Source organism: Cricetulus griseus (genome assembly GCF_003668045.3).
Source record: "Cricetulus griseus strain 17A/GY chromosome 1 unlocalized genomic scaffold, alternate assembly CriGri-PICRH-1.0 chr1_0, whole genome shotgun sequence".
Lineage (NCBI taxonomy): Eukaryota > Metazoa > Chordata > Mammalia > Rodentia > Cricetidae > Cricetulus > Cricetulus griseus.
The window spans coordinates 109273186-109417364 of record NW_023276806.1 but is presented as its reverse complement, the minus strand read 5'-3'; the positions used below and the strand labels follow the sequence as shown (position 1 = coordinate 109417364).

The window sequence follows — 144179 nt, the reverse complement described above, 5'->3', positions numbered from 1 at the left end:
AAAAATTTATTTCCACTCTAACCTATTTTCCCAAACATTAAGACCTTTTTTATTATTAAGAACATGTGTTTAAGAACAAAGATAGAGCCAAACATACCCAAGCTTGAGTCCTTGCTCCTGTATGTGACTCCAAAACAGCTGTTTAATCTCTCTGTGCCTCTATTCCACACCCATAAACTAGAATAATACCTATTAGGTCACTAAGGGTAAGATGCGCTATTTAAAAAGTAAAGGAATGGCGGACATGTATTTCACTAACTCTAAGACTCCATCCAGTTCAAAATGCAGCTTAGTTTTAGAAATGTGTGTAAGGAAATGTTTATTGAATTGATAAAATATGGTGGTAAGCCCTTGTTAAATATTAGACCATATAACTTCTTATTGAGGAGGCTTGTTTGAAGATGCAGGGGTATGGCTTACAGACGTTGAAAAGGTCACCCGTTGTCCCAGAATATGCCAAGGTAAATTATACTGGCCACAATATAGGACAATAAATGCACTAACAAGAGTGTGCGCATTGTGCAAAGACATGAGAGCACAATGCACTAACAGGAGTGTGCACGTGGTCTGGTCTCCAATTAGGGGTCAGAGTACAGGGAAGTGGGGATGGAAGGGAAAAGGCTTCCAAATAACCGATTCATAAGCAGGGTTTTGAAAGATGAGTAGGATGTCTAAGGGCTGGGAAAGGACATTCTAGAAAGTGAAGGAAGGAACTGAAAGCTAGTCACCAGTGCTGAGAAGGCCATGCTACTCAGCGGGCTGGAACGTGCACAGCCTTTATCCCGGGCAAGAGTGCACAGACATACTCTCGGCCTGAGGAGATAAGCCTGTCTATTCCCTGAGGGAGCAGCTTCTAAGTGAAGGAATTTAATTCCATTCAGGGAGGAATCATAAAATAAATGTACCAAACCGTCTAACCCTGAAGGATAATACAAAAAAAGATTAATAAAGTCTCTAAGGAAAAAAGAAAAATAGACCTCAAGAGTCTGTTTCTTAACGAAAAGCATGCCCCAATCAAAGGAAACTATGACAAATTTGAGTGTCTTTTATGTTTCCAAGAGAATAAATCCCAAACACTTCTATAATTTAAGCGCATTTTATTTCTAGTTTAAATTTAATTTTTTTCTTTACCATTAGTACAACGACCTCATCTTTTGGATTTTTTAAGAACTTTAGCACAGTGAGTATCATTCCATTTGTGTGTGTGTGTGTGTGTGTGTGTATGCTCATGAGCTACTATGTCACTAAAATCCACTCTGAAGCAGCAGGTCTCTTAGAAATGTAATAAAACATGCTTACTTGGGATCAGTATGTAGTCAACCTGAAATGCAAAAATACCCATTAAAATCAGAATTAAAATTCTGTCAGAAATACCAAGTAAATAGAGAATATTCTTGTATGAGGAGTCTCAGCGATCCTCGCTCCGAGTTCCTTCTACTGCAGTGTATGTCCCAGTCTTTCCTACGTGCCTGCAGACACAGTGACACGCCTAAAGGGTCAATGGGAATACCACAATTCCTGATATTACACACATTGACAAGAGCTTTGTATGTTACGTTGCTTTTTGAGACAGAGTCTTTTCATGGAGACCAGGCCGGCCTCATTTACTATTCCCCCATGCCTCAGCTTCCAGAATGCTGGGATTGTAAATTGCCACCTCACATAGTTTTTAAATAGTGTGTTTGTTGTCATACAAGAAAGCCCTCTATAGAGGGCTCCAGCAGTGAACCTAGCATACATAAGACCTGTGCTGAAAGAGTATATAGTACTCAAAGATAAACTGTAGAGCATTAAAATCCTTTCAAAGTTCATCTCAGGGCCTGGAGAGACGGACCAGCTGCGAAGAAGAACACTAGAGGCTCTTCCAGAGGATCCAAGTTCAACTCCCAGGGCCCAAGTTGGGCCCCTAACAACTGTCTGTACCTCCAGCGCCAAGGGATCCTGTGCCCACTGATGACCCCCATGGGTACCAGCTTGCACATGTGCATACATGTTCATGTGCACATACATTCACACACTAGAAAAACAAGTTTTTCATTTAAATTTCAGTTGAACAGTCAGAGATTCACAAACCAGGCAGCTTCCTACCAGAAGTGATCTGAGTCTCCACCAAAGGAGACAGAGGCAAAGTGCAGGGACTAGAGAGATGGCCCAGTGATTAAGAGCACTGCCTGCTCTACAGAAAATCTGGGTTCAATTCTCAGCTCTTACCCAGAGGCTCACAACCATCTCTAACTCCAATTACAGGGGATATGCTGCCCTCTTCTGACCTCCTCTGGCACTGCATGGGCAGGCAAAAGACCCATAGACATCAACAAAAATAAGTAATTTTTTTTAAAAAATAAAGAAATGGAAACACAAGTTAAAGAAAGTTTCTGGTTGGCTAACATGGGGCAATATCCTTTGAACCAGTGCAGTGAGAAGTCCTTAGTTGAAATTAGTTTTTAGTTTTTGACCAGTGTAACCTAAATTTCATCTCTCTGAAACTTAACCACTTGCACTGAGCTGAGGTTTGTCTAACATAGAACACTCAAGACTACCTGAGACTACCTCTCTCTAGTGGCTGCTATACAAGAGAGAAGTTATTTTATTCCTCAGCTTTCGAAAGTTGCTAGCCTGAAGGGGACCTGAAACAAGAAACATGAGAAAAGCAAGCAACCCTGTGGTTGATGGAAAACTAGAGTTTCTGTTAAATTAATATATCCCAAGTTTTTACCTATGTATCAGGATGTTCAATCCACCTTTATCTGTTAGTAACAGGATGTTAGGTCCAACACAAACTGGAACAAGAAATTACCATTTGGTAGGTCAAAGATCACCCAAGATAAATTATAATTAGACTTTAGATTTGCAGCATCACTGAAGTTTTAATCAGCCACTCATCACTTGAAGACACAGCTTTTTTCTAGGAATTTTTTGTCCACAGAAGGAAGAAAGAGATATTTGAAATGAAGACAGCCCCATACCCAGGGGACTCCTGGAATGCTAGTACCATGACTTTCATACAGTCTTTCTCCAACTTAAAAAAAAAATTAAAAGGCATCCCCCTCCTTGCTTTTATAATCCCAGTCACTGGTCCCTGTTTCTCTGCTTTAGTTTTGCTTTCTCTTTCTTCTCTGCAGGAATTTCCTCAGACTCCCAGTACTCTCTCCTCTGACCTGTTGAGGTTTCTTAGCAATCCTGGGGCAATATTTAATGGTTTGCAGCTTGACGAATTTTTGCAGACTATTTTAAGATAGGGAGATTTCTGTGTCACAGAAGTGAGCTGTTACAGAAATAGAAGGTGAGAAAGAATGTGTCACCTCTCATTACTCCCTGCTGGGAACCGGGTACCAGGGTTTCCTGGGCTCCTTCTGAAGATAGTGACAGCTCTAAATCTGAGGCCAGTTGGGCTGGAATGACAAGACTCTAAAGATGTAACTGGTGCCAACAAATTAGCAGAAATCAGCAATAACTAAATTCAACCCATTGCCCAGCAGTTTTTGAGAGAAAAAAAAAGAAACAAACTTTTTTTTCTTCATTTCTCATTTCTGATGCCCTTAAAGAGGAATAAGTTCCCAGTTTGAGCCTGAACTTGAATTTTGCTGCTGTTGGCTTCTGAACTGATTGCCATTTTTTTTCCTTTATCATCAAGAACAGACTGGGGGTGGGAGTGGCTGGAAAATAGCTCACTTATTCAAGTGTTTACCACATAAGAGTGAGTGAGGGCCTGAGTTTGCATCCTCCACACTCATGTACAAAGCAGGGTGTGGTAGCATGCAACTGAAATCACAATGTTGGGGGCACAGAGACAGCATGATGTGTGAGGCTTGCTGTCCAGCCAGCCTAGACAAATTGCCAATCTCCAGAGCAGTGAGGGACTCTGCCCCAAACAAAGTGGACAGCATCTGAATAATGACACCAAGTTTGACCTCAGGCCTGTACATGCACAGACATACAGGTTAAGGGAGCAGAAGAAAAACAGATTAAGTTAGGGAAATACTGAATTAAACAAACTCCAGTTTTATTTGTGTCTTAGTAAGGGTTTTATTGCAGTGAAGAGAGAGAGACCATGACCACAGCAACTCTTTCGAAGGAAAATTTAATCAGGGCTGGCTTACAGTCTCAGAGGTTTAGCCCATATTGTCATGGAGGGAAGCATGCAGACAGACCTGGTGTTAGAGAGGTAGCTGAGAGTTCTACATCTGGATCCTCAGGCAGCAGGAGGAGAAAGTGACCTGGCATAAGTTTCTGAGACCTCAAAGCCTACCCCTAGTGACATGTTTCCTCCAACTGGGCTACAGCTACTCCAACAAGGCCACACTTCTAATAGTCTCCTCCTTATGGGCTTATGGGGGCCATTCTATTCAAACCACCACAATTTGCCTTACCAGAATTCTTGAATCCTTTAATAGTATACAGGGTGGAATAGAGGTGATGCCACGGATTCAATCTGACCTGTGTCCTGCATGTCTTAGTCTTGGTCCTCAGGCCATGCTCCTGTTGAGATGTGGTGGGAAACTGGAGAGGTAGAACCAATTTGGAGGAAGTTAAGTCATTAGGGAATTCCCTTGGTGATATTGGGACTCCAGCCCTTTGTTTTCTCTCTGGGACCATAAGGGGTATAGATACCCTCCCTCTGCCATGAGATTCTGAGCTACCAGCTCAAATGAGCATGGTAAAGATTTCAAGTCAAAATCTCTGACACCACATATCAAGTCAGTTCTTCCCTTCGTTAGCTTAACTGTGCCAGGTATTTTGACACAGTAATTGAAAGCTCACTAGCAGTGGTTAACACTTATAGTGTTTCCTAAACTCATTTTCTACAAAACTCTTTCTCAGCATCTTCCTCTCCTCAGAGATGAATATTTACTGGGGAGTATTGGCTTCCATGCTAACATACAATACTTGGGTCTCAGGACCCCTTTGCACTCAAAAGTTGATGAGGACTCCAAAGAGTCTTGGTGTATTACTATTTACCACACTGAAAATTAATAAAATTAAAAATAAAAATTAGATGTGAGGGTACCATACCTATAATACCACCACTTAGAAGGCAGAGGCAGGAGGATCAAAACAATTGTGAGGGAAGCCTGGGCTGCACAGCAAGACCTTGTCTTAAAAAAAAAAAAAAAGTTTAAATGTATTGATCCATTTCAAATGTTAAAATAAACTTATTATTCCATAATATTTTTATTTTTAAAAAATAACTTTCTCCAAACAAAAAGACTCTGTGAGAAAAGAATGTCACTGTTTTAGATTGCATATCTATCTCTTCCATGTCTGGCTCAGTAGAAGAAGTCTGATGCTCAGATCTGCTTCCCCACTGTCTCTGAAGTAGTGGTGTAGGTCAAGTAGACTGAAGGTAGAAGTCTCAGTATCCCTAACAACTCTGCCAAAGAAGCCCTGCCTTAATTTGGAAATGTCTAGACCACAAAGTAAAGAGCCTAAAGGAGTAGAAAGGGAAAAGAAGGAATAATAAACTCTGTATGGATATCTCCCGCATGCCAACACACTGGGAACTTGCATTAATAGTAACAGGCCTTGTCTGGCTCACCAATATGGTAGTCATTACATCCTTTGTCAGTGCAGGTGAGGAAACAGATTCATGGGAGTTATATAGCTGATCCGGCACCAAATGGCTGACAAGAGTCAAATCCAACCTGAGGCTGACTTGTGGATCTCCAAATATCTCAAAGCGTAGTCAAACTTATGCCTTGATATTAACTCCATCATCACTCATAACAAAGTCATCATCCCCAGACAACAGTACATATCGTCTCACTATTAAGTCAACCAGAAGTCCTCAAGTTGCTTCAAGGAACTCTTTTCGCTGAGTCTCACATCCAAGCTGTTACTTTCTCACTCAGAGGTTCTGAGGATGAATGAGGTACTTCCAAGCTGATCTAGGCCATCAGCCATATTTAGTCACATTCAGGGATGAGCCTATCATTCACTCTCTGGCTACTGCCCAAGAGACACTGGGCTCTGGGAAGCTGCTCTCAGGTCCTGCATATTTCACTGTCTCCATCCTCCCTTACTTCTGTTCCCATTTTCCAGCTCTCCCAGGGTTGAAATATCTATGATGACTTTACTCTGTCCATCTGGGGCCAGAAGTCAGCCCTGCCAATTAGCCAGCTCCATGTCCTTCAGAGCCAGGTAGAAAAAAATCCCTTGGTTTTTCACAGCAACTGACCTGTTATCTTCTTTCTGGATTCAAGTAATTATTCAGCCTTGCATTTGCCCCCCAACTCCCATATCTCAGTGTTCCTAAGTTTAAATAAAGAGGGAAATTAGTGCCTTTGGTTCATGATGACACAACCCTCTTCATTTCCTCTCAAAATATCTTTTGTCTTGTTTCCTTCCTTCTCATGAAGATAAATCCAGACACATCTGTCTTAGTTGCTTCTTCATTGCTGTGACAAGATACGAAGACCAAGGCAACTTGTAAAAGAAAGCATTTACTGAGTTCATGGCTCCAGAGGGTTAGAGTCCATGACCATCATGGCAGGGAACATGGCAGCAGGCAGGCAGTATAGTGCTGGAGTAGCTGAGAGTTCACATCTGATCCGCATGCACAAGGCAGAGAGTGCTAACTGGGAATAGATGGGTTTTTGATACTTCAAAGCCTGCTCCATGGCACAACTCCTCCAGCAAGGCCACACCTCCTAATCCTTCCCAGTTTCACTAGGCATTCAAATATATGAGCCTGTAGGGGCCATTCTTGCCCAAACCACAGCAACTTTTTTAATCACTTGTAAATTTTTCCGATTGCACTAAATTAGAAACCATCTTGGTTTTTTAAAAAATGCTTAAAAAATAGATTTACTAAGAACATAATATGAATTTTTTAGAACCAGCAGCTTTACAGTTCTACAATTCCAGACAAAACACTGTTAAATATTCAAAAGAAGTACTAATTTATTAGAACATCACAGAACACTTTGGGGAAATTGGAAATCAACTTTCTTTCATGCCCTGCTGTGCGTTTGTAGAATTTTTATCACCATGTTGGTCCAACTTTCATCATTGATATATTTGGTTGATGGTTTTCAAAGCAAAGGAGGCCAGCTCACAGCATGAAGACAATAGAGGCAGAGGGGGCATCTGTACTAGCTGGCTTTGGCTTTCTCTTTGCAATCCATGTGTACAGCCAGTCTATAGAATGTTGCTGCTATATTCATTGTAAGAAGGGGATACCCTGGTGCCAACCCAGCCAGTCATCTCTGGAAACACTGTCACAAGGAAACCAGATGTGGATTTTACTTATCTCCCAGAGACTGAAATTCAGTCAAGTTCACAGTCAAAGTTAACCATCACAGCTATCCAAAAAGCATGGAATGCTTTATTAAAAGCCTTTTTTTGGCTAAATTTTTCAGTCAATTTTTCAATTTTCAAATAATATATATATATATATATATATATATATATATATATATATACCACTATTTGATTATTGTGAGTCTCCTTCCTCCTCAAGGATCATTGGTCACTGATCTTCGTGGAAGGAGGGAGCCTTAGCCAGAAACAGAGTTCTGACTGATGTGAACATGTTGGAAATGGTGCCTTCCAGGAATAAGCTTCAGTGAGACAGTTCAGCTTCATTTCAGAGTGAGGGAAAATATATACAATTGGGACAGCAACTGGGACATCACCTACTTTGCATTTGGCAACACACTCATATCATACATCTGGAGCACAATACCTAATTATCATATGGACAGCAGTTGGGGAGCATTTGCAAGGAACTGTGTCAAAGGCTATACTTAAGTCAGGTATCCAAGTTCAGGGACAGCCTCCAGATAAGGTCTGGCAGAGAGCAGGTGGCCATGCCAGGCGGCGAAGGAGTCATCCATTTTGTGCCAAGTTCAGAGAGCTGTCCTGACATGGTGGACTGCAACCGTAAGCAACAGGGCCTTCCAACAGATTACCATGTGTACATATTCACTGTGACATATGCGGGGTGCCATCTTAAGGCACTAATGATAGAATTAGCATAGAATTTGTTAATCAAATTAATGTCACACATTTCCTCCAATAAAGCCGAACCTACTCCAACAAGGCCACACTTCCTAACAGTGCCACTGCCTAGGAGATTATAGGGACCATTATCTTTCAAACCACCCCAATAAGCAAAATAAATACAATCAAAACTAGAGAGATAGCTCAGTGGGTAAGAGCACTGGCTGCTCTTTCAGAACACTGGAGTTTGATTCCCAACACCTACATGGCAGCTCACAAACATCTGTAACTCCAGTTCCAAAGGATCCAATGCCCTCTTCTGGCCACCATGGGCACTAGGAATGCAGGCACAATACTCATCCACATTAAATAATTAAATATGTATGATTTAAATCTGTCAACTTGGAGTTTTGAGGAAACTACACATTAATTAATAACCTATATTGGACCCAGTAGTTTTAGGATCTTCTACTCATACATCTAAGGACATATATAAGACGTAAATATAGGACTGGGGGGGGATGACTCCACCAAGCCTGACAACCTTAGTTCAAGTCCCAGGATCGCTATGGTAGAAGGAGAGAAATGGCTTCTGCTAATTGTCCTCTGACCTCCAACTATGTGCTATACAGCATGTGTACACAACACATGCACACATACCACATGAAAGGTTCAGGCTTTAATGCTGATCGGCTCTACCTCTTATAAGAGACAGACCCGCCCCCTGACAACAGTCTGGCAGGCCATCACCATGTCACGCCTAGCATTATGGCCTTCGTGAGGACTCTGCATATGCGTCGAACCTCGGAGCTCATGCACAGTCTTCCCTTAAAAGTTCCAACTTCCCTGCTTTGCTCTTCTCTTCTCTCTTCTCTCTTCTCTCTGCTTCTTCTTTGCTCTTCTCTCTTCTTCTCTCTCTCTGCCTTTTCTCTCTTCCTTCACTTCTCTCTCTGTGTGTTGCATAGTGGTCAGCCATTAACTTTGTTTCTCTTCTCTCTTACTCTCTCTACTCTGCTGGGCCAATAATAAACTGGTTAATGTATTCTCTTAGTCTCATGTCTCCTCTTGCACCCCTTTTTTCTTCATTTCTAATTTAAGCCAAAGAATAACAGCACACACACACATACATGCATGCACACACATGCACATACACACATAACACACAAACAATAAATAATAAAATGTCATAAACAATTTTGAGATGTATCATTTAAGTCTATCAGTTCAGATCTTTAAGTATTTGGGATTATGTTCATCCTCACGCCTTCTGGGATTGGGAGAATTCTACATTAAGCCAATATATCAGTGTAAGTTCTAGAGTTCCAGCCTAGAGATTCAAGAACAAACACAAAAAGGGTCTCACGGGATCCATAGTCAACATGGAACCATGTTGTAATATATTATTTATGATTTATTAAAGCTTGCCTGAGGGTTCTGAAAGCTAGCCATGAGCCATAGAGGTCAGTCAATGGTGATACACACCTCTAATCCCAGCAGCCTTACTAGCAAGCCATAAAGCCAGTCAGTGGTGACACATAGCTTTAATCCCAGGACTCAGGAGACAAGCAGATATATCTCTCTGAGTTCAAGGCCACCCTGGCCTACACAAGAGTGAAGAGTAACAGAGCTCATGTCTTTAATCCCAGCACTAGGGAAGTGGAGACAGGATTGATATGGCTGGGCAGAGAAAGGAATATAAGGTAGGAGAAGACAGGAACTCAGAACTTTTGCCTCTGAGGATTCCTGGAGACAGGACAGCCCTTATAGCCTGAGGTTGAGGTAAGAGCTAGTGACTGGCTACTTTGCTTCTCTGATCTTCAGTTTGAATCCTAAACCCCAATATTTGTATCTGGGTTTTTATTATTCATATTACAGAACCGCCTTTTGGATTTAACTCCTCTTACAACTAAGTGCCTAAACCCAGTAGATTCCATTTTCATATCTTGGTGACTTTCCACAAACAAGCATGCCAAGAAATAAGGGTGCATATTTTTATAAACTGCAGCAGGTAAGGGAAACATGGATATTGTAGACACAAGTTTCTTTCCAAACAGACCACTCCCAAATAACCACAAAGAGACTTATTATTAATTATAAATACTCAGCCAATAGCTTAGGCTTATTATTAACTAGCTCTTATAATTTAAATTAACCCATATTTCTTATCTACACTCTACCACATGTTGGTACCTTTTTTCAGCATGGCATGTTCATTTCCTGCTTCTTCTGTGTTTAGCTGGTGACTCCATCCTCCTTCTTCCCAGCCTTCTCTCAGTCTGGCTCTCCTGCCTAACCTCTTCCTGCCTAGCTATTGCCCAGTTGGCTCTTTTCTAAGGCAATGAGAGTAATAAATATTCATAGTATACAAACAGCTTGTTCTACACCAGGAAGTTTTTCAGAGCAACTTTCTACCCAAAAAGGGAAAGTGTGGAAATTTTATGTGGAACCTTGCTGTGGTTTGAAAGAAAATGGCCCTCAAAGGGAGTGAATATTAGGATGTGTGACCTTCTGGGAGTAATGTGGCCTTGGTAGAGAAAGTGTACAACACAAGTTCTAATAGGTCTTAATAATAAAAGCCAGGAGTCAGATATTAGGAGGGGTGAAATCTGAAAAATCAGAGAAGCACAGCAGCCAGCCACTAGCTCTTACATCTACCTCAGACTGAAAAGAGAAAGAGTTCCTGTCTCCTCCTGTCTATATTCCTCTCTCTGCCCAACCATCTCACTTCCTATCTGTCTGCACAGATGGTTATCTAGTGGCTAGCTCTGCCCTCTAATCTTCAGGCAAGCTTTATTTGTTATACAAACAAGATATCACCATAAAATGTGTCACCGTGGAGGTGGGCTTTGCATTTATTTTGCTCATGTTTCCCTTAGTGTGATACTCAGACTATTTCCTGTTGCTCATAAGATGTAGGACTCTCAGGTACTTCTCCAGCACTATGTCTGACTGCACACCACCATGTCCCACCATGATGATAATGGAGTGAACCTCTAAACTGTAAAGGAGCCACCCTAATTAAATTTCTTCTTTATTAGAGTTGCTGTGGCCATGGTGTCACTTCACAGTAATAGAAACCCTAAATCAGACAAGCCGATACCCATTAATATAAGAAAGTGCTTCACATTCCTGAGCATGCTTTAAAGTGGTACTTCAAGAAGAAAGAGGGGAGACAGAGCTAGGAAGATGGCTAAGTGGGTAAAAGTACTTTCCATGAAAGCAAGAGGACCTGAGTTTAACTCTCCAACAGCCACATAAAAGCTAGGCATGGCTTGTATGCCTGTGTCTCCAGCACTGGGGATGAAGACAGGTGGATGTCAAGAGCTCTCCAGCCTCAGTTTCAGTGAGGGATTCTCTCAAAAGGAAGATGGACAGGTCAACAAATTGGCTCAGGCACTTGGCCCCGAGCCTGACAACCTAAGTCCAGTCCCCCAACAAGTGTCCTCTGATCTCCACAAGGGTAATAGACACCAGGATATATATATATATATATAATATATATATATATATATATATATATATATATTCTCTCTCTCTCTCTCTCTCTCTCTCTCACACACACACACACACACACAGGCAATTGCATGAATAAATTTTTTTAATGCAGACACATGTTTGGTACATGATCAGTTCAAAGTCATGGAGCCATTTAGAAAAGGTTAAGTGGTATGCAGGAATACCTCTGGGCCTGCTCAACTGGTGTCAAGGTGACTGACAGAATGTCTTCATTCTGAAGGTGTTTTCTTCAAAGAGTTCTACCTGAGACAGAGGGGAAGGATGCTTTGGCCCTAAAGGAGTGCACCTGACTCAGTGGCTAAGAGTGATACTGTTTTCGAAGTCATGCTTTTGTGAGTGTTTTGAGCACATGGTAATGTGGTGATAACTCCTAACGACTGAGAGCTACACAAGGTCGTCACCAACCTTTTGGCAGCCTTAACTTGACTGCTCAGAAGAAACTAGAAGTTTAGAAATACTTGTGAATGTTTTCCATTCTGTTTCTAGTCATGCATAGATCTCTTGATTTGCATAAACTCGTTTCATTTTAAAATGAGATTGCTGAGGCCTCCAATGCCATAAAACATCTATATTGCCATGCTATCCTGAAAGAATTAATTTTGTTGTTGTTGTTCTATTTTGAGAATGAATTCTCTTATAAATAGAAGTAAATCATTCAGAAGCCTTACAACAGTTTAAGGAAGGGATAGTGAAAACAGAAGTAAAATATTACCCTAAAATCCACCAGAAAATTTAGAGAATAGGCACAGCTAGAGATCATCTGCAGTCCTGGGTTTCATAAGAACATTCCTATGCTAGTGCTTTGAGCATGTCCGTCCCTCAACCTCTGCTTCCTCTCCCCTCCCCACCTTATTAGTCACCTTCACTCCTTAAGAGGACTTTCCTTGTACTTTCATGTCATACATACATATATGACTTTATGCACACCTCTAAAACCTAGGACCCAGAAACAAATAGAAAGCATTTGACATTTGTCTCTTACATTGAACTCAATTCCCACCCCCTCCACCCTTCTCCCAAAAGGGCCTATTTTGCTGGCTAGTTTTATATCCACTTGACACTAACTAGAGTCTTCTGAGAGGACAGAACCTCAATTCAGAAAATTTTTCATAAAAATGGGAACATAAAGATGGTAGACAATCTAGAGCATTTTGTTATCTAGTGATTGATTTGTGAGGGCCCAGTTCATTGTGGGTGGTGTCACCCCTGGGATGGTGACCCTGGGTTCTATAAAAAAGCAAACTGAAAAGTCCATGGGGAGCAAGCCAGTAATTAGCATCCCTTCATGGCCTCTGCATCAGCTACTATATCCAGGTTCCTGCCCTGTTAGAGTTCCTGTCCTGACTTTTTCAATTATGAACAGTGATATGGAAGTTGTCTTAGGGTTCCTATTGCTGTGAAGAGACACCATGATCATGACAACTCTTATAAAGGAAAACATTTAATTGGGTGGCTTACAGTTCAGAGGTTTAGTTCATTATCATCATTGTGGGACATGGCAGCATGTAGGCAGATAATAGTGCTGGCAAAAGAGCTGAAAGTTTTATATCTTGATATAAGCAACAGGAAGTGAACTGAGATACTAGGCATGGCTTGAGCATGTATTAGACCATAAAACCTGCCTTTACAGTTACAAACTTCCCCAAACAAAGTCATACCTACTCTAACAAAGTCACACTTCCCAGTAGTGCCATTCCCTATGAGCTTATGGGGGTCAATTACATTCAAACTACTACAGAAGCAAAGCCAGAAAACCTTTTCTTCTCCAAGTTCTTTTGGTCATGGTGTTTCATCACAGCAACAGTAGCTCTAACTAAGACACCTACATTAAAGCTGATTGACATATTCAACTTCTGTGAATGGAGAGAGCTGGAGTGCTACAGGTCTGGAGCCAAATTATCTTGCACTGTCTTCAGCCCCCTTAGCAACCATTCAATGTTCACCTCTGAGTTTGACCAGGCACCATCCTTATTATCCTTGGGTAAATCCTTTTGAAATATACTCATAAGTCACACATTTCCACCAACCAAATGTTAAGAATATCATCAGAGGCAGCATCTAAGTCCTGTAACAGGGACCAGGGTTAGTACCACCCACAGTGGCTGGGCCCTCACACATCAATCATCTATCAAGATCACAAGACAGACTTACCTATAGCCAATCTTAAAACATTTCCCAACTGAGTGTCCTCTCTTCTCAAATCAAAGCCAGTCTCATAAAAACAATTATCATACATGTTCTCTCATTCGTGGTTCCTAGATTTTATATAGATATGCAAAATCGTGTGTGTGTGTGTGTGTGTGTGTGTGTGTGTGTGTGTGTGTGTGTGTCATGAAAGTAGACTTGAAACTGTCCGGGAAAACAAAGGAACTAATGGGAGGTGAGGGAGAGTAATGGTGTGGGAAAAACATGCCCAACATATAATATATACTTATATGGAAATTTAAAAATAAAATTATAAATGTGTATGTGAATGTTGTTTCAGATGTTTCAGACAGTAACTCCCTAGATATAAAATAAATACTGTTCACCGGATACTGTCCACCACATGTTCCTGGTTTTGCACATGAGCAGTCCCAGTTTTTATTATGTTGGGAATACACTATTCACTTTTGTTGCCCTGTGACAAAATGCCCAGCGGAACAACTTAAAGGAGTACATGGGGTTTTTGTTGGCTCGTAGCTTCAGAGGGTTTCAGTCCACTGTACTGGGGAAGGCTCAGCTTCATTCTAGGTGGCTGAAATGTGTAGTGAGGCTTTCCAGATCCTGGAGGACCAGGAAGCAGAGGATGGGGCCAGAACCAGAGGGCTACTGCCACCAGTTCGTCCCTCCCTCTAATTCCTCAATTGATATTCCCTGTTCCCACATGTGTCAAGATGATAACTGGAGCTTGCTATGATGGTAACCATGAGCATTACTATATACTTTCCCTTTTTTCCAATATGATAGGTTTAAAAATGTCATCTTTTTAGGTATTTGTTTCATTTTCTCTCATTAAAAATAAAGTGTTTTGTGTAAGTATTGCCATTCACACATCTCCATTTGTGCATATTGTTAGCTTGGGGGTCATTTTTCTATTGATAAGTTTATCTTTCTCTTTGGAATTCATAAGTGCAATTTTAAAAAGTAAATTTTATCTTTATTTTACCTCTTTTGGAAATTCTTTTCCTTGACCGTCTTTCCCATTAAAACTAGGCCATGAAAATAAGACTTAATGTTTCAGTAATGTCTAAAAAGAAAACAAAAATTCAAATTCTTAAATTCGAGCTCCAAAATAGACACTTGATAGCTACAGTAGAGATGATAATCTCTAAAGTCATAAGACCATTGAATGTAAATGTCAGGTTTTAAGCCAGGAAAATATCAAGAGCCAAAGCCTGACACATTTGCTGCATAAAGTTTATACTCAGTGGAATTAAAGAAAATGCAAGATGATAAAAGGGCTGGTTCTCTTTTACAAAGCAAATTAAATAAAAGTCACACGGTGTCTGACATTCAGACAGATCCAAAACTCTGATTGCGAAACACTGGAATTTTTCTGTGTGAATTCAGTCCATTCCCAGAATCACTGAATGGCATTCGTGCTGGACCTCAGAAGCACACATCCTATGTGAGAGGGCAGAGCAGAAGGGAGGCTCTTTCTGGGCTATTTTGGTGATTCCGAGAGTAGAGGCCTTTCCTACAAGATGAAACCCGAGAAAGCATCAAGACTCATCTGAAGTCCATAAACCAAGAAAGATATGGGAGTAACTAAGCATAAAAGGGGTCCCAGGGAGTTTAATCATCTTCTTACAGTAAAAGATAGCTGAGAGGCTCGGGGGAATCAGAGGAAAGCCACACCTTCCTCAGATGGAGTACCAACTGTATGAACCATGAGCTATGACCATAGTACCAGAGACTATAAACGTCAGCAGAAGATGCAGTGAGTTAGAGGCTGCAAAGAAAAGAGCATGCACACCCTAGTGTAAAACACCCAAGGACCAGATCATCCTCCTTCTACCTATGCCAGGGACCTCGCCAACCACTAGAACACTGTGGTGGTTTGAATAAGAATGACCTCCATAGGCTCATAGATTTGAACACTTTGGTATCAGGGAATGGAACTATTTGAAAACGATTAAGAGTTGTGGCCCTGTTTGGGAAAGTGTGCCACTCAGGGTGGGACTTTGAAGTTTCAAAGCCCATGCCAAGCCCCACCTCTCTCCCTCCCTCTCTCCCTGTCTGCCTGCAGATCAGATGTAGCTCTCAGCTACAGTGCCATGTCTGCCTGAGTACCACCACATTCCCTGCTGTAATGATAATGGACTCAGCCTTTGAAATTGTAGGCAAGCACCCAATTAACGCTCCCCTTTATAAGAGTTGCCTTGGTCATGGTGTCTCTTCATAGCAATAGAACAGTTAGTTGACTAAGACACCCAGCTCGGGAGTAGAGGTGCAATGTAGGAAGTCTATAGAAAACCCTGAACCCTAAGAAACTGATAGATTTAAGTAAGTTTACTAAGAAGTAGATACAGTGAATTTTTAATTATAAAGGATGAAGTTAAAGATTATAATAACACCAAATTCTAAATAAAGTTCCACCAGTACACATAAAAGCTTCACACTAGAAATTATCCCCCAGCCCATATGTATTGCATATGCTACTAGTATTTTCCTAGGTCATAATTTATCCTTCAACCCTTTCAAGTTAGTATTTTATTGCTGTTGCTTCCACTTTGTTAAACTGAGTTATTACATTAACTAGGCTGTGTGTGTGAGCGTGCATGCATATCCATGATGGAAGAGCATGTGTGCTACAGAGAACATGTGGAAGTCAGAAGACAGCTCCCTGGAGTGGGTTCTTGCTGACCATCTTTATCTGGTTTCAAGGAATTGAACTTGGGTGTGTTTGAGGAGTTTGAGGATGGACTAACTGATCCATCCATCCCTCCCAGGTCACTGGGTTTACAGGTTACATTGGTTTAATGTTTTGTGTTCTGGGGTTTTGCATTTAAAGTTTTTTTTTAATTCATTCCCTGGTGTTTTCTGGAACAGGTATGATGCTTTGAAAGTTTTTATTGCCCAAGTGATAAAAAAAAAGTGGCAATATTTTTTTCACTATTCTTATGGCTTTATTTACACATATGAATGAGACTTGGATTTGACTAAATTGATATCAGTACAGTGTTTTAATGGGATTATGGAATGACCCTCAAAGGTCATGTGTGAAAGGCTTGGTCCCCACTCTGGTTCTATTGGAAGATGCTAGAAATTTAAGAGGTGGAGCCTTGGGTGCAGGTCTGGGTTATTGGAGACATACGTTTAAAGGGAAATATAGACTCTAGTTATTTGTTCTTGCACCCAGGCATGAATGTTCCATGATGTGTCCGTGAAATACAGCCAAACCACATGCCCCAAAACAACAGGACCAAAACCTCCAAATTAAACCTCTCCTCTTTACACATTAACTGCAGTACTTGCTACAGGGACAGAAGGATGACTAATACATGAAGAGATCAAAGGTGACCTTCGTCTTTCCTTACATGGTTCATTAGGTAGCTTATATTTCTTTTAATATATATTTTACCAACAGGATTATCATAAATTAACTTTTTATGTATACAAATAATTGCTTTCTCAGTTGTTCCATTTTTCCCTAGGCAGATACTATGATAGTGTTATACAAGATATTTTTCTCCATCAAAGTTTTATAATATACTTTAATAGTTGACTAAAATATTATCTTCTCATAAAAATGTATTGTAAAAACTTGTTTCAAGTAAAAATTAATTTTGTCTGTTTCCTCCAAAACAAATTTTAAATTCTTTATTCATTTTTAATGAAAGTAGAGATTATTTTTATACTATTGTGTCTTCCTAGTCAAGTCAGTTAATAAATAATGTATGGAAATTGAAGACCTTCATTATACAATTAATAACCAGTTTAGTGATATTAAGATAGAGAAAAGTCCATTTATAATACCAACAAATATATGAAAATACCTAGGAAATATTTTTCAAGAAGTGTGCAAAGTTCAATTAGAAACCCTTACATGTTCCTAAAAGACATAGAAAGTAAATAATTAGGAAAATATATTGGGTTCTAACTTAACAAATATCATTAAAATACCAACAAAATTATAATGAAACTAGACTAGCCAGTATGATATTAAACTTCATGTGGAAAATTTATGACACTGTCAATGAATTATGAAAATAAAAAATACTCAAGTATATATTAAACTTCAGTATATGATAAAATGGTATCTGAAGCTACCGTAGCAAGAGTGAAGCTTCTCATAATTGAGTGAAACAATTGTTTAGCTCCTTGACAAGAGATAGAATTTGATCCAGACTCCTCAAAAGGCCCCCCTTCTGACACTCCCACCCCGACACCTCTCCCCTCCAAGGAGGTAAAAAATAAAGGTGAAAATGAGCTAGGTATGGTGGCTTCTGCCTGTGATCCCAACCCTTGGGAGGGGGAAGCAAGAAGCCAACCTTGACTACCCAGCAAGTTTAAGGCCAACCCTGACTTCATTTCCCACTAGCCTAAACCACCTGAATGCTTGGAGCATAGGCATGCATCACCAAGACAAACTAGTCGCTTTGTGTTAATATCAAAGTCACCTCCCGAAGTGTGATATGAATCCCAGACTCTAGGCAAACACAAAATCCACCTCAATGTGTAACTCACTAGGTATGAGTTTCACGTTTCAATCATTCTCTCTTCGATGCATGCAGCAGATTGCAAAGGGCAATGGCTCCTAAAATGAAAACAAAGTAATAAGTTAAGAAACAATGTGGTTCCAACCAGGGCTACTAGGGTGGCTGTGGAGAGGAGAGCATTCACATAAGGCAGGAGTCCACTTTGCAATCTGAGGTTGAAGACTAAAAATGTCTTAATTCAATATTAATAATATAAAACTTTGCATGTATAATAGGAGTTTTGTAATCCCCCCTTTTCATCCATTCAGGTATCAACACTGTTCTACAAAAAACAAAAGGGCATCAGAAGCAATGTTCAGGAAGGAGACACTTGCCCGGTACTATAAAGGTACCCACAATGTACACCCTCTACTATTAGTGCAATAACCAACACAAAGGAAACATCGTCAATAAAATATGTTTTGAATGATAAAATTTCTCAGTAGGAATAATCCCCCTGTCATGAAATTATGTACTTCTCCAAAACTGACCCAGAATATATGTCACAGCCCAGCAGAGCACAGTGAGAATGAAGCTTCTAGTATGTTTTCTGTCATTGTGCTACATTACAAAATAAAATTGTTTTTTTTTTTGTTTGTCATATTCCTTTTTCTTGACTGTCACTTGTGACATTATTTGTCACAATAGCCTTCCAGTACTTTCTGTAGATATACCTAACTTAGCAATGTCATTTCAGGTGAGATTCTCCTTTCTCATGTTCACACTGTTCTCAACCTACTGCGCAATAGACTATCCGAGTACATACACATATATGTGTGTAGTCGTGGTTATTATATAATATTGTTTTAATGCATTTTCAGTTGTTATAGAATATAGATATATTGAGAAAAAGAAATAAGATTTTTTCCCCTATGAACAGTTATCTTGTGGCTTAAGGAAGAGATCTTTGTAAACCACATCACTGACAGTTGAGTTATGGACCCTCTAGTAAAGTTTGTGATACAGTAGCATTTCCTAACTTGAACTGAAAAAAAAAAAAACCCTCTCAACACATGAGATGGGAATCTGATTAAACTTATAAAAGCTTTCCTTTTAGAAACATTTTTACATTTCTACTTTTATGTATCTGGTATTTTATGAGTTGCTTGAGAATTGCTTTAATCCTTGTTCAACAGGGCCCTTCGCTTTACCAGTGTCTGCCCTTACCTAATGCCATCTGGTGTAGATCAGCTTATTACACGTCACATAACCTCCAAAGAATTCTTGGTATTATTTATAAATATTATAATATGGGTTGTAATAAATCATGAAAAAATGCAAACCCATCTGGAAGTCATTTAAGAGAAATCAATAAGCCCTTCACGAATTCAAGCATCATTTATATGTTAATCTGATTGGCTCACTAAATATTTCCATTGTTTCACTAAACATTGCCTGAGTATCCAAATATGCCTCAGAGTTGATCAAAGGAATCAGTCTGCATAAAACCTAACCAATTTGCCTGAGTGCCCTCCCATGTCACCACTCACACTGGCCAGCCTTTAATAGAGTAATACAATGTGAACACTTCAGGTATACTGGTGAGAGTAAACAGAGGATTATAATTCTCTATAATGTGGTTCTATGCATCACAAAAAATAAGTAAACAGATTGCCTGTCTATCATCTGGGCAATCTATATAAAAAGAAATTACCCATTAATTACCCAGGTTACCCCCAAATCACTACTTTATGCCTCCATATCTCTCTTCTAGTCCATTATAACTGTCAGAGAGCCCTGTAAAAGAGGTTCTTGCACAACCCAAACCATAGTCACACATAGTTCTAATCCTAGTGGACTTGTCTTCAAGAAATTCTCATTGGTTCAGCAGGACACACCCATTCCCCCGTGTTCAGCCAAACTTTCTCACTTCTGGTGGGAGAAAATGGTCCGTCATAAAATTGGTAGCAACCATGATAAATATCGTATTGGATATGGAATGTGAGGATGTTTTCTGACTGCATACTTTGAATAGACAATGTCCCAGTGTATGCTGAACAGACAGAAGAGTTCTTTTACAGACCCTAGAAGTGAACATTTAACCTCTCGCTCTGAAAGTTGAGAAGACTGCTGACCATTTCTGGCAGCATGCTTTGTGCCAAGCATGTGTGAGGCGCATTACATACATTATCATCTCACAAAGAAGTTATGTTTCAAGGATGCCACTACGCATGGTGGCACGCACCTTTGATCTTAGTACTCAGGTGGCAGAGGCACTCAGACCTCTATTAGTTCAAGGCTACCATGATCTACATAGAGAGTTTCAGGACAACCAGAGTCACACAGTAAGATCCTGTCTCAAAAAAACACAGACAAAAAAAAAAACCATTGTCGAAGCTAAAACAGATTACCTGCTGAAGGATTCATAAGTTCAGTTCCCAACAACCACATTGTGGCTCACAACCACCTGTAATTCCAGTTTCAGAGGAGCCAACATCATCTTCTGACCTTCTCAGGCACCAGACACACATGTAGTACAGATGCATGCATACAGGCCAAGACAAAGCATTTACTTACATAGAATAAAAACAAATCCTTTTTTGAAAAGTGAGAGAATGAGAACAAGGTAGAGATAGATATATTCTCTCACATGCTTCCCACTAAGTAACAAGACTAATATTGACACTGTAGTATATGTCTGTCCATACTTGTACCCACACATACATGCACACCAACATGAAGACATATGAGTAGGGATTTTTATATGATTGAAAAAACTAAGCATATTCTCAATAGCTTGCTTTTTTTCATTTAATAATATTAAAACCTGTCAAGTTGCCTTATAAAAAGGTTTTACACAGATATGAACAGTTGTGAGTGCTTCAGAATTATATAAATGGTAAAATATGAACACTATAACAGTACTAGATTAAATGTAAAATTCATCACTGCCCTACAGGGAAATAAAGTCATAACCATGGGGTTATCTTCTTTACCATATAGAAAAAAAAGAGCTAATAAATGTATTGCTTCATGGAGTCCCACAGGGCAACCTCTAGCTTTTTGCCAGGCTGTAGACATTTGGCCTTAGTCCACTGTAAGCATCAGTTGAGCCAAATCTCCTTACAGTGGAAAAAAGAAAAATATACCTTCAGGCTGCCTAGAAATGCTTTAGTAGAATGCTACAGTCAGACTTTTCACCTTATCTCCAAGTTTAGGATGGATTTCCTTAACAATAGAAGACGGGTACCCTTCTGGACTAATATGGACAGATATGCCTCAAATTCACTTTTCACAGCTACACCATCAATGTGCAGTAAAAATGCTTAACCAACATTCCAACAATCCCACTATTGATGAACATGGGGGTTTGTTTCCAAGGTTCTGGCCACTGCTGTTTTAAAATCTTCATATGCATGTCTCAGTACTAATAATTCCATCCAGTAAGGCAGAATCCCCAAAGCAGGGATAGCCAACCAGGAAACAGATATTGTAAGCTAATACTCCTTCATGCTGTCTTATAAGTGCTGGCTCTGGATGTAGTCTTCTGTATATTTTTAACCTAGTTAAAATAATCCTAACAGAATTGAAAACACTGATATGTGGCAAGCTATAACCATCCCAGGAAACGATATGCTGGTTTCCTGCCAAAAAGTGAATGGTTGTGATTAATGTGGCTTTGTTAAGGATTATCTGATGGGTGGGGCTCTGAAAAATGAGCATACACCCTCTTACCCTTCTATGTACCACAGGAGCTGACACAGCACAAGGCTTTCATCAGATGAGGGTCCCCAATCTGAAACTTGCCAGAATGAAGAACACCATCAAAATAAATGTCTTTATATAAATTAACTTAACCTTGGGTTTTCTGCTTTACCATAGAAAACAGACTAAGATACCATATGACCTAACAATTACATACCTGGGTGCATGTTTAAGATAAGGAAAACATATTCACACAAAAACTCATGCATGAATGATTACAGTACGATACTCACAAGAGACAAAAGGTAGAAACAACCAAGTGGACACCTGACAGACATGTGGACAAGATAGGATGTAGCCATGCAGTGGAAATCCACGCAGTCATACACGGGAACAACTTGGTGCTACATGAACCATGAAAACATGACACTAGTGTGAGAAGCCAGACTCTAAAGGCCACACTGTGGGATTTCATTCATAGGAAACTTCCCAAATAGGCAGATCCACAGAGATGGGAAGTCAATGGTTGTCAGAGGTAGAGGAAAGGGGCACAGTGAATGACAAGTTAATTCCAATGGGGAGGTTTTCAGGGCTCAAAATCTGGCATCAGGGGGTAGAGGTAAATTCTTGTAAAGCATTTTAAACCATTGAATTACACATTTTAAAATGATTGTATGGGTTGTCAGTGTGTTGCTGTTGTTTTCTTAAGGACAGAGAGAAATGATGACTGGAAAATGGGTCCAGAATGGCCAGACACAGGCTAGAGAGACAGTTCATTGGTTAAAGTGTTTAGCCCATAGACAAGCATGAGGACTGGAGTTCAGGTCCCCAAAAGCCATGTATATGCCAGGCTGCCCACCTGTAATTCTAGCATCAGGAAAGAGAAACCGGTGAGCAATCTGGCTAATGAGAATAGTCATATCCCAGAACTTCAGGTTTGGTTGAGAGACTACTTCAGTGAACGTGGAAGGGCTATGGAGGATGATTCCCAACATCAGCTACACAAGTATGAATGAACACACACACACACACACACACACACACACACACACACACACACACACCATGAACCTACACATGAAAACAGAATATATATATATATATATATATATATATATATATATATATATATCAAACATGGGCAAAGCCGCTCCACTCTTGCCTTAAACTTCCAGGAACTCTCCTCTCCTTGCAGTCTGAAGAAGACATTCAAATCTTCAATTATATGAATAGGATGAAATGCATTTTACTTCATTCTCCTTGGCCATGCAGAGCTTTGCCAGCAAAGAATGGAGGATCAGAATCCAAGTAGCTACAGAGCTCAGATCCTGCTTTGCCTCGCCTCGCACACCGAGCTCTATCAACATGCAGCCCAAGTTTCTCTTTAATTAACTGTGCTACTCATTAAATGAATGTCCCCGGCTCCAAACTGTCCCTCTATAGTCTGGTGTACAGTACTGGACCGCGGGGTTTCAGCAAACTGCACTCAGCTGGTCACCCTATCCTGGGCTTTTTCAACAGGAAGAGGAAGAGAGAAGCACAGGGCTGGAGGCATGATTGGCTGGCTTCACGTTGTTGTCCGGGGCTCCTGTCCTCTCACTGGCCCCTTGAGTGTCGCATCACAAAGCCTGGTCATCCCACTGCAGCAACTCCTCCCAGGGCTGGGACTGAATCTTGCTTGTAGCTTTTCTAACATATCCAGAAACAGTCTGAAGCTGCCCTCAAACTTGCAGCCCCACCTAACCAGCACCCTGCCTACAAAGCTCTTAGCCATGCCTGTCTGGGGATGCCTCGGTTTTCTACACTTTCTAGCGCCTGGGCTGGTGGCTACTTCCCAAAGGAGCTACTTTCAAGGTACCCGGTCCGGTTTTCAGTCACCAAATTAACAACTTTAAACCTAGCTCACAGTTCTGTATTTAAATTCCCTCTGTTTCAAGAACTCGGCTGTTTCATCCAAATTGTCACGAGTTAGCAGCACTTTTTACATATGCATAACCTTCCTGTATGGGGGGGGGGTGTCTCAATGAGAGATTGGGGCTGTTTCATCCGATTGGCTACTGTGATTAGTGCAGATAGCAATTGACAAAAGACAAATGCAAAATGCCACATATGGTCTGAGTCTGCTCATAACAAATATCAGAAAGGTAAATCCTTGTTGAATATTAAGTGGTGATAGCAAAAATGTTCTGCACCTGGGCAGAGATGCTTGTACAATACCATGAAAGTACTAAGCAGCTAGTTCATGTGATGTCAAGTTGACATTAGTAAATATAAACGAAATGTATGTCTTTGGTCTCTTGTTTGGATCTTGACTAACACACGAGCCTTCCCCTCAAAACCAAGCTGACTTTTGCAATCTGAGTCACAGTGTTCTCACCAGCCTTTCTGGCCTGCTCTTCCTGTTTCCGCTCTTCCAGAGGTGGCTCGTTGTCTTGTCCTGGGAGGAACCAGTAAAAATGGCCACACATGACTATTTGAGTTTTGATTAAATGGAAGCTTTGGTTCCACAGTGGCATGACCATATTGCAAGTGTCATTGCCCAGTGGCTGGTGACCAGTGTTGAGCTACACATAATAGTCCCATTGGTGCAAAAAGTTCTACTTGTTCATCTTCCCCTCTCTGGAGCCGTTCTGTCAAACAACCTGCCGCCTATATGTCACATCTCTCCTGAACCAACATGGGAAAAGAAGAAAGAGGAGTTTAGATCAGGGACACAGCATCACAGTTTCATTCCCTGAATTCTCCCATATTTTCAGGCCAGTAACTCAGTTCTCTCCAATTCCTCTCCCTGAGTGCATCTCAATAACTACACAGCTGTTCTGTTTACACATTCATTTTTCCTGTGAAACTACAAATGATGGACTAGGGCGGTGTCTCAGTATATAAACCCCTTGCCTTACAATTGTTAGAACCTGAGAGTGCATCCCCAGAAGCCAAATAGAAATGCCAAGCTCTATGGCACAGGCTTGTACTCCCAGAGATCATTTAGGTCAATGAGAAACTCAAGGCACTTGAGGTTGTCCTCTGACCTACACACACATGCTCGTGGTGTGTGTGTGTGTGTGTGTGTGTGTGTGTGTGTGTGTGTGTGTGAGAGAGAGAGAGAGAGAGAGAGAGAGAGAGAGAGAGAGGACTCTAGGACAGAGGTTTGAGGTTTGCCATGCAGACTCTCTTGTCCAGCAATGTACTCCTTGAGCACTCACCAAATAACTTGCTAATTGAACATCTGAAGAGACTAGCTCTGGTTTCAAGGGATCAACTCTAAACTGAAAAAATAGAGCTCCTGCCAACACAGTGGTATTACCCAGCCTAAGTAAACAGGAGTGATTTGCAATGTTCTGCTCCTATGGCTTCTTCTGGATTTTAGATTTTTAATGAGGATACCACTTCAAAAACATTCCTAGTGGGGACAGCCCAACAACTCCAGGAGAAGATGGTGAGCTCCCTGATGAAAGCCAGCCCACACTGTCCTCTGTGTTTCTGGGTCACAGATCAATTCCAAAATCAACCCAGAAGGATACAAAACAAGCAGTGTCCCTTCCGAGACACTCTGTGTACTTTCTATCCTGTTGTGGCTTTCAGAGAAACCCCCAAGAATTAAAATGGAAAAATTCCAGTTGCCCAGCAGATGATCAACAGTCTTGAATGAGTTTTTGCAAATACACTCAGATATTAAAATATTGGTCTGGCCAAAAACATTCTAAGTCCTTTCTTCTAGCTTTCTGAGATGCACAATACACAATTAACATATACAGTATCTGCATTAATTTAAGCTTAGTGTGATGGAATCATTCTTCAAGCAAAAAGGCAGGAAAGGATTAATCATTTAATGATAAGAGCTGGGGATGCACTCAGGAAGCTGAGGCAGAAGGATTGCTGTGAGGTTTTTGCCTATATGTTCACAATGTTTACATGCATTAAGTCATTACATGCTACCCAATTAACATAAGTAATGTTTATATTTTATATACCACTTAAAATTATATTTGAATTTGCTTTTTAAAATTAGTCTGAAAGTTGAAACAACTTCCTCAATATTTATTAATACTTTTTCAGAAAACTGCTGATTCTTGTAGTTCATCACTTGTTTGCTGTTTTTTGGTTTTGGGGTTTTTTTTCTGCATTGGTCTGGTAAGTGGTTTTCTTCCTATAGTCCTTCATGTACCATCTTCATGTCATCCTACATTTAAAATGGGAATGATCATCTGGGTGGTGGTGGTACACACCTTTAATCCCAGCACTTGGGAGGCAGAAGCAGGTGAATCTCTGAGTTTGAAGCCAGCCTTGTCCAGGACAGCCAGGGATTCACAGAGAAGCCCTGTCTCAAAAGAACCTAAATAAATAAGTGGAAATGATCAGGGTGTGTGTATGGAGTGTATGCTATGGCATTAAGCTCATCCTTGCTAAGTGCAGGAGTGATAAAATATCAAGAGATAAATTGGTAAGCAACTGGTGAGATTCCTTGAAGGCCCAGTACCAATGCTTGGATCTTTGAGCCAATCCTTGCTGGCAGGAGCCCACTCTTGTCTCTTACCCCTGCTCCTTCAGTTACTACCTTCTCTTGCCAAGCTTATAGCACTTCTTCTCTCTTTCTTTAAGCCATGTTTGTCCACCTTTCCAATCAGTAAATTCATTATAGGAATCCAGGTGATAAACTGAGCCAGACACACAATGGCCTATTGGAGTTCTCTTACAACCACTGGCTGATCATTTCTGTGCCCACAGGCTTGTCTCCAACTATTATATCAGCTGCTGCGTCTTTTTGACTAGAGATCATCTCCCAGAACAAAACAATTAGGCAAACAAAGAAGTATCAGTGTATTAACTCACCTTTGCATAGCTGTGATCACGATATCTTACAGAAACTACTGAAAGGGGGAACAGTTTCAGAGAGTGTAAGTCCAACGTGGTGGGGAAGGCACAGTGAAGCAGCCCAGTCAGTGCCGGTGGGGTGTGTTGGTAGTGGGGGTATGCAGTGAAAGCTGCTCACATCATGGCAGAGGAGGAAGCAGAGAGACGGAGTTAGGAAAGAAATAATGAACTCCCACAGGCCCTCCTCCAGTGTCATGCATCAGTCAACCTAGCCCCCTTCCTGAAGAGTCCACAGCCCCCCACCAAAAAAGAGCCAACACATAAGCTTGGGGTGGGGAAACTGAAGATCCAACCCCAGCTCTCTCCCAAAAGGAGCCCCTATCCATAGATGCCAACAGCTGGTATATGATATCCAGTACCCTCACCTCTCGGGTGAGAAACTTTCAAATACAGCTTCTAAACAGTTCCCTTAGTTCTCTAGTGGGATTAAGCCCCAGCTTTTAAGATAGCTTCTTGTGTTTAATGGCTTTCTTCCCTACCCTCTTACCCGCTGGAGTTTAATGGGATTGCCTCCCAGGTAAAACACTCATACCGAAGTCTGTTTCAAGAGTCTTTTCTGTTGATCCCCAATTAAGACAGCTGCTGACGGTTATTTGCTAATAATAGACCATGTCAGAGATAATGTTCTGAGGGCCTCATGCATGGTAAGCCACGTACACATCACACTGTTGGATAACATGGATGGTATAGTTGTTTTCATTGTTCTGGGAGGAAATCTGAAGCACAATGAGGTAGGATAGTCACTGTGTGAGCCTAATCAACCATGGATTTAGAACCTGTGTGCTTATGGTATGCTGTCTCAGGTAATTCCCTGAGAAACAAACAAATAATAAAACAGAAAAGATATAATATTGGAAATCTGGGAGCCCCAGAAACTGATTAGTGAATCCTGGCATCTTGACAGAGGAAGAACTGTCTAGAACATTTAATAGAGTCAGTACAGAAAACAAACTAAAGAATGATGTGAAGACAATGGGAAGCATACCCCTTTAAGAAGAATGTACACCAGCCCTGCCTCTGACCTCTGTGTACAGCACACACAGGCATATAATTAAAAAATAATAAAAACAAATCTTAAAAAAAAAGATGGCTCAGCAGCTAAAGGAGTTTGCTGTGTAAGCCTGGTGATCTGAATTGGGTCCCAAAATCCATGTAAAGGTGAGAGGAGAGAACATACTCCGTAAAGTTGTCCTTAGACCTCCAAACACATATCATAGCATGCACACACACACACACACACACACACACACACACACACACACACACACACGTATTTTAAGTAAATGCAAAATAATGCTTTCTATGGCTTTAAAGAATATCCTTAGTGTTACTTATGCCCCCCTGCCCTTCCAAATTAGAGCATCCCCCTACTCTTTTTCCCATTCCCTCTTCACAGCACCTGTGTCCTATTAGCCGACTCTCTAGAGCTTGCTCTCCCGGTCCCCATGGTCCCTTTTTACTTTCCTGGTATCTATTATAGTTACATACCCACATCTGAAGATTAGGAGCTAAGATCCACAAATAAGAAAAAATGTGACATTTGCCTTTCTGGCTCTGGTTACCTCACTAAGTATACTTTCTAGTTTTATCCATTTACCTGCAAAATTTTTTATTTTTTTCTTTATAGCTGAATAATACCCCTTTTTTGTGTATGTACCACATTTTCATGAAGGACCTGTATGTTGTTTCCATTTCCTAGATACTGTGAATAGAGCAGCAGTGAACATATCTGTAAACTAGGACATCCACTGTTTTGGACAAATGCCAAGGAGTGGTATGTCCAGGCCATGTTGTGGATTTATTTCTAGCTTTTGAAGGGTTCTTGGCATTGGTTTCCAGAGTGACCACACCAGTCTGCATTCTCACCCTTCTCCCTGCACCCCCTCCAGCATTTGCTGCCTGTTGTTTTCTTGATCTTAGCCATTCTGCCTGGGGTGAGATGAACTCTCAGAGTTGTTTTAGTTTACATTTCTCTTGTTGCTAAGGATATTGAGCACTTTCGAGGCATTTCTTAGTCATTTTTACTTTTTTTCAGAGCTCTCTGTTCAGATCTGTAGCCTAGTATTTTAATTGGGTCATTTGTCCCTTGAGTCTTTGTTTTTTGGGTTCTTTGTACATTTTATATATTAACCCTCTAACAAATGTATATATAGCTGGCCACAATTCTCTGCCACTCTGTGAGTTTCTTCCTCACTCAATTGATTGCTTCCTTTGTTGTAGATCAGCCTCTCAGTTTTATGAGGTCCCTTTTGTCAATTATTGAACTTAGCTCCAGAGTAACTGGAGTCCTATTCAGAAAGCTCTTTTTACACCATCCTTGGAGGGTCCTACCTGTGTTCTCTTCTAGCAGTTTCAGCATTTCAGGTCTCACATGGGGGTCTTTGATCCATTTGGAGTGCATTTTGTGCAGGGTAACAGACATGAGTCTAATTCCATTCTTCTACCCATGGGCGTGAAAGGATGCTCAAGACAGAAGGCTGGTAAAGGATTGCCAAGTAGAGAATAAACCAGGAGCTGGGACTGTCTGTAGAACAAGAAAGGAGATGGCCCAAATTGCAAAGGAGCTCTTAAGTCTAGTGAACCAAGGAAAACTCCCCACATCGTGTGACTTGCTGAATATGTAGACACTATGTGTGCTGAATACCTACTGTGTGCCAAGCCACATGATGGAAATTTGTCTGTGTCTCATGTGAGCTATACTTTCTGGAAATGTACAGAAGAGAATTAACAATTTCAGGATGGAACTTTATCTCAGGAAAGTGTTGGAGACAGGTCAGCCAGAGGATCCTGGCAGGTGAGGAAAGTTTAATAAACTGCACTTTATCAAAAGTAGAAACTTCCATTCTTCAAAAGGCCATGTGGAGAGAGGGGAGATGCAAGCTGCCGATGGGGAGATAGCACCTGCAAACCACTTAGACAAAGGATGGGGATCTAGACTTTATGTATCTCAAAATCAATTGTTAGAGGCTGATGAGAAAGCTGTTGGAAGGACTTGCCTCACAACCACGAAGGCCTGACATTGGATTCCAAGAACCCATGTTAAAAAATGCTGGGTGTGGTGGTACACACTTGCGACCTCTTCAGTGGTAGAAGGGAGCTGGAGACAGCGAGATCGTGGATGCTTGCATGTCAGACCAGCTAGCCTAGCCCAGGCCTATGAGAGACCCTGTCTCAAAAGGCAGAAAATTCCTGCAGACCAACAGCAGAGGTATGTACACACACACACACACACACACACACACACACACACACACACACACACACACACACACACACGGCCATACATATTGTGTGCACATCCACACAATAAAAAGTAAAATTTTTAAAATCCAATTAGAAAATGAATAAAAGACATGAAAGTTATGCCAGGGGTATGTATGTGTCTAATAAGCACATGACGAGACATTCCAATCAGGCAGTATGGAAAGACAGTTAAAACCACAACAACGAAGTTTTACAGTCCTCTTGGGACTGTCAAAACAGCACAAAACAACATCTGATGGGTCACAGTTTGGGGAACTCCTGGGACTTTGCTCTGTCAACTTTCAGTTGCTGTGTTACACTGAATTTAAAATAGTTTATCACATTTGTTTATTTATTTGTGTGTGAATACACAGTCATGCCAAGGTGTGTGTGTGTGTGTGTGTGTGTGTGTGTGTGTGTGTGTGTGTGTGTGTGCGCTCATGCCAAGGTGTGTATGCGTGGAGATCAGGTCTTGATTCTCTACTCCCACCATGTGGTTCTGGGGACTGAATTCAGGTCAACGGGCTTGGTGACAAGTGCCTTTCCCTGGCCTTTACTTCGTGTTAGTTGATAGTAAAACACTAGCAACCACCCTGCTGAGCAGGGACCCTGAGGTACAGAGGATTGAAAGACTTAGCAGTGTTCTCTTTCCCACCACCAGCCCTCCAGCAAATCAAAAATGAAAAGGCAGAGCAGGTCGTCATCTACATGGAAGAAAGCTGGCAGTTCAGGTGAACAACCACCAACCACCAACCACCGTTTGCTGGACAAGGGAAGTAAGAGCCTGATGCTGCTTCCTGTGTACCCAGGTGGGTATGAAAGATGATGGGGAGCCTTGATCTCTTTAAAGCAAATATTTCCATTCTCTATTGGCAACAAAGCCAATTACTTTCCAAAGAAATGCAAGAGCATGAGTAGGAAGCCAATCTCTAGCACCTCAGTCAGTCAGGGACAAAGCCAAGATTCAGAGCCATTTCTTCTGATTCCAAGGCCGACTCTCCCAAGGCCAGCTGCACCTCTCCAGCTAACAGCTTCAGACAGCCGTTGGCTAACAACTCCACAGAAAGCTGGGCTGGCAGGAGGAGGAAGTACGATTAAATTGATCATTCCCACCTCTCATCATGTGGGTTCTGAACACTAGTTTGGACACATAAACCTTTTGAGTTCATATTTGGAAAACTATATTGCCCGTGGACACTGCCTCTCATTAATAACACACCAAACACTTTCAAGTACACTTGATCCTCACACAATCCCATGAAAAGGTAAGGCTGACTTTGTTTTTAAAAAATGTATTTTTAAATAAGGCTGGTGAGACAAAGTGGCTGGCCAAAGATGACATGGTTTATAGTGGAGACGGGACTGGGATGAGGAGTCACATTCTCTATTGACAGCCCTTTTTTTTTCCCCTGTTGTTCTTTTCATGTGTTTGTGTGTGGGGTGTGTTCATATGTGTATGTGTGTTTCCGTGTGCGCGTGCGTGTGCGCATGCACATAACCATGCAGCAGTGCATATGGAGGACAGAGGTTGATATAAGAATTCTTCCTTAACTGCTCATCCACCCTCTTCTCTTTTTTTCCCCTGAGACTGGATCTCTGTGTAACAGCTTTTGCCTATCCTGGAACTCACTCTGTAGACCACGCTGACCTCAAATTCACAGAGATCCGCCTGCCTCTGCATCTGGAGTGCTGGGATTAAAGGCGTGGGCCACCACTGCCTGGCCACCCTGTTCTTTTAAGGTAGTTTCTCTCTCACTAATACAGCTAGTCTTGACAGCTTCCTTTCTCTAAGCACCCTGTCCCTTCCTTCCCAGGCTGGAATTACAGTTATGCTGCCATGCACACCTGGGTTCTAGGGATCTGAATTCTGGTCCTCTGGCATGCACAGCAAGCATTTTAAACAGTGAACCATCTTCCCAGATGTTCTAGCTAGATTTGCTGTTGCTGTGATAAAACAGTAACCAAAAGCAATTTGGGAAGCAAAGGTTTTATTTCATCTTAAAATTAAAACTGTCAGGTCACATTCTATTAGTGGGAAAAGGCAAGGCAAGAACTCAAGCTGGAGCTGAAACAGCGAACATGGAGGAGTGCTGCTTACTGGCTTGCTTGCCATGGAGTGCTCAGCCTGCTTCTTATCCATCCCGAGACCACATACACATTCAAGTCATCTGAGCCCTCCTGCATCAATCAATCAAGAAAATGGCCCACAAACTTGCCTAGAGGCCAATCTGATGACAGCAATTCCTCAAGTGGGGGTGTCTCTTCCCTAGTGACTCTTAAGTTGTGTCAAGTTGACAAAACTAACCAGAACATCACCCAATATCTTTATTAATTTTTTTTGAGACTGGATCTCACTATGTAGCTCAGGCTGGCCTTGAACCTCTGAACCTCTTGCCTTAGACTCATGAATGCTGGAGTCCATGCTTGGTTTGTTAATTCTCTTATATGTGAAAGCATTTATATTATTAACTACCCAGATTGAGATAATAAGCATCTCCCTGGATTCTGCCCCCTGCTGACCAACCCCAGGAATCACCAGCAGTGAAGGGAGAGCCCGCTGACACCCAGACCGTCTGCCCCAGCAGCACTTTGCCACCTCACTTTCACCTCAGTCTGCACTTCTGTCCATCATTCCCTTCGTTTTCCTGATGTTTCACTACATATCTTTATTTTTCTAAAAACAAACTGCTTAGCTTTGCCCACAGTCTTCTGGAACTATCTTTTCCAGCCCATGTATTGCTTGTAAAGTGTGCCTATCTTTTATTTTTCCCTGACATGTGGGATTCCATAGCATGAATCCCCTACAGCTTGTTCATCAAGCCCCCTTCCACCTAACATGGGCTTTGCTTTCTGATTGGGGCTGCCTTGGGTGTATCTCCTGAGCTACAGGCATAAAACTTCCCCTGGATATGAAAACAGCAATGTATCCAGTAGGTGGGAAGATTTATAAATTTGCAACATGACTGCATCTTTTCAGGTTTTCTAGTTTTCATGCCAACTTGCCATTTAACCATCAGGGAGCAAGAATCTCTGCTTTATCAGTACCCCACTATAGGAGGTATAAAATCTCACTGTACCTCTTTGTGGTTCTAACTTGTGTTTGATTGGTCACTGGTAGAACTTTTCAGATGTTTTTGGTCATTTCTGTTTTCTTTTTTCCTTTTGTCCAATGCCTGGTCAAGTCATTAGCCCAAATTTTTGTTGGGTTGTTTGCCCTTTCTTGGGATTATTTTAAAGGAATTTGTATTTATTTGTCAGTGATGTATCTCACATTTGTTCTTTACAGACTGGAGAATGATTGTGAGAGCCACTCTGGGGAGGTTGAATAAATGAGTTTATTGAGCACAAAGCAAGCAAAAGAATGAAAGTGAGAAGCAGAGAAACGCAGCAGATAGCTAGCAAAACACCATCAAATCAGGAGTTTTTGACATTGAGCAGAAATAGCAACAGCCCCCCTCCTTGATTTGAATCCTGAAATACAGTATAGGTTTTGTCAGAACAATGTTTGATTTCTACATTCGCATGCATGCTCAGATACATCTTACTAGGATGAAAGGAAATGGTGAAAATCTAAAATCTATGGGAGACAGTTTTAAGTGCTTGGGTTTCATGCTAGTTAACCCTTTTTTCAATAGTAGATTTTAGTAGAGAAGGGTTAAAGACATAGATAATCACAAAGAAAAATAATATTCCTAATTGCCCAAAATTATCACAACTACTCCATGTGGAATGTATAGACATATACTATACCTACAAATATTTTCACATACACATAACATAACACACTGTGAAGTTATGGAAACTAAGGAAACATAGATCTACATTAGTTTTAGTGAATGAATAGTACTTCATAAAACAAATGAATTAAAATTTATCTTAATATCATTCTTATTGCCCATTTGAGGCATTTTCTATTTTTACTGTCATAACTCTTCAATGGATGGCTTGATATTTGCAGCTTTATTTCTTCTGTTACTTCCTGGGTAAACACCTCTAAATGTGGTTTAGCTATGTCTGTTTTCTAATTTGCAAAATTCTCCAGTCTTTGGAATCTTCCAGATCATTTAGTTGCCTGAAAAAAAAAAAAGATAGAATAGATTCTTTTGACACCAGCACCCCAACTCTGCTGGTCAATAAATCCAATTATTCCCAAAGCTTAGAGTGCCAAAGAGTATTTAGCCAGGTGTGGACCGAGAAATAACTCTCTAGAATCCTTTGGGATGTATACAGAGCACTCTTCTCCCACAAGGAAGACAAAACAAAGACATGGCAAGAATTCAAAGAAAACTATGCATAGCTATTAACCTGCTAAATTTTTTTGGTTGCAGCATGCCACAGTGATTAGTATATCATTTGCAAATGATAACTCAAGGTATTCTGCTTTGATAACACATATTTCTCTTCTCCAAAGCCGATGACTTATACGTCTTCCTGCCTGACTTTCTTTAAAGTGGTCATCTCTGGAGACAGGAAAACAATTAAACAGGAGGTTGGTTTCTGGCAGAACAGAGTGGCCTGCATGTTCACCGCTAAGTGCACTCTGTCTTTCCCCCTCTCTTCATGCATTGCTCTTAGGGAAAAAAATAATAGAATTATTCCCCTTAATCTTATGTAGTTTAATTTGGAAGCATTCCTAGCCCAACATGGAAAATAATTTAGGTCAAGTAAAAAGAGTGATGTTGACCTTGATCAAAATTCAAGTAACTACTCAAGACTGGCTGTGTGTGTGATGACACTGCATGGCAGCAGGGCCAGCTAAGGAAAAGAGGCTTCTTCACCCTCACATCATTGTGTGGGCCAGGGATGGTTAGATGGGTCAGGGGTTTGGGATCAAAGAGTGTGCTGGTACACTAAAAGGAACACTAAATAGGGCTATAATGACATCAGTTCTGACTGTCAACTTGGAGTCCATTTCCCTCAGAAACAATAGAATACTCAATAGCCTGGGCTCTGGGAGTCAAGCAAAGGAAGAAGAGAGTACCTGCCCCCAGACTCAAGCAGCCTAGATACTAAAACTATGTCCACACAAAAATATAGCTCTCACCACAAAGGAAATAAGATTTTTTCCCTGGGGCCCGGGAAGATGGCTTAGTGAGTAAAGTGCTTGCTGTGTGCAAGCATAAGGATCCAAGTTCAAATCCTCAGATCCTATATAAGAAGGCAGACACATGGTACAAGCTTGTCTAATTCCAGTGTTCCTATAGAAAGATGGGAGGTAGAAACAGGAGAAATCCTGGGAATTTGTGAGTCAGCAAAGCTTGCATGCAAAGCATGAATCAACAGAGACCCAACACCCAAGGTTGTCATCTGTCCTGTCCTCTGTCCACATGTTCCATGAAGTGTGTGTACCCACACTCATATAGATCAATGTGCATACTGTTTCCATGAATAAGTACAAGAGTAGTTCTGGATGCTCAAAACAAATATGACATGGACCTGGAGAGATGGCTCAGTGGTTAAAAGCATGCCTTTCCAGAGACCTGGGTTTGGTTCCCAGGGCCCACATCAGGCTCATGAACACCCGTAATTCCTCCAGCTCCAGGGAACCCAATTCTGGGTTCTGCAGGTAGTCATACATAGAAATGCACACACACATACACACACACACACACACACACACACACACACACACACACACAATTCTGGGTTCTGCAGGCAGTCATACATATAAATGCACACACACACACACACACGCGCGCGCGCACGCGCGTGCACGCACGCACGCACTCACACACACACACACACTCACTTAAAAAGAAAAAGAACTTATAAACATGACAATCAAAAGGAGGAATACTTATAACGGTAGACATTCTTTTACTTTTGTCATTGTGGTTTCATCAATGATAAGAACATTACTGATTTCACCAAGCTTTTACTTACTGTTATTTATGTCTACACTTTTAGATAGAGTCAAAAAACGATAGGCAAATCTGAAGTACCTGTCTCAGAAATTTTTCAGCCTAGAGAGAAAAAGAGGAGCTGCAAGCAGAGGGGGTGGCTGGATAATAGGAAGCAGTGGTAAGTTAGAAGCAGACACTTCAGCCATACAGGGCATGTGGAGATCGGACATGCATTCCACATGTACTGAATGCTTCCTATCTAAAAGGCCTTGTGAATCTAATATTCATTGTTACTATTTCAAAAATCCAGATCCCTGACTATGTTATTCTGCAATTCACTTACACACAAACAATCTCATTTGCTTTTGAGTTAATATTTACATACTTTTTTATATAGTACATGTATACCTAGCAAGTGATTTGTGCACACATATACATAGTCTGCTATGCAGTCCAGGCTAACCTTGAATTAACAATCCTCCTGCCTCTATCTTCTGAGTACTGGGATTGCAGGCATGCACCACTTGGTGTGTGTGTGTGTGTGTGTGTGTGTGTGTGTGTGTGTGTGTGTGTGTGTAAGTTATATAATATTTAAAATATTAAAAGACTTTGTATGATTATAATAGTAACATTATAAAGTGTTTAGAAACACAGAAAGTGCATAAAATATACATAACCCACATGAAAATGCTGTTATGTTTCTCTCTCTCTCATACACACACACACACACAGACACACAGACACTTGGATTAACAAAGGGTACACATCATTTGCTGTGCATCTTCACTTGACAATGAACATGAACTGTCCTACAGGAGGGCATACAATCTCTCTGTGAAATTTTGTCCACAATTCCAAACTCCATTCTAAGGACTTTGTAAATCCTAATGAAGAATGTGCATATGTAATCTTCTGTTATAATGGCTCAGAACTTTCATGAACATTTTATTTTCCTTGCAGTAAAAAATATTTGCATAAATAAGTTAACCTGACAATTTATCTTCACATTAAAGAATCCCTATAAATCTGAGACCTTACTTTTTGTTATTTTCGCAAGACCCATATTCCTGCCCTAATTTCTGATATTGACATCAAACACACACACACACACACACACACACACACACACACACACACAAACACACACACACACACACAAACAAACAAACACACACACACACACACACACACACACACACAAGTAAGCATCTTTAATGGCTTCACAAACTAACTGGCAAAAGCAAACTAAAGATCGGGTGGCCTCATAGAATAAAAAGGTCTTTGGCCCAGCAAAATACTTTTCAGTTCATAGGCATCACTTTTAGAACATTGATTTTCCTATTACAGGAATCATGTGTACTACTTAGAGATAATTTTAGCAAGAGTAATAATAAGAAATGAGACATCAGTAACAGTGTAATGACTGAAGAGACCAAAGGAGATGGCTGAAGATGTATAATGTCTCACCAGGCTGGGGATGCTCATGCCACACACAGGGAGCTGGCTGAGTCTACAGTGTTGATCTGGAACATAACTGATGTCAACATGAGACCAGCAGGCATACTTCAGTGTGTGGAGTATCCAAGATGTGGTCAGCAAACATCAGTAAATATTTCCTCACCCCACCCACCCCTCTAAAAACAACAAACATCAAAAATAAAAACATTGAATTGAGTTTATGCATTATTACTTTTGGTTTGGGAGCTTTGGAGTTTGCTTTGAGATAGAGACTTACTAATCTCAAGGTCATGTTCTTTAAATATTCAAATCATCCTCCTGCCTCCACCTAATGGACCACAGGTGCCTGACATTTTGTACTGAACAATCCAAAAGTCACATTCTTTTTACTTGGTTTGGAATGCTAGCAGGTTGGCTTTTCCTTTTTTTTTTTTTTTTTGTTTTTTTGTTTTTTGTTTTTTGTTTTTTGTTTTTCGAGACAGGGTTTCTCTGTGTAGCTTTGGAGCCTATCCTGGCACTCACTCTGGAGACCAGGCTGGCCTCGAACTCACAGAGATCCACCTGCCTCTGCCCCACACCACCCCACCCCACCACCACCCCCCCCCACCCCTCCACTCCACCCACCCCCCACCCCCAAGTGCTGGGATTAAAGGCGTGCACCACCAATGCCCGGCTCGGCTTTTCCATTTATGTCTAAGGTTTTTGTTATTTATTTTCTACTGTGACACTGGTTTATTGACTAGTAAATGCTCAGAACAGAGCTGAGTGAAGAAAGCAAAGAGAAGTGAATGATATGTGAACAACCCGTCTACAAAAGTCTGAGACCCAAGACATGCAAGAATATCAGCTTAGAAAAGCAGAAAATGTTTGTCAGTTCTCTGATGTCAACATCAGAACTCAAACCCCCAAATGACAATATCTTGAGTTACACAGCATGTCACACTTTTAAAAGATTCCATGTACAGCATTGAAATTTAACTTTCATTGGATTTTCACCTAATATGAAAAAATGAGTTCCTAAAGGCCAGGAAGGGATATGCTAATAGCATAGCTATCAAACTCAGATAAAATGTATGTGAAAACACAAAAATTCAAGGATTAAAATGTGGAGAAAACCTTGATTTCCTCTGCTCTTTGTTAAGCAATGTCATTTAATGTTTTTGAGAGCGATGAATGCCCTCTAGTGTTTGTTGGAATAGATGTTTTAAGAACAGAAAGATAAGTTGTCTGTTTAAATAACTTTTCGAAACTACTTAAAAAAGAAATACTGCCAGATGTGGTGGCTCACACCGAAAGCTCCACTACATGGGAGGCTGAAGCAGGAAGATCACCAGTACAAGGCCAGCCTGGGCTAATGAGTCATAGGAGGACATAGGCTATAAAATGAGATCATGTCTCAAAAATAAACAAATGAATAAATAACTCATAAATAATAATTTCTGAAGAAGTAAAATGTTTTATATATTACAATAATCGAGAAAAGCAATACAGGTTGTCTTGCTTTAAAAATAGATATTATGGTACTATACACAAGCTGGTAAAGATCAGTGCTTCACCCAAGAGTTTTTTTTTTTTTTAATATATAGTACATACGTTTTGTCTGCTTTCTAGTTATCACCACTCAAAAGCAGTTATGAGAACCATTCTCAAAGGAGCAGTATGCAGTGAGTTTGTCTCAAAAGCCACACTTGCATATGCCTACAAAGAACTTCTACAATATAAACTTCACTTCCACAGCCATCTACTGTCACTGGAGAGTGAGTACTCTTGTTGGTAATGGCCATGGTAGAGAAAGAAAACCAGAGATGGATATGATTTACCCAGCCAGGTACCAAACTGCAGTACTCCAATGTGTCTTGCCTTAACTCTACATGTCAGCAATCATTCTAAGAAGCCATGCCAAAAATAAAATAACCAGTGCTCTCTCTTCCTTATGTGGCATATCCAGTGATATAAGCAGGTGGAAACACTATCCTGACTAAATTCCTCCGACCATCTCTGAAACTGAGGAAAATAAAACCATCACAGACAAAAGAGAATTGACAGGCGAGGAATAAGTCAGGCACTTGGTACCTATTCTCATTCTTGCCAGCATCGATTCGCCTCTTTCCAAGGGCCACCCATCTTCTGTAGAACTTGTATTTTGTGAATGATATTTCACAATCTGAGGACCAAGGGATGGACACTACAACAACCTTGGTCAGAGTTTAACTCAAGAATATAAAGCTTGGACAAGGCAAAGAGGGGGGAGGGTGTTCCTTAGATGGTCTGAGCTGCCTGCTCCTGTGTGCCCCAAGACATGCACATTCCTAAAAGCCCTAGACTGTCTTCTTGCTTAGATTAAGCAGAATACACTACCAAGCTACTTCATAATAATGTCATACGTATCATGATTGCCTAAGATGGAAAGATCAAAGTTAAGTGCTATCATGTTGTGTTTCAATTACAAATAAATAATTCACACAGGATATAATACTGAGATTATAGCCTCAAAATATAATTTGTAGAGATAAATTATTTAATGTTTTAAACAAAACCATGAATAAACACCAAAAATTACTAGAGAAAAGTATTATTTATTGCTGTCTACAGACAAAGATATCTGTCTCCTTTCACTCCTTGCTTCCGTGATCAGGCATTATGAAACAACTCCTTCTGCCATTGCTTTTCTGTTTCTTTCAGGTCCTTCATCCAATTTAGTTCATACTTATTCTATCTTAAGCTTCCAAATGGTAATTAAATGACCTAATCTTTATTATTAAGAATCTATATCTCTTACAAAACAAAGGGAAAATAAGGCCAATATTTCTACCTAAATAGTTGATTCAGAATATTTGAAAGAAATCTGAGTCAAAAGTGGTGGCTCACACCTGTAAGGGTAGAAGAGGAATAGGAGGCCAAGCCAGTCTAGGCTACATAGCAAGGTGGCGGCAAATGTAGCCTGCAGAGGTCGGGGATGGGGGTGGGGGTGGTGGAAATAGAATCGAGTCTCCTAGCATATACTGAAAAAAACCTAATAAAAGATTAAAATATCTGTTTTCTATAGCAGATGATTTCATAAAAATAAAATTAGCAATAATAATAAAACCTTAGTAGGCAAATGTGCTTTAGTTCGAATGCCCTCAAGTGGTTTGTTTTAGTTAAGCCTTACTATTGTGACAGAGAAGAGATTTGGTTTCTCTGCCAAATAAAGAAACTGGGGCTTAAGAAGGGCACATGGCTCACCCAGGCCTGAGGGGACTGTGCAGGCAAGCAGGGACTCAGCCAGGACTCTCCACCCCACTCTGTGCTTGTTTCCTTTCTGTCACTCTGCACGGTAACCTGGAGCTTTATTTCCCTAGAGCCCTGTCACTATGTGTCAGGAAACAAGCAAACAGAGAGCAGAAGCTGCAAGTTACTGTGGCCTTTTTATCAAGAACCATAACCACCATCACCACCACCACCAACCAGTCCTTCTGTGCCACCAGCAGTGCTCGGGAACAGTACAATGGTGCTCATCCCTCCTCAGCGATAAAGTCAGTAGACTCTGGCTCCCCAGAGGAACCCCTGCCAGCTCTTAAGCTGAAGCATAGTGACAGTCAACATGATGCTCTCTGTGTATACAGAGATGCTCTTCGCCACAGAAGTGGGTTTCTAAAAGGGGATTTACATTGACTCCAGTTCGCTGTTGTCCAAAAGCCATCGTGACGGCTGTGAGCAATGAGGTGGGGAGCTACGTCAGAAATCCTACCTGTGGCTTTTGGAGCTTGGGCCCCTCTGGTATCCCAGAACACCTGCTCTTTCAGCGCCGGGCACTGATAACAAGGCAGTCCAAATCTAAATCTCATGTCTTCACGTCCTCTTCTTTTCATGTGACTTTCAGAAAGGATCTCGCCTTAGTCTGGGGTCTTAGAGAAAAAAGCAGGTACCAAAGCAGAGTTGAATGTACAAGGATTCAATGAAGGAGTTAAAGGCCCAGGACAGCAGTCCTAAGTGGGCAGACAGTATCCACCTGTACCCTTAGGGTGCAGTCTATCTCTGTCCTCCTGTGCTACGTCCTCGGGACAGCAGCCTGGGGAGGGTGTGACCTAACCAGGTACCAAAGGATGGCAGGATTTCAGCACCCAGAAGTGGGGGACTTTACTGTCAGGTGTGATTTCCTCACCACGAACAGTGTGAAAGGAAGATGTAGGAGAGAAGTTTCTAGAACCGTCCAACATTAAAAACAAGATCCTTAAAAGAAAAAAAAAAAGGATAATTCCTAAAATGGACTAAGTCCTTATGATTAGGAAACCGTATCAATAGCTTTGCTGCAGATCAGGGGGAAAAATTGGGCAGTTCTTCTGTCTACCACCAGGTGGGGCTCTTTTACCTTTTTAAAACTGGTTCCCCCCCTTAATTTAACATTAGGCTGATAGTTTGAAATCATCTTTTAAAATCACTGGAATGGTTTCACATTGTAGTTACTACTATTGTAAACCTTGTTTTTCCCCAGTTACCACAGACTAATCAAATTGAAGGTTATTTTTTAAGCCACCAAGACCAAACACATAATCAGATCAGTAAAATGAAGTCATAGATAACACTGCTTTTTAAATTAAATCTCTTAGATTAGCATAAAAAGTGACAAGTTTCATCAAGGAAGTTCCATACATGCATGCCCTAGTCTGTTGCTCTTGGTCTTGCTTCTGCCCAACTCTCTGTGCCCAGATCTTCTGCCTTCCCCTGGTTGGCCCCCACTTCATAGTACCACGGTATGTCTACAAAAATTTGAAAACCCCATTTAATCCTCATATTCAAAAGCCGCTGAAAACACTATCCCTAATCTCCCACTTACTCCATAATTATTTTCTAATCATCCAAAATAGGAAACATATTAAACTAGACTTGAGGATAGATGTGTGCATGTGGTGTGTGTGTGTGTGTGTGTGTACATCTGGATGTGTGTCCCTCCACCCCCGAACAGTACTGTCTTGTGGGTCACACCGGGGCACTGAACTTGGGTCTTCATGCTTTTGAGGGGTGCACTTTTTGATTGAATTGTCCCCCAGATCAAGTTAGGTTTTAACAACCTCTCAGTGCCCTTTTCCCAAGAAGGCAGCACACACAATTAACACTGTTTACACTGCAGACAGGGCCTTGACCAGGTGTTTGTTCTGTGCCTGCACTGTAGGGAGCTTTCATGATCATCCCAGGGAAATTTTAAGAAGAATTTTGTAATAAAAATGTGAAAACTTAACAATAAAAGCAGTGATATGTGCGGCAGACCTGTTAAGGATGGCCTTAGAAACAGTTCTTACTTTCAGTTGCTATTTAATCATTGCACATGTTACAAGGTACAGTGTGAGATTTTGGTGCCTGTGTGTCCTCATCTGCTTTCTGTCTCTGTGATAAAATACTGACCAGAGGCAACTTGGGGAGAAAGGGTCTGGGGGAGCCACAGCAGGGGAATCTGACAGTTGACCCAATGTAGGGGCTAGAAAAGACCTTCTCAAGAAGTTACACAGGACCTGAGACGCCCCAGAAGACAAGTGTGGAACAAAACATTAAAAACGGGGTTTATAGGAGGAATTTTGACTTCACAAATAATGGCAGGTGAGAGAGAATGCCAAATTCTCTACAAAGTGAGAGTATTTCAGCCTAACTAAAACAGAACTCCAGGGTTAGGGTGATATCACAGTTAGATTTCTGTTGCTATAATACACATCTTGAACAAAAGCAACTTGGAGAGGAAAGGGTTTATTTGGATTCCAGCTGGGTAAGCCAAGGCAGGAACCTGCGGGGCAGGAAATGAAGCAGAACCATTAAGAAACAGGGTTTACTGGCTGGCTTTCCATGGCTGGCTCAGTCTGCTTTCTCGTACTAGCCCCGCCCATCGGCCTAGGGCTGGCACCACCCACAGTAACCTGGGCCTTCCCACATCAATCAGTAACCAAGAAAATGCCCTACAGACATGCCCACAGGCCACTCTGATGGAGGCATTTTCTCAACTGAGGTTCCTCTTCCAAGATAATGTTAGGTAGTATCAAGTTGAAAAAACAATCCAGGACAGTGAACATAAAAGATTGGAAGGATTTATGAGAACCAGATTGCCAAGGGTCTTCCAACAAAACTAATAAATCTTCATTTTTCTCCAAGAACCATGGGGAAAATTCATAGTGTGAACAGAGGATACGATAACCAGCTTAAGAGTGCTCAACTTCCAAAGGAGCAACTGGTTGGAGAATCAGGAATACCGGAGCAAGGTAAACTGATTTGACGGGATCCATTTGGTTTTTCTTATCCATTAAAATAATAGCATCCAGTGGTGGAGAGATGGTTTCACTGTTAAAAGCAACTGACTGCTCTTCCAGAGGACCCCAATTCCATTCCCAGCACATTCACAAGCCTCTGGAACTCCGGTTACTGGGGCCTTGGTGCCCTCTGCTGGTCTCTTGTAGGCACTGCACGCACATGGTACACAGATTTACATGTAGGCAAAATACCCATACATATACAATTTAAAAGAACAGTAACAATAATCCTGAGTTACGGGACCCAGGCACAGTGTGTGTGATTTCATTTCAGTGAGTTTACCACTTCGAGTCCTTCGGAAAAGTTGGGGCCTCTCATTGGTATAAGACTCTTAACACTTTCTTACCCCATCCCCTTTAAGTGGATTCACTGTGTTAAAAGAAAGTGATTTTTCAATATTTCAGTTTCTGAAAAAGCCAACGATTAATTTACTCAATATATGTCTAGCCAGGAAATTTCAAGTGGAAAGCAAGTCAGACTTTTAGTTCATACTAGGGCAGTTCAAGAATTCTCTACTCTGGGGATCCAAGAGGCCTGTGTTCCGTACTTGATGGTGCCCGGCAAGGCACCCATCTGCTATTTTGACCTGAAGGTCTTTGCAAATTATTACAAACGTTGCTTTTAAGTGTAGTTTGAATGAAAATAACCATGATTTCCTTAAAATTAAACAATGACACATCAACACAGATAGAAAATACCTTTGAAAGGATGGCCTCCTGGCACCTCCCCAGCAACCACTGTCCAGTCACCTCTTCTGGAAATGATGACTGAGCCATGTGCTACCACCTCACGTGAGCAATACACATCCATTGTCTTTCAACCTGGTGTTTATTACTAACATTTGCATTTTTTTCAGTCGGCTTGTTTTAAGCTGTAGAGAAAGGGTTTGGTTTCCATGAACTGAAATGCCGTGGGGTTTTGTTTTTGTTGTTGTTGCTGCTCATTTTTGTTTCAGAATCCAGAAAATTTTTAAAAATTTATGGTATAAATTCAATTTGACCATATTGTTTCAGGTATGAAATAATGTCACCAAACATTAAGAACAAAATCAAATCCATTGAAGTGTTTCATTATGTGTACACAGGAAATCTACATAATAAGGTGGAGTAAACCATTAAATCAACTATTGTGGAATTCTCGTGATTAATTTGAAAATAAACCCGATAAACTCAGTAACTTCCCATGAGAACACAATTTACCCAAGGTCAGACCCCAGTGGAGACAGGATAAGAAGAAACAGGTTTTTAAAAGTAGGTAACATCCCTAAACCCTATGGAAAATGTCATCAATTCACATACAATTAGAAACACAAAACACAGTTTAGAGAGATGGCATAACCATTAAGAGTGTTTGCTGTTCTTCCATAGGACCTGAGTTCAAGTCCTAGCATGGATATCAGGTGGCTCACAACGATCTGTAACTCCAGCTCAAAAGGATCTTTGTCCTCCTCTGTTTTCTGATGATACCTGCATACATTCAGTGCACATACACACATAGACACACAAACACACACAGAGACACATACCCACACAGACACACATACATATATACATACATACACATAGACACACACCAGACACACACATTCATACAGATACACAGATACACACAGAGAGAGACACACACTCATAAATGTTTTTAATTACAAAAAAAAGACACAGATACCAATTTTTGCCCTTTCAGATTGGCAAGCATTGTTTCTGAGCTTAGCTTTTAAAAATAGTCAAGAAAACACAAATAAAATCCTAATTTCTGAGCACCTCTCTGGACAGTAGACCAGACAGCTTGCAAACATCCAGCCATTCATCTTTATGATCATTTAAGTTGTCTTTTTGGGAACAATCTCTTATTTCCTTATAATTTTATTGTGGACTGTGCATCAAAACTATGCACAGAACTAAGTTAAGGGACCACCACAATTGAACAAGGGTAGATAGGGTAGACTTTATTTTGTATCCAAAAATCAATATTTTGTATAAGACCTCAAATTTCTAGACCATGCAAATTGAATTAACATCTTAATTGATTTCTTTGCCTTATTCATAACAGACATGTACAGATAAAACCCAGTGTGAATTAATTTTTTATGAATTTTCCATCACAGACCTCATACAATCACCAGTTGATTCCATGGTTATTAGTTTTCCAAATTGGCTAGTGACAAATAGAATCTTCAGATCCATCACTGCCTGTCATCTGCATGTCACAGGACCCACCCACCTCCTCTTCCTCTGCTGTTGGAAGATTCTTCTGGTCACAGCTCTCTCCAGAGACTTTTAGTTTAAGTCCATGAGTGTCCTCTTCCCAGGTTTTTAACTGCCTATCATCCTCAGCTCCTTTTCCTGTTATGTCATCAATGGGAACTGAGGGAAAGTTTTCCTTGCTCACAAAGCTTTATCTGCTGTTCCCGTGATCCCTACTCACACATGTGTCTCCACAACAACATACATGAGCCAGTGGAGATCAGTAAAATAATTAGTGCTATCTTCCACCCAAAGGAAGCTCCTGCTCACACACTGAACTCCATCATCTCACTACATGTCACACACCCACTTCCTGTGCAGCCACCGCCTTATGGAAGTTTAGATTTCTTCTCATTTCTTTAATTCTTAGTTATGCGAATACATCACCCTCGTGTTTACCACTCTTGGGTGTCATTAATATCATCTGGGCCTCAGCAGAATGGAAGCATTCAGCAAAGGTGAGGTAACGCACCTCAGCAGTGCATTCCCACCCAGCCCGCCTCCCACACAAGTTCTGAGGCTTAAGTCACTTTCATCTGAGTGCGGCCCTGAAAACTATAGAAGGAGGTGGCTCTGCCCGCTGTGAAACAGCACCCTATGAGCAGCTCACACAGAATTCAAGAGTGCATATCCAAGCAAATGCACTCTTGTGCGTTGAGACTGATTCTGTCAGGGAACCAGAAGCACCTAGCTTCTGTTGTTCGTATGTACATAAATAAGAGGGTTTGAGAGTGGGTGTGGACTTTGAAATTAGATAGGAGATGGGAGGGGAATAAGAGGTGTTGAGAAGGGAACAGTGTGGGAAAAGGACACTGGCAACCCAAAAGGTTAAAGGAGTCTATAAGAAGAACAACAACAACATGCGGGAGCACAGGAAGCAAGAGAAACAAGACAGATCTTGTTTGAAAAACATGACACAATGAAGCTTAATTATGTGTGTGCTAATGAGAAGTCAACTAAAAAGAAGCTAGGGGCATCATCAGTAATCCTTTATGCCACTGAACGGATCCCCAGTTGTTAAAAGACAAGGGACATGACAGGCCACAGAAAGGGTTGGCACAAAGCCCTTCCACCTACATAACTTCTATAACCTTACACACAGAAAGGATTTAGATCCAGACCAAATCGCATTACCTGTGTGCCTATCATCCATATAACCCTTCTCTCCTTCTCTCCCCACCCCAGCCTCCCTCTGCAGAGGATCTTTAGGATGAAAACACTGGCATGTTGTTCATTAGTCTCTGAAGTGGCAATGGTTAACAAGAAAATATTAGGCTGTGGAGACGCAGGTCTTCCTGTTTTGGACAGCAGTGAAAATAGCCTGAGACAGACAGAGTTTAATGCATCAGAGCTAAGAGTCAACTCCTGAGAAAGAGGGGGACTCTCAGCCCTATGGGTGGCTGAGAATGGAACCCCATACACTCCCACACACACCCTCCAGTTAGAAGATGGAAAACGAACCTTGTGATGAATGCCTTGAGAAGTTAGCACTTCAATATGAAAGGTTAGCACTGCAATTTGTGCCCAATATTAATTAGACTGGGTGTAATGACAGGCACATCTGAGCTCAGCACTCGGGAGTTAGAAACAGAAATATGGCCAGTTTGAAGCTGAGAGAAAGCGGTTTGGGGATAAGGAAGGAGAGGGGGGAAAGGGAGGAGGAGGAAATGAAATATTAGTAAAACCAATGATACACATGAGGGGGAAAGTCAGAAATCCTAAACTGGTATAAGCTTTCTTTGATGGTTGACATTGCTTGTCAGTTTGACAGGGTCCAGAGTCACCCAAGAAACATACTTTTGGTGGGTCTGTGAGGGAGTTTATAGGTTGGGTTGAGTGAGGTAGGAAGATCTGCCTTAACTGTGGATGACATTATTCCATGGGCTGGGGTCCCAGACTGAATACAAAGGAAAAAGTGGGCTGTGCTTCCTGGTACAGAGGCAATGTGGTCAGCCACCTGGTGCTCCTGTCACTATGACTTGCCTGATGTGGTGGACTGTGTACCCTCAACCTGAGAGAGAACATAAGCCCTTGCGTCCTTAATTTGCTTTTGTCAGACATTTTATCACAGCAACAGGAAAAGACACCTATAAAAAGACACTACATTACCAATATGCCTAACAATGTCTGAAAGAAAATACAGACATAGAATATTAACAGAAGTCTTAACTGAATACAAGTGCATTCTGGTATGTAAATGTTCCTCTGCCATCCACATGACATGTGCTGTGTGTTCGAAAGCCCTGTCTTCCTTAATCCTTCTCAGTTTCCTCCACACTTCCTGCCTTGACTATTCTACCTGCCTCTGCCAGGTGTCCACCACTCTGGTGTCTGTTCCACACTGTACTGCAATAAGAGACCTCAGGCTCATAGGCAAGAACCAAAGCTCTCTAGATAATTGATTGCATCATCTACTCATCTTTAAACTAAAAGGTCCTCATCACTACTGTAATTTAAAAAGAAATATAGAAGTGTGCTTTGTAGATGACAAAAATGGAAGAAAGTTGACCTTTGGAGGTAAAGTCCTAAAGATTAGATCAAAGTACCTCTGCAATTTTTTGTTTGTTTTTTGATACAGATTCTCTCAATGTAGCCTTGACTTTGTCTTGGAATTCTCTATGTAGACCAAGCTGGCCTGGAACTCATAGCTGGCATCTTAAGTGCTGGGATTAGAGGTGTGTGCCACCACGCCTGGTTACTTCTACAATTTTTAAGATCTATACTTACTATGTATTTGTTGTCCTTGCAACAGAAAGGCACAAATGCATCCAACACGAGAGAGAAGTCAGTGATCAGGACCACCCTCCTGCTTTCTCTTTCCTTTACTGTGCTAGGGATAGAACCCAAGGATCTGCTGCACCATGGAGCACTGGCCACTCATCGCCCTATGCTGCATGTTCTTCCTAAGGCACAGAACACACAGGTGATCTCTGCAGTAACGCTGCACACATGAGCCAGTGGTGGCTTGGACTTGAGAGGCAGCCAGCAGAGCTAGAGAAGGGCTTTGGAAGGCTCAAAGCGCTCAGACTGCATCTGTTGTTGTTGCTTTGATTCAATATTGGACCTCATTGTGCAGCATCTTTACCAGATATTAAAACCTCTATTGATAAACCCCTCTGCTAGAGAAGTCCATGTCAAACTAGTAAACCACAGCCTCGCCCCCTCCTCCACCACCTCCTCTTACTTTTCTCCCCTGTCTCTTTTTCCTCTACTTCCCTTTACATTGTTTAAGATGAATTGTCTCTCTGCACCCTGGTCTGCCCTCGAATGGTCCCCCTGTCTCCATCCTTGAGTGCTGGGATTACAGGCATGCACCACCACATATAGGCTTATGAGCTTCTTTCGTGTTCAGTAAGATGCTGTGGAGCCTGTCTTTAATTCCTCCTCATTCCCATTTGCTCTTTGATTCAGGAACCATCCATTCCTTATCCTGTTGAGGACTGGCAGCTGCGATTCTCTGCTGAATCCCTATGGCAGCCTTCATTGGAGAGAATCACCTAAGCCAATGTCTTTTCTGGACACAAAGACCTGTCATGCTCACTTTGGTTCAGGACAGCACTGCAAGATTGATAAGGACACAGAATTGGCTGAATATATGTTGAGACTGTGTTGTAGTTTAAGTGTTCCTCCTGCCCATGTGATTCCTTCACCCCCTACAATTCCCAATAAACTTCATATGTGGGAAATCTCCATCTCAGAGGCTACTTCTCAAGGGGCCTGACCACCTTTGCTTGTTAATTGTAAATGTGCAGACTTTTGCTTGTTAATTGTAAATGTGCAGTCATAGAAAGACTGTCAGTCTGGATTGTAACCTCAGAAGATGGGTTGATTTGAGGAATCTGTTCTACATGAGAGTTTTTCTGACCTTTGAAGAAAGTTGCTGGGTGTTTGGGAGGGAGAGTCCCAAACCTTATAGCTTAGGAAAAGAACCAAAAAAAAAAAAAAAAAAAAAAAAAAAAAGCAAAAGCAAGAAACCCAAGCAAGTGTGGTGTGGAGAAATTCATGCCTGCAGCTTGCCAAGCACAACTAAAGCCATTCCTGCCCACAAGCCCAACTGGATGGGGTCTGCTCTTGCCATCTGCACCCCTGAAAATACTCTGTGTCTGTTTCCTCTTGGTACATAAAAATGGCACAAACTTCGCCCACTGAACACCTAGTACAGAAGTCTAGTGAAATCAGGCGTTCTGCATGGGGTTTCACAGAGCAAAGTCAAGCTTTCCCTGGGGGTAAAGCATTTAAGGGCCAGGGTGGGTAGAGGAGCAATCCCCCTCCAAGTTTATGCAGGTCATTGGCAGAATGCAGTTGTTTGTGGCTATGAAACCTAATGTCCCCATTTCCAGTCTGGCAGTGAGCCAGCTTTTACTTTTTACTTTTACTCTTAGATGCTAAAGCTGTTCACATACCCTCCATGCAGCCCTTCTGCCCCCCAGGCTACCACTGCTTTATAGAATTCTACTCAGGAGCATCTCTCCACTTGAGATGACTAACCACCAGACACCCTTATCTCTCTGCCTCCCCAGTGCTAGAATTACAGGCAGGGCTGCCTAGCTGTTTTGACACGTTTCTGAGCATCAACCTCAGAAAGGCAAGCATTTTACCAAGGTAGACCTCTCTCCCAGCCACCTAGCTTTCTCTGGCTATCAGTTAGACACTCTGCTTTCCAGGACTTCTGCAACTAGGTCTTTCTCATAAAATAGTCTCCACATCTTGTCGGCTACTGTACCATGAGAACTAGTGTAGCGGCAGTGTGCTAAGATGTCATGTTTTCAGGCTCCGTGGATTTTGGTGTGATATCTTTGGGAGGGTGTTTAGAAACCCTGCTTATCACAACTCTCGAAAGGCCTGGGAAGCTCTTTATGTTTGTCACTCCAGTCAGTCTTCTCTTCCTCTGACCCAAGCTGTTCACCTGGTCTGTGCCTTCCTTAGAACTCTGCCTTGGCCCCCTGTCTCATCCAACAGATGATCTTCTTCTCCATTTCACACATGGAAGAAGCTAACTGTACTAGCTCCCTGGACTTATACCAAATAGCTGCACTCGAGGGGCTAAAAACAGCAGAAATCTATCTCTCCATCCTTCTGGAGACTAGAAGCCTCAAATGAAGCTGTTAGAAGGGCTGTGACCCCTGGGGGCTCTAGAGGATACCTGGCTCCACACCTAGCTTTTGGTGCTGCCAGAAATCTCTGGTACTGCTGGCTGCTTCAGTGGGGTCACTGACTGACCCCAGAGACTCATGTGTTTCAATCTTGGCCCCCAGGGTGGTGTTACTGAGGAACCTTGAACACATGAGACGCTAAATCATTGAGGGTGAGCCTTTTCAAGGTACCGTGAGACCTTGGTCTCTTCCTCTTCCTCCTCTGCTTCCTGGTGATGAGGTGAGGAATTTGCTTCTCCAAGTGTCTTCTGCTACTCTCATCAGGCATCCCTAAAGGCAGTGCGCATACCGGCTCATCAGACAGATGGGGTCATCTGTTTTCACAGGTATCGATGGAAAGCTGACTACCACGTGTACAGATTTATCACTTCATATCTGCTGTCCAACAGTTTCTCTCTCTCTCTCATCATGTTCTTTCCATGTGTTTCTTTTCCTGTTCTTTTATTTTATATTGATTTATCTTTTTGTATATGTGTGATTTGCCTGCATATGTATTATGCACAAATGTTTCCCTTGCATGCATGTCTGTATACCTAGTGTGTGCCTAGTGCCAGCAGAGGTCAGAAGAGGCCATAGGATCCCCTAGAACTGGAGGTACAGACGGTTGGTAATCACCATGTGGGTTCTTGGAACCTAACCCAAGTCCTCTACAGGAAAAGCAAGTACTCCTAACTGATGAGCCACCCCAGCTTCTTTTCTCTCTTCTTACAAAGGCTCCCCAGACTGAACACTCTAATTCAGTATAATCTCATCTTTGTTATGTGTAAAAGACTATTTACAAATTAGGACCCATTTGGGTATTAGAGGTTAAGAACTCCACTATGCTTAGAGTGACAGGAACCAACTTATAACAGCACCAGAAGACCTCAATTCCATGGCTACCAAAAGACACCTTGACTGCTTTTAGAATCACCATAGAAACACGACTCTGGGTATGTCTGAGGGGTGTTGCCTGGAAGTTTAAGTATGAAGGGAAGACTGTTCTGGGATATGGGAACTAATAAAAAAGGACAATGTGAGGTGAGCACCAGCATTCATGGCTCTCTGCTTCCTGACTGGAAATGCAATGTGACCAGTCACCTTATGCTCCCAATGCCATGTTTTCCTCCCAGGAAGGACCATAGCCTCCAACCATGAGCCAGAATAAACCCTTTCTTCTTTAAATCGATTTTTGTCAGGTATTTTGTCATAGCAAGGAGACAAAAACTAATACAAACTGAACATTAAAATTTGTATTTTGAATATTTACATAAATTTGAATCATAATTACTTCATTGCCATCAAACTTCTATTAAATTTCATATAATTGCATTCTACGAATTCAGATCACATCTTTGCATGAATGAACACTAAAAACATTAATTATTGATATTTGTCTCTTATATTTTTATTATGATACATTATACTTTGATAAGCATCACATTCTTTGTTTCCTTCCTTAGATGAAAAGACAAACACTTCGGTTTTTTGATAATCGATGGAAATACTTCAGACGAGTTTGCAGAACAGGCCAAGGAAACATTGCAGGCAGGAGGGTTGAGTAAAGGTTTCTAAGCATTACGGTAAAACCTCTCACCCTCTTCACCTACTTAGCAGCCAGAACCCGAGAAACTCATCCAGGAGGAAAAAAAAAAAAAAAACTACACAAAACGACTTGGCTACAAAGCAAGTGAAGCCCCATCTAATCCGGTGTGTGAAATTAATCTATTATTAATTACATTTGTCTGTGACTATGTCATCAGTGATACGACACATTTGCAAACACCTTCCAACTTCTCCATTCATTCTCTCTACCATTCTGTCTGATTCTGGCTCGGGTTCAGACAGAACCAGAAGTCACTCTTCATTCATCCCTCACCCCACCCCCATTGAACTTTGAGCTAAGCTTCCATTTCCTCCTCCCCCCGCCCCCCTCCCCGCGCCGTGGGATGCAAGGGTATGTGTTGCTTTGGAACCAAGGGTCAACTGAGGTCAAGTACATTTCACCGTTATCTCCCAAGAAGGATAAAAGAATCAACCATCCTTCATACTACACTCACTCACTTATGTGGTTTCTTGTTATGTAGCCCTGACTGGCCCGGCACTCCTTACATAGAACAAGCTGGCAACTGGTAACTATCCTCCTGCCTCAGCCTCCCAAGTGTAGTGAAGGAAAAAGAACCACCAGGCCAGCTTGCATATGGTTAAAGGATTTAAAGTCCCACCCACAGTGGCATCTGGTTCCTTTTCCCAACTCTCTTTCTCAGTCTGCAGCGCAGCCACAGGGCCTGCTCATCTGTCTCGCAAGCGCCTCTTTCTTGCCTGGCTCCTTGGTGGCCTCAGGTGGCAGCGTCGTGCCCTGGGGCGGTGCCTGGACACTGGTGACCTAGGCTGGGGCCACCTGAGGTCGGCGAATTCAGGGTGAGGCACGGAGCGAGCCTGGGCGGCAAGAGAGCGCCTCTAGAGCGCGGTGCCTGGAGAGGTCGTAGGTACCCAGGGCGCAGAGAGGAGCTGCGAGGCACTCTGGCGCTGGGGGTCTGGGCGGCGCCACCAGAGCGCCCACCTGCAGAAACCTCGCGATTGCTCCCGCAGGCGACCCCGGGACACACCGACCCACGGTGCCACCTGGGCATTCGTGTCCTTCATCCCGGGCCGCACCCACTGCCGCCCCGAGGCTCGCCTTCGCGGCGGCTCCCCACGGGCATGTTTCAGGGGAATAAGACCAGCATTCCCAAGCCTGCGCCCCGCAACCTGGAGGACCTGGACTCGGTGCAGCGCGTCCTGCTACACAGGTCAGTGAGGGCTCCAGGGATGCGACCCGGCTGGGCTCAGAGGCGGAGTTCAGCTAGGTGCAGAGTTCCCCTCCCGGAGTCGGTGTAGAGGTGCCCAGGGTCGCTGAGACTCCAGCCCCGCGCCAGTCGGCTCCGTGAGGCTCCACTTTATGAAGAAGGGAAAGGACCCTGTGAAGCAAAGCTGTCTCTCAAGGCGCTCTGCACTTTATGCGCAGGGTAGGGGTTGGGGGGTGGGAGTGTTGGGGGAAACTGAGAGCTTTGCCTGGACTCTGGGTGAAATTAGAAAGAATTTCTGTTTTAACAAATATAATTTCACCCCATCCCCTATGCACCGCGAAACATTAACTACACAACATAGGAGTTCTAAGGAAGAGAACCTCAACTTTCCATCAGCTTATCCAACCCTATCTTTTATGCGAAACCGACTAACAAAGATTAAAACCCACAGTGAAGGCGATGAGTTTATTAGTGAGAAAGGAATCCACGCTGAGAACAAACTTGACTTGTAGATGAAGTGCATGACAGTTAACGTTGCTAACTTGAAGGGCCTGGCCTTAGTGAGATATGATGGGAGGAGGACTGGCTTAGAAGTAAATGAAGAGTTTCTCTTGACTACGTTGTGGTGAGTAAGCCAGCTTAGTAAATATCCGCCAGGGAGGTTTACTTGAGTTCGCTCATCTGTAAACGTTTCAAGCGACCCTTTTAAGTCTTTGTACAAAACCACATGAGCTGTAGAAAGTGTGAGGGAGGGGGCAGCATTAGCTAAGGGGTTTAAAATTGGATTTCTTCAATTTGAGAGCTGTCTTCCGAAACTTGAAGTTGTCTGCACCCCATTCTCCACCCCGCTAGACAGCTGTTGCTGTGTAAAATGAAATACTGTCTCAAAGGAGGAGCTAAATTCCCGAGGACTATTCCCCCTTGCGTTTGGTAAAATTAAAATTCAGGATGACCCCGAGGAGTGCTCACTATAAATTCACTCACAACATGATTTTGGGCTAGCTGGGAGGGAAAAGTGTTTTTAAACACCCAAGACAACATTGCAACAGAATGTCTTCATATTTTTCTTGTTTGAAATGTCAAGCAGAAAAAAAAAAAAAACCGATTTACAGTCCTGGGCCTCAAATCCAAAGCACGAGCCTGCCTGAATGAAGCAGGGCAAAAGAGAATGTTTAAACTCCAGTCTTCAGCCTGAAGTGGTCATCTCAGAATGAGCATTTCCGGAATACACCTGCTCAGCATTACAGTGAAAAGCCAGTTAGTCTGAATTACAAATAACTGCTCCCATCTGTGAGAGCTGCCAGAGGAACCATGGCTCACAGTGATTTCTTTTTAACAGAATACAAAAGTCTTTTTATCTTTGCATTGCATTGATTTTTGTGTGTTCTGTTATTTTGTGTTTTATTGTCATTTTGTGTTTTCAAAACACCTGTTTAAAAATTTGTGACATATCAAAGTTTCTCTCTCACTTGGTGAAGATGTATTTTCACATACATTCATACTTTTCAAACGCCTTTGCTTACATATTTGTATGGATATAGTAGAAACACCCTTTATGTCATATTCATCCATTTATTGTCATTCTCATGAACCAGGCCGGTGCATAATCTGTGTTTTAAAGTGGTTTTGGCAACATTTTTATGTTTTCCTTTTAGAAACATCTCTTGCTTATGTGGCAACCCTATTTAAACCCAGTGGGTTGCACACACACTCAAAGATTTGAAAGTAGGAGGCTGAGAGCTAGAGAAAGGTTTTAGCGGGGAGGGGATGAAACAGCCTAAAATTTATTATGTGCAGATGAAACTGTCAAAGGAAAAAAAAAAAAAAACCTTGTAAGTCATCCACAAAATTTTGGCTTTAAAGAAACCAGGGCCATGGGAAACTCATATTAAAGAAAACACTAGAATATTTCATTCTATTTTTGTGTTTAAATTTAAAAGCTAGGTCTTCCAGTTATTGGTTTGTTAATTGCTTGTGTATTTTCTATTGCAAATGATTTTCAAAACCTACAGCACTGAATTGCTTAACTGTTGAGAAAGATACTAGAAACACGCACATACCAGTAGTAAAATGACAGTAGCTTACCAGTGAGCGAAGAATTCAGCTAGTCTGCTTTGGTGTCAAAGATCAGATTGTCTGAGCCAGGAGAAAAGCTCCCAAATTGCATTTCTCAGTAATTTTTACTTAACCAAGTTAATGTTTTGGGGTCACCTTGATTATTTGAAGTACTCATATAGTACACATTAGTGTTTCCCAAACATTTTAAAACAATTTATGCACACTGCTAGTGAATTTAATCCTCTTGGAGTGGCATTTCTGTTGCAGTCCTGTAACTTGGTGAGACAGTAACTTGCTCTGAAAAGTGAGTGAGACCCACATCATAGGGCAATACTATGACCACCCAGCAGCACTCTGTGAACATGAAGTCATATCAAACATAAGGGATGGTGTTAGTAACTGTCGTCTGGGTGCTAAAACAAAGCACAAGTGAAAGGCTATTCCTAGAGACTCCCAGACATTCAGCAAAGTCAGTTTGTCCAAGACTTAGTGGCTAATGATGACACTGGACTAGAACAATGGTCTGTGGACACCTAAGCCAGCAAACAGGTGTAAATACTTATTATCTAGGGATAATCTGAAGTTCATACTTTTACCAACAGAAAAAATATGTGTATTCAAAATATATCAAGTTTCTAGACCTTTCTGAGGTAAATGTATGCCCTGTTACCAAAGCAGTATAGGATACCTTTTTAAACTTGAAAGTAAAAACTAAAATAAATAATAATAAAATCAAAAGCTTAGGAAAATGCAGTGTAAAATATATACTGTTTTTTTTTTGACAGTGAAGCATTAATTTTAAGGGTTATCACAGTTGAATTTTAACAGCACCATGTGGTGGATAAATTATTGGTGCTGTCTTCACATGAGAAATCTGACTTTGTCCACATTAAATTTGTCCTTAGTTCTAGACTCAAAGGACACAGAAAAGGAAAGCATGGCACTGGTGCATTATCCAGCTTTGGACCATCACTGCCAGGACTGCAGAGGTCACATCACCACAGGTTTTTAAAATGGCAGTAGCATCGCTTTCAGCATTCATATGTGGTCATTTTCTCCTAACTCCCGTGTCTGCTCTTTGTTTCTTCCTTTTCTCTTTAGTAGATAATGGGCCATCAGTAATTTCCCAGGCTAGGCATAGGGGCCTCTTCTGGTTGGCAAATACCCACCATTTGGTTTCTGGAGAAGTGAGGACTGACCCTACAGTGGTATGCATGTTAAAGAAGCACTTTGCCACTGAGTTACCCCAGCCTGGGCCTGCTCCTGGAGCCTCCTCTATGTTCTATTCTCATCTAAATGGTCTTATAACATTAAGTCCTGTACATGTGAACAAGCGATTCCATTTTCACATGAGAAAACTAAAATTTCAGACCGTAACTTCATTACATAAATTTAGTATTGCAGAGTGACTTTTACATATTGTGATTCTATCTTCAACTTTGGAAAACTCCATGTTAGAAAGTCACAGTATTTTAAATGGTATTTATTGGTCTACCATAATTTTTAAAAAATAATTACTTTAAAATAGTTTTTTAAAACTATTATTGTTTATTTCATAAAGTATTATTCTGTGTTCTCACTTAAGGCGATATTGATTGGTTTCTGACAAAGCTCCATTACATAAATTTTTGCCCCACGGTTTAAATAAACATCATCTCCCATGGCCCTGTTTTCATTTATCCTTCATTGCTAGCTTCTCCTGCTTCTAAATAAAGAGCCTTTGAGCCTGCTAACTCTAGTAAATATTTAATTATGATCTTATCTGGCGTATTTTATGTCTGAATTGTATTGTTTGCCTAATTGAGATGTAATCTATGGAAATTGGGACCTTGTGTCTCCTACACATTAAACTAAACATTTTTGCGCTTCAATTTTTATGTAGTCAAAAGTAGAAAATGAGAATGTACCCCAGTCTAAATCTTTAAAGTTTTCTTGTGATTTCTCATTATTAAGCCTTGGACTAACAGAGTATTTTCACAAGGTCCTGATGGCATTTTCTTTTTTTTTTCTCCATCCTTTCCCAACATATACAAGAATATTAAAAATTAATAAAGTCAGAAATACAATTTGCTAATACCACATTCCATAAGTTAAATTAGGAATAAAAATAATTGTTGTTATAGAATGTGGGATCAAGCAAGGTAGTTTTTCTCTCTCTCTGTCTCTCTCTCTCTTTCTCTCTTTCATATTAAACTAACAGATGGAACTTAATTAGCCCAGAAAGCTGAAATATGGAGTATCTTGTTCAAGGAATCTTTCTTAGACAATATAATTTTATAGGGGTCTTTTTTCTTTTCTTTTTTTCCTTTCTTCATCTTCTTTTTTTTTCCTGTTATTCAAGTTTGTGAAAGGAGAGAAGTTTAAAGAAGAAACAGCCAGTCATCTCATCATGTCTCCAGGAGACTGTCATTTGGTGGCATTTATGCATATGCATATACCTACACATACATATATATGTATATACCTGGCATATTTGATTGAGACAAGATGGAAGAAGGACTTCTTACTCAAGTGGATATGTCTGGAAGGCTTTTAAAAGAGAGTTATTGTGTCTTAAGGGGAAAAGTTGTACTGTATTTGAACAAATACATTATGTAGAAGCATCAAGAGAGCTTCATAAGTCTGCAGAGTGGCTCAGTCTACTAAAACTGCTTGCACTAGGTATTTCCCATGCACTGATTCTCTATACTCCAAACAGTCCTGTGCAGTGGATACCACTGTGTGAATTTAGACAACTGGGAAGTGAAGCTTGAAGAGATTGTTGTGCTGGGATTGTATAGATGTGGTTCTGTGGAGAGATTCAGAGCCGGTCAGCCAGGCTCAAATTCATCCAGCAGGAGTAGTGGAAGAGTATTCAAAAGTGCCAGCCATTCTGTCACAAGGAAACATAAGGCTGGGGCAAAGCTTAGGGCATCATTTCCCAAGACTTCAGAACCATCCAGGGCCCTCATTTAAAACAGAGATCTGGGAGTTGGAGAGATGGCTCATGGTTTAGAATACTTGTTTTTGCAGAAGATCCAGTTTATTCCCAGCACCCACATAGTGGCCTACAACTGTCAGTAACTTCAGTAATGGGGGATCCAACGCCCTCTTCTGACCTCCTCAGATACCAGACATACATATTTGCATACAAGCAACACATCCATATACATAAGGAAGAAAAAAAAATCTTAACAACAGCAGAGATTTCTAGGCTTCTCCTCTACAGATTCTGATCCTATCGATGTGGGGAGAGGTCTCAAAAACTGTACATTTAGTAAGCTGTGAGTGATTCCTTTTGATTAAACATACTGGACACACTTCCTTAATTTGGTTAATATAGAACAGAAATTAAGGATCTAACTCCTAATTGATACTCAGTTATTTGATTTATGAAAAAAATTTAAGACAGTGTACCTCTCTATGTAGTCAAGATGACCTTGAACTTTTGCTCCTCTTGCCTCCATCTCCCTAGTGATGGGATTACAGATGTGCACCACCCTGGGCTGGTTTACATAATGCTGGGGTTGACTCCTGGCTTCCTGCATGCTACATAAGCCCTCCACCAAGTGAGCTGCATCACCAGCCTGAACTGGGAAAAACACTTTAAAGACTGTATATAGAACTTGGACTCTATTCTCTAGTGAAGTAACACTGGAGGTTTATGAGCACAATGTAAGCTTAATAGATGCCCATAGAAATTAAAGACTATTACTTGGGGGATGGAGAAAACTGGATATTTTGCTAATGAAACTGTCTTTTATAGGGCTGGAGAGATGGTGGCTGAGAGCTCTTGCTGCTCTTCTAGAGAATCTATCTGGGTTAGATTCTCAGCACCTAGATGGCAGCTCACAACTGTCTGGAACTCAAGTTCCAGGGATCTGTGACCTTTTTCTGGCTTCTGAGGACTCCAGGCATACACATAGTAAACACGTATTTATGCAGGCAAAACATCCATATACATAACATAAGATATTTTGAATTGCCATTTACATTTTTTAGAAACTTCTAATAGGTTGCTTTAAAAATGAAGAAATGCACCAGGCACAGAAATTGGAAGACAGAAGCAGGCCAATCTCTATGAGTATAAGATCCTCCTGTTCTACATAGTGTGTTCCAGACCAGCCACACAGTTGCACAATAAGCCTCTGTCTCAAACAAACAAATAAACAAAGAAATGGCTGACTAAATGCCTAAAGTACTTTTTATTTTGGATTCTTAGGTAAAATTTATTGGGATTATAAAGATGGAAAAGTATACATGTTTTGTCAGAAATATAATTATTATAGAGAGTCTCTTTATTACAGTGACCTACCCCTGTCTGACAGTAGGTCATACGACACTTGTTATTCCAGAGGGGTCCTGCCCCATTCTAGGAGAAAGAAATGCAAAAGAATAGATACACCCAAGCATTACCGAGTCTTTTGTACAGACTGTTAGCAACCTGGCCTACATGATTACATTTCCATAAGAACCAGAAAAATGATGTTCAGAGAACCTTCAGATTGATGAGCATAGGAAGGCTCTCAGAGAGTGAACAGTGAATGAAGTCACCGGAATTCTGCAACCCTTCTCCCAGACCTGTGGATCTTTTCATCTATATTCTTTGTAATGGTGTATAATAAAATGGTAACTATAAAAACTTCCCTGAATCTGTGAGCCACTCAAGAAGACCAGTCAAATTCAAGGAGAGAGTTATGGGAACCTCTTGTTGTAGGCAGAGGACAAGTAAAAACAAGCTGGGGCTTGTAACTGCCATTTTAAAGTGTGTGGCTGGGATGGCAGTCTTGAGGAATGATCCTTCAACATGTGGGGTTTGAGCATCTCCAGCCAGTGTCAAAATTATTGGATTGGATAGACAGTGCTGATGTCCACTGCTTTCTTGCTGTGGGAAGAAGTCCCCATACCCTTTGGGGGGTCACAGGTATCTTCTTTGTTGATTGTGGTATGATATTAGGAGAAGAAAAACAAGAATTTTTTTTCTAGGTGCAGAGTGATATAAGGTGAATGATTCAGGCGTTGTGATCTAGTGTTGGTCATCCTACTTGAATACATTAGTATGATACTGACACCTTGATGGCTTGCCTTCTAACAAGTCAACTACTAGAAGGAACTAACTGGTGAATTGCATATTCAATGTGTATACACCGAACAAAAAGAAGGTTTTACTACCAAGTGAGTGGAGCAAGACTGTGTGAGATTGCACCATGGCCCAGAGTGATGTGCAGTCCAGAACATGTTGTTCACTTCTAGAGCTTATCACATAATACTTTCTCTCCTTGGCCGATCTTGGAAAATGAAACCATAGATAAATGGAGAAAGTGGCTCCTGAGGAGAATATGAAGTGCACTGTAATGACTAAACAACTTTCTTCTTCTTCTTCTTCTTCTTCTTCTTCTTCTTCTTCTTCTTCTTCTTCTTCTTCTTCGTTGACTTTGTTGCCTACTAGATACATAACCATTCTTCTCTCACTAAGTCTCAGTTTTTTTTTTTTTACTTAATTATAGAGGACTCTTTACTTCGCTGTATGCAAATACTTAGTATGGTGTATGACTTGAGAATGAATGTAATTGAATGGGAGATGTATGACTCAGTGATCACTTTTATGTACCTTAAAAATACTTGATTTAAGTATTCACAAGTTACAGATAAAAATATTTTTTAAGAAAGAAAGAACTGAGATATTTGCATTGGCACCTAGGGGTGCATGAATGCAAAGGCTCTTTATCTCTGTCAAAACAACAACAAAAAACCTGGCCAAATGGAACCCATCGTTTTGGATCACAATTTAAAAAGACAAAAAAATAGAAAAAAGAAAATAGGACAAAGTACCAACTGTAAGATACTCAGCCTGGAAAGAAAAAAAAAGAAAAGGGAAAAAAGAATGTCTGCTTTACTGGCTGCTTGGAGCAGCGAAGTTTGCATAGCCTGTGGAAACAGCACTCATTGGCTCTCTTCAATGCTCCATGTCTTCGCCGGGAAGCTTCTCTGTCTCCCGGGCAACCAGCGCTTCATCCAATCGCAGCTGAGCCTCGGGGTCACGTGGTGCCGCTTGGCAAAATGGCGGCGCGGCTGGAGGTGCGGATGGCTGGCTCTGGGGTCTGAGTGTCTCCACCCGGAGCTCTCGCGGTTGTGACGATGTCGGGCCCCGCGTGGCGAGACTCGCATGGGCGCCCTGCCGAGTTCCCCGGAGACATGTCCTCACAGGAGGAAGAGGAGGAGGGCGACTGCGACGCCGAGGCCAGCGGCTTGGACTCCCGCTCCTCAGCCAGCAGTGACACGTAAGGCTCCAGGGGATTGCGGGTCCTCGGCCCCGGGAGCACGTGCGGGGAGCGGTTTCCGGATAAGAGGGTCCCCGCCTCCTCGTGGGCTCTGTGCTCTGTGAAGGATGTCCGTGGTGCTCCTGAGCCCTATCCTGTAGCACTGCCTTCTAACCTCATTTGTGACTTAAGACTCCGGAGCATTTTTAAAAAGATTTCATTATTTTTGATTGTGTGTATCTGTGTGCCCTTGTGTGGGTATTTGCTCATGAGTACAGTGCCCCTAGAGCCTAAAAGAGGGCGTTGAGTCCTAGAACTAGAGTTTCCCGTCGTTGTGAGCCACTGTGTGGGTGCTTGGAACTGAACAACTGTTCTAAGAGCTGCAAATGCATCAAATCCCTGAGGTCCCTCTCCACCTGCAGACTCCTGAGTATTTACAGGGGAAAAGACACCGTGCAACTGTTTTAAATTTATGGAGATGTTTTCCTCTTATGGAAATGAATAGATTACAGAGAGGAAGTCTCCTCAGTGCCTCACTATCAAGACAGCCTCTCTGGCTTCAGAGATATTCATGCTGTATTTTTCTATTCAACCCCAGGCCTTTCTATTTCAAGTCATAATTCTTGGTAATACCATGAATGAGTTGTTTTGATTCGGAGTATTTCATATTTTAAAGTAATCTATACCTGTTGCTATGGAAAAGCCAGTGGTAACTTAACAGTGAATGACTGGCAGTGGAAGGGTTCAGGCCACTGGGTACCCAACGGCCATCCATAGTTTAGGATAACGTTTTTTGTGTAGTTAAAACAAGCAATTAGAGTATGCAACACTAAAAGTGGGGGAAACCCTGCTTAAATTAAAAGTGGGAGAAACCCTGCTTAAATCCATTCTAGAAGCTTAATAGGGATAGATTGTATTCTTAAATTTTTGAACAAGTATCAACTTATTTGTAAGTTTTTGTTGTCGTCCTAAAAATGATTTAAAAATTTGTGGTTTGTTCTAGTTTCATGTTTGTTGCTGTAATAAGAAATTATGACCAACTTAGAGAAGAAAGGGTTTACTTGGCTTCCAATTCAAGGTCACCATCCATTACTAAGGGAAGTCAAGTCAGGACCTTGAAGACAGTCCTGCTTGCTAGTCTACAGCAACACCTCCTAACCAAAGAACTCACTTCACAGCCAAAGATGCAAGGCACAAAGCATGGAGGGAGATGCTGGCTGGAAGGCAGGCAGGTTTATGCTCAGCTAACTTTCTTGTAATTTTTCTAGACCACAGTGGGTTGAGACCTACACCAATTAACAATCAAGACAATACCCTACAGACATGCCCGTAGGTCCATCTGATCCAGGCAGCTCCTCAACTGAGATTGCCTTTCTAGATAATTCTAGGTTGTATCAAGTTGGCAATTAACACTAACCAGGACACAGTCATTTCAATAGTTTCCCAGGAGGAGATGATACATACCCTTATTTGGTTGTGCTATGGGAAGCCTTAGACTGATATTCCCATGCTTGGTTTCTCCACATCTTAGTCACATAATGTTAGTCTAGATAATGTATAATGTTCCTATGGGCACAGGAATGCTGTCTCTAGAAATCCAAATTCACTCCTGACAGGGCACCCAGCAACCAGTGGGGTTTTCTAGAAATGAGGAACCTGAGAACCTTGTAGTAGGAAAACTAAGTATTTCACTATCCAGAGTACATGTGTCTATGTCTTATTAGCATTCATCAGTCACTCCCAATAATCTAGTGTCCTTGTCCTGATGGTACAGCTCTATTGCAAAGTATTCCACTGGTCTGTATCATGAGTCCTACCAAAATTCAGATTTTTTTTTTTTTTTTGGTTTTTCGAGACAGAGTTTCTCTGTGGCTTTGGAGGCTGTCCTGGAACTAGCTCTTGTAGACCAGGCTGGTCTCAAACTCACAGAGATCCGCCTGCCTCTGCCTCCGGAGTGCTGGGATTAAAGACGTGTGCCACCAACGCCCAGCCCAGATTTTTTTCTCTCTTTTTATTATTATTATTATTAATTCAAGTTAGGGAACAGGCTTGTTTCACATGTAATTCCCTCTCCCTCTCCCTCCCCTCACCCCCATTCCTTCTCCCCCACCTCCAACCTACCCCCCACCCCATCCACCCACCACTCCCCAGGCAGGGTAGAGCCCCCAACTGGGGCTCCACCAAGTCCACCAAATCTTCCTGTGCTGCAGCCCAGATTTTTTATGCATTTTTTTTTCTTGAATTTTCGTGACAGGGTTTCTCTGTGTAGACCAAGCTGGCCTCAAACTCACAGAGATCTGCCTGCCTCTGCCTTAAGCAACAATTACAGTACAAGCTGGATCATCCAGCTTTGGGAAAAACCATTCTGATGAAAGGCTTAGTTAGGAATATGAAACTGAGCTTTTCTCATCAGATCAGAGAGATAAGAATCACCCATTGCCTCTGTGGTCTCCATGAAACTTAGTAAGAAAGACATTTTACATATCCTGGACTTCAAGATTCCAGTTGCTGTCTGACTTGTCTTTTTGCAAGTTACTATTTCATACATATTTGTTATCAACATATAGTGTGACCTGCATGTGATTGTCAGTAATTTATCAATTGTGAGATAAAATTGCTTTAGGATAACATTCTGGTAGGGTTTTTAAAAACACTTTAGCATGTGCCTGTGTGTGCGAGTATACATCCATGTATGTGTGTTTGTATGTGTGTACACATATGTGTGTGCTTGCTCACAATTGCCCTAACACAAGTATTGGATGTCAGAAGACAACTTGAACGTTGTTGATCATCTCCTCCTACCATGTGTGTTCAGGGCATCAAGTGTAGGTCATCAGGCTAGGCAACCAGTGCCCTTCTTGCTGAGCAGTTTCTCTGGCCCCAGGTCATTCTTTTAATAGATTTGTCTTAGGCTTATTATGATAGAGGGAGGTTTTAGGTTGATGCTGTTATGTCTAAACCTCAGGGAGGCTTCAGGGACAAAACTGTTGTGAGAATTGGGCTAAGGGAACCACTGACTGCTTCAGAACTTAGATAATGGAAATCGGGTGTTTCCTTAGCATCCTTGCTTTGCCCTGCAGTTACCATTTGATCAAAGCAACATTGATTCGTTTATGATGGCCAGAAGCTGTCAATTTTATGACATTGATTTTTAATTTTTGAAAGTGGTTTTGTTTTCTTATTGTTATTTTTATAACTAGGGCTTTTGGGCAAGAAGAGAGGTGGCTGTAAAATAGATTTTAGCTGAAAAAAAAAAGCTGAGAAGCTTCTACCTAAAATAAGATTGGCTAGAGAAGGAAAGCAAATAGCCCCTTATATTTTGCCTGAGATTTTTCCGCCCCTTTTTGAGGCATATGTGAAAACCTGTGTAACCATCCATCAACATAACACATTATCCCTCACCCAGCTGCTCCCCCACATGTCTAAGACCATATGTCCCTCTTCTGTAGCTCTAAGCGCCCTTTTGTTTTCCAGACTTTGTAAAAATAAAGTCATTGAGTTTCTGTTTCGTTTACTTTCTTTTTCTTGGGGTAATTATGTTGGTGCCTACAATGGCTCAACTCTCTTTTTTTTCTGAGTAGGATTCCATTGTTTGTCTGGATCAATGTTTACCTTTTCTTGAGTTTTGACATGGATATGAGTGACTTAATGGTATCAAAATATTTCATTCAAATTCATGATGCCATATTATTATTATACCCTGTTTGAGGTAATAGTGCCCCCCTTTTCTCCTGTTCTGAATCCTGACTTTTAATTAGTTTTTTTTTTTTTTTTGTAAACTCATATAGTTTAATAAGATAGATAGCATGGAACTAGGTTAATGATGAAAATGGTGATTCCCAACTGCCACCTCACTGCACTTTTGGCTCAGTGTGTTGAAGAAAATTCTTTTCCTTGTTTCTCTCCCATCCTCTCATCTTCTTGCACTTTGGTAAGTCTCTGGTTGTACCCGCCCTTTACTGTCCTCACACTGCCTTACTGCAAGGCCTTTCTCTCCTCTCCCTCTCACAATCCACCGGAGTTCCTTCTAGCGGATGCAGATGTTCTGCTTCTATTTCCAGTTATTCCTCCATCCAGCTGCAAGAGTTTACTTTCTCAAGCATAGCTCTAAAGATTGGAGAGATGTTTCAGTGATTAAGATCATGGCATGGACTGTTTTTTTTGAGGGAGGACCCAAGTTTAATTTCTGTCTATGTCAGGCAGCTCACAAACATGTGTAACACCAGCTTGGAAGAGAGCTGATGCCTCTGGCCTCACAGGTACACACACACACACACACACACACACACACACACACACACAATTAAAAGATAAGTCCATTTCATTGTTCTCCCCATCAATGATTCCTTTTTGGATTTCTGGATTCTACAGACACCCCAAATTAAACATACAGATCTAAGGATTTGCCCCTAAGATCCATAAGATCAAGTGAGTTAACATTCTAGCATGGAGGGGGAAGAGGCTCATGAATCACTACCCCTAACTAAGGTGCTATGAATGGTTGGTGGTTTCTGGGGAAGGGTGAGTCAGCTTTCTTTAAGGGTATAGTCCCTGATAAGTAGACTGTGCTTCAGTGGCTGGCCCCACATCCAGGAGTGCATCGGCAACACCGTTGTAGCTGATGGGTCCTTTAAATAATAATAATAATAATAATAATAATAATAATAATAATAATAATAAGTTGTGGGTATAGAGGTGAGGGTGGATCTGGGAGTAGTTAGGGGGAAGGAGCTGGGATGAATGTGATCAAAATACAATTCTGTGAAATTACTGAAGAATTAATAAAAGTGTATTTAAAATACAACAATAAAAGACAACACAGTTCTAAACTACTTTCTTGCTCTACTCAAAAGCTCAGTGGTTCCCCACCCTTCATTCCTTGGGATAACTTGGAAAATTCTTTTTCTGGCTTATCTCATCTCTGTTATGTGTGTATGGTATAAGTATATATGTGTGTGTGCCCATATACTTACCGAGACCAGTGGTGAATATTGGGACACTGGTCTGTCACTCTCCTTGAGCCCTTAGGAAAGGGTCTCTCCCCACAGCCAAGCATTGGGCCAAGATTGAGGAATCTTGCTGAAGAGGGGGAGTAAGGATTATATGAACTGGGGGACGGGGGTGGAGGATATCACAAGAAAACCCACAACTAACCTGGGCTCATAGCTTACAGAGTGTACTGACGACCAGGGAGCCTGCATGGGACTGACCTAGGCCCTCTGCATATATGTGACAGTTGTGTAGCTTGGTCTATTTGCAGGACTCCTAACAATGGGAGTTATCCATAATGCTTTGGCTGGTTTTTGAGACCCTATTCCCCATACTGGCTTGCCTTGCCCAGCCTTAATATGAGGGGAGGAGCTTAGTTCTAAAGCAAGTTGATATGTCATGCTTTTTAACACCCATGGGAGGCCTGCCTCTTTCTGAACAGTAACAGATGAGGTATGGATTGGGGGGGGGGGTGGAATTAGTTGATCCTCTAGGTCACACCTCACAGTTCTGGGGTGCTAGCCTGAGTGGCCCTCTCCACTCCAAGCCCTTGAATTCAAATTCTGGTCCTCATGCTTATGGAACAAGCACTCTTGCCCAAGGAACCATCTTCCCAGTACCCACTTCATCCTCCAAGCTACTTGTATTCCTACTACACTGAAATGTCCACCTGCTTCTTCATGCTTGCAGCTTTATACATTTTGTTCCTTGGGTTTGAAACCTCCTTTCAGTTTCTACTTGTCAAAATCACTGATAAGCCCCACTCAAGTGCTACCTTTTCCTAGATCCCTGTTGGCTTCTTCTTAATTTTTCTACCTTTTACCCCCTAGATAGGTAGGTGTGTCTGCACTTACTTTTTGCGTTTCAGCTATTCCGTTAGCTGTCTGTCCCAGCTGACATGTTCAAAAGTGCAGTAAACCTAGGCTCAGTGGCACATGCCTGTTGTCCTAAAAACTATGGAGGCTGAGGCAGGACAGTCGCAATTCTAAGCCTAGCTTGGGCCGCATAGCAAGATTTCATCCCACAATGAGTAAAATAAAAGTACACGAAAGCCTTAGCATAAGCATAAATGTGCTGCTGGTCTGTGGTTTTTATTCTGCCCACATTAGATCATAATCCCACTTAGCAGTATGTAGATGTGCCCATTGGCTATAGGATGGGACATGGGAACAGGGTCATTATTGTCATAGCTGCCGTGGAGCAATGATCCTAGTACAGAAATAAACTACCCACAATGAGTGCTTAGTCATGGCTTCAGCTGTTCCCTTTGTTTTCTCAGATATGCTTTTCCGTTGTCCCATGGTGACAGGCTAGAAGGGCTTCAATCCAACTGTGGTTGCCACATGCAAGCTGCTACAACATGTAGTAGGATGTTTTTCTTTCAGAAGACTGTCAGAGGTGAAATTCAGATGTTAACAGGGAACCACAGAAAAGCTTAGGCAGACTGGTGCCTGCCTAACATATGCCAGATAGAATTAATATGAATTCCCATGATGTGTTAAGTACTTGTCTCATTGCTGTAACAATATACCTGGTAACTTAAAGAAGGAAGGGTTTATTTGATCTATAGTTTGAGGGTACAGTCCACATGGGAGGGAAGTCATAGTAGCATGTACTTGAGGCAGCTGGTCTCATTGCACAGTCAAGGATCAGAGATCTGTGAATGCTCAGCCAGATTTCTCCTTTGTACATCAATTAACCTAATGCAGATGATCCCTCATAGGCATGCCCAGAGGCTAACCTAATCTAGGTAGCCATAGACATGCCCAGAGGCTAACTTAATCTAGATAGTCATAGTTATGTCCAGAGGCTAACCTAATCTAGGTAGCCATAGACATGCCCAGAGGCTAACTTACTCCAGATAGTCATAGGCATGTCCAGATTCTAACCTAATCTAGATAGTCACAGGCATGCTCAGAGGTTAGCCTAATCTAGATAGTCACAGGCATGCCTAGAAACTTGTCTCCTAGGGGATTCTGTTTGTTTTGAATCTGAAATGTCCCCAATAGACTCATGTCATTAAGCACCTGGTATCCAGCTGGTGATGCTATCTGGGGGAGTTCTAAAACCTTCAGGAGATGAAACCTTGATGGAAGAAGTGTGTCATTGGGGGTGGGCTTTTCAGGGTTTATGGCGTAACCCCGTTTGCTGTTCTCTGTCTCTGCTTCCTTTATGGAAATACAATATGATCAACCAGTCTCCTGCTCCTCTTCATGCCTTTCTTTTAGGTACCATGTAACCCCACTGTGATGAACTCTTTCTATCTGGAATGGTGACCTAAAATAAACCCTGTCTCCCTTTCATTGTTTTTGTCAGGGTGTTTTATCACAGCCACAGAAATTATCTAGGACAAATCCCATCAGGTTGACAGTTGAGATTAACCATCACTGAATCACCTAGTTTGTTTTCTGTCCTGTGTGGTTTTTCTGTGAGTCTGCAATTGTCCTGCTGCTATACCCATTAGTATCACACAAATATGTAGCGGACAGTGTAAGCCACACAGCTCTCTTATTACAAATACATAGTGACTGCTTTGGTAAAATGCATTGTACTTTTCTCAAGAGAGCAGGATGTAATTATTTGGGATATTGCAAATGTCTGTTTTACTTAAATGAGGAAATGTGCAGATCAGGGTACATGTTGTGGGGATCTTCTTGCAGTGGTTAGGAAATTGCCAAGCTATTTCAAAGGATGAAAAAAAAAAAAAAAACCCTGACATTAATGCTAATGAAGACCTAAGAAAGTCATGTAACTTTTAGAAAGGGAATATAAAATGTTTTCTATTACTTTAGGGTTTCTCTTGCTATGAAGAGACACCATGACCTTGGCAACTCTTATAAAAGAAAACATTTAATTGGGGCTGGATTACAATTTCAGAGGTTTAGTCTATTATCATCATGGTGAGAAGCATGGCAGCATACAGGCAGACATGGTGCTAAAGAAGGAGCTGAGAATTCTACATCTTGACACACAGGCAGCAGAAGGAGAACTGTGTACTACACTGGGTGTAACTTGAGCATTTGAGACCAAAATACCTGCCTCCATAGTGACAGTTTCTCCAACAAGGCTACATACACCTCCTAATAGTACCATTCCCTATGGGCCAAGCATTCGAAGACATGAGTCTAAGGGGCCACCATACCTATAAACCCAGCATTTAGGACTACATTAGGAATTGGGAGCTATTAGCATTATCTCAAGTTCATTTCCTTTGATATGTTATCATGCAGCTGTAAATGGATGTGTTGTTTTCACATTAATTGATCTTTTTTTCTGGGCAGGATGCTGCTCCTGTATACTTTATTACTAAGGGTTTTGGAAACCAATTAAGCACCCTTAGGCCTTGTAAGCAGCCTGTAAACCTAAGGCTGTTTTTGATTAGAAAAAAGTAAAATAAACATCAGTGACTTTCACAAGAAACATTACACAGTGAGAACTTCCTAGCTTGTGCAATGAGGTCTCAGGGATGTTAAAAGTACCTTATTGCTAACTTTTGAGGTCTGCACTACAAAAGTATGAATTGAAATAGCTAGATTTAATTCCCTTTCTAAAAGATTTTTTTTTAATTAGGGTTAATTTTTGACTTACAGAAAGTTGCAAAGGTGCTCCTGTGCTCCCCATAAAACCCTTTCTCTGTGACGCTAACATCTTACTCAGCTGTTACTCGCTTGCCAGTAAGAAGTTAATGTTGGTCTGTGAGCTGACTCCAAACTTCATTTAGATGTTACCACTCTTCTATTACTGTTCCGTTTTGGTTCCAGGATTCCACCCAGCATATCATGTTGCTGCTCGTCATCAGTTCTCCTTAGTCTCCTGTGGTTTGTGACAGTTTCTCAGCCCATGCTTGATCTCCCAGCATCCATCTCTTGCTTAAGGCAATATGTGCCCTGTTCTATTGGAGCTAGTTGTTAAGTCCTGGTTTTCTTTTCCTTCCTAACTCTCCCCAACCATTTAGCCTTTTATGCCTCTGTCTTCTACCACCCATATGCACCATCATGGTTTTTTTCTCAGCTTCTCTTTCCCTCAAAGCAAAGGTAACTTTGTGTTTTATTTGCTATTATTGTGTATATTTGCAAGTGTGTACATGCAAGTACATATGTGTCATGTAGCATGTATGGAGAACAGAGAACAACTTTGTGGAGTCCATTCTCTTCTTCTACCATGTGGGTCCTAGGAATCAAACTCAGGTTGTCAGGCTTAGCAGCAAGCACTTCTACCTGCTGAGCCATCTAGATATTACAGCAGAGTTGTTTTTATTTGCCACAGGGCTTGGTGTGCTATACTTTCTTCCCACATGGATCTTTAAATCATAACCAAAAGGTGAGTTCATGTTTAGATATTACAGGTTAAGATGAGCCAGCCTTATATAAGTAATGAAATGAAAAAGTGCTCACGAATCTAATACAAAGAACACAGCAAACTAAAAGGATGAGATGTTAAAGCAAACCATCTGTTGTTGAAACTGATATGTATCTCAGTTACTAGGCATCCATCACTTCTCAACACTGTGACAAGTTAGTTAATCAAAGAGGATTTATTTTGTATCCTGATTTCAAAGAAATAGTTGCTTCGCTCTTATCTGGGCCTGTGGGTGAAACAGTGCATGATGGCAGAGGGAAGCTGCTCTCCTCATGGCAGCCATGGGGGGGGGGGGCATGTGCATGCTAGGGCAGGGGACAGAGTATAGTTTGAGAGGCATGCTCCTAGTTACCCCCTGCCTCCTAACAGCCCTTTTACCTGTGAACTCATCAGTGAATAGTACCCTCATGATTTCCTCTCTGTAGCTCACTGCCTGGGACCAAGCATTAACACATAAGTGTTTTGGGGACACTTCATAGCCAGACCATAGTGACACCTGATCATACTGTCCAGTGTATCAGTTAAGATTATTGTTCACGAGCTGGAGAGATGGCTCAGCGGTTAATATCACTGACTGCTCTTCCAGAGGACCTGGAACCTGAGTTCAATTCCAAGTGCCCACATGGCAGCTCACAGCTGTCTGTAACTTCAGTTTTAGGAGACACAACACCCTCATATAGACATACATGCAGGCAAAACACCAATGCACATGAAATAAAAATAAATTTAAAAAAGACTATTGCTCACTTGTCACCTAAAGGCTTACAGTAAGCACACAGCTATTTGGAATCTTCAGAGCAGAGCTGTGAAATGTTAAACACTAACTTCTTCAAGGTTTGGTGAGGTTGAAACTGCCAATATATGTGGCTGGAAATCTGAATGATACTGGGCATCTAAAGTGATGCCAACTATTGGGAACCAACTAGACCAGGGAAGTGTTAGTTTTGGTGTTTTTAGCCACCTCTATCTTTATTTTTTTTTTTTAATGACTAATGTACACTTGAAAAGTCTCTGTTACTAACCAGCTATATAGACCATAGCCTTAATAGGATAGGATATTTTGGGGACTGATTTTCATAGTATTCAGAAAGCAGTACATCATAAAAATTTAATTAAAGAATCAGAGTTGCTAATAAACACTCAAGAAAGCAAAGAAGACTTCTGTTGGGTGAATGATTGGAACACAGATTACACCCTTTCCTGCCAGGTGCTCAGCTAAAGACTCTCCTCACATGGTGGCAAACCAGTATCACTTTTAAAAACAGCAGCTCGGGAGGCAGACTGTGACTCCAAAGAGGACAGAATGATCAGTTTATTGCCACAGTGTGGGTGTTGTTGCTGTTTAATGCTGTTTCCATTTTAATTTCAATAATTTGGTTATTTAACAACCAACTTCCCATCTATCCTCATTTACAGCCACGGGATGAATTATGTAAAGTGTGGGCTTCACTTTTCTTACTATTACTGCTAATGAGGAGTTGTGCAGAAATTATAGGTTATAGCTAGGTTCATTATGAGCTATGGTTATAACTGGTTAGTTTCAGCCATGGTTGCAGTTTGTGGAAAGATGAATGCTGCTTTTCTAAAAACTGTTATCTAAACAAAGTACGTGATGCATAGCTTTGTTCTAGCCTGAAGCAATCCCAAGTGCTCCCCATGCAGTTAGGTGGTTTCCAGACAGCTGGCTTCTGTGGATTCGGTCACACTTTCAGTGGCTGGTGCAAATTCTGAGATGTCCAAAGTAAGCTATAGCCACACAGTGGCTGGATTAGTGGTGTGTGTGTGTGTGTGTGTGTGTGTGTGTGTGTGTGCAAGCATGTTTGTGAATATGGGTATACTTGCCCAGGTCTGTACATGCAGAAGCCAGAAGTTGATGCTGGTGGTCCTTTATTGCACTCTACCTTATTTTATTTATTTATTTATTTATTTATTTATTTATTTATTTATTGAGATAGAGTCTGTCACTGAACCTGAAGCTCACCCTTTGAGCTAGACATGTGCTACCTACCATATTGTTGTGTGAGGGATTTTTTTTTTCTGAGAAGACACAACACATGTATTTACTCACTGCAGAGTAGACTTGGTGAGTCAGTGGGAGTTTGTGAGGGTCACTAACAGGAGTTATAAGGGGTTACTTGGAAGGGGCAGGGAAAAAAAGCCGGGCATTGGTGGCACATGCCTTTAATCCCAGCACTCGGGAGGCAGAGGCAGGTGGATCTCTGTGAGTTCAAGGCCAGCCTGGTCTCCAGAGCGAAGTGCCAGGATAGGCTCCAAAGCCACAGAGAAACCCTGTCTCGGAAAAAAACAAACAAACAAACAAACAAACAACAAAAAAAAAAAACAAGGGGCAGGGACAACTCAAAAGCAAGTGTGTCACCCCAGAAAATGTGAAGACTTGAGAAACTGAAGCCCTAGAGTCCTGCACACAGCATGTAGGCAACTCCACAGGCCCAAGTATCTCCCTCTGCAGCTGCTGTTTAGTCTCTTCCCTGGCAGTTCCTGCTTTCTGTAAAGCTGGGCCTTGTAGAATTTTCAAGATTTTACTTTCCCAGATGTGTGACACTTTCTTTATCTCCTGAATCTTGTGAGCCTCCCCTTCCTTCATAGAGGGAACATGTCAATTCAGAGGACACCACTATGCAGTGTCCTCCCTGAGTCTGGCTTTTTTATGTGGGCACTGGGGATCTGAACTCAGGTCCTCATGGTTGTGCCGTAAATTCCTTACCCGCTGAACTGTCTTCCTAGCCTTTGAATTAGTTTTGTTGTTACTGTTTTGCTTTGTTTTTGTTTTTTGAGACAGGGTCTCACTTTGTAACCAGGAATTCACTGTGTAGTCCAGGCTAACCTTGAATTCATGACAGTCCTCCTGCCTCAGTTTCCTAAGTGCTGGAATTGCAGGTGTGAGCCAGAATTATTTTTTAAAAGGTATAGTCCAATAGATCATAGAAAAGGTTCTTTCCTTTCCCCTTTTATTGATTTTCTTTGGTATTACTCTGCCTGTTTGATTCCCTCCCCCATTCTTTAAAACAATTCCTCCCCCCAATCTCTACTACCAAGCCTACTGCCCCTCCCACACAGGAAAGTGGGGCTGTCTTTCTCATGTTGGATGAGCTTTCTCAGGTGACCTTTCCTCTCTCACACAGTGATCTGGAGCCTGAGTGGCTGGACAGTGTGCAGAGGAATGGAGAGCTGTTTTACCTGGAACTGAGTGAGGATGAGGAAGAAAGCCTCCTTCCGGAGACACAGACTGTGAACCATGTCAGGTTCAGTGAAAAGGAGGTCATCATTGAAGAAGATGACACCAGAGAAAGAAAGAAGTATGAACCCAAGCTTAAGCGCTTCACCAAAATCTTAAAAAGCAAAAAACTTTTACCTAAGCGCTACCACAAAAAGAACAGCAGTGACAATGGGCCGGTGTCCATTCTGAAGCATCAGTCCAACCAGAAGACCGGGGTTACTGTGCAACAGCGGTACAAGGATGTGACAATCTATATTAACCCCAAAAAGCTAACGGTCATCAAAGCCAGGGAGCAGCTCAAACTCCTGGAAGTGCTGGTAGGAATCATCCATCAGACCAAGTGGAGCTGGAGAAGGAGCGGGAAGCAGGCCAATGGGGAGAGGCTGGTGGTACACGGCCTGTCACCAGGAGGCTCTGCCATGAAGAGCGGTCAGGTACTGGTTGGTAAGTGCTGCCGCAGCTTCAGTCCTTGTTTGCAGAGATACACGGTTAAGGGTAGTGCCCTGTGAGCCGGGGGTAGAAGACAGAATTTACAGTCTCCAAGTAAAGTCTGTACAAATGGTCATAAAAGAAGTACTTCCATGTAACAGAGATATGCTCAGCTAGTTCAGATCCTTTTCAAGTTTGAATAATATAATTTTATCTTGCTTATGGTTGTTGACAAGGAGAAGAAAGTAAGTTAATTATACAGGGATCATTTAGGCTGGAGCAGCTGTATCCAATAACATGATGCAAAATATATAATTTATGAATAAAAATACTTTTAAATTGTATGTTTGCACTCGAGGACACCAAGTTCTTGGAGTGGCTGTAGACTGTTTCATTTGACCTTCTTAACGACAGTGGTATTATACGTAAGTAAGTTCCTTTATAAGGGCACTTCTCTAAAATATCCCAGTTCTGAGAGGAAAAATATAAGTTATTTTGAACATATTAAGATGTCTATTTTTGCATTGCTGATTTTAAGTCATGTAATATGATGTGTGAGTCAATTAGCAACCTTATTCTACTTTATAATGATAGACTAATCAAATGTGAAAATCTGTTCTTCCTTACAGTTATTTATTTGTGGGTACATATACCTGGCATGTGTGGCTGTCAGAGGACAGCTTGTGGGAGTGGGTCTGTCCTGCCATCACATGGGTTCTGGGCTTGGACCTCACCAGGCTTGTGGGCAAGTGCGTTTACTCACACTGATCATCTCACTGGCTCTGAAAGAGCATTCTCAACAAAACTTCAAACTTGTAACCATCCTAAAATGTGCCAGTCTTTTCAGTTGACCCAGCTTAAAACAGGAATTTTAGGAACATTTTAAATGTGTCTGGCCTGAAGTGTAAATTTTATTGTTTGCTCACTGAATCAGAAAATATCTGACTGCCTGTTTAAGGGTCAGGCACGCAGAGATTACAGTGATGATCTGACTGCTTGCATCAAGAAGCTCATGTAATAGTGGAAGAAGTATGTCAGAAATGGGCAGACAGTGAGTGTCACCGTGCGACATGACAGAGTGTCACAAAGCAAATTCTAAGGAGACATGTCTGAAGGATGTCTGTCAGTGCATGGATTCCAACATGCATCTCCATGTTATCTTACAGTGAGTGCGGCCCAGCCAAAGCAGCAGCTGGATTCAGTGAGAGAGCCTGTCTCAGGGAGAAGAATGATAGAGGAAGACATCAGCTTCTTGAGTGGCCTCTGCATATACATAGGAACAAATTCCCCCACAATCATGCATGTAACACACAGACACAGACATACACTCTCTCTCTCTCTCTCTCTCTCTCTCTCTCTCTCTCTCTCTCTCTCTCTCTCTCTCTCTTTTTCTCATGGAGAAAAGGCCATGCAAGAAAAGTAGAACATTGAATTTTGGGAAAAGGCTTGGCCTTCCAGTGTTTGTTTATCTGCACTGGCATTCATTCTAGCTGATGTAGCTCCAGGAACTTTTAGTGGATGAAAGCCTCCTTGCTGGAGGAAGCCAGCAATGTTACCAACTACTTAGGAAGTGCATGGCAGTATATAAAGACACTCAGGCAACAATAGTGCTGTTCCATCATCATTGCTGTTCTGCCAGACGTGTGGTCTGGATACAAGTGCATGAGGAATGGCTTTCCACATACTCAAGGGAGAACTGAGGATGGGAACATTTAATTAGGAATGCTTGTGTTGGTATATATGGATTCGAGGAGCTTTACAAAGAATAGCCCCATGCAGAGACTGTGTAAGAACATCAAGACTGCACCCTTGAAAAAAATAAGCTGCTGTTCATCACAATTCAAGACCCTCAGATACGCTTGTGATCGATCAGTAAAGATCAGGAACAACTGACAAGCTTTTGTCCACAGTCTGTTCATGTCGCATACTTCTTTACATGCCGGATATTCTTTTCAGCTTTAGGGGCAGTTTATATTTGAATCTTTACTTATTTTTCCATCTACTATTTTATTTTATTTTATTTTATTTTGGTTTTTCGAGACAAGGTTTCTCTGTGTAGCTTTGGAGCCTATCCTAGCAGTCGCTCTGGAGACCAGGCTGGCCTCCAACTCACAGAGATCCGCCTGCCTCTGCCTCCCGAGTGCTGGGATTAAAGGCGTGCGCCACCAACGCCCAGCCCATCTACTATTTTAAAGTGTCAACAGTGTTTTATATAATGTATTGGGTTCTTTTTGTGTGTCCGTGTGTTTTTTATAGTTATGTTCCCCTGACACACACTTATCCATTATCTCTAATACTGGAGGTATAAGTTATATAATGCCTCTTAGAATGTCTCGATTCATTTTATTTGCTTATTTTTCAGATTAGACTCCATGCAAACATTGAGTATGCACATAAACACATTGAGCCTTTCTTACATAAATACCTAGTGCTGACCTTGAACTCATGATTCTCCTGCCTCTAAATCCCCAAAGTTAGGACTACAGGCATGTACCATAAAACCTGGCTCAGATTTTCCTTAACAAATAAAAAGGCATCTTTTTCCTATGTCTGCATTTGATGGCATGAGATTTCTCAAGATCTCAGTTCCAGCAGTAACTGAGATTGTGGGTCTCAGTGTTTCAGATAACCACAGTTAGAACACTGCGCACAGTTACAGACTATGGCAGTATGCATATACACATACTTGCTTTCTGGCCTCTCCTCTTTGTGAATGTGGCTTTTCCTTGGTAAGATAGGCCAATGATGCTTCTCTTGTGTCCTTTCACAACAACAGAGCCCATCCTGCATTTATTTTCTCTGCTTAGATCTCAGAGACTTGCTGTCCTTTGGGGGTGGTGGCACTTTTTGCTGATCACCTACATTTCTGTTTCTAAGTGTCTTCTTAAAATTTGGCACTCATCTGAAAGCAGTAGCCAGCTGGCATCTTCAGACCAGAGCAAACAGAATTTACTCTCTTACCTACATCATGGAAGCTGCCTTGGTGGAGCTTTTTTCTTCAGGGTTATTCGTTTTAGGTCATAATTGGATTTCTTTTCCCTCAGGGACTAAACATGAGTCTTTGTGCCATGGTTTCTTGGAGGGGTGAAGCAGGAGGAGTAGGTGGCACTGGTGCCAGGCCAGCTGTGCTTCACGGGTGTGTAGGTGATGGAGAACTCATCTTTAGCTTGATTTCTTCATGCTTGAAGGTCTTGCCGTCATACGTGCCCACCGTCTTGCCGTCATACAAGCCGGTAATCTTGCCTACCATCTCAGGCAGGATGATCATGTTTCTCAGGCAGTTCTTCACCACCTGGGACTTCTCCATGGGTGGCACCTCCTTCATGGCCTTTCTCAGGTGCTTGAGTAGGAAGTCCTGCTCCCGTGCTACCACAGGTGGGGTCTGTCCAGCTCATCAGCTGCTCATAGGACATAGCCAGCAGTTGATTCAGGTCCACACCATGGTAGGTGAACCTGAAGACAATCTGTTTCTTCTTCTGCTCCACTTCCACCATCTTGCTGGTTTCTGGGAGTTGGGAGCAATTGGATAACTGAATTTTTTTTCTTTTTAAGGATAAGGAGGGAGAAAAGGAAAACATTCATTATCTAAGTGTCTATAAATAATACTTACCTATTCATTGTTTCTGGTTGTTTTTTGAGATAAGACTTTACTAGTCCGCCTGAGTCTCCCAAGTATTGACATTACAAATATACACCATCATGCTCATTTCATACATTAGCTTTCCAGATTACCGCCCCCATGAAGACTATTTCTGATAAAGAATGAAGATTTTAATTCCAAGCTATTTTATATGGTTTCTTAAGTCCTCAACTATGGATTTGTTTTCTATGACATATGTGGCTTACCTTTTGCTGTAAATTTCTTGAAGATGGGTACTCATTTTTCAGAAATGTTTTTGAGGTATAATATCCATTCATAAGTGTACATTGAGCATTTTGATGTGTGTCTTGTCCTGTTTAACTGCCTCTTTGGATCAATAGTCAACATTTTTCAGTACCTAGATGGCTCTTCTGCATGCCTAAGGCCAGTCAGCATCCCTTCATAAGGCAGCCTGTAGCCTTCTGTGAACAGAATTGATTTAGCTCATTCTCTAACTTTATGTGAGCGTGTGTGTATGTGTGTGTGAGAGAGAGAAGGGGGGGATTTGTGTCTCATTATATATATATGTATATATCCTCTGTTTCTTGTCTATGATTCAAACTACATTTCTGAGAAGTATTCCTGTTGGGTTGTGGAGTTGGCTCAGTGGCTAAAGCTCTTGCTGCTTGAAGTCTTGTGTTCAGATCCTCAGCACCCATGTAAAGGCAGATGCAACAGTATCCATGGGTGATCTTAGTGCTCCTGTAAGGAAAGAGGTTGAGACAGGAATCCCTGGAAGCTCATTGCCAGCTAGTCTGGCATATGCAGCTGTGATGAACAAGAGACCCTGTCTCAAGCAAAGTGGAAGGCTAGGACCAACATCCAGTGTTGTCCTGTGACCTTCATGCGTATACTGTGGCTTGAATGCAGCCCCACTCTCCCCAAAACACTTCAAACAAATGATGTCTTCTTTTTAAGAGAAAGAAAGGGAAATTCCATGTGGCTGCCATGTAAAATTCTTTTGTGTTGTTTGTTGTGTTTAGTTCTGGTGTTTTCTTGAGATAGGTTCTCACTGTGTAGCCCAAGCTAAGCTAGAATTCACTCTCTAGTGCAGACTGCTTTCAATCCTACAAACCTACTGCCTCAGCCCTCAAGTGCTGTGGTTACAGGCATATCTACCATGCTTGGCTAATGTTCCATTTTATATTTTTTTCTTGCCATTGTTGAACCTTTTTGTTTCAACTAAAATGTTTGAAATGGTCTTGTAAAAGATGGGTATGGCTTTTATGAACACCTAATATGTTGTTCTCTATGAATTTTCATTTTCCTTTTGGAATAGATTTTTATTTCCCCATTTGTACTCCTTGTGACTTCCCAACTTCCTATGGACAGTGTCTCTGTCCTGTTCTGTCCACCACAGTGTTTCCCTTCTCACACTTTCCTGCTGTCAGAAAGAGGCTAGAACACAGAGTTTGCTGGAAGGACAGGATTTTAGTGTCTCCTTCTGCAGAAGTGGAACAGGGGTGTTAACAGTCACTATTGAGGAGCAAACTGCTCACCACTGACAGACCATGCTCTCATCCCCACTCAGATTCTGGCCTGCTGTGTTGGTTGCTTCTGTAGAGGGAGACAGAACCAAAAGATTTCTTTCTTCTTTTCTTTTCTTTTTTTCTTTTTTTTCTTCTTTTTTTTTTTTTTTTTTTTTTGGTTTTTCAAGACAGGGTTTCTCTGTGTAGCTTTGGAGCCTATCCTGGCACTTGCTCTGGAGACCAGGCTGGCCTCGAACTCACAGAGATCCACCTGCCTCTGCCTCCCGAGTGCTGGGATTAAAGGCATGCCCTACCAACGCCCTGAAGGATTTATTTCTTATTGATGAGAAAAAAAAGAGGAAAAGAAATTGTTTATGCCATTAAAAATATAATTTGACATTAATATCACTCTGCAACAGTGTATAATTTAACCCATTCAATTCATTTCTGAACATATATCTTAAAAAAAACATTCACAACAGATAGGCAAATTAGAGCTGGCAGGTCACACCAGACTAACCGCCTATGTTTATACAGCTTGTCTAAAAAGCTTAAATAATTTATAGCATAGGTAAAGTATTTGGAACCCAACTGTGGGTGTCTGTAAATAAAATATTATTGCACACAGTCCCACCTATTTATCTGTTGTCTGTGGCTGAGTTCGAGATGGATCTAGTAGAGTTGAGCAGTTGAATGTAGACCATTCACCCACCAAAGCATGAAATGTTTTCTGTGTGGTCCTTAACAGAAGAAGTTTGTTAAGTCTAGATCAAAATTTAAAAAAAAAAAAAGAAGAAGAAAAAAAAGTAAAAAGGAGCTGGATACATGGGGACCTGAGTTCAAACATCCAGTTTCCACATTAAAAAAAACAATGAAGCATTGCTCCCATATGCCCTTGTAACCCCATTGGTATGGGGGACAAGGTGATCTTTGGGGCTTGCTGGTTGCCAAGCCTGGCTCCAGGTTCAGTAAGAGACTATCACAAGGGAATACGATGGAGAGTGACAGCAGGACATCTGATTTCCCCCTCTGTCCTTTTGTTCACATGGGTACACGGACTCACATACATGTGCATATATCACTCACACAAGTGGGAGAAGAAAAACTGGGCACAAAAATGTTTATTGAGACACTTACAAATTATTGTTTTAAAATTTTAAAGCATAAAAATGTCATACAAGTGTATGGATATTTACATTATAAGTTACATCATTTGACTAATAAAATTACAATTCTATAAACTATGTACCAACATAAAAATTTTTGCTACTTGAGAGGCCTAAAGGAATGGAAACATTTCATTCTTCATTTTGGTGAACATACTAAAGATGACTTATTATTCAAAAATAGTCATAGCTGTAGCAATAAGGTCACCAGCAGTTTCTGAACTGATCTCCTAAGGAATAAAGCTGTACACTAGTAGGCCACAGATTTTATGTGGCCATCTTCTCAGCCTACCACAGTGTAGAGTGTTTGTCTTTGTCACACTATCAGTAAGCAGACTTGACCTGCGCTCAAGAGAGAGACATTTTCTCTGACATTCAAGCTGTTCACTGTACCAATATTTTTGAAAAGATGACAGAATACAGACCCGGTTCCTTGGTTTTTAAGACATGCAGAACCTATTGGGGTTTTTTGTTTGCTTGCTTTTTACCCACTGGCATGCTTACTCCCCCTCATCAAAGAGTATTAAGCTCTAGTCATCACCCAGCCTGTATCTGTCTTTTAAACTCACACAGTGTGCCCATGTACAGCCTTTGACTGTCAGCCAAAGCTTTGGCAGTGTATTCTTACCAAAGCGCAAGCTTCCACCAACCCCCAAGTTCAGACTGTCCCCAGAAAGCATCTGATACTTATGGAGCTTCCCACCCCGCCTACCCTGGTATGCTAGCCCACCTACCTGGGACCATCATCAGTAAATGTGGTAACTGTGCTGGTTTACAAATAACTTTTATTCTGGCTCATGTAACCACTTCCACAGAAGAACATGTTTGGGGCACCCCGAATCTGTATGTTCCTGGGCCATGATCACGTATTTAACCAAAGAATAAATTGATTCTTACTCTCTTTGGGCAAGAGCTGTGTTGTGTATCAATAATTTGAAATTTTAATAGTGGTTTTGAGTTTGAAATTAGATAAATACAAGCATTTGAGGAACAGTCATGGGAAAGAAGATTTTGACTGAACCATACTTGACATGTCGATTTTGTCAGAAGCTGTGATATAAAGGCCTGTTATGTAGACACCAGTCAGTTGTGGCAGCAAATAGCATAGCACATTTGGATGTACCACATGGATTTAATTAAAATTTAAGCTAAATTTTTTTTTTTTAACTATGGGTCTGAGTGGTTAGATTCAATTTTGTTAAGTGCAATACTTGGTTTATGTTAAAAATTTTCCATTTGTCCATTGGGTTCACATAACTCTTAGTTACACCAAGACTAGGAATATCCTTATCCTTAAGTATTTGTGGTTTTCAGAGAGTTACGGTGCAGTGTTGGGAGGCATAATGGAGGAACTGGGTGATTGGCTGTGTCACTAATATTTGGAATAACCTTAGATAAGTCCCTGAATGTACCACATTTTCCATTTTACCCTTGAGGAAGTCTGGATAGCTGTTTCTCCTGTCACAATTCTAGAACTTTTTGGTTTGGGCTATTCACACAGTTGTCCTTTTTGTTTGTTTGTTTGTTTTTTTTTGTTTTTAGGTGATGTCCTTGTTGCCGTGAATGATGTAGATGTGACTTCTGAAAACATAGAGAGGGTTCTGTCTTGCATCCCTGGACCAATGCAGGTGTGTCCATCCCTTTCCTTATCGTATACACTGTTGCTTAAAGTACATAAATTCTGTGTGCTATTTTAATTTTAAGATCATGAAATTATCCTCCTGTGTAGTGGCTGAGTGACACTGATGTCTGAGCACCAAGGGCAGCTTCACCTCTGGTTCACACTTAGCTTTGGGACACTGTTCTAAAAGGAGAGTGACACCTACAAATAAAGCATCCTAAGTAAGTAAAGCGGCAGCAGTAATGAAAGTGAACAAGACTGTCAGCTTGCCCTCAGAGTGCCCATGTTTGCCAATGACAGCATAGCTCTCAGCAGAGTCCTTTAAAAGCTGTGGCCAGGCGTGGGGACACACATCTTTAATCCCAGCACTTGGGAGGCAGAGGCAGGTGTGTCATTACAGTGAGTTCCCGGACAGCCAGGACTATGTAGAGACAGGGTACTGTTTCAAATAATAATAATAATAAGTAAGTAAATAAATAAGTAAGCTGTAGACTTTATGTTCCTTGATTTAAAACATCTCATATTATAGAAGTTTTTGTTTAATTTTTGGATTTCTGAATCTTCCTATGTAGTCATAGCTGTCCTGGAACTCACAGAGATCAGCCTGCCTCTGCCTCTCAAGTACTGAGCTTAAGTATGTGTGCCATAAGCCCAGCTAGAAGGTGTTTTGTTTCTTAGTACGCTGTTGGTTACTTTAACCCTAACTATGGTGTTTTCTTTGACATCGTGTACACTGGGAGTTTATGGAGGCCGGTGGAGAGCACAAAGCTCTGTGGCTGTCGGCCAGTGGCATGCACTGCTTGTTTCCCTCCAGCTTTCTGTCACTGTGACACAGTGTCTGAGGAGAGCAACTTTGAAGGTGGAAAGTGTTGTTTTGGTTCATGGTTTCAGAGGTTTCAGTCCATGGTCAGTTGGCTGCTGTGAGGAAGGAGAGCCCTGTTGTAAGGGATAAATATTGGAACAAAGTTTCTCACTTCCTGACAGCCAGGAAGCAAATAAAGAGACAGGAAGGTGCTAGGTCCAAATGTCCTCACCAAGAGCATTCTTCCAGACCTCAACTCTCCCTTGTTCTTAAAGGCTCCGCTCCCTCCCAGTAGTGCCAAATGCTGGCAGCGAAGTCTTTAGCACGTGGGTATCAAGGAGGCATTTATCCTGGATTCACAGGTGTGTGCCCGTATTACAATAAAAGTGCATTTAGTCTATCTCTAAGAATTTCTAAAGCTTTACCAGGTCATCACAGACTCCTCAAGACAATGAAAACTCAGCTGCGAAGCCCCATCAAAACGAGAATAACCTGCTTATTTCCCTGGTTATGTCATAAGCATTTTTCATTACATTACATACAAGAAACGGAAAGAATGAGTAGAGAATCAGACCTAAGCAAGACTAAAGCTGAGCCACCTGGAATATACAGTGGCATGATGTGTACTCCAGAGGCCATGGCAGTCCTATCTCTGTGGTCGTGCTGGCTGCAGCCCATATGGCAGCTGTCTTAGGCTGGCTCTGCCTGCAGTCTGCAGCTTCCCTTTGCCAATGCTCCATGTTCCCGGCATCTCTGACTTTCTAGGTTTTCCATTTCAGATTCAGTTTCACTCTCATAGCTTCATGCGTGACTATCAGGGGCTGCCTACAAAGACTATAGACTTGCTACACACTGTATGCCCTACACTTTCCTTTGAAATTTTGGTTGAAGCCCCCAGGGTCCTATAACTCTCACTTTCTGCGTGCCTGTAAAACTGGCATCATATGGTCTGCCACTTGTCAAAATCTCTTGTGCCTTGGCTTCAGTGGTTCTTGAGTGCCTTACCACTTGAACAAGATAAAGAATCCTAGAGAAACTACCCTAAACATACCTGTGCAATCTAGGTTTTCAGAGATGTCCTCTTGAAAAGAGTCATGTAATCCCTTTGTACACTGCGAATATTTGTCAGCATGATTGGTTTAATAAACAAGCTGACTGGCCAATAGCTGAACAGAATTAGGTTAGGCTGGAGAGCCAAACTGAGAATGCTGGGCAGGAGAAGGGCTGATTGTGAGGAGTCGCCAGTCAGATGCAGAGGGAGCAGGAGATGACTGTGCTTCCTTAATAAAGTAATCACCACATGGCAGAGTGGAGATAAGCAATATGGGTTAACTTAAAAATGTAAGAGCTAGTTAGTAATAAGCCTGAGCTATTGTATGAACATTTATAAAAAATATTAAGCCTCAGTATGTTTCTTTGTGAGCGGCTTTAGGACAGAAAAGCTCTGCCTACAGAGTTATAATATTATACTTTTGAACTAGGGGGTAGGCTGTGGGCGTGGGAAGGAGTCCTGGTCAATGCACAAGTGCTCTCAGAATATCTTTCCCACTGTCCTAGTGCAAAGTCCTTGGCCTCTCTTTAACAGTGCTCATCTCTACATATCTCCATTTCTCAGACAATTCCTCAAACCAGCTCCTCAGGCTCCTGAATTGTTATCAGGTACAGAGGCAACAGCAACAAACTTCTTTCTAAAATTTCTTAATTATAAAAATTTATTCTTTAATACTCTGATGGATAAATACAGTGTTTTGGGTTTTTTTTGTTTTGTTTTGTTTTTTTGGTTTTTTTTTTTTTTTTTTTTTGTCCTATGCAATACCTGTTTCCTCTCCCTCCAATCCTTCCGAACTCCCCTCCCAGTGCATCCCACCCATCTAATTAGAGCTGTGTTCATGTGCATGGGTGTGGCACATGATCAGCTGCCTCAAGAAACACCAATGAGAAAGGACGATCTCTGTGCTTGGTGACCATCCACTGCTGATAACTCCTCAGGGAGGAGTGGGGCTTTGTGAGCCTGTCCCCCATCTGTGCTGTACTGCAGACTAGCTTGATCCCTCCAGGTCTTGTGCAGGTAACCACAGCTTCTGTGAGTTCGTGAGGGCAGTTTCATGTCCAGGAGACACTTGCTTGCAGACCCCTGGCTCCTAAGGACTTGTTGCCACCTCTTCTATAGTGTTCCCTGAGTGCATCTCCACTTTGTCATACAGATTTTCTACATGTTAGGTCCTAACCATAAGACCTGCAAGAGTCCAGTGGTTAGTGGTACTATTTCATACATAAAGAAAAGGAATCTGGAGCACCTAGGGGGTTGAGGCAGGAGGATTGTGAGCCAGACTAGACCGGATGATGAGATCCTGAGAAAGAGAGAATTTAGGAACTGCTTAGTGATTTCCCCAAAGTTGCAGAATCCGTTACTCAAAGTACCAAACTTCAAACTAACCTGAAGGGACCAGCTCCCCTTTCGGCAGCCATAACAGCGGAACACGTGCTTGCTATGACCTTGTCTTAGTCACTAGAAAGTCAGATGCTTGCCTCGTGACAAGGAACCAATCAGAAGTTAGCTGGTGGTGCTATGCTTTACGACCCTGGGTGTGCTTTACGGACAAGTGCACAGCAATGATGCACAAAGCATAGCAACCACCCTGGGAGGGCCAATGGGTCATAACAACCAGTTGACCAATCAACACAGGGCAAGCCCTCCAAGCCTGGAAGCACACCAATCGTGAGCCTGTGCGTACCCCTAGACACTCCCCTTATGCTGTCCTATAAGATCTCTCCGGAGGCCTTAGGAGCTGTCTTTGCGAGCCATCCGCCATGGCGGGTGGGTGAAAGACCCGAGCTAACATGGGGTTAGCTCGTTAAATTACAATAAAGCCTCATGCAGTTTGCAGCAAGCTCTCAAATCTGCCTGGTGATTGGGGTGACCGTGGTCTTGGCCTGGGACTCCGGATACCTGAGTTTTCCAGGGGTCTAACAAACCCAAAGCATATTCCTTCCTTTTCCTTTCAACCTGTGTACATCTGGTGTCTTCGTGGGTCAGACTGGACTGTGATAGACCTGTCCAAGGTGTGGGATGTGCAAAACAGTTTCTCAAGCAACAAAAGAGGAAGAGAGGGTGCAGGTTTTTAAGTAATTCCACAGGAGACTTTAGTCCTAGGCATACCAAGCAGTAACATCTTAAACATGCACTCACAGATTCTCGTTCTCCATCAGACAGTGGCCTCTGAGACAGTGTAATAGGAAGAAAGACACTAGGAGATCAGATCGTCTTCCTTGTAACACCTCAAAGAGATCCCAGATCTACTTACTTTCCTCAACTATAATCAGAGGGGATCTAAAAGGAGGTCTTCAAATCCAGTTCCAGCTTTACTGCTGTGTGCTGACGTGGAATGCAGAGGCAAAGCCCATTTTAACATTTCAAAACTAGTTTTGTGTTCTTGTTTTTGTTGTTTTTTATTGTTCTCAATATTTCCTTCAGGATTTATTTCACCAAGTCTAAAATTCTACTGAGCATGACAAGGAAAGGCCAGCAATTTCAATTAGACAACCAGGGCGGGCGTAAAGGTTGCTATCATAATTCAGATATAAAGAATTTCCCAAAAGACTTCGGTGCCTAAGACTTGGTTTCCAGCTGATGGGTATCTTTGAAACAATTCCATCTCAAGAACTTGAATCTAGTCAGTGTCTTACTGCCTTGCTGAATATATATAAATATAAAGTCACTGTGAGGTAGTGAAAAGGGTCTGTCTTTCTTCCCAACACCAGGAAATAAACAACTTTGCTCTGCCCTATTCCTCAAAATGGCACTCTGCCTCCCCACCTGGAAACAATGGGGTCAAATTACTATAGCTGAAACTTCTGAATCCATCAGTCAACAAAAACCTTCTCTCCTTTTAAGCTATGCCAGGTGTTTTTGTCAGAGTAACAGGAGGCTAACTATCAGAGATGTTCCAGGAGCTGTTCCTTGTAGAAGACGTATATGAGAGTATGTTTTGTTTTGTTTTGTTTTTTTCTAAATGCTTCAAAAGTGGTATTAGTGTGAGGGTGTCAGGTTGTTGAATAATGGTAGAGTGTGTGATCAGCATGTGCAAGGCCCTGGCTTACAAAGTGCAATGCACGTGCACACACACACACACACACACACACACACACACACACACACACACACAAACACACACACCATGAAAAAGAAGCCAGAGAACTCCTACACATTAAGACAGACTGAACAGTGTGTGCCTGTGTCTTAGGGTTTCTATTGCTGTGGAAAGACATCATGACCACAACAATTCTTATAAAGAAAACATTTAATGGGGTGGCTGCTTACAGTGTCAGAATTTTAGGCTATTTATCTTCATGGTGGAACATGGCAGCTTGTAGGCAGACATGGTGCTAGAGCTGATTGGCAGCCAAGAGGAAGTGAGCTGAGATAGTGGGTGTGGCTTGAGCATATATGAGACCTCAAGCCTGCCTCCACAGTGACACACTTCCTTCAGCAAGGCCACAACTACTCCAACAATGCCACACCTCCTAATAGTGCCACTCCCTATGAGCTTATGGGGGTCATTTACATTCAAACTACCACAGACTGCATCAGATGCAGCAGGCACTCCTTGACTGCTTCTGGATTGCAGAAGGAACAGCTGTATTGGATGGTGGGAGAAATCAGCTTGGAATTTATTACATAGTAGTATAGGCTGTGTATCCCTTACCCAAAATGCTTGCAACCAGAAGTGAGTAGGTGAGATTCAGTTTGGGACTGTTGCATGGTTGAACCTCCAATGCAGAGCAGAACAACCTAGAACCCTAGATACTCAAAAGTCTGAAACTTTTTGTTTGTTTGTTTTCGAGACAGGGTTTCTCTGTGTAGCTTTGTAGACCAGGCTGGCCTCGAGCTCAAAGATCCACCTGCCTCTGTCCCTGAATGCTGGAATTAAAGGCATGTGCCACCACACTGATACTCAGAAAGTCTGCGATTTTACAGTATTTCAGTTTTAGAGAACAAGGAATTGCCTTTACCTTAAGCCACTCAGTAAGATTGCCCAAAGGAGACAAGAGGTTGGAGGAGAGAGGATTTGCTTAGCCAATTAGACTAATTCCTTGAGAATTATTCATGAGGCCTTTTGAAAGCCCCTGCCACTTGCCAACTGAAAGAGAAAGGGTAAGGCAGCTAAGAGCAGTGGAGCTGTGAAAAAGGCTGTGCTGATTCACAGATGCAAGGCAGGCCTGCTCTGCCATGGCACTGGCCCTCACAGCCCCACTGTGTGCCCCTTTGAGGAGGGTTCTAGCTAAAGTGGGAAGGGGGGTTTGTTTGATAGAGGATAAATATGAACTGTTTCTTATGTAGCATTTGTTGAAGACAGACGTGGGGAGGAGATAACCAAAGTTATCTTTGGAGGTGATGGGTTATAGAAATCACATCCCTGTACCCAAGGGAACAAGACCTCATTACTGAGCCTGAAAGGGATGAGGATATGTTGGGCAAGTTGCACAAGTGAGGAGGCAGGAGATGTGGGATCATGAACTTCATTGCATGTTAAAGACTGTGGAAGAACAACAGGGTACCAAAAGGTGTTTCAAACAAGACTCATTAGATATTGTTTAATAAAAGTTTATCTTTCTAACCTTGAAGTACCCTTAATACTTATATCTATCAATCTCTCCTTAAAAATAGTGCTTATTTCTTTATTTAGTTATGTCTTACATCTTATCATGTTGTCTCAGCATTTATATAGTTGCTTTTCATATAGGACTTCAGAAATGTCTTTCTGAAGTGTAATTATCTTCTTAGGATGGAACCAACTTTTCTTAAATCAAAATGGTACTAAAAGAGTTCCTTAAAGAATTTTAATGATTAGTGGGGGGCAGGGGAGGAGTGGAGGGAGAGGGAACTGGGATTGACATGCAAAACAAGCTTGTTTCTAATTTAAATTTAAAAATTAAAAACAAAAGAATTTTAATGAACAATTCCGTGTGGTATGTTTTTGTTTGGGTTTGTGGAAAAGATCCTTACATCAGAAAATAAGTAATGGCATTTGCAAAATATAGTATTAAGTTAGTTTTAAAGCACACATGTCATTGTCCACAAGCATATCAAAGTAGTATCAAATTTTAGGTCATTGCTGCTTCTCAAAGTATAAATATAGGATTTTTCAGTTTATCAGCTTATTTCCCTTTTGTCACTTTTTGGTGAGTCTTGCCCAATCTTTAAACATTCCCACCCACAAAGAACCTTACTGGAGAAGATGCCCTCCTCATTTGAGCCATGGCCCTTTCTGTGGATTCTCCTATACCCCCTCCCCCCGAAGAACCATCATCTTTCACACTAAATGATAACTTACTTGTGTAGCCTGTTTGTGTCAGAACCTCACACCGAGTCTTATTTTTGTAACATTTATTATACACACTTCTGGATGCCGGGTGGTTTCGGGGGACAGCTTGAGGGGGTTGACTCTCCTATCTATCATGTGTGTCTCAAGGATCAAACTCAGGTCATCAGGAGTGGAGACAAGTGTCTTTATCCACAGAGTCATCTCACAGGCCCCAGATATTCATTTTCACATCTCAGATGATAATTCCTAAAACCTTATGCTCTCAATTCTTTCTTACTTTAATTAAATGTTAATTTTCATCAGATTAAACCATAAAAAATCCTTGATCATTCTTACATAGGGTTGCTTTTATAAAAATCTTTGTTTAATTTGTTTTCTCTCATTCTCTAGCAATACATTCATTTTCTACTCAGCCTTTTTGGATACAGTCTCCAGATACTAAGGGCCCATGTTTCCATATTGTGTTTATAGAAAATACGTTAAAAATTTTCTGTAGACACTGGGCTTTCTCCTTTGTAGTTTGTCCCTTCCTGCTCTCTATGTAATTTCCTGTTAGTCTTGGCCTACTTCATCTTTACTAACAACATGTACATCTGGATGATTTAAAACCCCTTTCTTTGCTACATGTAGATTAGCGTCTTTCGCTGCAATAAATATCTGAAGTAGTGACTTATAAAGAAAAGGTTTATTCTGGCTTGTAGTTTTAGAGGGTCTAGTTAGGTCTATTTGTTACTTGTCTCATAGTTGGGACCAAATACCTAACATAATAGAACTTATGGGTGGGTGAAAGGTTCAGGCTTTAATGCTGATTGGCAGTATCTCTTTAAGAGACAGACCCCGCCCCCCTGACAACAGTCAGGGCACACATAGGAAAAACGTGCTACGTCATCACCACATTACCCGCCACCGTGTGAGGACTCTGGGCATGCATGGAACCACAGTGCACATGCACAGTCTTCCCTTTAAAAATCCCAACTTCCCTGATAATCGCTTTCTGCTTCTGCTTCACTCTCTCTTCTCCCACCTATGTGCTCTCTCTGCCTCTCTATGGCGACCAGCCGTGGCGGTCAGCCATTACCCCTGTTCCTCTTCTCTCTTAGTCTCCCTACTCTGCCGGGCCGATATGTCTCATCCGCCTCTCTCTTTTCTTCTTCTTAAATAAAAACATAACAGAGGTGGAAATGCATGACGGCTCTTAGTTTGAAAGTGGTAAGTCCACCACAGCAGGAAATGTGTGGTAGAGTTCATGGCTGCCGGAGTGTACAGAGGTGACTCTTCCTGTCTGGGCAGACCAGGAAATGGATGAATGCAGATGCTTGACTGGTTTTGTTTTTGCTTTTTATTCCCTTTTTATTCAGTCTAGGACAACATCCCATGGGATGGTGTTACCCACCTTCTGGGCGAGTCCTCCCCTCAGTAAACCCTGGAAATAGCTTCACAGACATGGCCCATTGTATATCTCCTGGTGATTATAAATCTAGTCAAGGTGACAGTAAAAACTGGCCATAATCAGATGGGTCCCTTATCTTGAGGCCTTTAGTGGGAGTGCCACAAGGAAATGTTGGGGAGCAAGCAAAGCAGAACTGTTCATCTCATGACCAATAAATAAAAGAGAGAAAGAGGAAGAGGGGCCAGGTTCCCACAATTCTCCTAGGGCATGCGCCCACTTCCATGGAGACCTTTCAGTCTCCCACTAGCACTAAACTGTGGGCCATGCCTTTACTCTGTGAATTTTTGAGAGACACTTTCCAAACAATAGGAACTTGCTTATATAGTAAATCCTGAGACTTAGAAAATGTACGTGTCCAACTTAGTTCATTTCAATAAAAGCTGCTATGAGCTCCAGATAAGCAAAATTGAATATGACCCCAAACACTTATTCCTTGCCAACAAGAAAGAAATGCCTGATATTTTTTTTCTTTTGGAAGATTTTTTCATGTTTTTTTTTTTGTTTTATTATATATCAGTTGGGTAGGTAGCTTAGAATTATGTAGATTTTATATATACACATATGCATATATATGTATATGCTTAACATTTTAAATGAAAGTATATAAAAGTTAATTTTAAAAGTGATCATAATGTATTAGTACTTATCACATATTTAGAATTAGGATGGCACATCTTTTAATAAATTACTAAAATAGGAATTATTTAGTATTGTTTTTAGTCTTTAAGTATTTTCCTCAGTGTAACTGCCTTAATACAATGTTACCTGCTTTCAAGCATTGGCTAGATTTCTTTATTCTTGATCAATCATTAATTAATTAACTAGTTTGAGACAGAATCTCACTGTTACATTCCTGACTGGCCTTTTAGACCAGGCTGACCTTGAACTCACAGAGATCCACCTGCACATGCCTGGCTTTTATTTTAAAAAGCATCATTTGACTCTAAATTTAAAACTTTGTGGACCGTTCTCTTTAAAAGGACATTTAAAAAATATAAACATCTGGAGGACTATGTGGCTTCTGAGCTTTGGACGATGCCCTCATTATCCTATATGCTGGTACATCTTTGAAATGAGCGGGTTGTCTCTGGTCCCCCAGCACTGGGAACGTGTCTCTGTTTTCAAGGAAGTGTACCTGAGAGGTGTAAGGTGCCTTTCATCGGCTGGAAAACAGCCACATTCTGTATTCTGACCAATCTTGACATCAGGCTGTGAAATTAAAACTATCCTGATAAAACTGACAGATAATCCTGGTGGAGCAGAGTCCTGATGCCAACGGTTGTTTGTTTGATAGCACTATCTTTGGCCCTTCTTTGAAGAGCTACAAAGACTGTGTGAGAGAAGATTATTTGAAACCTGCCCCATTTGGAAGGAAAGGCAACTCCCAACGTATGAGATTTCCTCTTTCCCCCAGTCTCTCCCTCTTAACTTTTGCCTTGTTGAAATGTCAAACATTTTGTTTTATGTTTTTCAGGTGAAGCTGACATTTGAAAATGCATATGCTGTGAAAAAGGAAACGGCCCAACCCAAAAAGAGAAAGACACAGTCGAGCACAAATGATTTGGTGAAACTTCTCTGTGGGTCAGAGACTGACAGCATCCAGCATGGTATCCTGGACACCCCACACATCACCATGTACCTCACGCTGCAGATCCAGTCAGAGGTATCCAAGGAGGAGGTGAGTGTCTGCTCCCATATGCTGCAGAAGGAGGGGACCGTCCATCCTTCTAGCATATTCAAAGTTCAAGAAGAACAGAGGGAATGAGCTGTCTCTTATCTGTGTTTTCTATATATTATGTTATGCTAGTGTAGGTACTTTATATCACCAGTGTTTTAAAACAGGTAAGAGCACTTTTCAGCTCTTCTAAGCAATAGGGAGTGAGATCCCAAAAGCTTCTTTCTTGTCCTTTTCGAGTTTGTAATATGAGGCATGCATTTCCTTATGTTGTTTTCTGTTTAATAAAAGTTGAAATAGTAAGGATTATATTAATTGCATATGCACTGCTTGGCATTTTTTGTGTTCTAGAAAATACATAGACATGCAGTGTTAATAATTCCAATTTCTTACACCTTGCTGGCTCCTTGTATCTTTAGAACAAATGAGACATTTAAGCATTTCTTTTTTAAGTCTCCCAAGTTTTGAGGGTACTGTTCTGAACCTTTCTAGCCCATGTCATCATGCCTGACGTTCCCTGGGAAAGTGTGTGAATGCCTCGCAAATAAACACGCTGCTGTCTATGACCAGTTCTGTAGCAACATCGTGATTAGGAGAGGTTCTTTATTCTTAGCACGCAGAGTGGAAGCTTCTGCAAGTACAAGCTACTAATGAGGACTTTAAAAATACAGCTAATTAAATTGGCTGGGCACTGCAGAGCTTGCCAGCCCTTCAATACCAAGGCTTTTAAGACACCAAGGCTTTTAAGACTCCCGTGGAGACTTCCTTAAACGGCCTTTTTTTTTTTTTTTTTCTACTATGTTACTTTACAATGAAATGTCATAGGGCCATTTCTTTCTCTGAGAGTTACATAATTGATACAGAACTTGTCCTCAAATTACAAGATTTGGAATGCAAGGACACAAGATGGAGACTTATAAAAAGCTAGTCAAAGACTTTAAAACAGCATTTGGTATTTTGGCAAAATAGAGTAGAAGTATTTGTTGGACAAGGTTTAAATTTATTAAGTCAACATTACAGAAGATTTTAACTCATGTTTGATTCTAATTCATGTTTCTAGAGATAAATAATAAAATTATAACAAAATACTTTGTAATTATTTTCACAATAAAAAGTGCAATAAAATTTGACTCATCGTGCAATGTGTTTGGCAAACATATCTCATGGTACATATTGAATAATTTTCATATATTAGATGGTCTTAGTAAGTATAAAAAGCAGGTTTCACAGTATACCATCATCATATCTCTGATGATACAAAAATTGTGAATATATGGACACTGCCACATAACTATTTCTCATATAGATGTTTAACAATCTTTAGAGACACAACCAAGGAAAAGCTAGGGAAGTATAATACTCCAGGAGTTTGGACTTGTCGTTGTAGCAATTATAGCCATTAGTGCAATTGGAAATTACTCTGAATTCTTCATAGCTTCTATCTAGAGGTTTTAATTTTTTTCTACTTTTAATCTGCTGTTTGAGGAAAATAGATGTTGCTTAAGTATCTATAGAAAGTGAGGTTCAAGATACCTAGTGTTCTAGGAGCGTCAGCACACAGCAGGTCCTAGAGATTCATTACTGTACTTCCTTAAAGCTGTTTCCTGGAAACAGGGTCTCACTAAAAATAGAAAATATTAACCATTTTCTACATTGTCGTGTAAATTAGCATTTCCCACAATTTAAAATAAAATGTGCCCTTTCCTATAGATTTATACTGTTTAAACCCTTCCATATTTAAGTTTCAGACTGTATAATATTGTGATACTTTTTTCTTCCTATTTGTACTTCTTCAGTTTTGTATTCTTATTTTGTAAATATAATTAAGTAAATTTTTAGTAACTTCACCAAAAATAATGATTATCTTTTAAGATTCAGTATGAAAGAAATTTAAAAGACTCCTAGGAGTAACACATGGGATTGAAGCTTAAAACACTATTTGAAATCAATAATAATTTTGATTGTATAGATTAGTCTTCTGAGCATTGTAGTCTCTAAACTTACTTTCAAGTGTAGCATTTGAAATGCTTGTTGAAGTGTGAACATTCCAGGCATAGTTCTGTCCTTGGATTTGAATGAAGCTCTGACTAAAGCTGAAAGGATTGTTGTTCTGTTCTTCATACAAAGTCTGAACTTTGAGGACAGATGTTGGAAGGAGCATCTGAGAACCCATCATTTGTTCTTTCCCTAACAGCAGGAAATTTTGTACCATTACCCAGTGTCTGAAGCCTCTCAGAAACTCAAGAGTGTGAGGGGGATTTTTCTCACACTCTGTGACATGCTGGAAAGTGTAACTGGGACACAAGTTACCAGGTAACAATGTTTCGCTCTTTCTTCATGTTCTCATCATCTTAGTGGTTCCTGTCTGTGGCAGAGGTCTACTATGGGGAGGATAGCTGTGCATCTGCTTCAGCTAAACACTGATTTTATCATTTGGAGTGTATGTTATTAATTTAGCTACAGGTCTAGGATTTGCCAGGATCATTTAATTAAGTTAATTAAATGTTGCCTGTTGACCCATTAGACAATTCTTCATGACAATGTCGCCTTTGAGTTGGCAAGATAGCTAGCTCATGGGTAAAGGCACTTGCTGTCAAGCCTGTTAGCCTGAGTTCAAATCCTGGGATCAGATGGTAGATTGAGAGAACAGATTCCTACAAGTTGTCCTCCAAACTCCACACTCAAGCTGTGGTACACATGCCACACGTACATATGTGTACCATACACGCACATACACATACAGAGAGAGAGAGAGAGAAAGAGAGAGAGAAAGAGAGAGAGAGAGAGAGAATTTCTGTAAAAGAAAGTGTTACTTTTAAACATGATATTATTATGTATCTTGACTTATATTTTTTGTTGTGATTGTCAACTCACTAAGCAATATACCATTTTTCACACAAAAATAGTCTGATTTTATAGTAATTATTATATATAGATGTATATGTATATACATATATATACATATATACATATATACATTGCTTTGGGAGGGCTATTCAGAACTCAGTGTTGTGTGAAGTTTATTTATTAATGAAAGGGCAGAAGTCAGAACCAAGATAGCACCATGCCTATGGCCTTGGGTCCATCTCTAGCACCAGGGGAAGGAGAGTGGAGAAAGGGGAAGAGAGGGGAACTCCTCAGCCATTGAAAGAGAGCACCCCACACTATTTGTCAGGCCTGACATCGATGCCATGGTTAAGATATGGATGAAGAGCTCAGAGCTTTTTGACTTTGATGTTTCATAAAATAAATTATTACTATTTTCTACTTTAATATTTCAATAATCATGAAAAAGGTTTTAACAGCTCTCATATTACTGATAAAAAATGAAGTTGGATCTCCCAGATTTTAACTTTTGTTTCCCATCTCCTGGTAAAAATTACACTTAAAAGTTTTAGATGATATGGGGCATCTAAAATAAAGGGAAGAAATTACTTGTTTCCCTAAATAAAAGTTAGGTGTAAATCTCTGAGTTTTATATAGATAAATACATTGATTATATATTTGAAGACTTCATATATAAATTTGTATTTATAAAAGCAGCTTGTTGAACTCAGAGTTGAGCTCAAAGCTTTAAAGCACTGGCTGCTCTTCCAGAGGACCTGAGTTTGATTCTCAGGACCCACATGGTATCCCAAATCATCTGTAACTTCAGTTCCAGGCAATCTAGCACCTTGGCATGTCCCAGGCATGCACATGGTACAGATATACATGGAAGCAAAACAACAAAACACATAAAATAAAAGCAAATAAGTGTTTTTTAAGAGTATACAAGTAAATAGTTTCAAGTATATTCATAGATTGGCCATGATCAATCTCAAAACATTTTTATCACCTTAAAAAGAAACCCCATGCCTCTTAGGTGTCAACCTGTACACTGCAGCCCAAGCCCCAGGCACCCATTGGCTTGCTAGCCTTGTTGGGAAGAGATCCCATCAGTGGACATTTCAAATGAATAGAATCATAAGATGCTTTTTTAAAAAATATGTTTTTAATTGTGTGAGAGAGTAGGGGTGGTTTGTGAACATGAGTGTAGGTACCTACAGAAGCCACAGGCATCGAATTCCCTGAAGCTAGAGTTAGAGAAATACACATATACCTGACATGGGTGCTAGGAACAAAACTTGTCTTCTGGAAGAGCAGCTAGTGTTCTTAACTAACAAGCCATCACTCTAGCCCCTAGAGTAATGTTTTAACTTTTTTGTTTGTTTGTTTGGGGGTTTGTTTTCTGCTAAATTTAAGTTTTTTCATGTAGGTTTGTTCTTTGTTTTTCTCTGCTATGTAGGGTAGATGCCATTTTACTTAATAGCTACATCTTGACATGGTAAGACATGAGGTAACCAAATGCAAGCAATAAGGACAGCTAGGAAAACCTTTTTGAGGAAACAATAAATGTGAAATGCTATTTTCAGAGTTCCTTAACACTATGTGTGTCTTGTTGCATACTCTTTTTTTAAAAAAAATGTAAAAATGCTAGTGTGATATAAAAGAGGATATGATAATATTTGCCTAAAAGTGTATGTACCTTTAAACTTTAAGATAAAAATAATATTGTTTGGGAAAAAAATCTGCTTAATAGTTTTTATTTAAAGCGGCACACACTTGTGTTCTCTATATTTCCATAGTTGGTTGTTGTATTTCTTTTGAGAAGTTATCTAATTGTTTGCAGCCACATGAAGTATGGTTAAGAATAAACTGCTCATGCATGAAATGTCCACACTGACAGCTGACAGAAGCACTCCCTCTGTAACCATCACACACTGTGCACATGCCTGTCCTGGAGTTCCGTTGAGCAAGATGTGCATATGACTACAGTTTTGTCATGTGCTTCTATACCCGCCTCTCATATTGTTGGGTTGTCATCTTTTAGCTGGAATCACTGTTTTCTTTTCTTTGTAATCACCTTAGTGATCATGCCCATACATGGGCAATCAGAAAGTCTTGGAGCTATGAGCTAGGATGGAAACAGTTGTTTAAAAAAAACTAAATTGTATATAGCTACTTAATGTCAACAAAACATTTCACATACACCCAATTTGAGACAGGGAGGGTCTCACTGTGTAACTCTGCTGTCCTGAAACTGTGTAACTCAGGCTGGTTTCAAACTCACAGCCTCCTGAAGACAGGATTATAGGCATGCAGTGATTCTACTGTTGTATGTCCTGGGGATTTGGAGACAATTCCAAATTAATTTTTGTTGCTACACAACCCCTGTGTTTTCTGTGCGGTAGTTAGGTATGTGCCAAGAAATTTGCTTATTAAGCAATTCAGTTCTTAAATTATACCATGTGTAACCTTTTAAAGATATTTTTATGACTTCATAAAATATATTCTAACCACATCTTGAATTTATGTTTTTCTTAGCTCATCCCTCCATTTAAATGGGAAACAAATTCACGTTGCTTTCTTGAAAGAGTCTGACAAGTTGTTGTTAATTGGCCTGCCTGCTGAAGAGTAAGTTGAGATTTTTTTGTTTGTTTGTTTACCTTTAAAAAAATTTCTGAAACTATGGTAACAACAACAACAAAAAAGTAAAAGTAAAATAATGGTTAAAAAAAAGTCTATGTCATTAAAAGAATGCCACTTTAATCAAAAAGTCAACTCCTTGTGATGGTTTTATGATCCCAAGGTGTTACAATGGGGTAGTTGTTACCTGTGTTTTGGGGGGCTGTCAGTATAGACAACACAGAGGTAGCATTCAGTTCAACTTCAAAAGTCCCCATAATTTATAATAGTCTCAAACTTGTTTAAAAGTCCAAAGTCTCTTCTGAGAAATATGTCAATCTCTTAATTGTAATACCCTGTAAAAATCAAAATCACAAAGCATAGCACATATTTCAAGCATATAATGTCACAAGATATACATTACCACTCCAAAACATAGGGAAGGGAACACAGTGAGGAAATACTGGACCAAAGCAAGAGCAAAAATCAGCTGGGCAAACTCCAAACTCTGCATCGCTATGTCTGATGTCAAAATGCTCTTCAGATCTCCAATTCTTCTCAGTTTTGTTGACTGAAATGCACTTCTTTCTCTTGGACTGGTCAGCAGCTTTCCTCAGTAGGTGTGCCACGGCTCTGGCATCTCTAACATCTTGTGTCTTCAAGGCAATTCAGGCTTCACTGTCATAGCTTTAAAACTCTTGGCCTCCACTCAGGGACACCTCTGACATATGCCTGGCCTCAGCAGCTTTCTTTAATAGGGAAGTAAGATTCCATAATTAATACCCTTCTTCTATCCTCAACTGTAAAGCCAGAGCCACATAGCTGAAACTGCTAAGTTCTGCTGCTTGCTAGGGCTGGAACATGGCCCCCTCATTCAATAAGATTTTCACCAGCTTTCTGTTTTCACTGTTTTTTTTTAACTGCCTAAGCATGACTGTCCTGAAACTTGCTCTGTAGACCAAACTGGCTTTGGAGTTACAGATCTGCTTGCCTCTGTCTCCAAAGTGCTGGGATTAAAGACATGTGTGACCATTCCTGGACCTAAGGTGTTCTTTAATTCCTTTTCACAAATTGCAAACTTAGCTGGGTGGGGTCTTGCCCTGAGTTCACCACTCCCTTTATTCCATTTCTTAATCTGTTTATCTTCTTGATTTAGCCATTTCACTTCCTGGTCCCCCTTTCCTTCTCAAATCGCACAATTTGTGTTTTTCCTTTCTCAGTTTCTCCTTTTCATTATAAATCGTCATTAAGAGTCAACACCAGTCACCTCACAACAAAGTCTATACTAAGTTGTTTTGAGATTTCCTCTGCCAATGGAATTAATCCAAAACACTTTACTTTAGCCTCAGGGAGACTTTTCTGACAAGGGCAAAAGCAGCTACATTCTTCACCAAAAATATCACAAGAACAATCTAGGCAGCATACTAAAATTCTCCTCCTCTGAAACCTCTTGAGCCAGACCCCACAGTTCAAATCATCCTAAGTACCTCTGTCTTCCATGCTCCTATTAGTATGGCCCATTAAGCAGCAATTAAAGCATTCTACTATTTAGCTAACCCAAAGTCCCAAATACATGGACAGGCCATTCACAGCAATACTGCAGTCTCTGGTATCAACTTCTGTCTTAGTGTTTCTATTACTGTGAGGAACATCATGACAATGGCAACTTTATAAAGGGAAACATTTAATTGGAGCTGGCTGAGAGTTTTAGAGATTTAATCCATTATTGTCATGATGAAAAACATGGCAGCATGCAGGCAGACGTGGTACTTGAGAAGGAGTTGAGAGTTCTACATCTTGATCCACAGGCAACTGGAAGTAAACTGTCACACTAAGCATGGCTTGAGCATATGAGACCTCAAAGCCTGCTTCCATGGTGACATTCTTCCTCCAACAAGGCCAGACCTCCTGTAGTGCCACTCTCTGTGGGGGCCATTTTCTTTCAAACCTCCATATGCCTGCAGCTTATTCATGCTGAAGAATTTGGGGAGTCAGACTTAGCACAGAGTGTTTTGCCCAGGTGTTCAATGGTTTTAGTAAAACAGTCACTCTGCAGTGCAGAAGTGGCTTCCTACCTTAGGGTGACCATTCACTAGTTGGGTAAGCAGTATTTAATAGCTCTGCTCACAGCTCACTAAATGTACCAATATGTAAATGTAAGGGCATCTTGCTTCTTTGGGGTCTATATCATTAGATTATGTTGTGAATGAGTAACTGCATTTCTTCTTTTAAGAGTTCCTCTTCCCCAGCTAAGGAACATGATAGAAGACACTGCCCAAACCCTGAAGTTCATGTATGGTTCCTTAGATAGGTAAGTATTTTGCTGGACTCTGACTCAAGTGTTGAGTCATGATTCTGTGTCTTCCTCTATGCTTCACAGCAACTCTTGAGTGAGAGCAAGTTGGTTCTTCATTCTTTGCCTTGTCACAGTTTCCTCATGTTTTCTTTCCTCCTTTTCTTTCTTAATTTTTATTAAATTCAATTATGATTTTTTTTTTGAGACAGAATCTCCCTGGGTATCTCAGACTGGCCTGGCCTTGGTATGTAGCTTGGGAGGGCTAGAACTCATGATCCTACTACCTCAGCCTCCTAGGTGCTGGGACTATAGATGTGAACCACCACACCTGACTTTTAGTGAAACCATGATGCTATTACTTCTTCCCTAGTATACTCCAATATTTCATGAAAATTTGCTAATTGGTTCAAGCTGTAGTGATTACTACAAGTTCTATATTATATGAATGAGTACAAACTTGTTCATTTCTTTAGAAGCAAAAATAGCATTATTTCTGTGTAGAATACAGAAGAGATTAAGATTTTAAGATAATGTTTGTGTTTTCTTTGCTATTTCATTAACCAAAAATGTATCTGTATTCAAAAAGCTTAATTAAAAATATGCATTTCCCTAGGCATGGTAGCTCATACCTGTAGTCTCAGCATTTGAGAATCTGAGGCAGGAGGATTACTGTAAGTTCAAGGCAGGCTTAGGCTACATAAGGAGTTTCCAAGCCACTTTGAATTATAGTCCTTGTCTCAAAAAAAAAAAATTAACAAAGCAAAGTTAGTGGAAATCAGATACACTGTATGGATGTTAAGGTGCCATATATTCCTTTGTGTATTCTCCATAAAACATAAATATGCATATCTCTTTTAGGCATACTTTGTTTCTCTTTTTTCTATTTTTTATCCTCTGGCAGGTTCACAAGTTTGTACAGTGAATTTTAGTAGTGCTCACTCTTCATTACCTCCTACTTCTACTGAAATCCTCTCTCTTCCCAACAACCTCCCGACACACACACACACACACTTTCATGTGTCCTGTGACCCACTGAGTTTATTAGGATTGCTGCATGAGCATTGCTGGGGATTATTTACTAGAACATGGGCAACTTTTCAGTGGATACGCCACTGAAGAAATCATTAAGTGTCATGAGTCCCTCATGGGCCACTCCCCATCTGTGATGAAATGTCTAATGATTCTAGTCTTGTACAGGTCTGTGCAGACACCATAGCTATAATGAGTTCACAAGTGCAATGGCCCTGTTGTATCCAGTAGGTGTCTTTTCTTGCATGTCTCCCTACACACCCAGACTCTTCCATTCTTCACTTTGATGCTAAACCCTGGGGGTTGGGGGTTGATATAGATATCCCATTTAGAGTCAAGCACTCAACCATCACTTATTCTTGGCACTTTGGCCAGTTGTTGGTGTTCCTTGGTTTTTAAACTTATAATGTGATATGTATTTCCTGATTTGAAGGGAAAACATTGAGGTAACTGTTAATCATTTGAATCTACAGAATTATGAATGGAAAGCATTTTTCTCCAGTGGGATTTCTGCAGGTTCTAGTGCCTCTGGGGCCTAAAGTGGTATCTCTGCTATAAACACCAGAATATACCAGAATAGAAACTGAAAGATAGTTTGTTTTTTTCCAAACATGGTAGTATCTCTCTCTGCTTATTTGGTAAGCCTTTATTGTTATAACGCTCAAAGAATCTCGGGTGAACTTTTGTTATGTCAGTCTGGAAAGTTCATTTTGTTTGTCACATTCTCCACTGGAGGAATCTGTGAGGAGCCACATCCCTCCCGACTTGATTGTTTACCAGAAACTTCCAAATGAATGAGGTGCAAAAGGCTGGTCATGCAGACACAGTGCCTTTACCTTTTACCAATGTGATTTTAATTAATGAGAAATGAGACTGTGGTCTTAATTGCCTTTTAAAAGTTATGTTAGAGCAGCAAACTTTGCAGTATTGTGACCTAGTTGATGTGTTTCCACAAACTGGAAGATTATTAAAGATTAACTTTCTGCAATAGATTTCATACATGTCAACCAACTACGTAAATTGTTGAATGGACCACAGAGTAAGCTGAGGGCAGAGAACCTATTCAGTTTCTCTGAATTTCACCTTCTATTGATATTTAAATTTCTCTGTCGTGACAGCAAATTTAATTAATTTCCCCTTGTTTAAGTGGGGACTTGAAGGACAAACTAAGAAAACAAATGGAAATATGACTGTTTTTTAAGAAGCAACAGGGATGTAAGCAGTTATTGGTAGACATTTTGTAGCAATTTTTAGTAAAGTTTTTTTTTATAAAAAGATTTCAAAAAGGTTTTATAAATGTCCAAAGACTTAAGGATCATTTTAAAGTTGTGCACTAGTTCCTATTAGTGTTATGAGCAAATTAAAGCTACATTTCTTTTCACCATCCCCAACTAATCCATCAGCAAGTCCCAACCAGTCTAAAGTGCATCTCCATCCACTTCTTTCTGTGTCTATCATTTTCCTGCCCAACAGCTGTTCCATGGTACTACAATGGCCTGCTTCGTTCTTGCTACATTAATTAATTTCCATTTTCATAAAGCAATTAGAATTATCAACATTATTATCTGGGTCTCACCTACCTCCCTATCTGATCAGATCCCAAACTACACCCAACCCCCTGCCTTACACATTGGCAAAATTCGCTTCACCCCAGTCTCTGCACTCTTCCCTCCTGCTGGGTCTTCTTCATATAGGGATATCAATATCAACTTAATTGGCCTATTATCAGAGTCTTTCTTAGTCATTTATTCTAACACAGCAAACTGACTGGATACAAAGTTGCATACCTATAGTTCCAGCTCTTTGGGAGGCTGAAGGGACACATGACCTTACAAGTTTAGGCCAGCCTGAGAAATGTCATAAAATCCTATCTTTAAAATAAACACCTGACCAGTCATACCACCCATCCATACTCTAGTCATCTCCTTGCCTCATTGCATCAGAATGTATGCTCCACTGGAGTTCATTGTCTTCTGTCTTGATTTTCTTACTGCACTCCTAGCAAAGAGAGACTGGAACAAAGGAGGCACTTAAATATTTGCAGGATGAATCAGTGACTATTACTTTGTCATGATATGAGCCAGCCATTGTGTCATCTTCTGAGCTGTTCCAAGGAATAGCATGATTAATGCTGAACTGCTTTTGCCTGTCTAAAATCTGCTATTTAATCTTCCAGTATCCTCCCCCTCTTTCTTCTTGCGTCCCTACTTCCTTCCTTCCCTCCAATGCTTGTACCCTCAATTGAGGAGGAAAATAACTTAGCTTCTTATTTTCTGGTTCCTATGTACTCGTAGTAAGCACCACAAGAAGTTGTGTGTACGGAGTACTAGGTGATTTGACCGTGAGTTGGATCACATTAACCCCAATTTTGACTTGAAAACCAAAATTCAGAGAGGCTCTCGTTGATTAGTCTTATGACAGTTGCCTAGTAAGATTCAAAGGTCTCTGTTATCCTCCATCACTTGAAAGAGCTAGGAGTTGTAAATGGCTGGAATATGGAAAGGATGGAAATGTGTACTTCAGCCCTTTTTCTTGTGCACATGCCCCCCGGGTCAGCCCAACAGTTCTTCCCTGGTGTCCTGTTAAATACAGAAAGTGTATTTTTTTTAATTCTTTAATTACTACTCAATATTTACATATCCATCCCCTCATTCCCTCGAGCTCCCATCCTCCCAATTTCCCCACCAAACCTCCCAACCTGTACCCCAACCCATCCCCAGGGATAGTGAGGCCCTCCACAAGGGACCTTCAAAGTCTGTCATATCATTTGGGGGAGGGCCTAGGCCCTCCTTGCTGTATCTGGGCTGCAATAGTATCCCTCCATAGGGAATGGGCTCCCAAAGTACATTTGTGCTCTAGCGTTAAAGACTGGCTCCATTGTTAGAGGTCCCATAGATTGTCTTGGCCTCCTAGCTGGCACCCACATTCAGAGGGCTTGGTTCAGTCCAATGCTGTTTCCCCAGCTTCATGACTAGGGAAAGTGTATTTCTTAACACCCTCCTCCTCACACTACAGTGGATAGTGGCTGTAACTAAAAGGGAACAGGGAGGAAGAGAGCTTCAGTACAGGAATGGAACCCGTCCATCTGAGTAGGTGCAGAAGGTGATAGACCTCTCTACAGCTTGTGCTCACTTCCAGCTTCCTTTGTGGAATGTTGGTTTAAGATATGTTGCATTTGTTTATGCTGTGGAATATTTATTTGTTCAATGATGCAAAGATGTGTTGCATTCTTTCATGTTGAATTTTTTTTTTTTAACTCTGTGAATCTGTGTTACTGTGCCTGTCTAAAACACCTGATTGGTCTAATATAGAGCCGAACAGCCAATAGCAAAGCAGGAGAAAGGATAGGCAGGACTGGCCAGCAGAGTAAATAAATAGGAGGAGAAATCTGGGAGGAGATCAAGGAGAGAGTAATGAAGTGGCCAGCTACGCAGCCACACAGCTAGCCATGGAGTAAGAGTAAAAGTAAGATAGACAGAAATAGAGAAAGGTAAAAGCCCAGAGGCAAAAGGTCGATGGGATAATTTAAGAAAAGCTGGACAGAAATAAGCCAAGCTAAGGCCAGGCATTTATAAGTAAGAATTAAGTCTCTGTGTATGATTATTTGGGAGCTATGTGGCAGGCCCCCAAAAGAGGCAAAGAGTAAAACAACCAACAACTCCTGTTTCTTCAGTGCCTTTTGCCAGGTTGAGAACACTCCTCATTTGGATCATTTCTTCAGCTTGTTCTTTCAACGAGCTCTTCAACCTGACAAGTTGCATCTCAGCGCCAGCCTTAGTGCTCAACAGTATGATGCAGCCAGTGCCGTGCTTTTGGACAGCCTCCCTGGAGTTCGTTGGCTCACACTTCCACAGGAACTCAAGGTAATCTTAGGGGTCCTAAGAAACAATCAAAACCATCTGCCTTGTTCTGAGCTTTGAGCTCTCATTTTCTTTTAAAAATAATTTTTAAAACTTATTACTTGAGGCAGGCCTGCTACTGTGGTGTGTACAGGTCAGAGGTTGGGTTAGTATGCTTGGTTCCCTTCCTGCAACTTTATCTAGGGTCCAGGATTGAGCTCACCGGCCCTCTTCTTCCTTTCTCTTTGTGTGTGTGTGTGTGTGTATGTGTGTGTGTGTGTTCTTTGGTATTACAGGTAGTAAATGAAGAAGCTGCTGAAGTAGGAGATCCAGTGATATAAACTTCAACCAATGATCCTTTAAAAATAGAAACTGATAGGCTCCAAAGCTACAGAGAAACCCTGTCTTGAAAAACAAAAACAAAAATAGAAATTGGTTCTCTTACCATATTTTATATTTAAGCTTTCCAAACTCAGAATTCTTTTCAGAAATCTAAGCTATATGTCTTACTTGGCAATTTTGTGACTATGATTTTATAACACAAGATCAGCTTTATGTTTCTGTCCAGATTTAAGGTGGGTTTCTTCTTGAACAGAGGAGCAGCTTTGGAATGTTACTTCATTTTTTAGTGCTACTAAAAGACTGTACCTAAACAGATTCTCTGGTGATCTGCATTAACAGACAGTCTTAATAAGAATGCAAGGTCCATTGACAGCAAAATAATTCTTTTGTTTTGTTTTTTGATGCTGGATGTTGAATCCTGGGATGCCTCTTGCATCCTAAGCATGTGTTCTACTACTGAACCATATTCCAGTTCTTTTCCATGAACATACATATTTTATCTTTTGGGTTGTTTCATATATAGCTTACCAATATAGGGCTTCATGATGGTTAGGTGTTTTCAGTATAACTTCATGATTGTGTACCGCTTATAACTTTACACAATTGACAAGATCATTTCAGAAACTTTCAGTGTGGCTTACCATGTAATTCCTTTACTTATAGCATTTTCTCAGTATTAAATGAGGTGACACCGTATACTCCTGAAGACACCTTGGAAAAACCTAGTCAAGATTCTATTCTTCGTGAAGTCCTTCAACATGTACCTAAGTGAATTACAATTTACTGCTGATCACTTAAGTCGATATGTCAAGATGAGATGGGGGACGTGGTAGTGCTCCCTGTAACTGCAGTTACAGTTGGGCAAGTTCCATTACACGGTCCTTAGTTGAAGGAATTGGGTATCAGCATACAGGACACTTGGCCTTCTGATCTTTTATACTGGTTCTGTAAATTGCCAGTCTCAGACTACAGTGATCATTTTCTTTTCTTTTACTAGTCCTGGAACTTGAGCCTGGCAGCCTAAGTGTGCTGGTCCAGCATTCTGCCACTGAGCTGTATCCCCAACCTCATTTTCTTAAATCACCAGTGCTTTCATGAGAAAACAGAACTTTTTGACATGCAAAGTAACTAGATAGCATTGCCTTTAAGATAAAAGGACCCTGGCTCCAAAGCCTGTCTCACATCCACTGGGGGTCTTTTAACCTTGGAGAGGCTCAAGTTCCCCGGGCCCTTTGCCATCAGATGGCACCAGTGAGAGCTGTCTTCATGGCTAAGAGTCACCGAGGCTCCTGTCCCTGTTTCTTCATTGCTTTATTGAAGAGACTTGATCTTGACAATATATAGTCCATCCTTCTACCATTGGCCCCTCTACCCAATGGTAGAGGTCATAATGATTTTAGGGGTAATGTGTTCAGCTTACATTGACTTTCTGGATTAGATGGTGGACTGGAGCTGGCTTTTTGTAACCTTGTAACAGAACAGACTCCCCTCTGAAAACAGAAAGAGAAGAGCTTCAGGAAGGCACAAAGGAAGTGGTAGAAATACCTGAAGAGGTGAACAAGATCGACAAAACACTAGCCAAGCTCACTGAAGAGAGAGAAGATTCAAATTAACCAATTGTGATAAAAAGTGAAGTGTTAACAAATTCTTATAAATGCAGAGGATAATTAATAAATACTTTGGAAACCCATATTCCAAAAAACTGGAGAATCTAGATGAAATTCTTAATTTCCTAGACATGTGTGACTCACCAAAATGACTTCACAAAGCAATGTGAGCATAAGCATGGGAGCTGCCTTCTGAGGTCTTCTTTAATTCATTTCTTTTGTGTCTCAGTATTTTCATTGTAGAAGGCTCCCCCTTCTTGGTTAGTTTTATGTTTCTTTCTTGGTACGTTGGCTATTGCTATACAGTCTTTGATCCATACATGTTAGTTTTCCATCCTGCAGTTTACTGGAGGTGGTTCATTCTTTTTAAGCACTTTGTGGCAGAATCATTGGGGTCTTCTCGAAGATAGGGGTACTCAGCTGCATTCTTTCCTGTGTGTGTACCTTTTATTACTTTCTCTGGTCTTACTTCTCTAGGTAAGACTTTGAGAACTGTAGTGAATAAGAGTAGTAAAAATGGGCACGCTTGCCTCATTCCTAGTTGCAAAAGAAATGCTTTCCTTTTTTTTCCCACTTTGAATATAATGCTGGCGGTAAGTTTGTTTTATATAGTTTTTATGTTGCTGAGGTATGTCCATTCTATTCCTAATTGCTTCAGTGTTTTTATCAGGAACGGATGTTTAACTTGACCAAAAGCCTTTTCTATAGCTAATGAGATGATCATGTGATTTTGGTTTTTGAGTCTATGTAATGGATCTCACTTACTGGTTTGTATGTTAAACCAACCTTGGATTCCTGGAAGGAAACCAGTTTGGTCATGTTGTATGAGCTTAGTGCTAGAATGTGCTTGTGAAAGCCAGGAGACAACTTTTGGGTGTCAGTTCTTTTCCTCTTCCATTGGGGTTCCAGGGATTGAACTCAGGCCCTCAGGCTTAGCAGCAAGTACTTTACCAGCTAAGCCATATTGCCAGACCTTCTTAGGACTTTGTTGAGAATTTTTGTGTCTGTGTTGGTCTGGACTTTCCCTTTTTGTTGTGATAGAGCTAGCACTTGCCTAGCATGTGTGAGGGCCTGGGTTTGTCCCTGCACTGAAAAAAAAATAGTTGAAGCATTTATCTAATTATTCTTTATCAATAAAAAATTGGGAGTCAGATACTGGAGTGAGAACCTGAAAGATCACAGACGCAACAGAGAAGCCACCAGTGACCTCTCTCTTCCTCAATCCAAAAGGGTGGAGGTCCTCTCTCAGCCTTGCCTTATTACTTCCTGTCTCCTATCTGTCCTCAGTCCTCCAATTATGATTAATGATTAATTAATCATATGATTAATTTTGGTCAGCTAATGGCTAGCTTCTCCCTCTAACTCAAAGGAAACTTTATTGTCAGAATGCAATCAAAATATCACACAATCAATAGTTTTGAATTTTTCTTGAGGATTCTTCTGTTGACCTGTGTGTAATAATAATCATGAAATGAAATTAAAGGAAATGATAGTCATACTTGGTATGCTTTCTTTTTGCTGCCATTGTTCCATGTTCATCCCCTTGTGTTCTGTTTGCTTTCTGTCCTTTGTAGCTACAACTTTCACACAATTTTTTGCTTTTTTTTCTTTTGCTGCTTTTAATTATTGTTCTAGAGTTCACAGTATACCTTTACATCTAACCCCAGTCCACAAAAAGAGTACTGTGTGATGCAGGATGCAGGGGTCCTAACCTTGACCACATGCAATCACAGCTCTACCCTCAAAGACCATCATTACTGCTACAGTGCTTTCGACAGTGCACTTCCTGTTGGTTCTTTTGTAGGGACTCCATCTTAGCTTGCCTTGTCTTCTTTTCTTGCATGGATTTCCTGACTGTTATAAGTTTGTCTAGTCTTAGCCATATCTTATCTGATACTGCCTATCTTAAATTTGTGAGATTACTGTTTGGAGCCTTGTGCTTTTTTTTTTCTTGGTAGTTGTACATGTTGTAAATCTGAAAGAACCACTAGACATAGGCCTTGCTGATGAGGTGGTGGAGTGTTGGGAGGGGAAGTGTCCTTGGCCCGTGGTTAGGGCTTAGCCTTTCAGTGAGCCTGGAGGTTGGTGGACTGTGGGCCATAGCATTGTTTGTCAGATTTCCTTTCCCCTCTTTGTTGAGACAGGCTGGCTAGCTAGCCTAAGCTGGGGTTTGGCATCTTCCTCCTCCCAAATAGGAGGTTGCATAGTCCTCTTCTACAGTAAGGAAGGCTATTGCTGACTGTGTTTACCCCCAGGTCTGCCACATCCCATGGGGCTGTGCTGTAGTTAACTAGTTTCTCCATGGGGCACGCTTTGTTAAGGATAGCCCAGTGCTCTAGAGTGTAGCTCAGCGGTCCCCTTTCTATCTTCATGTCAGAGAGTTAGGAGGGCATTTACTGTAGCAACTTGGTTAAGCTCCTGGTGGGAAAACTCACAAAAGCTTGGGGTACGACCATAGGTTTCCATGGAGTTTTCAACTGTGGAAATTACCACATGGAGCCTCTGGCAACTTGCCAACTTCAGGGCAGATTTTTCCTGGCTGTGTTGGAAGTTTGTGCTCCTGTGTCTGTTATGCAGCTGTGAGTAAGTGGTTCGCTCTCTCTCTCTCTCTCTCTCTCTCTCTCTCTCTCTCTCTCTCTCTCTCTCTCTCTCTCTCTCTGTCTGTCTCTGTCTCTGTCTCCTGGATCTTGAGGCTAGCAGTTTGCTGTGCTCTTGTCCTTCAAGACATGGAAGACATGGAAGAGTTGACTTTTCTGTTCAGCATTTGACTTGTTTGGACTGAATACCATCTTCAGGCTTTCTACATGTATAACCAAAAACCAGAGCCCCAGAGTTTTTGTTTTCCCAAAAAGCTCAAAAAATGTTTGCTTCCTTTCTTTGAGATTTTTCATTGTCTTAGAATAGTAGCTTTTATTGACAACATATCTTCTAATGAAAATAGTAAGAAATTTAATCCCATAAAAACTTGGGTTTAAAAGTAGTTGTGAGGCAACTTATGATTGGCAAACGTTCAGTGGAAGTATTTGATTTTAATTTGGAAATAACTTACTTTATTCCAAGTTTAGTATATGATGAAGTTTCCTCTTTCCCAGGTGTTTGAGGATTTTTTCAGTCATGCTTTCCTGGGGCACACTGGCATTGTTAGAGGGACAACGTTTTACCTTTTTTTCTATAGGGACAGCTGGTTATATTAGTCTAGCATCAGCTTGGAGACCAAGTAGAGCAACATTCACATGTGTTTGTTCCCGTTGTCAGACAGTTTTTCACAAGGTAAAGGTTCTCACCAAGCAAGAGAACACAAAGTATTTGCTAGGTGCAGAAAAAAGTGGGTCACAAATGAGTACTAAGTCACACTGTGTGAAAAGCGTTGAAAGGCATGACTAATGTCTCAGGAGCTTGTGTTGTCTCAGAATAACACAGTGTGAGACACAGCCCTGCAGAGAATGCCTTAGCCTTTAAGGGGGCAAAAAAGAAGAAAAAACAGGGGGTTCCTTATTTATACATAATGTATATACTACATATTTAAGTAATTATTTTTGGTATGTATACACATTTATGCATTGCAGGTTAATTTCACTTTGTTTAAATTGTGGATATTTCAAGGAAAAGTTCCAGCAATTTCCATGGAAACAAAGCCAAATCCTATGTAAAAGATTGTTGTCTAATAAAATAACTCTGTGGGGAAGTTAAGCCGTGCCAGATCCCAGGGGAGCTCCTGCCTCAGTGTTTCAATCTGAATAACGATGGGCAATGCTTTATTCAAAACATTGTTTCCAGGAGAGAAACAAGGAAGAATGTTGGCACTTTTCAAGAATCCAACTGATCAACACTACACAGGGAGGGAAAAGTCTGAAACAGGTTGAGCGCATTAATAGTGATTTTCATTTTGCTTAGTCTAACAAGTTAAAAAAATTAACTTAAAAACAAGAAAGCAGTTTTTTAATCCCATAAATTGTTTTCTGTTCATCAAAAGGTTTTTTTTATCATTTTCCAGCAACTTTTAATAAAAAAGTCCATATGTTAAATAAGTTATTGTTTTTATTTGCAAAGCTTAAAAATATCATGTTCCATTTGGGGATATTTCTTGAGTAGTGTGACGGGGAGAGATGCGTATTCAGTCCCTCAGGCAGTTCTGAGTGTTCCTCATGTGTCCACACAGGTGGAGTTGGACACAGTGTTGAGTGACCTTGAGGCTGCCGACTTCGAAGAACTGGTAAGAGAAGGACAATTTCCACGAGGTGCCATTTTGAGCTCTCAGTTTGTAATCAATCATTCTGTCTGGCAAGTGGGCTTAGAGAACTCAACCTCTGTTTTGATACTGGCAAATGTCTACTTGTCCCAAGGCTTTCTATTCAGTTGAAATACTGGCTGTACAATATGTGTTATGAGGCTTAGACAGTGATTAACTAACAAACACTAGGACCCTGTAAGAACAGAGATGGAGACTCGATGAGTTTTGAACACTGGAAGTCTGAGCTGAACTTGAAACTCTCAGTGTGACTTGAGACATGAAGGAGCTGATGCTACTGTTTTCTGTCTCCCACCTTCTGCCTCCTCCTAAGGCATATACAGGCATGTGCCACCGTGCCCAGTGTTGTTCAGTCCTCTTATTTCTGAGTAGCACTGCACCATATGGATGGAATACAGTTTCAAAGATGCTTAGGTTATTTCTGATTTATCATTTCCTCTATGTTTAGGATAAAATTAACAGATGCACGTTGCAGGAAGAGGCAAAGACAAATGTTTCTTTTTATCCTTTCCCACTGGCATCCCAGGAGTAACTACTCTCAGAGCTTGGAATGGATCTTTCTAGACTTTTCTGTAACCTTACATTCCTACCCAAAACCCCACATGTATGGATGGATGGAGATATATATATATATATATATATATATATATATATGTGTGTGTGTGTGTGTATATGTGTATATGTGTATATGTGTATATGTATATATGTATATATGTATATATGTATATATATTGTAGTTAGTTGTGGGAGAGTGCACACCATTCAGCAAGACTCAGATGTAGTGGTGTTTAGTTCTGGAACTTGCATTTTCTGCTGAGCAGTGCATCCAGTAGCTTTTATGCCTGCATTATTCTAATACTTGTACTGTTCTCTGATACAACATCAAACTTAGCTGATCATTCCTCCATTCCTGAATGTGGCATTATCTCTAATTTGTATTCTAAATAATTCACTATCGGCTTTTACAAAAATGTCTCAATTCACTGAGTTATCTTATAGATCCCTAGAAGGAGAGATTACTCAAATAGAGTGTGTGTTCTGATTTTTTAAATATCATTCACTTGTCCACAAATAAATTGTTCCAATTTACCCTTTCAAAAGTAGTGCATGATAATATTGGATATTGTGAATTATAATAGGAGCTTTCTTGTTATAATAGTTGTTTTCAGAATCCCTCATAGAAGAGCAAATGCTGAGTTCTATTATGTTTAAGACCACAGGCTATTAGACAAGTAAACACATTGCTCTTTCATCCCCATCCTCTAGCATTTTGATGTCAAAGGTACCATAACAAGTTGTTTCTAGGGCAGTGGTGATGCATGCCTTTAGTTCTAGCACTCAGGACGCAAAGGCAGGAAGATCTCTGTGAGTTTGAGGCCAACCTGGTCCACAAAGTGAGTTCCAGGACAGCCAGGACTATTACACAGAGAAACCCTGTCTCAAAACACCAAAAAAAAAGTTATTTCTAACAGATACAATCTCCACTTGAACTCTTGCAGCTTAGCTAGAATATTTTTATCTTTTACATAAAAATAAATGAGTGCCACATTATAAATCAACTATGAATTTCCCCACAGTCCGAGGATTACTATGACATGAGACGGCTGTACACAATTTTGGGGTCTTCTCTGTTTTACAAGGTAAGTTGAAACTTGAGATATTTATCAATATCCAACTGCTATGTACATAGACCTAAAGTAAATTTTCTTTTACGTACATGGAAGACTATGGACTGGAAATAATACCTCAGAGATTTATAAATACAGTAAATATTTATGTTTTACTATATGCTAAGGCATTTCCAAATGTGCAGAAGTGAAAGAATACTTAAAAGAATAAAGTACATAAAAGAGAAGATCAATGTTCTGTTTTTCAGAATTAAATATTATATATATATATATATATATATATATATATATATATATATATATGTATTTAGTGTGTGTGTGCATGAGCCACAGAACATATGTGAAGGTCAAAGGACAACTTGAAGGAGTTGTTCTCACCTTCTACCATGTCCGGTTCCCAGGATAGAACTCAGGTCATCAGGCTTGATGACCAGTGTTGTTACCCACTGAGCTCTCTCCAGCAATGTATTCTTTAATTTCCTTTTGCAGTAGTGTTCTTGGCTCTTTTTTAATTTCTTCTTCAGAAGTGACATATATTGCATCTTGTGGCATCAAGAAACTATGTCCATGTAAAACATTAAGAACCAAGTCAGTTTAAGTTTTTCACTGAAAAATATCTTTAAAAACAATGAATAACATACCTACCATAGAATCAGCTGATATAGGAGATACACAGAAAAGAATCAGTCTGTGCTAACCTTGACCCTGTGTCCCTTTCTGGTCCTACTTTTACCAAGCATCCAAGGTAATCCCACTTGAGGTGATCTGGCTTTGTGTAAAAGCCTGTCTGCTGGGTCCCTGAGGTTGTCAAACTTGATCTGAGGTTTGACTCAGAAAAAAGGTATGGATTTGGCCAGATCTTAGTTTACTCCCTTTAGAACTACACTATTTTAAGCCTACTATTTTGGTGTTATTAAAACTCTTAGAAATGCGGGATCATTGATTCATGTTACTTACTGGTTTTGGCTCATGATTAAATCTCAGGGTTACTTGGTGTGCAGCCATCTACCTAAGGATGATATTGTTGAGATTGCTGCATACTGTCGCCAGTACTGCCTACTGCCTTTAGCAGCAAAGCAAAGAATTGGCCAGCTGATAATATGGAGAGAGGTCTTCCCACAGCACCACCTCCAGCCTCCTGCAGACTCAGACACCGAGGTCTTCCAGGAACCTAAAGGGAGATATTTCTTACTAATTGTCGGACTGGTGAGTTAGGAAATTCTTTCTTGAATTTCATTTTACACTTTTTAAATCTACTTGCTTAAATATACCAACAAGTCCATTTACAAATATGAATATGTTAATTACTTGTATTCAAGAAAATGTTGAGTACACCTCTATTTCCTTTCTTCTGTATCTATTTAGTACTCATGAAGAAATACTAGTAAAACCCAGTGTATAATTTTAGCAGGGTCTGAAGATGTTTTGTTCCCCTTCCTATAGTGTTTTTTTTTTCCCTTTGCTTGTTTTGAAAACATGAAACAATATAGATTTGAGTCCTTCATGTTGATGATCCCTAAAATTACAGCACTTGGAAGGCTGTGAGGCAAGAGGATTCCAAGTTTGAATTCCAAGGCAGCCTGAGCTATACAGAAACCCTGTCTGAAATGATGTGGTGATAATTGAGGCTATTTGAAGGTTATCTTAGTAAATTCTGTGAACTAAGAGAATTGATTGACAATGAATTGATGCTTTATCAAAATAAAGCAATGTGAGATTATTTCCATTCTGGGTCAAGAAGCTTTGATGATGATGAAAAGAGAAAGCAGAGAGAGATTTTCGGTACTCGCTGAATATTTGCAAATGCCCATATGCCTTTTAGAACAAACTTAAGCATACAGACTATATTAAGTATTTACATGGCTGCTGAACCTGTACCAATATTCTTTTGCAGCGACATTATATGTTGTCTGTGCTGTTAGAAGCTGGAGGCTGTACATCTAAAGCTACTGGGAATCCTGGTCCAGATTGTATTTATGTAGATCAGGCTAGAACAACTCTTCATCAGCTGGAAGGAATAGACTCCCGCATAGAGGAACGGCTAGCCTCATCTCCCGGGCTCTGCCTGTCTTGTGCTGACTGGTTCCTTGCTGCACCACATGAAAAGGCAGATAATTTGACCACTTCACCTATCCTCAATAGACTGCAGGGGTCCACCAAAACAGTGACCTCTCCAACATGCAGAAGAACCTTTTTCAGTGACTATTCCTTCAAGACACGGAAGCCCAGTCCCTCCAGGAGTAGTGGAGGATATGAGCCTGGTGAAGGTGGAGAAGGTGTTGTTCCTAGCCCACACACTACCCCAGCTGCAGTACGGAAGCAAAGAGAATCCAATGGTTCAGAGGACAGCATGGCCTTGCTTAAGGTGTGCATTGATCCAAGTGATCCATAACGGTTAGAAATTTTTGTTTTTTAATTGGGATAGTGTTCCTTATTTGAAATGGTATTTTAATCATTGCTGGAAAACTGAAGACTTACAACTGAAAAGAGAAACAAATACCAAATACCAACACATGAGCCCTTGGCATCTAGGACATTCATGCCCAGTGCTTCCAGGTAGAGAAGCTTCAACCCCTGGTCCACATACATTGGTCTTTTTTCTGTGTTGATAGGGATGACAGATCATCCTAGCTGTGGGGCAGTTTCAGCGGCAATCTAAGTAGTCAGTAAAATATTTAACAGCAACAAATGACCAGAATGAAGAGGAGATGCCTATTCGTAATAGCTAAGGTTTTTAATCTATACTTACGAATGTCACAAACATTGTGACTGTGAAAGCACAAAGGATGTTCACACTTCAGTGTATGACTTTTACTGGCTTTTCCCATACATACCATAAAACACCCAAACAGTTGTTAGAGTCATCATCATCCATGGCATCTTTGCACTTACTCCTGTGATGCTGAGGTCTCCCCAGACAGTTTTGAAACTTGCTATCAGGTGGGTGAAGGTCATGCCTGACAAGACTGAAGGAATCTTGGATCTGAAAATGGACTCTATGTTTCTGAGTGGTGTGGCATGTACAAGCACAGATATTCTCTCTCCTATACACAAACAATGGGATGCCTTGGAGCCACGAATAGAATGTGTTAGGAAGCGCTTGCATCCAAGCTATACCCTGCTATCTCTGTTGGTAAAATTAGTACATAACAGAAACCAAGAGGATTTGGCTAAATTACATATAGCAAAGCTCTAATCAGCTGCTAGGAGTAAGACACATTTCTGTGACCTTGAGGCATCCAGACAACAGGAAGAGAGACAGATACACATGCATATACATTTGGTAGTGAACTGGTGGGGAGTTTTCACCATGGCCCCCTGACTTGATGCTAGCTGGAATCTTCTACAACAAAGAATAAGCCAAGAGATGCAGATTGTCTTTAAAAAAAATATTTAATGGAAGCATGCATCACAAAAGTGGTGCTCTTAGAAGGTTTTAAATTTGTTGAATCTTTTTTGCTATTTGATCCTATTCTTAGATACAAACTGACCTACTTATCTTCCAGCTCGCTAGAAAGAAATCGACGCTCCCAAATCCATTTCATTTGGGAAATTCGAAAAAAGAACTTTCAGACAAAGAATTGGAAGTCTATAACACGATGAAGTAAGAAACTTCTAGCATGCCTTTTCACTTAGAGTCATTGTCATTGAGGGGCTTTACAGTGAGAAAGTGCAGAGAGATTCAACAAGCATAATTATGATTTAGCTGGAAGATCTGAGGTAATATCCATACTGTTTCTGTAATGTTTTGTTTACACATTTAAGGAAATGAATGTATTTGTATGCTAATGAAAACACCAAAAGTAGTATTTCAAAACATGAAAGTTGCTCTTTACCTCTCTCCCATAGGTAACATACTTTTTGGATGTCTACTTTTTAAACTGGAGTTTAAAGGCTAATTTTAGACTCTAGTAGATGCCTGGTTATGCTTAGCCCAGTTCCTGTAAGTGATAGCTGCTACTGGCATACAGATCAGAATGATCACTTCTGTCGAACAAAGGGTTGGCCATTTGCCTAAATTCAACACAGGTGTGAAAGGCCATCCACACTTCCTGGTTCCAGGTGGTAGATGGCGGCTCTGTAGCAACTGCAGCACAGTTCAGCTTCTCTGTTTGCTATATCCTGCTTCTCTCACTCACCCCTCTGCTGCAGTTCCATAGAACACATCCTCCTGTGTGTCTCCCTCTCAGACTCTGGGTCCTAGAAACTGGTCCTGAACAAATAGCTAAAGCTCAAACTTACATTGAATAAGGAATCCTGAAGTAAAAAGACCTGAATAAAGAAGGAATGTATAAATTACCTTGTAAACTGTTATACATTTTGTGTGTGTGTGTGTGCGCGTGCGCACACACGTGCATGCAGATGAACTTGTGTATGCTTCTGTGTGGAAGCTAGAGGATAACCTGATTGTCATTCCTTAGGAGCTACCTGACTTGTCTTTTGAAATGCAGTCTCTCAATGGCCTGGACTTAAGCCTGCCAGGCTGGCTTGCTAATGAGCCCCAGGGCTCCTCTGTCTCTGCCTTCCCATGGCTGAAGTTAAACATGTGCACCCTCATGCCCAGATTTTTGCATTGGTTCTGGTGTCAAACTCTGGTCTTCATGCTTGCAAGGCAAGTGATTTACTGACTGAGCAACTATAGCCTCATAAGCACTTCTTTTACATTTATTTTGTGGCTAGCTACCTGATCTGCCTGAATCATTTTGCCTGATATTTAATGTTGATGTCACGTGTGGGACCAGTTGATAAAACAAAATTAATTGTCCTTGGCAAGAGAACATGTAGAAGCAGAATACACATACATGGGTACTTAACAACCACCATCTTAAAGATGGAAATATTGTCTAAGTGCAAGTGTATAAATAGCAGTTGTCAGGAAATACTTTGTTCTGAAGTTAGGGCAAAACAAAGATAACTTACCTGATTAAAATAGTGCTCTGAAATCTAATGTGTTAACATTTAATACATCAACACATGAGTGTTTAATTTCTAATAGTTAAAAAAATTTTAAACAAATAAATTTGAGTACAGCCTTCTACGGTAAGCTGAAACCCCTTTGAAAACCCTAGTCTTCCATTTAGCAATGACTTGAAAGTTTAAGGTCATTTCATTACTGCCATACTTTTTAAATCCTACATTGTTTTGACATTATATCTAGTAAAAGCAAACTCTCAAATTCAATTTAAAATGAATTTTAAAATTCATTTTAAAAATTTCTTATTTTTAAAATGCCTAAGATGGATAACTTATTAATTACTGATGTGGAAAGTTCATTTTAAAAGCATGTTATTAGGTAAATTATATTACTCTACTTGTATATACACACCATTGTAAATATATATAATAAACCCAGCATTTTAGTCAATGTCAAAGTCGCATCCACTTTGTATTTGTACAGTCCCAGCTTACCCCACCTCTTGTTTTCCTTCCTGGCTTTATTGCTTTGGTCTCTCAGCTCCTGAAACTCAGCAGTGGAGAGGAAAAGCTGGGATACAGAGAGAGCAGACTGCAAAGTCACCAAACCCTACTTGGCTGTGCAGCTGGGTCAGGTTCATCCCAGTGCCAGACACTACTTCCCTGTGGTTAAGAGGAGCAGAATAACATTTACTGTCATGTATGATCATTATGAAAACTGAAATTAACATACTTTCAAACACACACTGTGGCATATAGATAGAAGACATTCATGGTAACTTATTATTTCTTGCTTTTTTGTTATTCTTTTAAATTTTCTTCTTTGGGGAAGCATAAACATCTCAACTAGGTTCTGCTGACCTGTCTGAGATTAAATATGAGAGGAAGAGATGGGAAAGAAAAGAAAAACTGGGGCTGGAGAGATGGCTCAGAGGCTAAGAGCACTGACTGCTCTTCCGGAGGTCCTGAGTTCAGTTCCCAGCAACCACATGGTGGCTCACAACCATCTGTAATGAGATCTGGTGCCCTCTGATGTGCAGATATACATGGAAGCAGAATGTTGTTTATATAATAAATAAATAAAATAAAATAAAAAAAAGAAAAACTGTAAACAGTATGTGAACATTGTCGGAACGTGGTCCAAGAATAGAGTCATGTGAGAATTCTGAGTGCTTGTGAGAAAACTCCATGAAACCAAGACACGAGTCTTGTAACCTCAGTTTCTTCAAAAACATGGAATTGTTCTTGAGCTGTAGGTTCATTCCCCTCCCAGGTGTAACAGCTAGCAATTAGTTTACTCCAGATTATTCATTACAGCTGGCTATTGTAATTTGTTTACATTTGTCTATGGAAAAACATGTTTTTGCCACGTGTGGCTTGCTGTATACATGAGGCTTGTCTGCCATGTTTGGCTTACTCTGTGATTGTACACTTTACTCATGTAACTCCTCTTCACCCTCAGAGTATAAATTGTCTGATGCTTTGAATAAAGTTGGCTATTGCATGAGACTTTAGTCCCCCAGGTCCCACCACATCTAGAGTGATAGATAAACAGAGTCTAAGTGAGAAACTGTAGTAGTGTGGAATATTGTCAGCTGCTGGCACCGAGATAAGGATGTTAGCCTCACTTTGTGATTGTTAACCATTTTACATTATTTCAGGATCATCAGTGTTGTTGCCATGCGAAGTTTAGTGCTGCTGATTTTATGTGTTTAGTTTGTTAGGAGATAATATGGTATGTGTCGTGCTCTAAACTGATACCATTTTTATGGCTTGTTGGAATTTCTGCCAAACATGAGCTCAGTTCTTCATACAAACCATGGAAAAAGAAGGCTCAGCCAACTGGTTGTTTAGTGAAGAGACAATTTAAGTTACTTGCAAATGAATTAGCATTTCCTTCCATGGCTGGTACTGTTTGTCTCCATTAGGGGTTAAGAATAGCCTAACACGTGCTTTAGTCAAGGACAGGGAATTAAATGTTTGGTTCAGCTATCTGTCCATAATTATTCTGCTAATATTATTTCACATAGTCTTGTGAAAGTGCTACAGAATTCAAAATGAAAAATTCTTCTAACTTCAATTTCCTTTTCTCTCCTTTTCAAGATTGACCTCTGGTCCTGAGAATACACTCTTCCATTATGTTGCCTTAGAAACAGTGCAGGGCATCTTCATCACTCCCACCCATGAAGAGGTGGCTCAGCTAGGCGGTTCCGTCCATGCTCAGCTAATTAAGAATTTCCATCAGTGTTGTCTCTCTATCCGTGCAATTTTCCAACAGACATTGAAGGAAGAGGTAAATATTTAAATATAGTTTTCTGCAAATATCAACTCTTATTTTCTTTAATCAACATGACCAGCAGTGTTTTATTTAACTCAGTTATACTGAGCTCTGTGGTCTGGAATCTTACCTCTGGAAATGGTGGGCCTGGTTTTTCCACAGCAAAGTACAAAATGGTCATATATAATATCAGCTAGCCACTCATGTCTGTTAATTGGTGGTAGTGTTTCAATCCAGGATAATGTCATTTAATGTTGCACCCTATTCTGAAGTAGTAGTGTTATGTATAATTCAAAGATCAACTGGATTCTAGTGGTGATCGGAAAATTGGTGCGATCTCTCATTATGGAAAAACATTCAGAGCTTTATGGCTAGGACTGCAGCTTAATTGGCACAGTGCTTATCTAACATTCAAGAAGCCCTGGGTGCACATCTGTAAACCCAACACCCCAGGAGTGGGGGCAGGAGGATGAGAAATTCAAAAGTCATCTCCAGCCTCATAGTGAGTCTGAGGCTAGACTGGGATACATAAGACCCTATCTCAAAAATAAGAAGGACTGGAAATGTGGCTCGGCAATTAGGAGCACTAACTGCTCTTGTAAGGTCCTGGGGTGTGGTTCCCAGCTTACCCTAGACAGCTCACAACCACCTGTCACTCCAACTCCAAGGGATCTGATGCCCTCTGGACTCCATCAGACCCTGCACATATGTGATGCATGTAAACTCACATAGGCACATATATACTCAAGAATAATAGATAAATCTTTTAAGAACAAAGAAGGGAGGAGAAGGAGAGAGAGGAGGTTGTAACTGATCTAACATCTGTCCAGGAGCAGCTCTCTGAAGACAATGGTGATGTATGAAGCATACCAGTCCTGTGAAGAACTTGGGTTTAAAATGACATTGGGCTGGGAGTAAGGAACCCTGGCCTGAACCCTGACTCTTCCTGTTTCCTCAGCTATAAAGTGATCCAACTGGAGTATATCACTTCTCAGGGCCCATTCAACAGTAGAATTCTGCCTTCCATACTTTCAGGTTCTTGGAAAGTGTTATTAACAAGAAGTGTCATGTTTGAGCAGGGAGGCCTCCCTGCTTTCATTTCTTGGGTTCATTCTTCTTGTATTATTGTACTGCTGGATGCTCTGGATATGTCATCACCCTATCTGGTCATATTTAGTAACAGAAATTGGCCTTACATGTTAAGGCATCTAACCTGCACAGAACATTATTCTAGCTGCTAGGAAAGAAAACAAACGAAATCCTTTCCTGAAGTCCATCTCCTAATGAAGGAGCTAAATAAACTGACAAATAGTAAATCCAGTAGAGTGAGTGTCAAGCAGAATTTAATCTTAGTCAGGCTCAGTAGTGCAGGTTACTGTTTTACAAGTTCCCCCTGATCATGTCAAGCAATTTTTGAATAGACAGGAACAAAGAGGGAAAAGACTGTGTGGATGTTTGGAGCGCAGAGCTTCTAACAGGAAGGTAGCTGGCCTCTGAGGGTACTCACTGGCATGGACGCATATATAGACACATACAAATGTTAAAAGAAAAAAATAGGCCAAATGTATGACACATGTCTGTAATCCAACCACTCCCAAACAAGAGACAGTAAGAGTGCCAGAAGTTGGAGAGACCAGCCCCAGGTCAGCCAGGTCTATGTAGTGAGAACCTGTCTTGGAGCTGGGGGTGGGGGGTGTGGGGGGGTGAAGAGGGGGAGAGAATAACATTTGCTGTCTGCTGGGGGAAAACTTGTAATCCACCTTAGGAGATAATATTTAAGAATTGATGAATAGAAAAAAATTGCCGGCTAACAGGAAGGATAACATTGTAGATACTTAGAACCAGAGTCAGCCATCATTATCATCTTCAGATATTTATGTGAAACCATTTTCTTTTTCTACTTTGGGGATGGAAGCCAGGGTTCTGTGCATACTAAGCAAGCATTCTACCTCTGAGCTACATTCCCAGCTCCAAACATTTTAGACTAACACTGTCAGTACTAGTTAATTTTACTCATAACTGCTCTTAATTTGCAGAATAGGAAAGTACTGCGTGGTGAAGATCATTCTGAGTCTGCAGATTCAATGTCTTCTCTGACCGCTGTGAAAGAACATGGTGTGCTATTTGAATGTTCACCTGAAAACTGGACTGATCAGAAGAAAACGCCACCAGTTATGGCATACTGGGTGGTGGGGTGAGTATGAGGGAAGTGTGTACATGTGAAATGAAAGGTTAGAAACTTGAAGGAAAGTAGCAAAGGTAACAGATATCTTTAAATATTGGCCTGGGACTGTAATCAAGCTAAAATCTTTTAATGTATTTTAGAGTTTGATTTTTTTGCTTTTGGTTTTTTGTTTTGTTTTTTCCTCTAAATACCTACCTCCCTGTGTCCTTCCAGTGAAGATAAGAGAGGATAATGGGGGAGGAGTTTGATTAAAGAAAAGAAAGGACACACACACACACACACACACACACACTGGGTTTTTTTTTGTTTTGTTTTGTTTTTTGTTTTTTGTTTTTTGTTTTTTTTTGTTTTTTGTTTTTTTTGGTTTCTCAAGACAGGCTTTCTTTGTGTAACAATCCTGGCTGTCTGGCCTCAAACTTACTGAGATCTGCATGCCTCTGCCTCCCAAGTGCTGGGATCAAAGGAGTACACCACCACTGCCTGGCTCCCTCTTGTTTTTTTTTTTTTTTTAATTCTTCATTTTTCACACACTCCTTCAAAACATACCTGTCTATGTCACTCCACCTGTCCACTGTGGGCCAGCTTCATTGGCACAGGGCATCTGTTTCTGCTTTTCCCTTCTGTGTGGGAGTTTCCCCCTATTACATCCATCAACACTGACTGGTTATCTTTTCAAGGAGGACCCATGTAGAGCTTCCTTCCCTTCTGAAGTGGCATCTGTCATTTTCTGCACCACCTCCTTTACTGCTTTTCGTGTTTGCCTATTGGCATCCCCTCACCAGAATGCCAGCTTCATGAAATCAGTTGATGTCTGTGTAGCACCTGGCACTCAATAGCAACTTGGTAAAATATGAATGTGTATTAAATGGAGTTATGTTAGACAAACAGCATAGATGGATGAGTAACATAGTGAACTCAGAGGCAAAAATATAGTCATCACCTCCCAGCCTTACACCTTGTAGAAGAAATATGTACATTCACTATGTGTTGATTGATACAGTATTAACATGTATCTGTATATTTATGTGTAAATATGACTATCTACATATATGTATATGTATATATATAATATGTATATATATAATATGTATATATGTATATATATAATATGCACATACAATAGACTAGACCAAATACTACAGGAATTCTGAAGAAAAAAAAAATCCAAGCAAGGATTAAAAAAACAAGGCACGTTGAAAGGTTTAAAAGCTCAATTATCTTTGGAATGAACCTTCTAGGTTAAGGAAATGGGATGAATGAACAAAGGTCCATGGCAGTGAGATGGGCTGACAAGATGTACATGACTGACCCACACAAAGATAAACTGAGTGACTGCACTAGAAATCTTAAGTGAAACCTGTTGCTGAGAGCCTCCCATTCCTAGCTAAGGAACCGAATCTTTAAGGGAGGGGCTGAACTACAGAAAGTTCCTGAGGCTGGGGTAGAGCTCATAAAGGAAAGGAAACTGTTTAGTAGGACAGTAGTTGTTGGACACTTATGAGGTGGTTCTAGGCTATATGATAAGCAACAAATGATCCAGATAATTGCCTGTCCACTGGCCTATGGAATTGAGAACCACCAAATCAGTTGTGTAATCCAGAGCTTCCTGCACCTTTGCCCAGACCACTGAGTCGGAATCTGGGAGTAGGTTCTGGTTTTAAGCTCTCTTGTGATGTGATAGGTAATCCACTAGGTTTGAGAGTAGGGATAGAACAATCAGATGGTCCTGATTTAAAGGAGGTCAGACAGAACTATCCCCAAATAAACTCTTCTGTTTATGTACAGTGTTTTATAGAAAAATAGATTAACTTCTTTTCTTTTTGAGATTGAATCTAGAAAAGGATGGACTCAAACTCATGATCCTGCTGCCTCAGCATCCAAAGTGCTTACAATTACAGGTGTGTCCCACCATACCTGGCTCTGTATGAAAATTTTCACTCTTTAGAAAAAACAAACAAAATTTTAATGTTATATTGAGTCGTAGGCAGATTTTTTTTTCTGTCCTGCCTGCCAACTCCCAAATAGCCACACAGAGACTTGTTATGAATTATAGAATTTTGGCCAATAGCTTAGGCTTATTACTAACTAGCTCTTACAACTTAAATTAACCCATATTTTTATTGATCTACATTCTATCATGTGGCTTTTATCTCTATCCCATTTTTTGTGTCCAACTCATTCTGTGTCAGTCCAGTGTCTTCCTACATCTCCTCCCTTCTTTTCCCAGCATCCTCTCTGCCAGAAAATTCTGCCTAGCTGTTGGGCATTCAGCTTTTTATTAAACTAATCCTCACAACAAATCTTCACAACATACAAAAAGATAATTCCAGAACAGTGGGATTCAGTGGGTAAAACACTTGCCATACAAGCATGAAGATCCAAGTTTAAATCCCCAAAGTCTGTGTAAAGCCAGACACAGTAAAACACATTTGTAATTCTAGTGCTGCTCTGGGGAGATAGGAGGCAGACAGGAAAAGCCCAGAAAGCTTGAAGTTTGCAGCAGTAGACAACAGCGTTCATTTCAAGTAACATGAAAGACTAGAGCCAATGCTTAAGGCTGTCTGTTTACTTGTACATACATACACCACGAGGTGCATGTATATGCAAACACACACACAAATGTAGTGTTAATCCAAATCTGTCTGCAAATGGGTTGTCATTTTATGTTTAGTAACAATAGCAGTTTAAAATGTAAGTGGAAATAAAATATTTCATGGCTACTGTGCTCAAAATGATACAGGAAGTATTGCCTGGATGTTAATAATAAGCAGGTTGAATATTCAAGACTGACGGATATGATGATGTGCATTGATTAAATAAGAGTTCTTATACTCTAGAACAATGCCATTAATTAGGACATACATTGTTTAGTTGGAAACTGAGCTGTATTCTGTTTTCTGTAGATTTAGATTCATGAGTTTGGTGGTGATGGTGGTGGGTTGGTATTTTGTTTTTTGTCTTTTCAGCTTATTATTGGTTCTCCCAAAACTGAAAGGAAACAAAGGGGGAAGGTTTTATCACCATTAATTTCTGAAATATCTATGTTTTTTTCTTTCTGCAGGAGGCTCTTCCTTCACCCCAAACCTCAAGAACTGTATGTCTGTTTTCACGACTCAGTCACAGAAATTGCCATTGAAATGGCGTTTAAATTGTTCTTTGGATTAACATTGTAGCTGTGTTTGTAGGATTCAAAGCAGCACACAAAGGGATCGTGGGACAGTGTCAGAATGGCTGAAATCAACATATAGAAATAAGGCTCAGCTTAGTCATCTTTCACTATTGAACTTATCTTTTTAAACGCTGAGATGCCATGCTCTTGGGTTGTTGCATCAATTCATATGTAGTATTATAGAAGACATTTGAGTAGATATTTGATCAAAATACAGAGACAAGATTGCTAATTTATTGAATAGTTTTAAATAATGTGAATTCTTTAATAAAAAATAATATAGATGTTTATTTGGGGATCATATTCAACTCATTGTTTTTCCTAAAACCCAATACTGACTTTATACCTGGTGAAGGAATGAAATTGAAGAGATGACAAGGTTCTGTAGTCATTGTGAGGGGCCCTGTATCTGTGTACTAATAATATTACTATTGCATTGGGATTTTTGAAAGTCACAGTTAATAAAAATATTGTTTTTATTTTGTGTATTAGTATCTAAATTCGCAGTATCTGTATTCTGTTTTCTTATCAAATCAAAAGTCTGTGCATTAGTTTAAGTATTTTTAGTAGATACCTCAGTGCAGGAGAAGTTTAAAGTTAATTTATATTTGTTCGATTCTCTTTATTCTTTGTGATGAACTTTATTTTGGAATAAGAGACATTTTTAATCATCCATAAGCTTCCATTTCTTTTATTCTTCTTGTTGAAGTATGTTCTAGTACACATGCATTTTATATCACTACTACAAATCATATTAAAAACACTGGATGAGGGCTGGAGGTCATGAGCAAGTACCTCACTGGAAGAGACCTGAGTTCAGCTCTTAGCACCTACATCAGATAGCTCAAAATACCTGTAACACACACACACACACACACACACACACACACACACACACACACACACACAGACTCACAATTAGAAAATAAAATCCTTTTTAAAACACTGAAAAAACAGGCTAACACTGACCTAGGGTAACTTTTTTTATAAAATACTAATTTTTGTCTTATAAATAAGCATCAGTCTGTATTGGGTTTTCACAAAGGAAGGAGGTGCACTTTAAGCAATGGCAGTTTACCTAAGCTTCAGTAGTAGAGAAAACTGACTAGGCATTGATTTTCTTTGGCCATGAGAATTTAGTGTATTAAAGAAAAGAAAAATATAGCAAATGCTACATTTATTATTACCACTTACCCAGGTGGACATCCCACAGGCTCAATATCCCCCACACTTTACAGTTGTGGTTAGTTTCTCCTTCAAGGATTATATATGTTGGAAGGCAAGCTATCTAAAGTTCATCCCTGCATTTTCCCTCCTTTAAACATGAGCCCTCTAGCTTAAACTACATAACATCAGTGTATCTTGAGCTATTTGGTTATATAAAAAAATACTGTTACCCCCTCAGTCCTCAGTTTAAGAGAGTCTCATCAAGGCATTGGTGACAGACACCAGCTGTTTACATCACCTGTGACTTCTAAGGGGCTTTAATTTCAGCTTTCAAGTCAGAGATGGAAATTGTGGATCTTGAAATGTAGACAACAGTTTGAAATCTCTCCCCTCTTAACAGCACTGAGTCAAATTAGTCTAGACTCCCTGTGTGCCAATGTATGTGTTCCCGTATTTCTAAAAACGTACTTATTAAATGTCTTTAATTTCTGGACACACCCTCAAATCCCAAGCTGTTTCTAATACTGATAATTATGATCAATGTAGCTGTTGACCACCTCAGGTTTTCAAACAGAACAAACTAGGGATATTAATACGGGGAACTTTTTTTCCCCACTCAAACTTGATCTGTTGGTGTCAGCCATGAGAACACTATTCAAAAAGTGGTGTAAAATACAAAGCAAATGACAGATCTTAAAGATGGGCCTTTTGCTGTGTGGTCCATGTATACTATAATGTCCATGTTGAAGAGATACTGCATTTTCAAAAAATAAAATACTATCTTAATTTTCATTTCCAGGTGAATATTGGAGGTAAACTTAGCTGACCATTTCTCTGAATAGTTCAGACACATCTGAAACTCAGTCTGACTGTTAGACAGTGAGTACTGTCTGTCTCCTTTACAGGGAAGGGATAAGGTGACAAGCACAGATCCCATAGTGATGGGCTTTCAGAGAAACCTTCTTGAGTTAGGTTTTTTTCACATCCTAACAATACTGTTCCAGAGAATTTTAAATACAATGTCTGCCTACCATTCTTAGAAAATCAGACACAGCCAGGCATGGTGGCACATGCTTATAATCCCAGTATTCAGGAGGCTGCAGGCAGGCCTCTGAAACAAGGACAGGCAGGGCCATCTCAAACAAAAACACAAGTACTTTCTTACTACTATCACGTTTCTTGGGCCAAAGAAATTTTACACTCTTGCCTTTTCTTTTTTTCTTCACTCTCTTCTCCCTTTCCTTAGCTTTCTTTTGTTTCTGTCATGTCAGAGAACTGTACCTAAGAGAGTACACGGTGTTTCACTTTTTGTGCCAAGGGACTATGGATAACAATGCTTACCTAACAAAATGGTAATTGTGAAATAATCACTTTTTAAATATTTCTGACACAAACTGATAAAACTGTGAAACCAGTCTACTAGGTTTTTCTGCTTTAAGAATTATTTGTTTCTGTGTGTTCTCTAAATCATTGTTGTCACATATTGTAAAGTATAAAGTGTGAGCTGTGGCTATTTATCAACTTTGAATGGCCTCTGCTTGAGAACCAAAGGATACAGATTGAGTCTTACCTATTACTGCACAACAAGACAGTAATGACCAGAAAAAATTAATCCTCACTCTTGTTTTGAGATTTATATTTTGGATATTTTAAAAAATAGTAAGTGCTATTAAAACTTGAACCTATATACCAAACCATATGAACTAATTTAATTATAAAGAGTTTTATTTCTGTATATAATTAAAGCTATTTTTCTACTTTCAGAGTTTTAAATAAAACTGTTTTGGAGGTTTGTTTGCAGTATTAATTGCCTTTAAAAATTATTACATTGTGTGTGTGTGTGTGTGTGTGTGTGTGTGTGTGTGTGTGCATGTGTACATGCATGTGTCCATGTGCTCATATACCAGCACCATGGTAGTTTACTGTCTCTTTCTACTCTGTGTGTTCTAGGGATGGAATTTCATGCTTGGCAGTGGCTACCTTAACCTAATGAACCATCTTGCTATCTTTATGTTCCCTTTACATACACTTACCCAACAAATGTTGCTTGAACTTCTACCCACTGCTAAACACTGCAGATACAGCAGTGAACAAAATAGCTAAGGCTTTCTGCCCTCACAGAGTTTGTGTTCCAGTGGCAGAGGGAGACCACAAATATATAATATTCTACTGAATGCTAGGAGAAGCAACAGAGAAGTAAGAAAGTATGGTGTGAAGTTGTAAAGAGGGCTGCCTGGGAAGGAATTACTGACATGACAGACCTCAGCCCAAAGTGAGAAATCATCTTTGATTCCTGAGGAGAGAGGAGTAAGGAGCACAGAGGTCCTTCTCCCAAGTACTTTTATAGTTGTGTAAACCACTAGCGATTCTTTCCTTCCTTGATCAGCAGGTTGTCATGAAGCCAGTCAGTTTCAAGTCTAGACTGGTAGCTTGACTAAGTGCTCTCCTCAGTGTTAAAAAAGTAATGTTTCTAAGTAAGTACTTTCTTGTTGGTCTTGTATCACTAAATGCAGGTAAGTGAATGCAGATGATAACATAGACGAATAAGCAATAATATTGTTAGCTGTCAAGTCAAACGTAAGTGTCGGGGATGAGACAGTGGAAATGGCCCTGAAGGCAGAAGACTTATTTTTCTGTCTTCAGAGATACCATGTCCCCCAGGGCCAGAGATAGATCCACCCTTAAAAATACAAGCTGACTTGGGGAGTAATTGAAGTAATGCCTTCCTTAAACTTTTGCAAGCATTCTTGTTGATGTACTTCATTTCTTAAAGGAGACAAACATTTCACAACAGGGCTTGACAAAGAAAAAGCTGATCATTGCAGCAGGCTTCACAAGAAGTTTAAAATCAATGTGATAATAAGACTAACTTAAAAAATCTGAGTGATTATTAAAGTAGTTGCTTCAGGGAGCTTAGACACAGTGTATTAAACAAACAAACAAAAAAAATGGATTGAAAACATAGGCAGAGCTGGTGAGTCACTGGAAAGGAAGCAGTTGCAAATACATGGAACCAGGAGACCTTGCCAGCTGACATCATGAACAGTAATCAAAATATTAACAAGATTCCTGGTCTGTGATCCTGGCCTAAATGCCTAGACACAAAATTAGAAAGGTAATAGCATGTTTAAGATACCAATGAAAAACTAGGCCTTGTGTTCAAAAAAGCTCAATCTCATCAAGGTTCTTGGTAGGTCAGACCATGTAAAAGATAAGACAGGCTCTTTGCTGAAAAATGTCAAATATGCTTTAAGAAAAAATTAGGAATATGTATTTGCTGCCATATTGGGATCTGGTATATTTGATGAAAAAAAATGATAGAAAAAGATTCTGTACGGGGTAATTCTTACCAAAGCAGCTTGGATGTGGTACCAGCTTCCGATGAATCCTCAAATGTGGTGACAGGGCAGGTTTGTTTCACTGAGACCCTTTCAGGGACACCATGAGGTTAAAGCTACTTTCTTAATGGTGTTCAGACTTGAGTTGCTTTTTTTCATTTCCATTCTCCTACTGATACAATAGAATGAATTTTCAAGGGGTTACATGTGTAAGATTGCCCAAAACCAAAGCAATAATGTTTGACTTCTTAGGAGGAAACAGCAAATCCGATGACCAGGATGACTGGACAGATGGTCCCCACTAAAGGCTCACGTAGCCCGGGCTGGCTTTGAATTTGCTATGTAGCCAAGGGTGCCTGCACCTGCTGAGAATACACACATGCAGCACCTGGCTAGAGTGTGGCTCCTGAGAAGTTGCGGGGGGGGGGGGGTAAACTGCCTGCCAACTGAATCAGATGCACTTAATCACAGAGTACGATTAGGTTGAAGGATCTTCCGGCAAGCAGGATCACTCACCCTCCCCGCCCCACAACAGCAGCTGTACACTGCGCGTGCGCACTTGGAAACACGTGTTGGGGTCACGTGCGCCACGCCTGGCGGCAAGGCCGTTGGGCGCGCCTGCGCAGTAGCTCTTCAGGCCCGTGCCGGATGCGCTGTTCTCCCGGCATCCTTAGCGCCGCTTTCCCGCCAGGATAAAGCTGAAGCGGTTTTCCGGTCCTCATCATTGTGGCTTAGGTGTTGGTTTGTCGCTGCAGCCGTCGGTTGTCCGTCTTCTGTCCAGCATGCCGAGCGACTCCTCCAAGAAGCAGCCTTCGAAGAAGGGGCTGTTCGACCCTGTGTCCTTCGCCAAGGACCTGCTGGCCGGCGGGGTCGCGGCTGCTGTGTCGAAGACAGCGGTGGCACCCATCGAGCGAGTGAAGCTGCTGCTGCAGGTGCAGGCGTCCTCCAAGCAGATCAGCCCCGAGGCGCGCTACAAGGGCATAGTGGACTGCCTGGTGCGCATTCCCCGTGAGCAGGGTGCGTATGGTGCCAAACTTGGCCTCCGCGTCCCAGACACGGGTGAGGGGGAGAAGTGACCCAAAGACAAAGGAGGTCACCCATAGGAAGGGTGGTCCAGAAGAATGGGGCTCATCCAGAGGTGGTGGGTGACCCAGAGAAAAGGGGGTCACCTAGAGACCGGAGAAGAAGACCAGAGGAGGGGATTATCTAGAGGAAGAGAATGACACAGCAGAAAGGGGGTTATCCTGAAAAGGGAGTAATTTAGGGGGCAGGGTGACACCAGAGGAAATAAGGGGAATATCTTCTAGTTTGGGAGTCATCCAGAGACGGAGTAACCCACGGGAAAGAGATCATCCAAAGAAGGGATCCCTCAAAGGGTGGGGTGACACCAGAAGGGGTGGTGCCGAGGAATTGGGCCCCTCTGTAGAAATTGGGTGTGTCTTCCAGAGAAAAGAGAGGATAGGAAAGAAAGGGGAGGGTCAGTCAGAAAGGGGTGTGTAGGGTAGAGGTAGCTGCCAGCTATAGCCTAGCAGATGTTTCTTTTTGTTTATTGGTGCGTGGTAGTGGTGCTTTGGTGAGTGTGCAAGGCACTGTTTTGTTTTGTTTTGTTTTGTTTTTCTGAGACAAGGTCTATGTAGCCCTGGCTAGCCTGGAATTCTCTGTGTAGACCAACCAGGTTGGCATATAACTTGAGTTAATCTTACTGCCTGTTTTTGAGAGTCCTGAGATTACAAGATATTTCTTAACCTGCCAGAATTTAGTGCCCTAACCCATCTAACAGGCATTTCCAACGCCAAGAAAACCTTAAAAGTATCCTGTTTGCAGATGAGACCTTAGCCTACCCTTTCCATGTATGTCTGTTACATCAGTGTTTGTACACTTGTGCCTGGTCCATAAAAAAAATGGAGTGTATGACTTCCCAGGGTACAAGATGGTTTGTGTTAATTAGTGTGCAAGTGGCTTATATGTTTCTTGAAATAGTAAGCTTCTGAGAAGTACAAATATGGATGCATTGTAGCCTCTGGGTATTCTGCTGCTTAATCAGCTAAAAGCTCTGCTTATTTTGGAAAACAACTGAAGACCAGTCCTTTCAGGAAGGCAGTCTTCTCTGTGCAGAGTGTCAGAGTGGGCCAGAACTCAGCAATCAGGACAGGTAGTGTTTTAATGTAACTTCTAAAATCATTTATTTAAAACTACTTTGTGTGGCTTCATGTTTACATTCATGTGTACCATGGCATAGATGTGGAGTCAGAGGATAACTTGCAGGTGTCACTTCTCACCTTGTACTCTGTTGAGTGTCCTAGGGGTAGAACTCAATTCATTGGGCTTGACAACAGGTACTTTTACCTGTTGAGCCATCTCATCACCTACATCATTTTACAAATTAGAGTTAAACAATAACACCAAGCAAAATACAAATAAACCATAAGATCAGTATTCCTTTTTTAAAAGTTTGTTTTAGGTATGGAATTTTTTTTATTAATACTGAAATGATTTGATAAACAGTGAAAGCCCTTGATGAGCCATTGCTGAAATGGTTCCTGTGTTAGGTAATCAGCTTATCAGAAGGCATGCATCCATTCAGATATTTGGGTTCTATTGAAAACCCTATACAAACTTTAAAAAAGAAAATAGATTTAATGTTTATTCAGAGTAGGAAATGAAATGACTTCAACTCCAGAGCAGTCCTTTCTTTTACTACTAGGTCTGTAGTAGAATTTTCTCAAAATCAAATAGAACAATGGTCTCTATCCAAGTGGGGTATTGCTTAAGCTAAAATGTTGGGGAATAGCCTGGGCAACATATTAAGACACACCACTTGAAACAAGAAAATGGGGATTGAGGAAGGTACTTTATTTCTAGAGATGTGGTTGCAACTTTTCCTGACTACTGAGTAGAATATAGGGGATTAACATTGGAATCTAAGCACTATCTGTATGTAGAATAGCCATCTGCAGGGCTGGCAAGATGGCTCAGGGTTAAGAGCACTTGTTCTCTTGTAGAGGATTTGGGTTTGGTTCTCATCATCCATATGACAGCCCACAATCATCTATAATTCTAGTCCCATGGGTCTGATGCCGTCTTCTATATTTGGTGGGCACCAGGTATGCACATGGTGCACATACATAAATACAAGCAAAATACTCATATAGACAAAATAACTTTTTAAATCTCTTGATGTTTGTTTTGTTAAATAAGCTCTCACTATGTAGCTCTGGCTGGAACTCAATGTGTAGACAGGCTGCCCTCTAACTCACAGAGATCCACCTGCCTCTGCCTCCGAGTGCTGGGATTAAAGTCATGAACCACCACACCCAGCTTATAACTAAATTTTAAAAAAATAGACTGCCTATATGGGGTCAGGGACAGAAGGATAACAAGTTCAAGGGCTTGCCAAAGCTACATTTGGAGGCCTATTTCAAAAAAAGAAGTGGCCAATCTGTTGTTAATGTATCTGCTTTAAATATTAGATAAAGTGTTCTAGTCAGGTTGCACTTCCCAATGCTAATATAATTGTATCTTAAATATTTTTGAAGGATTTTTTTAAATTTAAGAACATGTTTCTTGATTTTTTTAAAATACAACTCCTGAAATATGATGCTTATAGCTTCAGTTAATTCTATATATTTTTCTGGTCTTCATTAACTTTACCTTCAAGGCATAGTTGTAATAAGAACTTTGAGAAATTGTCTGTTCTGTGTGGGTCATTGTTACTAAAACATCAGGATAACTCACAGCAGGGAGAGCTTTGCCATCTAGAGGTATTTTGAAATGCTATGTGGGGAGCTTTCTTTGTACAATTCAGAGGAATATAATCCTAAATTGTAATAACAATAACAAGGGTCAGGAGGATTACTGCAAGTTCAAGGACCACATGAACTGCTGCTTAGTAAGATCCTGTCTCAGAAAGAAAGAAGAAGGACCCACATTGTTAATTACAATGTGATGCTCTTTCTGGGTCTCGTGTTGATTTAAGAATATCTTTGTCAGGAAAACTTCATTTGTATTTAGTATGTTAACCAAAGCTGCAAGACTCTTTTGTGAAATGAACGTCTAGTAGAGTAGTCAGAATTACAGTGAATAGCTCATGGTCTGAATTAACCATTTCCAAAGTGATCATATGTGTGTAAGAGCCATGGACAAAATGGGAAGACCAGTGCCTTTCTCATGTGACTGCAAACCAGTTTCTTGGTTTGTTTGTTTGTTTTTTCAATTTAAATATCCCTTGATGAGTTAGAAAGACTCCTACCAAAATGTGCTTTCTGAACCTTTTAAAAGTGACCCTATCCTTTTCCAGTATAGTGTCAATGTGTTGCTATGGCTGTGGTCCAGAAAATTAAGTCTTACTTAGTGTCATTTACACAGTCAGGGTTCACTCTGAAAAAAACAAATCTGTAGCTCTGCTTTTGAAAGTTCTTATTAACCAATAAAAATTTAAGTACCACTAAAAATACTCCAAAAATTAGTTTTACACCATCATCAGTAATTTAGTACAACTCTTAACTAGCAATAAATACTCCCTTTTAATTTGTTTAAATTCCTCATGTTTAATTTTTTTGTTTCACTTCCACTTGACAGCTGCCCCCCCCCCCCACACACACACCTTTCAGACCCTGTTTCCATGTAGTTCTAGTTGGCCTCAAATGCTGGGGTTAAAAAAAATGTTCACTACCACATCTGAAAGTTGGTCGTCTTTGTACAGTAGGCATATGCATGATTAACATGTTTGTGGACATGTATGTTATTCTGTCAGACTACTTGTGTTTCAATTCTAATTCTATATAGTTACAAGTTACACTGAACAAATTCCCTGGGCCCTAGAAGCTATTTTAACCCAAAACTTCATCTGGACAAGGGGAAAAATGCTACTCATTAGTGGGTAGGTAATAGTGGTAAATGAGTTAAAAGAAATATCTAGCAAATTACTATTTTTCTTGTTAATGTTGCCTCAAAATTGTTTTCCTAGCTTTTTTGAGGGAGTTCTTGACATTATACAATAACATGTACAGGGGAATGTTTCCTTACATGAGTTATCTTGATAACCACAATCAAGCAAATTAAGTTACTAATCACCATATGTAATTAAAACATTTTGAGTGTTTTGTTTATCAGAATGTTTTTGATTCACTCTTTCAGGAAACTTGATGTGTACACCAGTGCTATTAATAATAGTCACCATGCTGTGGATCCCCAGTTCTGGGACACCTCCCATTCTCATGGGAGTTGTTTGCTTACTTTCATAAAGTTTGGCACATTTTTCTTTAAAGCCCCATACTTTGTGTTAGATACCCAAAACTTATTCACCCCATATAACCAACATGTCACTTTTTTCCACTTACTTAACCGCAGACACACCCTTCCCCAGCCTCTGGGAACCACCATTCTCTCTTCTCCTGTTAGATGTTTTTAGGTTCTACATATAAATGTACCATGTGACATTTTTCTTGCTGTGGCTTCCTGTTTTACTTAGCATAATATCCTCAAGTTTGTTTATGATTATTAAAAATAGATTCTTCTTGAATACACTACATGCTGAGCACAGTTTCTCCTCCTACTCTTCTCAGTTCCTTTCCACTTTCCCTCTCCCCCCAGATCCACTCCCCCCTCTATTTCCTTTTCAGGAAAGACCAGGCTTCCAAGAGACAAACAGGACAAAACAAGAAACAGTTAGACAAGGCAAAAGCCCTCCTATCTATGCTGGACAAGGCAACCCAGTAAGAGGAAAAAGAGTGCCAAAAGCAGGCACAAGAGTCAGAGATACAGCCTGGCAATGGTGGTACACTTAATCCCGGCACTTGGGAAGCCAGCCTAGTCTACAGAGAAGAGTTCCAGGACAGCCATGGCTGAGAAACTATATCTCAAAAGGAGAAAGATGCACTTGCCCCCACTGTTAGGAGTCCCACAAAAACAACACACTACATATAGTCAGAGGACCTGGTACAGACCCTTGCAAGCCCCATGCTTGTCACTTCAGTCTCTGTGAGCCCATGTATGCCCTGCTTAGTTTTTTAGTGGGCCATATCTCCTGGTGTCCTGTATTTCCTCTGACTCCTACAATACTCCTTCCCCCTCTTCCGAGGGGTTCCCCAATCTCTGAGAGGAGGGACCCAATGTAGAACTCTATTTTAGATTCTTTGCACATAATGTCTGGCTGCAGGCAGGTCTCTGCACCAATATATCCTTGGGTTCATAGTTGTAAGTGCCAGGACATTTTCTTTTAAGGAACAGTAATTCCATTGTGTATATATTCTACATTTCTTAATTTATCTGCCGATGGATGCTTAGGTTAACCCTGTATCTTGGCTGTGTGTGTAGCAATGCACATACAAATGAAGACATCTTCAACATATTAGTTTAGTTCCTCTATGTATGTACTCAGGAGTGGGATTGTGGACCCTATGGTAGTTCTGCTTTTGGTTTTTCAGACAATCCTATATGTTATACATGGTTCTTTTTTCCTACATACTTAACTAATATTTTTGTCTTTTTGATGGTAGCTGTTCTAAACAGATATAAAATAACTATGGTTTTAATTTGTATTCTCCCCATTTCAAGTCCTGTATATGGTAACATTTCATTTTATGGAATCCTGTCTTTGGAATGTTTATTTTTAAAGGCCTGATTTGGGGTATTCTTCAGGTTAGGAATAGAGATACACTATTCAAAGTACAGCCAAACCATGTGACAGTTTGCATGGAAGAGTTAACTGTCATGTTCCAGGGGAGCTCTAGACATGATGGCTGAGTCATGAGGGTTGGGCAGTCAGTTTATGGAGAACTGAGCTGGGAGATTATTACTTCACAGATGAGAAGAGACTACCTTGAAATAAAATGGATCAACTCTTCTTCAGCCACTGAGCTTCTCCCTTTTTTGTAAATTCCAGCCCTCTTTTAATTCTCATGGTTGTATGTATAATTCGGTAAATGGATCTGTCTGTCTGGTGCAGTATACTAACACAAAACTACTTTACTACTATAGGAAAGTAATGAAATTGGCATCCAGGTTTGGGGATGAGGCCAGAGGTTATTAGTGAGGCATTTTTCCCATTGACCTGACCTGTGTTTATTTAGCTAATATTTTGATAAGTTCTTTAGCTTTTCTGTTTGCAATGAACAAAATTGGGATGGGCTGCATAGTTAATGCTGTTTCCTCCTTCAGTAAAAATGTTAAAACACAGATGATGGGGGAGGTCCTTCTGTACATGTTTTTCTTATTGGTTGTTGAATAAAGTTCTGTTGGCCAATAGAGAAGCAAGTTAGGTGGGACTAGGAGTCAAGCAGGATTCTGGGAAATGTAGTGAAGTCTGTGATCCAGGCAGTCTGACATAGCAGGCGGATCCAGAATATAAGCAGGGACAAACTGGAAATTGTCCTCTTCCTCTTCCTCCGGCTCTCTATTCTACAGAGCCACCATGTGATCCCAGGAAGAGGATGCCAGCAGAAGGTGTCCTCGATAAGTCTTATAAAATATATAGATTTATGATAATTAAGACTGAGCTAGCAGATAAGAAATCCTAGTCAATTGGCCAGCAGCATTGTAAAATAATATAATCTCTGTGTATTATTTGGGGCCCTAATGCAGCAGGCAGAACTCAGGTGGCTTGGCTGAAAGTTTTATCATTACAGAATGGTGTCAGAAGTGGGATCACACATTCTTTACTAATGCAAAATGGATTTGTGTGTTTGATTCTGTAGGTTTTCTAAGTTATTGGCGTGGCAATTTGGCAAATGTTATTCGATACTTTCCAACACAAGCATTAAACTTCGCTTTTAAGGACAAATACAAACAACTATTCATGTCTGGAGTTAATAAAGAAAAACAGGTAATTATGTTTCAATATGTCTAAAATTTTCTAAAAGACTATTGAATTTAGCTTACCTATAATGTCTTATTTAGAATGAAGGTACTCTGGTATCTATAAAATAATAAAAATGGAGCACATTAAATGTTGACAAATTAACATATATATTAAGTTATAAAAACTATATTAACTTCAATTTTTCTGAAATCTCTAGCTTAAGTAACTAAGGGATCATTAGTCTCAAAGCATTATTCCCCAGAATAAATATTAAATGTAATTCATATCTCATAATTACAGCTTCTCATAAGCATAAAGAAACAGCTGTCAGGTTGCTTTTTGTTTTTTTGTTTGTTTGTTTGTTTTTCCAGACAGGGTTTCTCTGTGACTTTGGAGGCTGTCTTGGAACTAGCTATTGTAGACCAGGCTGGTCTTGAACTCACAGAAATCCACCTGTCTCTGCCTCCTGAGTGCTGGGACTAAAGGCGTGCACCACCAATGCCCTGCATGTCAGGTTGCTTTTTAACCTTTATGAAAAGTAGGTCATCTATTTTGAACAGTCATATTCTATAGACTAATACTTTTAAAATTTGTGTGTTTTAGTTCGTGAGGTGGTTTCTAGCAAACCTGGCTTCTGGAGGGGCTGCTGGAGCAACATCCTTGTGTGTGGTGTATCCACTAGATTTTGCCAGAACCCGATTAGGTGTTGATATTGGAAAAGGTACAGTTTTTATAAGTATTAGCTATTCTTTTGTGCTTTTAACCATCTATGTATCAACATTGTCATCAAATATAACAGTTTTTTAGACCTATTTTTATTTATATTTATGTTTCTGTGTGAGTGAACATCAGGTGTATACAGGTGCTGGTAAAGGCAAGAAGAGGATGTTCAATCCCTGGAACTGAAATTGCAGGCACTTGTCAGCCATCTAGCACAAGTGCTAGGAACTGAGCTTATGTCCTCTGTAAGAGCTGCAAACACAATTTAACTGCTAAGCCATCTTTCCAGTTCCTGATCTACAGAATTTCTTTGGAACCAAATACATAGTTATCAGGCTTAGAGTATCTACTTTTTTCTTTCTTTTTAAAAGAGAAATTGGCAATGGGCATTTAACAAAAAGTAAGCCCAAGGCTTGCCTATAACTTTTTTTCTCCTAGATCCTTCTGTAAGCCTTATTTTTTTGTTGTGGTTCTTCTCTGTTGAGATTAAAACTCTGACCCTGGAGATTTCCTTTGTTTCTTTCTAGATAGTATCTCATAATTCCTCATAATTTTGATGACATATTTCAAGTCAAATTGCTTGCTTTTATAAGAGATTAATAATTCCAGTTAATCACTTTAAAATTGAAACCTTGAATGAATGGGAAGATTATTTGTCCTTTAGTTAGAAATTTTCTGGGTAAAAGTTTCAGATCATTTGAATCTTTAAAATGTTTAATTACTTTAAGCCATTTGATATAAATGTTACTTATAGTTTTCATTGCTTTATTTTAGGTCCTGAGCAACGGCAATTCAGGGGTTTAGGTGACTGCATTATGAAAATAGCAAAGTCAGATGGAATTATTGGCCTATACCAAGGGTTTGGTGTCTCCGTTCAGGGTATCATTGTTTACCGAGCCTCTTATTTTGGAGCTTATGATACCGTTAAGGTAATTTGGTGACTTTAAACATGGCTTATTTTTATCCTAATTAGTGTATTCTAATTAACAAATACTTTAATTACATAAATCAAAATGAATGATAAAATAGAGAATAAATTTCATTTAATCACTTAATCCATGACAATTATATGAATATAATTCAGTTAAATTATAACTTTTTTGACTGAATTTATAAGAACATTTTGTCAACAATGAAGCTTTTTAGTATATGTGCTGCCAAAGAGAGCATGCTTTTAAGATTTTTAAGATTTTTGTATCATAAACAGGATACCATGGAAAGTATTCTGCATGGGCCTCTGTGTCTTCAGCAGATTAAAAACAAAAAAAAAACAAAACAAAACATGTTCTAACTTTTTTGCCAGTTACATTATTTTTATTATCACCTTTCTTATGTAGATAGTCATTGTGGGAACAAAGGAAGGGCTAATTAAATGTGGCTTGATTCAGCCACTGGCCATTGTTAAAAGCCATGATTTTTTTTTTCCAGGTTGCTTTGCAGTTTGCCTTTTTAGTTCAGACTTTAATAGCACTTCCATAATGCAGTAAGAAGAGATTATAATAATGGCTGCCATTTTTGAGCTGTTACTTAGTTCTAGAAAACATTAAGTACTCTACACTTCATGTTATTTTGTAAGTTTAAGATGCTTATTTTGAAAATATATAACCTAAGAATTGTTATGGAAGATATTTATTAAATCATAAACAAAACATCTTTGCTCTTAATCACTGTAGCATGTTTCCAAAAGGAATCTATTAAAATATTATTAATGTTTTTTATTAAAAGTTGAGAGGAATTTTATACTAGACTTACATGTTACTCCTCTTACTCTCTTGATAGTATGAATGTAGTTAAGTAACATTATTGTGGTCTGAAAAGGTTACTTTTAGTTTAGCATATTTTTAAAGCTTTTACATTATTGGAAATTGCATCTCAAATGCATTACATAATTACAGAAGATGTCCTGTGCATTCTTCATGTGCCTTTCTGTTATCTCCTGCAGTAGTGGCAGTTAGGAATGCTTCTTCACCAGCATGGAGCTTTAAAGTTGCTCTTCAGATATCATCAGGCATCTTTTCACTTTTCAGCTATACATGAAAGACCATTGTTGGTTGGTGGATGCTGACATTTTGTTTAGGTGCCATTAATAATGAGTCTGATTATAATAGAAAATATGTTTTGTTCCATAAATCTAAAGCATCACCATGTGTGGACTTTGTACCTTTTCTTACCTATATGCTGTTATGAACTCCAGCTAGACTTGATTTCAACTGTGGTTCTGGATATTTGAATGCAGGGCCTTCTACATGCTAGGCAGGCACTTTACCACTGAGCTACTTTTTACTCAGCCCCAGATGTTTTTTTATTGCACTTTAAACATTATTTCATCATTTTTCATATATTTATAAAAATATCCTTTGAATTAAGAATTTAAGATACTTTGGAAAACTATATTATTAATTATATGTTTTCTCCTAGGGCTTATTGCCAAAACCAAAGGAAACCCCGTTTCTTATCTCTTTTATCATTGCTCAAATTGTGACTACCTGCTCTGGAATACTCTCCTATCCCTTTGACACAGTTAGAAGACGTATGATGATGCAGGTAATGGATTTGTAAGCTTAAATGAATCGGTGTCTTACATGCAGATGTGATGTGTTTGGATTTCAGAGATGTTTTAGCTGAAAGGCAAAGTTCATTTGTCTACTTTGTATACTCCAGCTTGTATTGTTTCATGCTGTAAAAAGAGCCAGCAGCCAGCAAAGCTTCTTCCTTTCTGCTGTGAGAACAAAACTGCCTTCTACTCCTTCTACTTATGGGAGTGAGAGGACTGATAGAGATTAGATGAATATCCATCTTTTAAGTTTTTTTGGAATAATTACTATTTGATGTGCATGGGTGTTTTGCCTTTGTGTGTGTCTGTGCACCAGCTGTGTGCTTAGTGACCAAGGAGGCCAGAAAAGGCGACTTTGGATCCCCAGGAACTGTATTTACAGGTGTTTGTGAGCAACCATATGAGTTCTGAGAATCAAATTTGGGTTCTTTGAAAGTTCAGCAAGCATTCTAACTATTGAGCAATATCTCTAGCTTCCAGATATCTATTTGAACTGAAATATTACCTCAGGTAAACTCAGTTATAGGCCATAGCATAATAATTTCCTGTTGAGGTATATTTTGATAAAAACTTTATTAACTTTTAACTCCAGGCTGAGAAAGTATTTATAATAACCTATGTTCTAAATATAAATGCCTAAATTTTATGTATTCCACTTCTTACATGTTACATTCATTTCTTCAGTAAACATTTGGCTGCTTAGTCTGTACTAAGTTCTGGTATAAAAATAGAACCTGCATCTAAACTCATAGCACTGTATGAGTGAAGACACACTGTTAATGATTAAAAAGAAATGGCAAAGGGCCTAGGAATGCATAGCAAAGGAATGCACACTGCTTAGGTGATTCAACTTCCTTAAAGCAAAATCTCATTGTGACAGCGACTTTGACATGTGCATCTCTGAGACAGTAATTCTATAGTTGTAGGATTTATTTTCCTGAAAATTGTAGATTATGTTTTGGTAGGTTTACTTTTCTGAGTTTTAAAAATAATTATCATGAAGTTTGTTATATGTTATTCTTTTACATCTCTGATCATCTTCATTCATGTTGTTCTAGACATTTCTAATAATTTGGAGACCATTCTTTTTCTAAAACATTACTTACAAAAATTTCCTCCAAAATATTTCAAAGAACTGATTTAACTTCTCATATTATTGTTTTCATTATCTTTTGATTTAAAAACAATCTTTGTGTGTTTGTGTTTATGCATACTCGTGTGTTCATCTGTGTGAGTGCAGGCATACATGTAAAAGTCATAGGACAACCTTAGGTGTCAGGCCTCACTTTCCACCTTGCTTGAGACCTGGGTCTCTTGTTTACCTGCCAGTAGCAGGTTAGCTGTCCCTTGAGCTTCCAGGAGTTTCCAGTCTCTGCCCCTGTCTGACCATAGGAGCCCTAGGGCTTCAAGCTTTAAGAGGGTTCTGGAGATTGGAGTCAGGTCCTCACACTTGAGTAAGCTCTAAGCCACCTCTCCCGTCATATGCTCTGCTGTGCTTGTTTTCTACTTCCTGATGACTTGTGCTTGCTTACTTGTTCTAAAACTTTTAAATCCCATTAATCTTTCTAGCCCCTTATAAACTTATCATTTATACTGCATCTACAGATTTAAAGAATCTAGGGTCATTTCCATTTTAAAAATTGCAAACATTTTCCTAATTGCAAACATATTTTTCTAGTGTTTATTTTGACCTACTTTTTTCAGTTAATTGAAATGTGATGAGATTAAATCATGATGTATGTGATGTCATCCTTTAATGTTTGGCAAACCTAGTGTATGGTCAGTTTTCAAATGTTTCTGAAAAGTATGAACATTCTTCCCTTTCTCAGTATAGTATTACGAATATTCTCATTAACTCAACACAGCATGAATTTTATCCATAGTGCTGATGTCCTAAAAGATAATAAACTAATAGAAAAGTATTTATCTTTTTAACATAGAGTGGCGAATCTGACCGACAATATAAAGGAACCCTAGACTGCTTTATGAAAATATACCATCATGAAGGATCTGGTGCATTCTTCCGTGGTGCCTTCTCCAACATCCTTCGTGGTACAGGTGGTGCTTTGGTGTTGGTGTTATATGATAAAATCAAAGAATTCCTCAATATTGATATTGGAGGTTCATCAGGAGATTAAATTGAGAAATGCATGTTTCTAATGTAAAAAAAACATGAAAAATTACATAGCTGCCATTTGTATATATTTTGCTAGTGTGTTACTACTGTCAGTGTCTCTTACAGTGTTTATTTTGCAATAAAGAAAAGACTTTTTCAAGATTTTAGTATTAAAGGTCAGAACAAAATGGGTTTTCTTCCCACTTAGACCCAGAATCATTTAGTGAGGCATTTTATTATAAGTAGTGTATGTTACTTCTGTTAAAAAAATTCTTAATGCTTGTGATGAACACTATATAATGTGGAATCTAAGAAATGAAAGTATCTTTAAATTTCTGTTTGCTTAGGATAGCTGTAATCCCATCTTTCAGAAATTGTATAGAATGACAAATAGTTCCTAAATATT

The 144179-nt window shown here is 40.4% G+C and overlaps 2 protein-coding genes and 1 pseudogene across 2 annotated transcripts; 2 read left to right on the top strand and 1 right to left on the bottom strand.

Moving 5' to 3' along the window:
• Nucleotides 1–61714: 61714 nt before the first annotated feature.
• Intu (inturned planar cell polarity protein) lies at nt 61715–129040 on the top strand. The gene is made up of 16 exons (XM_027391943.2): nt 61715–61956; nt 74427–74965; nt 82768–82853; nt 92899–93102; nt 95294–95412; nt 98464–98553; nt 100778–100855; nt 105543–105732; nt 111817–111870; nt 113484–113546; nt 114519–114740; nt 115429–115899; nt 117041–117138; nt 120552–120741; nt 122763–122920; nt 125973–129040. The coding sequence occupies exons 1-16, from the start codon at nt 61814–61816 to the stop codon at nt 126082–126084; spliced, it is 2817 nt and encodes a 938-aa protein (XP_027247744.1). The 5' UTR covers nt 61715–61813; the 3' UTR covers nt 126085–129040.
• Nucleotides 77998–78444, bottom strand: LOC118239458 (annotated as a pseudogene).
• A 2327-nt stretch (nt 129041–131367) lies between the features above and the next one.
• Nucleotides 131368–143943, top strand: Slc25a31 (solute carrier family 25 member 31). The gene is made up of 6 exons (XM_027391814.2): nt 131368–131602; nt 138280–138407; nt 138987–139104; nt 139878–140032; nt 141522–141647; nt 143598–143943. Exons 1-6 carry the CDS (start codon nt 131368–131370, stop codon nt 143793–143795), a joined length of 960 nt encoding a protein of 319 aa, XP_027247615.1. The 3' UTR covers nt 143796–143943.
• Nucleotides 143944–144179: the final 236 nt, after the last annotated feature.

What these genes read in the sequence shown, in the direction of transcription:
- Intu (XM_027391943.2), top strand. Translation starts at nt 61,814, where the DNA reads ATGTCGGGCCCCGCGTGGCGAGACTCGCATGGGCGCCCTGCCGAGTTC. An exon ending in ATGTATGGTTCCTTAGATAG is followed by an intron (nt 100,856 to 105,542) that starts GTAAGTATTTTG and finishes CTGTTTCTTCAG; the next exon opens with TGCCTTTTGCCAGGTTGAGA. An exon ending in CACTTCCACAGGAACTCAAG is followed by an intron (nt 105,733 to 111,816) that starts GTAATCTTAGGG and finishes GTGTCCACACAG; the next exon opens with GTGGAGTTGGACACAGTGTT.
- Slc25a31 (XM_027391814.2), top strand. Translation starts at nt 131,368, where the DNA reads ATGCCGAGCGACTCCTCCAAGAAGCAGCCTTCGAAGAAGGGGCTGTTC. An exon ending in AGGTGTTGATATTGGAAAAG is followed by an intron (nt 139,105 to 139,877) that starts GTACAGTTTTTA and finishes GCTTTATTTTAG; the next exon opens with GTCCTGAGCAACGGCAATTC. An exon ending in GAGCTTATGATACCGTTAAG is followed by an intron (nt 140,033 to 141,521) that starts GTAATTTGGTGA and finishes GTTTTCTCCTAG; the next exon opens with GGCTTATTGCCAAAACCAAA.